General features: G+C 49.4%; 5 protein-coding genes and 1 long non-coding RNA gene across 11 annotated transcripts in view; 1 reads left to right on the plus strand and 5 right to left on the minus strand.

Annotated features, from left to right (window-relative positions):
- Nucleotides 1-3,598: 3,598 nt before the first annotated feature.
- On the minus strand, nucleotides 3,599-30,457 carry ARHGAP27 (Rho GTPase activating protein 27). The gene is given in 18 exon segments (XM_037492842.2): nucleotides 3,599-3,869; nucleotides 3,979-4,084; nucleotides 4,243-4,377; nucleotides 4,466-4,543; nucleotides 4,702-4,800; nucleotides 4,868-4,990; nucleotides 5,096-5,207; nucleotides 6,158-6,256; nucleotides 9,232-9,336; nucleotides 9,839-9,929; nucleotides 10,223-10,290; nucleotides 10,612-10,695; nucleotides 10,768-10,845; nucleotides 11,071-11,253; nucleotides 11,555-11,614; nucleotides 11,616-11,978; nucleotides 28,526-29,170; nucleotides 30,336-30,457. Coding segments are annotated over 17 exon segments (2,589 nt in total). The 5' UTR covers nucleotides 29,153-29,170; nucleotides 30,336-30,457; the 3' UTR covers nucleotides 3,599-3,691.
- A 2,331-nt stretch (nucleotides 30,458-32,788) lies between these two features.
- Nucleotides 32,789-76,594, minus strand: PLEKHM1 (pleckstrin homology and RUN domain containing M1). 3 transcript variants are annotated; one of them, XM_037495441.2, is made up of 13 exons: nucleotides 76,500-76,594; nucleotides 75,571-75,661; nucleotides 70,509-70,597; nucleotides 65,739-65,986; nucleotides 63,152-63,778; nucleotides 55,011-55,416; nucleotides 49,771-50,044; nucleotides 46,406-47,326; nucleotides 43,970-44,115; nucleotides 40,785-40,978; nucleotides 36,305-36,368; nucleotides 35,661-35,818; nucleotides 32,789-34,894 (listed from the first exon to the last, which is right to left on the minus strand). In XM_037495441.2, the coding sequence occupies exons 3-13, from the start codon at nucleotides 70,554-70,556 to the stop codon at nucleotides 34,783-34,785; spliced, it is 3,198 nt and encodes a 1,065-aa protein (XP_037351338.1). In that variant the 5' UTR covers nucleotides 70,557-70,597; nucleotides 75,571-75,661; nucleotides 76,500-76,594; the 3' UTR covers nucleotides 32,789-34,782. The 3 variants fall into 3 exon arrangements, with proteins under 3 accessions (XP_037351338.1, XP_054544655.1, XP_037351337.1); XM_054688680.1 differs by having other exon boundaries at nucleotides 75,571-75,665; XM_037495440.2 differs by lacking the exon at nucleotides 75,571-75,661.
- An 11,043-nt stretch (nucleotides 76,595-87,637) lies between these two features.
- LOC119231606 (leucine-rich repeat-containing protein 37A-like) lies at nucleotides 87,638-124,744 on the minus strand. Its single transcript, XM_037493305.2, has 14 exons — nucleotides 118,271-124,744; nucleotides 115,797-115,868; nucleotides 112,324-112,395; nucleotides 110,521-110,592; nucleotides 109,816-109,896; nucleotides 99,997-100,068; nucleotides 99,334-99,408; nucleotides 97,813-97,931; nucleotides 94,083-95,875; nucleotides 93,590-93,694; nucleotides 89,504-89,556; nucleotides 88,488-88,542; nucleotides 88,264-88,406; nucleotides 87,638-87,868 (listed from the first exon to the last, which is right to left on the minus strand). The coding sequence occupies exons 1-14, from the start codon at nucleotides 124,714-124,716 to the stop codon at nucleotides 87,775-87,777; spliced, it is 9,252 nt and encodes a 3,083-aa protein (XP_037349202.2). The 5' UTR covers nucleotides 124,717-124,744; the 3' UTR covers nucleotides 87,638-87,774.
- Nucleotides 124,745-125,538: 794 nt separating this feature from the next.
- Nucleotides 125,539-136,058, minus strand: RDM1 (RAD52 motif containing 1). Of its 3 annotated transcripts, XM_037494096.2 has the most exons (7): nucleotides 135,935-136,058; nucleotides 135,400-135,579; nucleotides 132,623-132,745; nucleotides 131,579-131,747; nucleotides 130,536-130,634; nucleotides 127,704-127,792; nucleotides 125,539-125,956 (listed from the first exon to the last, which is right to left on the minus strand). In XM_037494096.2, exons 1-7 carry the CDS (start codon nucleotides 136,028-136,030, stop codon nucleotides 125,846-125,848), a joined length of 867 nt encoding a protein of 288 aa, XP_037349993.1. In that variant the 5' UTR covers nucleotides 136,031-136,058; the 3' UTR covers nucleotides 125,539-125,845. The 3 variants fall into 3 exon arrangements, with proteins under 3 accessions (XP_037349993.1, XP_037349994.1, XP_037349995.1); XM_037494097.2 differs by lacking the exon at nucleotides 130,536-130,634; XM_037494098.1 differs by lacking the exons at nucleotides 125,539-125,956; nucleotides 127,704-127,792; nucleotides 130,536-130,634 and having other exon boundaries at nucleotides 131,580-131,656.
- Nucleotides 129,309-130,326, plus strand: LOC129144865 (uncharacterized). Its single transcript, XR_008549627.1, has 3 exons — nucleotides 129,309-129,599; nucleotides 129,903-129,964; nucleotides 130,258-130,326. It is a non-coding gene; the product is annotated as an uncharacterized LOC129144865 (long non-coding RNA).
- A 2,227-nt stretch (nucleotides 136,059-138,285) lies between the features above and the next one.
- LYZL6 (lysozyme like 6) overlaps nucleotides 138,286-140,216 on the minus strand; it is a 4,531-nt gene continuing 2,600 nt past the window's right edge. For both annotated transcript variants that reach the window (XM_037492861.2, XM_054688967.1), the window contains exons 5-6: nucleotides 139,795-139,873; nucleotides 138,286-138,634 (exon numbers count right to left, since the gene is read on the minus strand). In XM_037492861.2, coding sequence (XP_037348758.1) covers nucleotides 138,565-138,634; nucleotides 139,795-139,873 — 149 coding nt within the window. In that variant the 3' untranslated portion in view covers nucleotides 138,286-138,564. The remainder of the gene's footprint in view (nucleotides 138,635-139,794; nucleotides 139,874-140,216) is intronic.

The raw sequence follows: 140,216 nt of genomic DNA on the forward strand, positions 1-140,216 counted from the left end.
GGGAGAGGGTCCCCCTGCCCCCACTTTCCAGCTTGCCCAGCTGGAGGACTGATGGAGCCATTTTCTGGGAGGGGGAAAATCCTGCCTGAGGACCAGGTTTGAGGACAGTCAGGAACACAGTCTTGGGTCCAGGACTGTCCAGGCAGATGTCGGGTTGTCAGGGGACACAGGGGAGCAGCCAGGCCTCGTGACTCCCATGAGTGACGGGTGCTGTTTGGGAGGCCTGGCACAGAGTGCGGGGTGGGGGGGGGCACCCCAGACCCTAGGTAGGTGACGTGGCTGGAAGGGCTGGAGGTCACACACTGAGGTAACTGGGCCAGATGCTGCAGGGTGGAGGGGGGCTGGGAGGAGGGGAGCCCGTTCAGAGGGGAACCTAAGGGCGTGGGAGAGGCAAACTTGGGAAATATTTGGGGGGTGGAAGATAGGGACCTGGCGGCGGCAGGTAGGGGTGGGGGAGGAGAGTCCTGCATGAGGCGCGATGCCCAGAAACAGGGAGAGGGGTGCGGGCAGGCTGCACCCGCACAGAGGGGGGCATTTGCGCTTGGAATGGGGGAGCGTGAGCCCGCCTTAGCGGTAGTTCGAACAGCGAGTCTCCAGCAGGTCGGCAGGGGCTTCCTGTGCCCACCCACTCGCGGACGGGCAGCTGTCCGCTGACCTGGCAGCCAGCCACTGGCAGCCTTTCGCAGGGCAGCTCCAGGGCACGGGCCAGCTGTGGGGGGACCCGGGGCAGCTGCTGAGGACAGGCCTGGGGAGAGGGTGCCCCTGTCAACTGGGCTGCTGCAGCAGGAGGTTTCCCAAGCCTGCGGCTGGGGGGAGGCTGCTGCTCAGACCCTGCGGCTGGCTCGCAGGGGGAGCCCTGGCTCCCGTCACCCCGCTCCGGGACAACAAAGAATGCTCACGGATGGTGGATGGGGTAGCACGTTTCCCCACCCCACCTGAATGAAACCTTGCCGCTCTTACCCTTGGGTGCTCAGCCCTCGGGGCGCGAGCCCCTGAGCCCGCGGGGGTGACAGTGGACGCCCCCCCCCGCCCCTCCGAGCGCGCGGGTCTCTCGGGGAAGTTGCCGAGACACGGCTGTCCCTTGCTTTTAGGTCTGTCATCCAGCCAGACGACAGGCAGGCGCGGTTTCTCTCCACCTTGGTGTCACCAGACAAAGCCTGCTCCCTTCCAAGTCTGCGGGAACTCGGAGCGGGCTGGGTTTGGAGGCCGCGTGGCCAAGCCCAAGCTTCCGGGGGCGCCGGGATGAACAGGTGCGAAGGAAACTCTGGGTCAGGTTCCAACCTGCGTGTGCCCTCAGGTGAGCTGCGACGTTCTCTCTCCAGGAGGGCCCTCACTGGCAGCAGTAAGTCACCTGAGGTCACGTGGCTTGACTTAGGAGGCTCCTCTGGCGATAAGACCCGTGATGCTTTGCTCTGCCTGCCGCCATGTTCTCTGCCCACGGACATCTTGGCAAACAGCCTGGGGTGGGGGTGGGGGTCAGACAGGGACAGCTCCCGAGACGCGTTGGCCTGCTCACTGTGGAGGATCCACCTGCTGTGGTCACAAGCCCCCGGCTGTCAACCCCTCCAGCACCACCCCGTGCCACAGCCACTGCTTTCTCGGCTCAGTCAGATGGTCTTAGTTTTGGTTTCTCCTACAAGCCTTCCTGTCTCAGAGCCTTTGCACATGCTGTTCCCTTCAAATAAATGCTCTTCCCTTAATTCCTCTCCTTGTTGGTTCCTCTTCATTCTTTTGTGGTTGGCTCAGATGTGGCTTCTGCTGAGGCCTCTCAGGTCCCCAGGAAACAGCCATTCCCCAGTGACTCCATAAGAGCAGCCTGCGCTTCTTCCAAGCTCGCGTGCAAATACAGTCACCAAGTCATCAGGTGTCCGACAACTGTCCTGCCCCCCCAGACCTGGAGGACGGGGTCTTGTCCTGAGGGGGCCCCCTACTTTAGCAGGTTCTAGTCTGGCCCTTCTCTGCGCCTCTCCTTTCTGGACAAGGAATCTGTGGGGAGATCCAGCCTTTCCTTTAGGCCTTGCTGCTGATGCGCATGACCCCATAATGCCTCGCCCATGTCACCCCAGACTGTTCTCTCAGGGGTGAGGGCAGAGCACACCCATCTTCCTCAGTGTCCACAAGGAGGTGTGCGTGAACCTCCTGGGGACAGGGTGGTTCTGAGGGTGGAAGGAGCTGGGGGGGGGCACCCCGGGAGCAGAGCTGGCTCTTCGGAAGCACAGAATTTGGAAGAGTCAAAGAAGTCAAAATAGAACCTGGTCCTCGAGGCAGTTTTGAAAGCACATTTGTCAAAGTAGGAGAATAGAATATTTTATTTAACAGTTGTTAGCTTGATTTATAATTTTAAATATTTAGGTGGTTGGTATGAGGCCTCCATCTGTACTCTCACCCCAGCCCCCCCACATTAGAGGGCCGGCTGGCCTCACCCGCCGCACATAAGCTCCACCAGGGCAGGCAGTATGGGCAGTGCCCCCGCCCCAGGGCACAGAGCCTGGCACAGATCAGCAGATAATAAATACTGGCTGTGAGAAACAAATGAGATAATCCAAGTAAAATGCTTGACATGATGCAAATGTCCAATAAATATTAGCTATTATTATTTGTTGAATAAATGAACAGATGGGCGGGGACCGAGACCCATAACCTGAGGTGGTTTGTGTACCAGGAGGAAAGGGTGCGGCAGACCCCAGGTGCACACTTCCCTGCCTGGACCTGTGTCCCCCTCCCCACCTGTCTTCCTCTCTTCAAGGCAAGGTGGGCACCAGGTGGGCATCCCTGACAGCCAGGGCGCCAGGAGGGGTGGGGGCTCTTGCTGGCGGTAGCCCCCACCCCCAGAGATGAACACCTGGGGCAGCCTCGCCTTTGCCTTCAGGGCCCTCCCCAGACCCAGGCAGAGGCCACCGGCTGAGTTTCTTTTGCTTTACCTACTTTCCCATGCTGGGTTTGGCGGGCAGTAGCTGAAAGGATTGATTTCAGCTCAGGTCATCCACCTGAGCAATTCACTTTGAGCCTGCAAGCCTGTTTCCCCATCTGCAAAATGGGCTTGTGTGTGCAGTGGGAGAGCCGAGTGGCAGGGTGTGGGCACACATGTAGTAAACGGGAGAATCTGTGCATGGAACGTAACTGCATCAGGGAGGGCAGAGGCCTGGAACCCCGAATAGGAAAGCAGGCAAAATGTCAACAGCCAGCCAGGGAGCTGCGTGTCACACCCCTGCCGCCCGCGCTGAAGGCCTCGGTCAGTCCTGTTTGGCCACAAGGAAGCTGTCAGTTCCTGCCTGGAGACAGCGCAGCGCCAGGCCCTGATGGCTGGTGAAGACCCGAAGCCTTCACCCCAGATTCCTCCTCCCGGCAAGCCGGTCCCAGAACACAGCTCCCGCCCGCATTCTAGCGCCTGCACAGCAGGTGGCGCTGTAATACAGAACCCTCCCCGCCAGCCCCAACCCCGACGGCAGGGAAAAATCACATTTTGCTAATTGCCCCACCAGGGGTCACCATACCCTTGGAGCCGCTGGTGCAGCATTCACAGCGCCCGCAGGCGGTGGGAGGCGGTGGGAGGCGGTGGGAGGCGGTGGGAGGCGGTGGGAGGCGGGGAGGCGGTGGGCCTCAGAGACCAGAGTCCAGGGTGGCCTCGGCTGCCCAGTTCCAGGGGTCGGCCCCGTCCCAAGTCCGCAGCGCCGGCCGAGGCGGGCGGTGGTCAGTGAGGGTGGAAGATGTCAGCGCACTGCTGCAGGATGAGCTCCACCACCTGGTTCTGGAACACCATGGTCATGGGCATGCTGGCCTCCTCCGTCTCGGGCCGCAGCAGCGTGGGCCCGAACACGATGGCGACGCTCTGCACCGACATGCGGTTCTCCTCGCCGTGCTCGATCACCCTGCGGCGGGCACAGGGGGTGGCATCAGGGTCCAGATCTGGGGGGAGGCCAGGGGCGCCTGCTAGCACCCCCTCCCCATTCCCCACGCCCGCAAGGGCTGCCCCCTCACCGGCACAGGTGCTGGAAGAGCAGCCGGAGCGTGTCGTGGTTGGGGGCCGGCAGCGAGCGCACCAGGTCACGCACACAGCGGCTGCGCTGGGCCTGGTCCTGCAGCTCTGGGGACGGGGCGCAGAGAGGGGGGGTCGTCACGCAAGGGGAATGGAGGGGGCTGGCCCCAGCGTGTGTGTTAATGGGGGTGTCTGGGCCAAGGGGGCCTCCAAGGCAGGCCAGCCCCACCGCCCGCCGCTCCCCGCGCCGGCTCCCGCGCGCTCACTGATGGCGGCCATGAACTGGCGGAAGTGCGAGAAGGGGAACAGCGGCTCCGGCAGCTCTCGAAAGAAGAGCTTCAGGGCGCCGGTGATAACGTGGACGTCCTCCCAGCGCCCGTCGTCCAGGTCAAGGCGCTCATCTGCGGCAGGTGGGGAGGAGGGGTGACGGGGGGGTCAGCAGCCCTTTGGGCCCTGGGTCCCCGGGGCAGGGTTGGGGCCGGGCCTCACCGTGGTTCACCCTGTAGCGCAGCTTCTGGATGGTGGCCAAGTTCCCGCTGATGCGGTACAGTCCGTCGATGTCCAGTCCTGGGGCAGAGGGAGGCGCTGACCCCGGGTTTGTAGGGGTGGGGTGAAGCCCTGCTGTGAGTCCTACTCAAGGACTCCTGTTTTCCCCCTTGACACTGCGCCCACCCGGGGGTCCGTCATGGGGTGCCGGATACCCAGCCCAGCCCTGGAGCACCTACCCCGGGCCTCGACGGTGCGGATGCACTGCTGCACGAAGCGCGGCACCGAGCTCCTCTCGCGCTCACACAGCTCCTCCAGCGGGCAGCCGAACACCTGGTCTGGGGGAGAGGCTGGTCAGCGGACCGCCTGGGAGCCACTGCGCCCCTCTCCAGGCCCCTTGGGTACCTCTGATGTAGCCCTTTTCCCGCAGCGACTGCATCGTGGGCCGCCTCTGCAGGAACTTGCGGAGCTTGTGCCGGACCTTGCTCAAGTCGCTCTCCAGGCCCCCAGGGCCCAGGGCCAGCGCAGCTGCCACAGGGAGACGGATGACCCAGTCAGCTGATGGTGCAGGGGTTACCCCTGCTGTCACCAGCCCCCAAAAGATGCGTCCTCCCCAAATCCATATCCACACACCTGCACTAGACCGCAGGTCATCTTCCTTATCCTGCCAGCTTTCCAGGCGCTCCCTGGGCCCCAAGTCCACACCTGTGTTCTCGCTTTCCTCCTCTGGGGGCATGTCTGCAGACTGGGATCACGAAGAGAGGCAGAGCCTGAGGATGGCTGAGGGTCCTTTTGGGGTGGGATGCAGGAGCCCAAGTGCCCTCCCAGCAAGCCTGGTGACCCCAGGCAGGGAATTCACTCTCTACCCTTAAGCAGGTCAACTGCCTTCTCCACCAGGGGGCCTCAGAGCATTCCCCTGCCTCTTGCATGGAGCCCCTTCAGGTGCTGGAGGCAGTTATCCTGTTCTCTCCCACCACCACCCACGCCCCGCCCCCACCCCGCTTTATCCCGGCCACTCTATCCACCTCCTAGTTCCTGGTGCCTTTCCTCTATATTTTCCTCAGCTCCTCTATACACACTGTACTAGGTCAGCATTCCTCAAATTAAGTGCATTCCTATTCTGAGCTTGCAGTTCTAGGCACGGTTGCCAACAACCATACCAATATCATCTCCTTGGATCTAGATTCCTACCTCTATTAATACAGCCAAATGCTGCACCCAATGTTGGCTTACAGGGAATTAAGGGTCAAAAAGTCCCAGGTTGTTCACAGATGAATCACTGTCAGAGGGGGCCTGCCCCATCTCTACTTATGCAATTGATATTTGAACCTGAAAAATAGCAGACTCTTCAGTTTTTTATCCTGTCATTCCACCCTGAGGCTGTTTCTCAGATAATTAGTTTTCCTCCTGTCTCTTGAAATGGAACATTCCTCCAGGATGTGCCCCTCCACCCCCTCCCCTCACCCCTCCACAGGGGCTGGATTCAAACACTTAAGAAAGGCTATTTCACTGGCAGCCCATCTGCCATCCAGCCATAAGGGGGGACTCCTCTGCAAGGAGGGGTACTAACCCACGGGTACTGGGGAGCCCCTGGTGCCTGAGTGGAAGGCCTCACCAACAGTGGGCACAGCTGCCCTGCATAACGGCTGGCCATCCCCTCCCCACCAACCGTGGAGGCCCCCAGGCTCTGCCTACCAGCTCCTTGATGCCCTGGCTGATAGCCTTGTGCCAGTTGCTGATGATGGCCTCCGAGTCGTGCTGAATCAGGTACTCTGAGCCATCTCGACTTCGCAGCTGGAGGAAAACAAGTCACTCAGTGATCTCTGGGCTCAGGCCCCAGGGGGATTACAGAGATGGGGCTGATCTGTTCCTATCCCCAGGGATTCAGAGCCTAAAGGTGCAGGTCAGGCATTCCGCCTCACCAGAATCAGCAGGTGACCACATCCCTGGGTTACAGATGGGCAAACAGGAGTTTCCGCAACTGCCTCGGGGACACACAGCAGTGAGGGGCGGAACGCGGGTCTGAATGTCACAGTTGCCCGGCTCCCTGTCCAGGACACTGTCCCCAGCCCCAGCCTGCCTCCCCGAGAGCCACAGAACACGGCGGGCCTCCGCCACAGCCCTGGCCAGCAAAAAAGTCAATGCAAAGAAGTCCCTGTGTGAGACTCCTGGCAGCAGTGGAGGAAATGCGGGGGGTGGGGGGGGCAGGTTTTGAGAGCACCTCACAGTCAACCTGGAGAAAACAAGTGTGTCCCCCACACATACTGAGGACTTGGGAGTGTTGCCCCCACTTTTGTAGTCTCTAGTCTTCACCCTCTCCCATACTCCAGCCTGGGCAAGGCGCCACTGCACCAAGAAATGTAAATTAAACAAAATGCCAGAAGGAAATTTCTGCTGCTTTTTGACTCCTGGAAGCGCTTCTTGACAGCAGGTTTTCCGACTGTTCACTCTGAGGAAGATCAACAAGCTGGAGGAAGCACTGCCTGACCGTCTGCTGCTGGACGCTCCCTCCCGGCCACAGCTACATTCTTCCTTAGGGTGCCCCGAAGTCTGCATCTCCAAAGCCTCTATTTTATACCACGGAGGAGCAAGCACAGGCGGTCTTTAAGCGACTGCTGGGGGGTCCTCACTCCCTAACAGCAGGTCTCCCAAGAGCTTGGTCAGGCGGTTGGCAAAGTGTACTTCTCCATCCCTGGCCCCCAGGACCAAGCCCTCATGTTCATGTGAATGCTGGGCGGGGAAGCTCACACCAACACTGCCCATTGGGGCCAGTGAGAGTCAAGAGTCAACAGAAACTACCCCAAATAACAGAGAACAACTTCCAGAATCAGAGCGGGCTAGCTTGGGCTGCCTACCTTTTCAACTTAGGCTAGAATACTATTTAAAGGGCTTTTTCAAACCGAAAAAAAACAAAAACAATGACCTGCACACTCCAGCAGGTCTGGAGCCTTCTGGAGAATTCCAGAGCCTTCTCCAGGCTGGCAGGGTTTAGTGCAATGCAGCGTCAGCCGTCAGAGTCTGATGGAGGGGGCAAACAGATCCCGGCAAAGACTAGAGACCCTTCCGAGAGCAGACAGCACAGCCTCACTCTAATCTAAGATGGCGAGGGCTCTGCCTCTGTTATTCTGGAAAGCAGCCTCAAAACTCTTCTAAAACAGATCATTTGTGGCAGCTCCTTCAAACATAGTCAGTGTGTGCTTGCAAGTTTCATGCAGAAAGCAAGGTCGTACAGTCACACATGTTCTTCAGAAAGCATTCACCCTGTGGAACGCACAGGCCAGTGACAACCCCACACCAGCCGTTCTCAGGAGCTGTTGCCCAAGTTTTCTGTGGTTCTAGGGTGACCAGGAACACATGCTGAGGAAATTTCCCAGACCTAACCAATCTGGTCATCCTGGATGATACAGAATTTAGAGCTGTGTCTCAAAAAAAATCCCAGTTGCCTATGGGCTGTCCCTGAGTGGAGCAAGCCAGGGCTCCTAGTCTTCATTTAAGACGCAGCTCTCCTTCTGGCTTGAGCAGCTTCTGCGCCACCTGCCTTCCAGTCCTTGCCAGAAAAGGCAAGGCAGAGGTGTCTATTCTGAAACCTGCGCCAAAGGCCCGGCCAGAAAACTGAAGCGTATCTTTCCATGTCAGAAGAGGTACAGGCTGGCAAACCTGATGCCCTCCTCGATCAGACTCTGCACTCTACCCCACCAGGCCTGGAGCAGGCTCTGGAATTCTCCTCCAGAAGGCTCCAGACTTACTGATCAGAGTGGCTCATGAGAGCAAACGGGTTTTCCAAACCTGCTCAGTGGATACTATGGTTCTAGAGCTGAGGGAAGCATGAATCATCAGAAAAACCACTGAATGAAACGTGAATCACCAGGAAACCATCAAACTCCTGGGAGAGCTGCTTTTCTGAACTGCAACATGAGGTCACCTAGAAGCACCCTGAGAGTTCCTTGTACATTGGAGCTCTCTGGCGGGGCAGGGGCCTCATTCTTCTGGACTCCATGTTCACTGGAAACTTCTTCAAGTGCTAAGGATCAGGAAATGGTCTTGATTTCCCTCAAAATCTGTGACTCTTTCCAACAGCAAGAGTCACATAACTGAGTACGCTCCCTTTTCACTTTGGCTTCCAGGAAACCCGCAGTTATTATTTTTTTTTCCAGCAACAACTTCAGCACCTGTACCTCATCTGCCCCTAATTTCTCTTTACATGGACCCTTCTTCTAACTTGTCTGGCCCTGGCTTTTCAGTGGATTTTACCAGCTCACCTCGTGTGTTTGTGTGTGAGTTGACGCAAAACTTTGGGGGCCAACGTGGGGATAATAACATCTTGAAAACAAGTGGCAGTGACAGCTCTGCCACTTGCCTGGGCCTCACAGGCCTCTCTCTCCCTGCTGGGCAAGCCAGAGAAACATGTCCATGGACCTGGTTTATTCCCTGGGGACCCTGTCCAGTTGGAAGCTGGGCTCTGACCAGTCAGAGAAGGTACCATCCTCCTCCCTGCCCAGTCTACAGAATAAGGAGCCAGGGATGGGGCAGCTGGGATGCGGCTGCCCAGAGCCTCCTAAGCCTCCCCACCCTGGGAAGCCAAGTTCCTGGAGCAGGAACTGCACAATCCAGGATGCCAGAAACACTGTGAACAAGCCCTGAGGTCGGGGTGCCTTTGCCCCTGAAACCTGAGAATGCAGCCCCAACCCTTCCCAGACCCCCATTCTTTGAGTTTGCCAAGTGAGGGTCCCAAGCCAGTGGTCAGCCCTATTCCTCCCTCAGCCCCTCACCTCCAGTACATTCTTCTTGCTGGATTTGTCTTTGGGGGCCCAGGTGAGCGAGGCCCCCCTCAGTTCCACTGTGTACTCAGGAGTAGAGAGCTTGGAAGGCTGCCTCTGTGGGAGAGGGAAGAAAGTGGGGGGACACAGTTACAGAGAGCACTCAGCTCAGAGGGCCTGCCACAGCACCTGGCTCCTATCCACCAGGACCCCTGGGTTCCAGGGACAGGGGTCACAGCTTTGGGGGAAGGGGACTCAAGGGTTTCTGGAACCCGGAGATCCTGGCACTTTGTAACCATACAGTTGCAGGATGGCTGGTCCTCTGTTTGCTGCTTAGCACCAAGGAGAGGAAAGGAGAAAGAAGGGCAGCCCCATGGAGCAGGGGTGTCCAGTCCCCAACCTCCTGCCCACGTGGCTGGAGTGGTCCACCCTCAAGGGAGGCTGGAAGTGCTTGTCCTGGGGTGAATCAGCTGCCATCACCTCCCAGCAAGGCCCAGCTCCCTTGATACTCCTGAGCCTCTGCCTCAGGGCTGGACTTCCACAGCCAGACAGACCAGGTAAAGGCCCGCGGGAGTCAGGAGCAGGTGGGTGGCCCCAACCCCGGGGGCTGGGGACTCACCAGACCAGCTGCCACTGAGCTCTTGGAGTCCTTGAAGAATGTCAGGACGCCACCCTCCAGCACTGTCCAGGAGGCGCTCCAGTTTTTCTTCCTGGGTAAAGGTGTGTGTGGGGGTGGGTGGGTGTCAGGGCTGGAATTTGGCTCTGGCTGAGGCTGCCCTTCCCTCCAGGAGCAGCAAGGCAAGGAGTTTCAGAACTCTTTGGGGCACCCCAATCACAAGGGGTGGACTCTCAGGTCTAACACCCTAGCCAAGGGACATTGGGCAAGTCTCTATCTCTGTGCTGCAGAGTCCTCACCAGGCCCCCGATGGCGCACGGATGGTGCCCAGTGAAGGTGGTCACTGAGGCCCTCCCTGCCCTGGTCCGGGTACACCCGGGTTCTCACCGGAGTCTCTTCCCCTTGTCCACTGTCTTCGTGCGATGGAGCACACCTGCCTTGTCCAGCGTCTTGATCTTAAAGAGAAAAGGCGAAGAGGAGGGAGCTGAGGAAGTTAGCCTTCCCTCAGCCAGCAACTCCCCGTAGGTTGGGCCCGAGTCTCCGCTGAACCCTCTTCACTGCTGGGGGTGGGGGGTACCACTTCCACAGCAACAGCAGCAGGACTTTCCTCCCAGCTCCCCCCAGCTCTGGCCTGGGATGACCCAGACCCCGGATTCGTTCAGCCCAAGTGAATGCTGAGGCCTATGGAGGAGACTTGCCCAGCCTCAGGCCTCCAGTCCTCCAACCTCCACTTCTTCTATGGGGGTCCTGCCAGGGCCTGGTGCCCACTCCCTTACCTTCTCCTCTGGTGGGCTGGCCTGTGCTGGCATCTCACTTTCCTGGCTAGGTTTTCGGATGCTTCGAGGGGCAGGGACAGGGACCTGGGGAGAAAGATACTGTCAAGTACAGTCCTCTCTCCCCCAGCACCCCCTTCCCCAGCACCCCCGGGTTACCTGGGGCAGCTCCCACTGCACGGAGGCATCACTGGGGTTGTAGAAGTAAGGCTTCCCGTGGTCCTCCAGCCTCACCCACTGTGGGGAGAGGGAAGGGTCAGGGCGCCCGCCCACCTCGTGGCAGGACGGAGAGCTTCCCGCCAACCAGAGCCCCACAGGGAGCCCCGGAGTCCGGAGGGGCGGTGCAGGGTGCAGTCTTGGGCTGACTCGCGTTCTCCGGGAGGGGGAGCTTGGAGAGTGAAGGGAAGCGACCAGTGAGGACCAGTTGGGGAGCAGCCGGGACTGCCTGGGCCCACACCCCACCTGCTCTTGGGTGTAGTGATTGGTGTAGATCGTCTGTCCCTCAGCGTCGACGTGACAGGCCCAGCCAGGGGGCGTGGCGAAGGGCGCACTGGGGTCGGGCTCGCTTAGGGAGCCCTCGGGAGAATAGTCCTCCTCGGGGTAGGACGCGGGCAACTCGGGGTAGTCCGTCTCAGGAGTGGGGGGCTGCCGGGAGCGCAAGGCGGAGTCAGAGGCTTTCGGAGGCAGTACTGACACCGGGCCGTGCTCTTTCGGATCAGGCCTCATCCCGCCACCTCTGCTCCCCGGGTCCGCAGGGAGCCGGAGACGCGGCCAGCGGCCCCCAGAGCCAGCCCGGACCCGACCGGCTCGGCCCCGCCCCCGCCCCGGCCCCGCCCCCCGCCAGGCCCCGCCCCGCCAGGCCCCGCCCAGCCTTCAGTTTCCCCAACCCGGGTGCAGGGGCGGGGCCACGACTCCCCGCCCCGCCCCGCCCCGCCCCGCCCCTCACCCGCTCGTCCCGGGGGCTGCGGAGCCCCTCGCCGGGCTGCATGTCCAGCTCGTCCCGGGCTCGTCCTCGCCTCGTCCTCCCGCTCGTCCTCCCAGGCCGTCTCGCCCGTCAGCGCGTTGTAGAAGAACACCCGGTGGCTCTCCTCATCCCAGTACTGGCCCCACTCGGCGTCGAGGCTCTCGCGGCTGCCCACCGAGGCCGGGGAGGTGGCCGGGCTGGCGGCTCCCTCGGCGGCCTCGGCCTCGAAGGGCGACTCCCAGGTGGTCACGCCCGTGTCGGGGTTGTAGTAGTAGGGGCGCCCGCTGTCCGCGTCCGTGTGCGTCTCCCACGCGGGGCCGGCGCGCGGGGCAGCGGAGGCGTCGGGGGAGGCGGCCCGCGGCTGCCGCTCGAGGTTGGCGTAGACCGGCTCCGGCTCGGGCTCCGGCTCCGGGGGGGCGGCCACCTGCTGGGGGGGAGGCGTGACCTTCAGCAGCCCCGGGGTCACAGGCCCGCTCAGCCGCTCGCCAACTGCGTGACCTTCAGTAAGTCACGGTGCCTCTGCCTCAGCTTCCCGGGCTGCAGAATGTCCGCCCAGTTCTAGAAAGTGCGCTAACAGCACCAGGAAATGTTCTTCAAAGTGCTCAGTAAAGTGTGGAAGTGCCCCAGATGCGTGGAGCGATGTCATTAATTATTTATTAGCAATGATAAAATATTGGTTACTGCGTTCTTCCAGCTGTGCCAATCAAAGGGACCAATCAAAGGTTGGGCAGGAACAGAGAACTGGCCTGGACCTGTGCCTTCTGGACCCCACTCTGGTCACAGAGGGCAGGCCCTGCTCCATATTCCCGTCCTCACCAAGACACCCTCCCCCTCCCCCAGCTCTGGACTGCAATGGGCACTGCCTCTGCATAGGGGAAGGGAGCTTCCTAGGTGTGTGACCTCAGAATCACAGGCCTCAGAATCAGTTCCAGGCTAGAGGAGAGCCAGTTGGGAGAGAAGGCGGAGCAAAGAAAGGGGAACCCCCTACCCAACCCCAAAATAAAGTGAGGTGGACTCAGTCACAAAGAATGTAAGTGTTAACACCCTCAAGGCCCCAGCTACCTGCAGGGCAAAGTCTAAACCTTTAACCAGGCACCAGGGCCATCCATCAGCACTTGTCTTCCAGCCTGTTTCCGGCCAGGCCACTCCTTGCTCCTGGCTTTGAACTTTAAGCTCTAGGAGCAACACTAGGGGAGGGCCCTCACTGCCAGGTCTCAGCCCCAGCCCCACCTCTTTCTTCTTTAGGACTGATTCCTCTTTCTTCTTTAGGACTCAGCTCAAGTGTCAGGTTCAAGACCTTTCCTGAGATTTCTTCCTTGTGCCCACCACACCCAGCCCTCAGCCCACTGGAGGGATAGAAAACTAAGCCATCAAACCCCAGGAGGCACAGCACTCGGGGATTAACACTGTTTTCGAAGAACACATAATGCTACAAGGGGGGAACAAAGTTCAAGATGGTAAACTCAGCATAATTCCAGTTCTGTTGTTCTAGAAATCCTCCAACAGGCTAACAGAAGTGTAGTTATACAGATTGGATTTGGTCGTGTTTAATTGTTTTCTTTAAACATGTTTGCTGCCTCAACATTTTGAATAAACCTTTTTTTTTTTAAATCCCAGACGTCCCCCTGTAGCTCTAACACCCCCCACCTCAAAGCCGTAAATCCTCAGAGGGGCCTCGCTTGGGTCCTCAAGCACCTAGGAAAACACTCATGTGTCCAGCAAAGTGTCACCTGCTCTGGGCCAAGCTTTGTTAAAGGCACCGGGAATGCAGCAGGGAGCAAATGGATTCAAGTCCTTGCTCTGGCAATGCTGATACACCAGCGTGGGTGTGTAAATGGGGGGAGGGACCCCAAGTGAGGAGTAAAATGTGCAGCCTGCCAATAAAACACTGTGGGGGGGGGGCACTGCCCTTCAGCAGGTGGCTGTCCCAGGCAGGTAGGAGAAACCAGGTAGAGCAGTCCTGTAGTTCCTCACCCGCTGCCTCCCCCACGCCACACGCGCCCCTGTGGCTGAGCCCGCCCCTCCACTTCTCTTTTCTCTCTACCCACTCCTGCCCCCTATGGCATCCGGTTATTCCAACCACAGCAGCCCGCTGGCCCTCCCCAGAACACCAGGGGCATCCCCTTCCCCCTTCACCCCCTACCCCACCCCTCAGCCAGACTCCCGCTCTCATTCCCTGCTCCTCCTGCGCGCTCCCCTTCCCTCTGGAGAGACGCCTAGCCATGGGCACTCTGCTGCTCCTCCTGTGAGGGTCCCACGGCACTCTGCCTTGGGGTCAGTTGTCTGCCCATCTGCCCCCCAAGGGTAGGAGTTTCTTGAGAGCAAGACCAGGATGATGTAACCCACCCCCGTGGGCACGAAGCAAGTGCTCCGCTGTTCTGAAGCCCACGGCAGACCCACCCAAAGCACCTGCTGCCTGAATATAGAAGCCAGCTCTGTGCAGACTTCAGCAGCAGGTACGCACGCCCCAACGGGAGAGCGGGCGAGCTGTGAGCCAGGCCTTCCAGAGTAACGGCTCCGTGGAGAATGTAGGCAGTGGGTGAGGGAGGTGGATGACTGGACACGCTTACCACCTACCCCGGCTGCACCCATGACCTCGCCCATGCCTGGGACAGGGCTGGAAGGATGTACAGGGTAGAGGGCGTCAGGGAGGCAGAAGAGCCAGAGAGGAGCGGGGCTCTTTGGAGCAGGGATTTCCATCTGGTCAGGCTGCTGGCTTTGGCTCAGAGCCTCAGGGAGTCCCAGGCTGCTGGGGCTAATGGGGAACTCACACTCAGGAACACCCCAGCAGCAACAGAGATTGGGCAGGTAGAAGTTTAGGTTCCTCACGTGACAGGCAGTCACGAGGAGGGGAAGAGGCAGGATAGGGCAGCAGGGCTCCCGAGTGCATCAGAGGCCAGATGGGGGCAGGGCAGTGCTCCTTTGATCGAAGCACATTCCAAGGACTGGTGCAGCCCAGGATGCAGCTACCTCACGAGGCAGTGGAGCTGGCGGCAGAGGTGGCCACGTAGAGTCCAACTCACTATTAGGGACGCTGCAGCCCCAAGGCCCTTTCACCCTCTAGAACTCTCTGTGGAGCCCCACAGAGCTAAGACAGAGGTGCTTTGCTCTCCTGGCAGAGCCCCAGCCAGGATCAGAGTCCCCAGAAGCCAGTTCTGCCATGGCCTCCGACCTGAGCTCACCCAGGTTAGAGTGGGGTCAGCCGCCCTGCCCCCAGCTCCCAGAGGCCCAGGCAAGACCCAGCCCACTGACACCAAGTCTTGGGGTCCAGGCTCCAATCATGCGGGGTCACCAAGTGGAAAAGAGGAAGTGGTCTGCACCTCAGGCCAGAGGAAGGAGCCAAGAGGGGCCTGACTCCCACCATCGTCTGCTGCCAGGCCCCCGGCGCTGCGCTGTTTTCCAGTTCCCTGCCTTTTCCCACAGGCATGTGGCAGATCTGTCTCTTCCCCACACCGATGACCATCTCTCAGATTCCTTTGCCGCCCCCTCACTGAGGCAAGGCCGCAGGAAAGGAAAGAGGAAAGAAGGGGGGAGTTCCGAACCTCCGGGAGATACCTGCTCTGAACCCCAGTTCACTCGGCTCCTCACAGCACCAGCGGTGGTCCCTGGCCCCCAGAAGCCTCCCCGCCAGCCCCGTCAGAGGCTGAGCTCGACCCCCAATGCCAGGGGCCCCTACCTGTCCCCGCAGGGCCCGACTGTACCTCCTGGTCAGCTTGGCAATCCTGTCCACCATCCTTTCCCTTCTGAGCTTCTGGGATGGAGCCCTGGGAAGGTTTTGGGGGTGGAGCCAAGGGGCACAAGCCCAGGGCTGGCACAAGGCAATGGGGAAACAAGAAGTTGCCTTGAAATGGGGGGAGGCTGAGCCTCGGGCCCGTTTCCTGTCAGGGCTGCGGAAGTGCACTCTAAGAGAAGCTGCGTGAGCCGGGTGGGGGTGGGTGCAGGTCAGGGCTATTTTTATCGGTCAGGGGCAATCTCTTCCCCCCAGCGCCCCTGATTGCTGACGCGCTCTGAAGCCCAGGCCCAGGCCCGGTAACACAGCAGGTTCCAGAGGATGGTGCAGAAGCCCCTGCCGGGAGGGTGGGCCCTGCAGATGGGGGCAGACAGAGGCGGCCGCAGAACACTGGGGTCTGGGCTAGCATAGGCTGGACGGCGAGTGGCCGTCAGCTCCTCCCAGGCCCAGGGAGGATGTGATGAAAAAGAGGAAGACTGAGTCCAGGGTGGGGGGCTGGGGGGAGGGTTTTCAAAGAGGAAGGGGTCTGGGCAGATGTGGTATCCCAGGGAGGGGGTGTCTGCACCCTCTCGCCACAGGGAGGACAGGAGGGGCTCTGACCACACCACGCCACCTGCCTGACCACCTGGGCCTGCGGCCTCCAGCCTCAGTCACCCAGATGCCCAAGTGCCCTGCTTGTGTGTCCCCCCCACTTTCAAGGACCCAGAGAAGGGGGACAGGAACCAGCACCCCCACTCTACCCTAAGAGCATCCCCTGGCCCTGGTCTTTCACCCTCTCTCCAGGTGGGTGTTCAGACCCTGGCCAGCGGACACGGCACGTCACCCCAGTGAGGGCCGCAGGCCTCCTCCACGCCCTTGGGGACCATCTTGTCTTCAGCTCTCAGAGGGGCTTCCTTCCAGCTCTCAGCGGCAGGCAGTGTCCTGCTCACCCGCCCGCCACCTGAAGGCTCTCCTGAAGGGGCTGCCGAGCTCGCAGTTCAGGCTGGGCCCCTCGCCTCTGCCCTTCCCGTGCAGCAGTCCTGCCCCAGCTCTGGCCTCCTTTCTCCTCTGCCCTGGCCCCCAGGCCTCTCCTCCCCTGAATCCACTGTGAGCTCAGGGAATGGATTTGGGGTATGGGACCCTGGGGATGGGTCCAGAGCAAGTCTGGGCCTATGCCCTACTCTGTCCTCAAAAGCTGTAGTGCTACTCCCTGACTCCATCCCCTGTGGCCCAGAACACTAGAGGCAGACTAATCCTCCAGAGAGGTCTCCCCTGCTACCCCGGGCCCCGGGAGCACACAAATACCCCAGTGGAGCCAGGCCAGGGAGCTGGGACTGGACTCTGTAAACTCCAGAGCAGCTAGAAGCTCTGAGCCACTAGGAAGGGGCTGTGCTAGGGGATGCGTGAGAGGGCAGGACGGGACACCAGGCCCTCCACACTGCCTGCAGGTGGAATTGGGGCCTAGGGTCTTCCTGTGTTGGGGAACGGGAACCTCAGAAAAGACAACTTGCTTCTGTTTCGCAGCAAGACCACTGGCCCAGGCCTGGGATCTCCCAGCAGGCACTGGCCCCAGGCTCCAGAGACTCAGCTCAGCTCTGGGCTGCTCTTCTTGGTCAGAGTTAGCTCCTCGGGCCTTGTCTGGGCTTCCCCTCCCCCAATGAGAGGAGGTGGTGACCACAGTGGCTTCCCAGTGGGGTACGCCTCTCAACCGCACCCTCATGCACCCTCATGCCTGGAGAGGTTCGTGGTGGGGGAGGGGGCAGAACAAGGCAGGTGTACGTCGCCTCCTCTTCAAACCCCCTTCCAGGAGCAGGTGCACCAGGAAAACCCCATCAGCTCTCCAGCCAGAGGCAAAAGTAAAGTCTGCAAACTGGGTCTCAGGGGCTGGGGAGAGGCAGGAGCTCCTGAGCAGACCTGCAGCTGCCCCGTGCGCCCCTGCCCCGGGACTGGGGGGAGGCCAAGTGGGAGTGTCTGTGATCTCAGGGTAAGCTGGTGTCTGGCTCCGCTGTTTGCCTTCTCCAGGATGGGCTTATGGGCCTTGCTCAGTACCCACCCCAGCCCCACTGACCCTTCTACTGTGTGCATCCGGGAGGCTAGGGGGTGACCCTATAATAGGCCCTTGAGCCTCAGAAGCCCAGGGGCGCTGTGCCTGGGCTGTTATCTGCTCTCTCAGGGTAGCTGTGTCTGTTATCCTCTACTGCCCCTCAGCGTCTGCGAGCCTGGTTTGGGCTGGGGCCTGGGGTGAAGCCCGTGGTGGTGAGGGCCCCCCTGAGGCTCCGTGTAATCTTATCACAGGCAGTAGATTCCAAACCCAATGGCCTAAGGTGAGGCGTTGCTGGTTTTTTTTGGGTTTGAGGCAGGCCTCCTCTTCCCCCCACCACTCCCCAAGAAAAGCTTGGCCTCTGTGAAACAATGGCGCAGCCCCCTGCCGGCCCACCCTTGGGAGCAGGCTGCACCTCGGCTTCTTGACCTCTGGGTCTCCAGAGCCATGGGCACTGGACTCTGCCCCAGGCCTCTGGGTGAGCTCCTAGGTCTGCCTGCCAGGACTGTTCCTCCAGGGTGGGTGGGGCCTGGGGTGGAGTCCCTTCCCTGACTCGGCCCTGCCTGCTCAGTCAGGATGGCTGCACCCAGGAGGTCACCGGGGAGGAATTGGAAATGTTCTGTCAAGGAACTTGCTGGCCAGCAAAGGCTAGGTTCTGAGCCAACGCTGCCGGGAGGGCAAATGTGACGGCAGTTTGACACCCCCCTCCTCAAACGAACCTGCCCCGGCAGCTCCCATTTCTCCTCGGCCCCCCCAGGAGGTGCAGATCCCTCCTCTCCAGCCCACCTCCTGCACCGGGGTTCACCATTGCCTCTTACCTGCTCTTACTCAGAAGATGCCTCACCCCAAGTCTCCAGCCCTTTCCACCTGACTGCCTTTGCCCCTGTGGCATTTTGACAAACTCAAGGTCTCTTTATCTTAAAGAGAAATGCTGCCCCCCTGGCCCCAGCTCTCCCTTTCTTCTCTTCAGCACCAACTTCTCGAAGGAGTGTGGGGCGGTCCAGTCACCCACTCGCTCTGCACCCACTGCTCCGGTCTCCCACAGCGTCCTTGATGTCACGTTCCCCCTGGTCTGACCTGGCTCCTCTCCAGCAAGTCTTTCTTGCCACCCTGACCCTCCCAGGCCCTCCCAGGCTGGGGTGGGGGCTCCGGCTCTGCCTCCTCTTCGTCAGCTGCTCGCCCCAGCTAGCCGGAGCGCCTGTGCAGCCTCTGCCCAGCTCCCGCGGCCTGCCTAGGCGCGAGCTCACTCACCACAGCCCTCCCAGGCACACAGATCAGCTGCCCAGCTGGATGTCCTGGTCCCCTCCAAAGCTGCATGCCCTGAACCCAGCCACCCCCCTGCCCTGGAGATCATCATCCTTCTCATCTCAGCACCGCCTGCCGCTCAGGCGCAGACCCGCCGTCACCCCTGAAGCCTGCTTTCCTGGAATCATCTGCCGCCGAGCACGGTGACAGGCCGGTCCCGGGAAACACAGGGTCAGAGGGACGCGGGACACCACCCGCGTGAGCAAACCGCACGGAACGACACACACATGCGACGGGCAACGGGCCCGGGTTGCGAGCCGGGGCCCTCTCAGGGCAGAAGGAGCGGAGAGGCTCTCGGCAGAGATGGGCCACCCATGCTACGAGGGTGGGGTCCCGCGCAAGCCACTGTGAGAGGCTTGTTGGGGGGAAACTCACCCTGGCCTGGGTCTTAGATGCATTTAAGGAATTCACGCTAATTTTGTTAGATCTAATGATGGCATCACGGTTGTGGAAGAAAACACATTTTTAACAGCTGCATGCTAAAGTTCTCAGGGCTGAAATACGCCAAACTCTGGAATGTATAATTTTTTTGGAGAAAAAGAACCAACACAGCAAACAGTAATGGCTAAATCTAGGTAACAGGTATAGTTCAATTCATTTTATATTGTTTTTGCTGTTTGGAAAAAATCATCATAAAAAGAAAAGCTCCTTCAAATCTTTTTACTCGTCTGCATCCTCAGGGGGGCCACTCTAGAGGTGCTCATTATTTCTTCTCTGGAAAAAGCCAGTCCTTGTGGCTCTCCCCCGATATGTCAAAGACAAAGTAATTTCTCTCCCTTTAAGATGAGACTTGAGCTGGGGATTCTGGAGATATGGCAGCTCAGCCATGTCTTGCTTCTGCCTCTTCTGTTGTCCTCTACTGCCAAGCCAAGGGGGGTGGTGGGCAGGCCTGGCTGGCACAGGGCAGTGCCTGGCATCCAGGCTAGAAGGGGCAGACTGGGCCATTAATGAGCCCCTAGGGGGAAGGGAGGGGGAAGGGAGGGGGCACCTCCTGCCTCTAGGAGCTGATGGGAGCTGCGGTCTAAGCACTCTTGGGGAGCAGAATTTCTGCAGGCGACTTAGAGGCAGGGGCTGGCACAGCACCTGTTTCTTCTCTCTCTAGGATCCTCCGCCAAGTGGGTTACTCCAACAACTCACCCCAGCCCTGCTGAGCAAAGACCTAGACCTCTGTCAACCTAGTAGCCAGGAGGGCGGGGACGCGGGACACACTAAAGACGGTCACAAGCCACGGAGGGAAGAGGAATTTATCAGTGAAAGGTGATGGGACAATTACACAGTCGTTCAAGAAAATAAAGGCGGGGCTGTAGCTCACTCTGTCCACCGGCATATACCCCCCAAAGGTCAAAGATTCAGGTGTAAAATAATGAAGCCATAAAAATACTCAAAGGAGAAAACAGGCCTCTCCCTGGAAAGAGAAATGCAAATGCCAGCTACCGCAAGTGATACATTTCACTGTCAGGTTGGCAGGGAACTAAATTTTGACGACACTCCCTTGGCGAGGCTACAGGGAAATAGATTCTCTGACTTGTGTCAGTGGAAAAGCAAATCGATATAAATCAACGGAAATGTGGCCATATCTAGCAAATGCCCGTCCTGGACCCGGGGACCCAGAAGCCCCGCTTCTGAGGTTTCTCCTCACCTTACCCACACGTGTGTGAAAGATGACTTATCACAGCATTATCTGTGAGGGCAAAAGGTGGGAGCCACCAGACCCATCACGGCGGACTGGTTAAAGGGTGTCACCGGTCCCGACATGGGCCCTGCAATGGGAAATCAGGTCGCTCTGAGGAAGGAGACCAGCACTGTCTGTGTGCAACGTCTAAGATACATTGTCCTAGGACGGAACTGCCAAGAAGAAACAAGATGTCTCCAGGATATGTTGTTCTATTAAAAAGTCCCCTCCCCCCCAAAAAAAATCACTAAATAAACAAGATTCGGGACCGGTATTGTAACAGGGTGGTCCCCAGGAAAGGGGGAGGTTCCCTGCCCCACCCAAGGGAGGGTGGAGCTGAGCAGGAAGAGGAGAAGCTGCAGAAGAGACTGAGGAAGGAAGCAGGATGGAGCCAGGAGACCTGGAGGAGGCGCATGGAGCCTAGAGACACGTGAAGAAACTGCACTTGTCTTTTGGTCGTGGACTGGGTGACACAGATGTGGGTGAGACCCGTGGGGAGGTGACAATGACAGCTTTTATCTTGATGTTGATTTTGCTCTTTTCCTTCCGGGCTTGTCCGGTTGTTTGTGACCCTTTTCTGTGGGTCCCCACTGGAAGATGCTTTAGACTTGTAGCAGGCTTTGGGGCCTTGCTCTGGGCCAATCCCATTTGAATGGACTTTTACCCACGAGGGGACGGGTAACTTTGGGTGCTTCATTCAGAAACTAGATTCTTTGCCTTTCCTGTATTGTTTCCTAGTTTTATTAAAGTTCCTTTTCATTAAAGTCTCCTATGTTTTGTGTTGATGCGGCGGATGGCAGAACCCATTTAGAATAGGCAGGTTTGCGGGGTTTGGGCTGACCCTTTTCCCTGTCCTATAACAGTATAACGGTGTAAGAGAGAGAAAAAGCAAGCAGTCAACTATACAGTCACACTAATCTCTATTTGTATAAGGACATTCTGGAAGAAAAGAGAAAGAATAAAAGTGCTGACTTTGAGGCAAGGGAAGCCAGAGGGGGGTGAGTTGCTTTCACTAGATACTTTTAAATATTGTTTTGCTTTTTGAAGCGTAGTATATTATAATCTGAGCAAGACAGGCTGAAGAACACAATGACAAGTTGAACAGCAGTAGAGGAACTACGGAAGATTCCAATACAGTTTAAAAGAAAAGAAAAACAAGAACGGCTTTAGAATTTAAAATACATCCTTGCACTAAGTGAAGGAGAAATCACTTTTGAGATTCAAATTTGCGATCTGGAAGATCAAGGAGAAGGTCCCAAACCTCAGTGCAGAGCACGCAGAAGGAAGAAGGTGCAGACCCAGGAGCCCAGCCTCAGGGCTGACAAGCAAATGCAAGAAGCAAGAGAAATATGAAAGAAGCAGCAGGAGAAACCGGAACACATCGACTAGATTTCCCTAAGCGCTTCTAGATGACAGGGTTCTGCGAGTTCCAGATGGGGTGCTGAGAGAGTCACCCCCATATCGCACATCCTACAGGACTGGTTTGATGAGGAACGCCTGGGAGAAACAAGCCTAACGAAATGGCAGTTTAGCAGGATAACAGGTTCACACAGGGGAAAACAGAAATCAATAGCAACCAAATTGAAGGGGGAAAGAAATGTACATAGAACTGCAAGCAAACCAGCGGTGGCAAGACCAGGTTTGGGCATCGGTTGTAAAAAGAAATGTGAACAGGTTGAAATGTCCCACAAGAGTCAGCTTGGGCTTAAACTTCAGTGATGTGATGTGTACAAAAAATACACCTTTTAAAAAAGCAATAATGCTTGAATGAAAAGAAAAAATAAAAGGGGCAAAAAATAAAATGAGCTAAAAAATGAGTGGCCATATTAATAACAGAAAGGCAAAATTTAGGTTTAAAAGCATTAAACAGGGCCTCCCTGGTGGCGCAAGGGGTTAAGCACAGCGCTGTGAAGCTGTCTGCAGCCTCTGCAGCATGAGTTTGATCCACGGCTGGCCAGGGAGCTACCCACATGGCGCAGCAGACCTCTCCTGTCTCGCCCGCTGCTCCCCTCAGCAGTGCATTTCAGTCAATCCGCCTGTTCTGCTCCCCGCTGTCTCTGGCGAAGCCTCTCACCCTCCCGAGCTTCTGGCCTGTACCCCGGTTCTTGTATAAATAAATAAATCAAAAAAAAAAAAAAAGAAAGAAAAGAAAATAGACAGTTTTTCAGTGTCTATGAAGAAGAGAGAATTTACTTGGCCACAAAGAAATCAATAGTAAAAATTAAATGGGGAGATTTTACAAATCTAGAGAATGTTTTCCTCGGAAAACAGGAAATGCCAAATTCACAGCAAACTGGAGGAAAACTGGAAAAGACCACCTCTGTTCCTGAGAAAAAAATCTGCAGCTGAAAACACACCAGGTCCACAGGCCGGGCTGACAAACCTTCAAGATTCCCCTCTGACACGGCCCGAGCCAGGCCCAGGAGGGCCGGCTGCTCTGCTCGTCTCGGGACAGGCAGCCACCCGGGGCCAGGGCCCGCGCCTTCCTTTTCAAGGCCTCCCAGGCAGCGCCCAGTACAGCGTCGGCCATGTATGGAATCAGTGAAGAAATGACAGCATTATCAGCCCGCTTTGATGCCCCCCCTCTGTAAAACTCCCCCAACACACACGCCAAGGAAAGCAGAACAGATGGAAAGAAAGAAAAAAAATGCTCATAATCATTAGATCACCCAAATGTCTGTAATGGGGTTAAACTATTTTTTCAGGGGATTAGCCATTCACAACATCCAGCAAAATACTCCGGCTGTGTAGATGCGGAAGGACTCTGGCCCCTTCGGCTCCCCCTCTCTTGCGGCCCAAGTCGGCCCAGGCCCCAGAAGTCCTAGAGAGGGGTCCCTGCTCCCCTGCAGGCCTCAGCTGCACCTCCAGCTTGGGGGGAGGCGGTGCTGGCATGCTTAGGAACCCAGACTGGGGCTGGACAGGTCATCCGGCCTAGGCAGCTGCCCTGGACACCAGAATCCCCTTCCTTTGCAAACAGTCTCCCCTGGGTCCCAGCCCTGGCAGCGCGTTCCCGTTCTCCACCTCCACACCCACCACCGTCAGCTGTCACCCCCTCCCCCTTTAGATCCAGTTCCCGATCTCCCCAGCATCCTGGTGGACCACGTTCCTAATCCCCACTACCTGCTCATGACCACAGGCGTCTCTGGGTCAGGACCTGGCACTGACCAGCAGTCGGGCGGCGCTCAGTCCCGCTGCCCGGTCCCGCCCACCCCTGACACAGCTCCAGGAAGGACGAGAGAGCAGGTCTAGGGGGAGGCCAACTGCTGGGGCTCAGGAAGGAAGTGGGGAGGCAGGTGGGCTTGTCGGGGGCAGTCTCAGGAGGCCCGCGGGCTGCAGGGAAGGAGAGACTGCAGGTGAAATGAGCCCCGGCGCCCGGGCTGCAGGGAGGTTGCTCCTTCCCGCCTGGGGAGCGCGGTGGGGAGGGGGCTCGGGGGCCAGAAACGCTCCAGATGAGGATGGGCGCTCCAGAGAACCCGCTCTTCCACAGGCCGGGTCAGAGGCCGGGCCCGAGGCTCCTGGGTCAGCCCGGGGCTGCAGGTGAGTCATGGGGAGGGACAGGTCAGGCCAGGTATGTAGAAACCTGCCGGGCCACCCCAGGGTGCTGCCCTCCCTGACGGGTGGGGAGAGTGGTTGGGAGAAGGGCGACTGGACAAGGGGACTCCCTGGACCTCAGCTCTGCTGCTCTTACCCAAAGGCCAAAGGCCCCCAGAGAGGATCCGGTGGGCCTGTCCCAGGCCAGCTCCTTTCTCTCACTCACAGCTACCGGGGCTGCGCCTGGAGTGTGTTTCGAGTGGGTGCCAGGCCTGGGACCCAGACAGGGGGGCGGGGACGGGGACCCTGTGGGTTCTGGGATGAGTACAGGGAAAGACAGGCGGGGTGTCCAGAAGGAGAGGAGAGAGTGGAAACTACCTTGGCCGGCCCCTCCCCGGGTCCCAAGCCATAGGCGGCCAAGGGTCACTCACACTTCCCTGAAGAGGAGAAGCAGGCCCCGGGGCCCCTCGGTCCAGCCTCCAGCCGCCTGCCTGCTCAGGTGAGCCGCCTCCTGGCTGGGCTGTTTGCATAAGAGGCCAAGGAGGCCTGGTCTGTAACTCTTTCCTCCCTGCGGCCAATCCCGGGCAGCCGGGGCGGCTCCAGTCCAGGTCCCGGCCTGTCCCCTCCCGACTTCCAGGCCTTGGGGCGGGGATGGTGACCACACCCTGAAATCCCCGCATCAGGACGGGCCCCTGGCCCAGGGGGAGGAGTCTCCGAGGCCCAGCGTTCCCTGGAAGGGAGCGAGGGATAGAGGCTGTCACCGTCCCTCTCCTGCCCTCTCCTGGGGAGACCGCGGCGAGGGTCTGGCGTCCAGGCCCCCTTCCCGGCCACCCTGCAGGGCGGGCACACACCTTCTGCTTTCCGCGTGGACTGTCCTTGCTGAGGGGCGCAGGACGGCCAGGCCTGACGCCGCCTGGCTGAGAGGACGGAGCCGATGGCCCAGGGAGGGGCTGGGGTCAGGCAGTCCTGGACCAACAGGCGCTGGGCCACCCCCTGGCTTTGTGACCTCCGGACAGTCACGAAACCTCTCTGAACCGGTTTGTACTCGGGGCAGATGGGTAAACAGGGCTTCTCGGGCCTCCCTCCCGAGCTCGTGGGGCGAGCCTTTGAATGGAGCCCACAGGGCCGTCAGCCCGAGCGGGATGGCACCGGCCATGTCTCCCTGCCATGCGCCAGGAGTCTCTCTGTGAGGCTGAGTGGGTGGGGACTGACCGGGCTATAAAATGCTCCTCTCTTCTGGGGGGTTCCCCACTTCTGCCAACTGTCCTGTCTGCCATGGCCCCCTCTCTTCTTGTCCTGCGGTTCAACTGGATCCTCCCCAGCTCCCCACACTCCCGACGCCCCTCTGTCAGGGAGCAGGTCCCTCCCCTCTGTATTGGGCCCCCTTCACCCCTTTTCCCAGGACCCCACATCATCTGGGACCTCCTGTGACCCCCAGAGCCCCCCCTCTCCCAGAGGCAGTCCAGTCACGTGGACTCAGGGGGTTCACCCTCCACCTGCATCCCTCTCTGGCCGCAGTCTCATCCTTCCCAGCCAAGCTTCTGAGAGTTGTCTGCATCAGGCCCTCTGGATCCTGCCCCAGCCTCACACCTGCCACCCTCGCCTTCTGCCCCCCTTACCCTCCCCCGCCCCCTGCCAGCTCCTTAGAAGTGGCCACTTCTTAGGAAGTGGTCTTTAAGTGTCCTTTCTTCTGGACACTTCTCCCGGCCTTCTGGGCCAGCATCCTGCTTTTCCTCTAGTTCCTGCTTTGTCTTTCCTCTCCGGCTCCTCTCTCCTCCCTACGTCTGTCACTCAAAAGCCGCAGCCCCAGGGCTGAATCACGGCTCTGGTTCCACGGCCACACTTTCTCTGTACCCACAGCTCTGCCACAAGGTACCGAGGCCTGCTCCTGGGTGGCACACCTTGCCCCCGTGTCCTGACCCAGCTCAGCCAAGGCTGCATGGCACTTTCCCACAGGGGCGGGAGCTCAACCTTGTGCATCCTCCTGGCCCCACAGCGCCCACTTCCAAGACTCCATCTCACCCCATGTCCGGGAGCTCACAAGGCTCCTCAGTCATTCTGGAAGTCACAGGGGTCTTTCCTCAACTCCCCTTCTTCTTTGCTGAGAACTTTCAGGGGCTGCAGGTGTCCAAATTCCTGACAAGACCCTATGAGGTCCCCACGGGTCAGGCACCACCAGCTTCTGACCCTGACAGCTCACTCCTGAACCCCTGCTGCACCGGGTGGGGGTGGGGCTGCAGGGCCCCAAAGGTGCCATGTCTGAGGCCTGCACCTCTGCCGGTGCGCCGCAGCACCCTAGGGATACTCAATCACAGGCCGGACCGTGGCTCTGTCCCCTTGTGCCAGGTTCCGGTCCAGACAGAGCCCCCGGGGCTGGGCGGGGCCTCAGTCACCTTTAGATCCAAAGCTCAGCTGGAACTTGGCAGGGGTGCAGTCATGCTTAGACTGAGTGCACGGAGGCAAGGGTAGGGGAAAACAAGCAGGCTCACCTTTCAGGAAATTCCTCTAAAGGCTGCTTGGACAACTAAGAGCAGGGTGGGGCTTCCTCCCAGGAAAGAATAAATTCCCATCCCCAGAGTTTATAGGGAATGGGGTGTCAGGAAGACCCACAGCTGACCCTTGAGTAAAGCACTGTCACCAGGGCACACAGGGCCAGAGGGGGTAAGGCACCTGTTCAGGTCACAGGGTGACTCAAGGCCAGAAGTGGGGCCAGGCATAGCCAACCCCCTGGTTTTAGGGGCGTGGGACAGGGGGCTCCGGTCCTCATCCCTGGTCAACACACACTTGGGGCCAGGCCCAGTGCCAGGCTGGGCTTTCAGAGGGCAAGACCTGCCCCCCACCTGGAGGGGCAAGGAGTGCACCTGCGTGAAGCAGAGACAGAATAGAGCATGGGGGGAGGCTGGGAGTGGGGCACCTAGGAAGCGGTGGCTTGTGAGGGGGGGAATACCACTGGCATCTATCCTCTATCCCAGAGAAGCTGTCGGGTCCCCAGTGAGGGGCGCCAAGCTCTAGGTCCTGCTCAAGCTGGGGTACAGCTCCCAGTTCCCACTGACCCAGTGATGTTCTCCACTCTGGCCACAAGGGGGCGGGTCTTCCCTTGTAGAAGCCCGAGCGAAGGGGGTGCAGACCTGGAGGAAAGGACACAGCGGGTCTTGGTGGAACCCCTACTTCCACCTCTCACCCCATGGGAGGATCACAACAACTGCAATCCTTAGGTGTTGTCCTGCGTTTATACGCAAGCACCCGGGACTGGGAGGATTAAGTGACTGGCCTGCAGCTGGCTGGTGACCCAGCAGTCAAATTCGAGTCTTTGTGGCTCAAACCCTCACTCTCGGGCCTCCCTGGCGGTGCAGCAAGTTGAGCGCCGCGGTGTGAAGCTGTCCGCAGCCTCTGCAGCGCGGGTTCGATTCCCGGCCAGCCAGGGAGAAACCCACATGGCGCAGCAGACCTCTCCTGCCGTGCCTGCTGCTCCCCTCAGCAGTGTCTTGGTCCGTCTGCCTGTTCTGTTCCCCGCTCTGTCTCTGGGGAATTCTCTCACCCTCCCGCGCCTGTGACCTGTACTCCAGCTCTTGTATAAACAAAAAATAAACAACAACAACAAATCCTCACTCTCTTCACCATAAAGCGGGGGTGGGGTGGGGTGTGGGGCCCAGGATCCAGCAGACAGGATGGTGGCCCTGCCTCTGGGCACCTCAGACACTGATCCGTCCCGGGCCGTGGCGGCACCGATGGTTGCTGTGATCACACTAAGTACAAAGAAGATCCCAGGCGGACAGCCTGAGTCCACCCTCTCGGCCCCCTTTGGGTTCAACGACAAACACAGACTCTGCGGAAAGGAATGAAGGGCCCATCACACACAGTCGGTGGCAGATGTCAGAAGGGGGGTGCTCACTGCCCCCCCTCCCCGGCGCCCCCTCCCCCTACACATACACGGCTTCTCCCCGAAAAATGTCTCAGGTTCAAGATGCCAGGACCGCCCACAGGGCTCGGAGGGTGCAAGAGAGTTTTTAAAAGTGCTGCATTTCCGACTTCCCAAGTTAACATAGCTGGATTCTAAAGCAAAAACAAACAAAAACCAAAAAAAAAAAAAAAAAAACCCAAAACAACAAAACCTCACCAAAAAAAAACAAAGCAAACAAACAACCCCACCCCTCCCCCCCATAAAACTGGATTTCTTAACTGGATTTCTTTATGAAACAAACCCATCAAAAGTTATAAAACAAACGAACAAACAAAAAAGAACCGAAACGCTGGAGGCGGCCAGAAAGGGAAGCAGACCTGGTTTCACATCCACCGTCTCCTCCGCCCCCCGGCGCTGTGAGAACGGCCGCGCCAGGCCCGCGGCCCCTCGCTCCACACCCGGGGCGCTCCGAGGGCTCGGGGAGGCCCGCGCGGCACACCTGCCGGCCGCTCCGGGCGAGGCTTGGGGCAGCGCCCCGTAACCGCGTTTACTAGCATTGCTGCCGTCACAACAGTAACTCACGTCGGTTCGAGTCCAGCTCCGCCACGAGTGACGAGCGCCCTCCGGGCCCCCGGGTTTGCAGGCCCTTTGGCTGCGGGCCCGCGCGCTCTTGCTCCGCGGCCGAGGAACGCGCGGCCCCGCGCGCAGGGGCGCGTCCCAGGTCTGCGGGCTCCGCGGGGGCGCGGCCCAGCGGGTCTCCCGGCGGCCCCCCCCCCCGGCTCCCCGCGGCGTACCTGCTCGGGGCGCTCCTCCCGCGGCTCGCGCACGTCCTGGATGGCCTCGTAGACATTGTCCGAGTCGCTGCGCGCCAGGGGCCGCGGGCACACCCAGGAGCCCGCCACGCTGCAGGCCTTGAAGCCGCCGGCGCTGCCCAGGAGGCCGGCGGGGGGCGCGGCGGGGCGCGCCAGGTCGTCCAGGGACTGCGCGGGCCGCACGCGCGCCGCGGGCCGCGTGTACAGGCAGGCGGGCAGGCCGGGCGCCAGGCTGCGGCGCTGGGTGGCGGCGCCGCGCCGCGCAGGGACGCCCAGGGAGCCCTGGCGGCCCCGGGGCTCGGCGGGCGCGCTCACGAAGCGGTAGTCGTAGGCCAGCGGCTCGGGGGCCGCGGGGCGCGGGAGGGGCGCGGGCGGCGGCGGCCCGGGGGCCGGGTCCCCCAGCGCGGGCAGCTCGCGCACGTACTGCGCCGGCAGGTAGAAGGGGCGGCCGTCGGGCTCGCGCCGCACGTGCCACCAGTGCTCGGTGCTGCGGCGCAGCAGGCGGTAGCGCTCGTTGGGCTGGATGGCCACCCGGCGTCCGTCCTTGCCGGTGTACTCGAAGGGGTGCTCCACCAGCACATACACGTCCCCCTCGACGTCCGCCGCCATCGCGGCCGCGGCGACTCTCTGTGGGCGCGAGAAGGGGCGCGGGGTGAGGCTGGGGGCTCGGGGCGACGCCAGACCTCGCCGCCCTCCCCGCGCTGCGCTCGCGGTGCGCGCTCGCCTGCCCAGGGACAGGCACCTCCAAGGCGCCCGTTCTCCCGCTCAGCGATGGAATTGCGGCAACCCTTCCGTTCTGTGCTGTGGGTGAAGAGATTTGAGCCCGGCTCCCACCCCTGGATGGATATTTTGCGGGCGCTACAACGGCACAGCCCGGGAAGCCTCGGATCAAAGAGATGCGGTGATCGCCCGCGATGAAAGACGCTCGTCTAAAAGCTGCCAGGGCCTCAGTTTCCTCCATTCCGCCCGTCCACCCCACCTCCGGCCCGACGCCTGAGCCCCCGGGGGATCGGCGTGCGCAGCGCCACCTCCCTCCAGGCCTGGGGTCCCTGGTCCTCTGGGTCGGGGTGGGGGACGCGCCCTGGGGACCGCCCCCGCGCCTCTTGGTCCAAGGGCCTTGGCATACCCGGCCGCGACTGCCAAGGCTGGGGAACCGGTTCTCTCGGTTTCTCTTTCCTTCCACTGTGGCCTCGCCTCAGACGTGAACCCAGAGCCGGCCGAGCCCGCCCAGACCGGCCGCACCAACCCCTGCTCCCCAGCTCCCACCTCTCCCTGGACGGCCGCTAGCCCTCTGGCCTGCCACCTGCCCTGAGGTATCTACCCCGCCCCAAGAGAGAAACCCCAGAGAACACACTTCCTGATGGTAACACATGTGTCCCCAGGGTCCCCCAAAGCTCTCCTGGAGTGACCCACCCCACACCCCCGCTACGCAGGCTCAGCCTAAGTGTGCCCGTGCCCTCCCATCAATGCCAGGAGCCGGTCACCTGCTGCAGGGTGGCTGGTGCCTCCTGTCCTTACCCTGGACACCCTTCCTGCCCCACACAGGTGTGCCGGGGCCAGCAGCTGGGCGCTGCGGCTTGCGGCAGGCGAGGAGACCAAGCAACAGGGCCCAGCAGGCCCGGGAGACGCAGAGCACTCAGCTTTCATAACCTTTCCTGGGGGTAAACTGAGTCACCAAGCCTGCTGGGCCTCGGAGGCGGGGTCAGCAACTGCCCAGGGACCGGAAAAACAACCCCCAGGGCGGAGGACGCCTCCTCCTGGCCACCTGCCCCCACCCTCGCCCCTCACTCACCTTGGCTGGGCGGGCCTCGGGGAGCCCATGGGCGGGATGGGCGGAACCGCGCTGGGGCAGCTTAGGCCCCGGCCATCTCCCCGGGCGGGGCTTCCAAGGGCTAGGCTGGAGGGTCCTCCGGGAGCAGGAGCTGTCAAGGGGAGCAAAGAGGTAGTGGGGCGCCGAGGAAGCTGCACCCCATTCCCAAAGCGGCGGTGTCTGGGAGAGCGGAGGAAACGACAGAACGACTCTGGCCCGGCCGCCCGGCGGGGGCATTGAGGGCGGGGCCCGAACCCCAGGAAGCTAGAGGGAGGGGCAGGGGTTGGGGGCTGCGACGGAAGAAGGGGCGCTGGCGGGTCGCGAGGGGAGCCCCGGGAAGGGCGCGTCCCGCCCCTGCCCCGCCCCCTCCCACGCGGGACCTTCTGCCGCGAGCCTCGGCGCGGCTGCTCTGGGACCCCGGCTCCCCGCCTGCGCGAGGCCTTGTGCGCCCAGAATTACTCCCCAGGAGCCCTTTCCGGCCGGACTGCTGACCCCACCCGCTCCGGGGTCACCTCCACCCTCCCCGGCCCCTTCCAGGCGCAGCTCGGCGAGGCCTGGAGAGACTCGGAGGTGCCCGCGGCAGGGAAGGCCCCCGCGCTGGTCCCGGGCTGGGCTGGGGGGGACCTGGATCCGGGCTCTTTGCCCCATCCTGGCGGGAGCGAGGAGAGGGGCGACGGCGGGAGCTGGGGGGATCCCCGGAGCTCGAGCACGGACCGGCAGCCAGGAGGGTCCCGTGTCCACCGCCCGGGCGACGCGGTCCCAAGCGGCCTGGCGCGGTGCTGGGGGGGCTGCCCCGGCCCCTCCCGCCCCGGGGGGCCAGTCCTTGGTTTCCTCCGTCCCGCGCGGGAGCATCGGGGGGCGCGGCGCCCGGCCCGGCGCTGTCCGCCGCGGAGCGGGCGCGCGGTGGTCCCCGGGGACGGCCCGCCCCCTGCGGCGCCCACCCCCGCCCCGGGCTCCGCGCCGCTCGCGCCCCGCCCGGCCCCGCACCTGGGGGTGACGCCCGCGGCCTCCCTCCGCCGGCCCGGCGGGCGCGCGTGGGTTCGGCGTCCGGCGCCCGCTCCTCGACCGCCCCGCGCCGCGCTGCCCTGTTTCCTGCTCCACAATACAGCGAGGGAGGCTCCGGCGCAGTGTGCGCTCGACTTCCTCCCGGCTGGGGCCGGGCTGCGCCTGCGAGAGACAATCCCCGGTGTCCGGGCTTCCTGTCCCCTCTGGGCCGGGCCGGCGCCCCAGGAGCAGAGACGCCACCCCCTCCCCGCGCACCTCCCGGGATCCCGGGCCGCACCTCGCTGTCTTCCGGGGGTGGAGGCGGCAGGACCAGGGGGGTAGGATGGGATGCGGTGGGGGGAGCAGGGGCCTCTTCGTCCCAATTTTGACCAGATTTCCCTCCCACCCCTCGAATCTTCTACCCCCACCCCACGACCCCTGCCGGCGAGGGGGCCGCCCTCCCAGGGGCTCACAGGCTGAGCCATCTCCTGGGGCTGGAGTCAGGACCTTGGGGTTACCTCTGCACCTCAGTTTTCTTTCCAGGAAACAGGACAGAAGCGCCCACTTTACAGGACTGTTGAGAAGATTAAAGTAGATGCATAGAGCACAGTATTTTGTTATCACGTCACTGTAAGTACACGCAATATACTCCTGATTATCACCACTTGTATTAGATGAGTCTTCCTCCTCCTTGGACGGGGCTGGGAACTCGGAAACCGCGTCCTCTGGGCAGCGGGGAGCAAGGGAACTAGCCCCTGGGAGGCACTTTGCGGAGGACAGAGGCACTTGGGCCAACAGCAGGCGGCACCCGGGTCGCGCCCCCGCCCTCAAACCTGCTTCATCTTGTCTTCTCTAAGCCCAGCACCGACTGCCCCTGAGGGAAGAGGGACCCTTGAGGGGAGCTGGGGCGCCTGGGATGGGTAGACGCTGCTCCCCGGTAGGCTGGAAGGACAGGAAACCGCAGACCTGAATGTCTGTTTCAGTCCCGTTTTCCTGCAGCCTAATTTCCCTGGGAATTGGTCTGTTTCCTTCTTCTGTCCGTACAATGGGCAGTGGTGGCTTCCCCTTGCAGGGGCCCCCAGGGCTTCTGGAACTACAAAGGAAGGTCAGCAGCTAAAGAAGGCCACTTTACGTACTAAAACTAGCCCCCCCCCCAACCAATGGCTCAAACCTAGCCCCTTCTCTCCTTGACAACTCTGAGCAAGTCTGGAGGTTGCCGTGTGGGTCTGGAATTGCAGGCATCCGCGTGGTGGCTGTGTAGGAAATGCATGTACAGACCTCCCCAAAGCCCCTGAAATCCCCGCCCGCAGGGGCCTCGGTTCCAGCAATCGTAGTGGTGGGGGACAGCCGACAGCCTTCCCCCTCTCCCTCGCCCACTCGGGCCCCTGTGGGGCGCCTGTTTACTCCCAGCCCTTCCCCCAAGCGCCCCCTGTGCCTAGGGACTGGCTAAAGGGAGGGGCCTTTTCAGATGGCGATGGAGACTCGGGGTTCCCCCACCCAATCAGCTGCATTAGGATTCAGAAGAGAGACCAGAGATTGCAAAGATCATATCTTTACTGTAAAATCTTTCAAAACTCACACGCAGCAGTTCCTCAGTACGTTGCAAAGCACTTCTCAGGGCCGGGCCCCTCACTAGAAATGGCTTATTGCATAAAATGACATTTAAAAATAGTGTGCGCCCTACTGAGGTTCCCATCAGCTTTCCATTGGAGGTGACGGGGGTAAAAATCAGCTCCTCTGAAAGCATCAGCAGCTTTTTGGTTTGGGAGAGGATCATCTCTAATGCTAATAAACCCCGGAGGGGCGGGAGACCCCACCCACAGACGCCAGCTCCTCCTCGGCACTTTCTGAAACACAGACTCCCAGGCCGAGGAAACACAGCTGGGCCCAGGCGGCCTGTCCTGGGCCGGACTCCTGCCCACTCGGGGTCTGGGGCACTTCTGGCCCAGCCAGGCTGCAGGGGAGCACTACTCCGGCCATGGTAGGGGGGAGGACAGGCAGGGTAAGGATCCACTTTCTGGTTTAGGAGCTTTGGTGTGCTGCGCACAGGTGTGCGCTGATTCCCCAAGGGGCCAGGAGCTGTGGCGCCCCCTCCCCGCCCACCTCCGCTATTCTATTGCACAATTTACCCGGTGCCACAGGGCTGGGCAGGTGACTCAGCAGCCCAATCACCCAAGGGAGAGGTGGGAGCAGGTTCGTCTGCTGACAGTGATGGGCGGTCTCCACCTGAGGGCCCCCAATCCCGGCTGAGTGCAGAAAGAAGACCCGAGGCCTGAGAGCCTGTTGGGCCCAGAAAGGCAGGGGAAGGCAGCAATTATGCCCAGGTTTCCCCTGAAGGGAGGCCCCAAGGGTCTCAACATCACCTTGAAAACCACTCTAGGCTCCCATCTCATCCCCAAAACCCCCATGCGCCGATGACATTTCCAGTGTCCCGCAGCACTCCTGACGGCAGCTCTGGGAACTCAGGCTTTGCAAACTGAGGCTCCACAGCCTACTGGGCAGCTCCTGCCGCATGTCCTTGTGATCTTGGCAGCAGGTCCACGCTCTTTACCAAGGGCAGCATCGCTGCTCCCCGTGGTGTGGCCAGACACTCACGGGCGGGGGGGTGTCTGGCCTGGCCTTCCTTCTTCCGGGCAGGTCAGTCAGGCAGCAGTACCCGCCCATCTGGATGCTCCTCTGTGGCAGAAGCCAGGAGAGCCCGGGCTGAGGGCAAGATGGTTGCCCTTCCCTGGACCAAGGAGGCTCCACATGCCTACAGAGCTGCTCCGAGTCCCCCCTTGTCCTTGCAGGGACCAGGTTCCGGGGGGGACTGTGGTACAGAGTGAGGTGGTGGGTTTCTCAGGAGCAGACGGGCAGGAGAGAGGTGGTCAGCGGAGGCCCCCCTGGCCCCCGGGTTTGGCACTGGGTGGCACCAAGCGCACGGGGAGTGCGGGCGGCCAGGGAGAGCAACAGGCACCAGCGTGGTGGCCACTGTCCCGGCACTGGCCAGCCTGCAGGTCAGGGCTTGGCTGTTGCCTCACTTTGCTAAGGGTGAGAATGCCTGGACTTCTGGGGAGACTTGTGCAGGGTCGAGAATAAAAAAATATTTTCTGTTGAAATATGAAGGGAAAAACCCACTTTAAAAAACTAGACCTTTTATCAGGAATGTGGAATTGAAAATGCGCCCAAGTCTTGTTTCCACAGTGTTTGAACAGCCCTAATGCAGGTATAGGCGAGGTGAGCAGGGCCTGACTAGCGCCCCTGCCCCCCCCCCCGCCCCCGCAGCAGATAGGGGTACAGGCATCATCCAGGGCCTCCTCCAGGGCTCTGGCTCTGGCCACACCGGGAGTCTTCCTGACAAGGGGGGACAGCTGGGACACCTCGAGAGTAGCCCGGCCTGATGGCCAGCCCAGCTGGGTGGCCGCGCTGAACCTGTGCCCCACTTCGGGGGGACAGGAGACCGGGGTTAGGTGAGAATGTTCTGTTCCTGGTATTTGCGCCGGCGGGCACAGCGGGGGCAGCCTTTCTTCACCACGGCCTGGCAGCTCTGGTGGAAGACGGTCTTGCATTCGCTACACCTGGGGAGAGGAGAGCTCTGCTGTGCCCTGGCGGGAGGTGCCTGGTCCAGCCAGCACCCACGGCGAGGCAACCCGGGGCTCCAGGCCCCTCCTCTCCGCTCCAAACGAGATTCTCGTGACACCGCACCCCTAAGTCACAGAGCAGAGGCTGGTGCTCTCTATCCTATTTGCTTTCTTATAAATGCTGCTGGAGACTCACTGAACTGCTGCCTATGCTGAGAACACTCAGCCCGAGGTCTGCTCGGGGGCTGAATCCGGGCCCGGAGACACCTCCTGAAAAGCAATGAGTGTGCCCAGCAGCTCAGTCTTCTGCTCCCATGTGGGTGGGAATGGAGGGTTGGTGGGTGAAAGTTTCCATTTAGAGGCTCCTCATCATGAGTGATAATAGGGAAAAGAAGGCTCAGACAGTAGCTTAGGCAGAGGCAGGCCCCACCCGAGGTGCCCACCTTGTGCCAGGCCTAGCGCCAGCAGCCCAGGACAGTAACAGCCTGTCCTTCCTCACCCCATTCTTAGATGACTATTGAGGCCCCAAGGCCCCACTCAGAGCTGGCAGCCTCCTCTGATCCGGGCAGGCAGATGGCTCAAGGAGGCAGGGGAGTCTTGGGGCTCACCTTGCCCTGAGATGGTCCCAGCTGCCAGGACCACCTTGCCACCCCATGTCACTGGCACAGAGAGGACATGCAGTATGTTCCCCCACGATGCCTCTGGGGCTGCCCCCCTGGAATGCTGGGGCCAGCTGGGGGCGGCTGGCCAGGGCCCCTCATACCTGACCGTGGTGTCAAACTCAAAGGGGAAGATGATGTCGTGATGGTGGCAGATCTGGCAGATGAAGCCGCGCTGGGTGCACAGGTCGCAATGGTAGACGTGCTGGGAGGCGAATTCGATCAGGGCCTTGAGGAATCCCTCATACGCCCCCTCTGCGATCTGTTGGGGCAAGTGCAGGTGCCAGGGGCCTTTAGGCAGCTGTGGGAGGCTGAGGCCACCACTGCTGCTCATGGCACCCTCCCCCAAGAAGTCCTAGAGAAGTTTCTTCCCACTTGGGCAGGAAAATGTCCCCGAATCCGGCTGAGCAACGCAGGTGCCCAGACCTTGTGCATGGAGGGTGCTGGGTTGTGGGCTCTGGATACCAACATCCGCTGCCCCTCCCTTGAAGACTGTCCCGAACTCTCATGCTGGGGGCCTTTCGTCCCTCTGCCCTCCTGGCACGGGATGGGTCCAGGTGCGGGGAACGGGCCAAGGAGGCCCTGAGGAGCATGGGCTTATTCCAGAAGGGTGGGGGCAGCGGGACAGCGGTCTGAGGTGCTGAAAAGCTTAAGACTGCAGAACCCCCTTCCCAAGTTGACCACCTCCCTCCCTCCTGATTTTTCTAGGAATGAGGTCCTTCTAGAGGCGTGGGGTTGACATTCTCACCTGCTGGAGGTCAGCCACACTGTATTTGTGGGGCGATTCCAAGAGGTAGTTCCTGTGCTTGAGCCTTCACAGAAAACACAAGAGCTTCCTTAGAAGGGTTTCCAGGGCAGGGGCCAACCCTGGCTTGTTTTCACTCCCTCAGCCCAGCTAACCAGACACGAGCTACTCGGGGGTCAGGGCGGGCCCAGAGCAGCCAGTGCCTGGGCAGGGCCTGGTCTTCCTGGCGACCAGCTGCAGGGACCTTGGGCAAGTTACTCTCAGGACGGCAGGTTTCCTCACCTGAGAAATGGAGCTGTTTCGAAGAATGAGTCATTTATTTAAAGCATTTGGCACAGAGCCCACTTAGCACACTGTAAACAATGAATAATTATCGACTGTTGTTGCTAACACTGTATTATATGTTTGAATTTATTGAAAGTAGAACTTGAATGTTAATGTTCTTGCCAAAAAATCTAAGAGATGAATGAATGAATGGAGGAGGGTGGTGGGGGTGTTAATTAAGCAGCTGGGAGGAATCCTTTTCCATGTACACAGCCATTAAATTATCACGATGATGGACACTTTAAATATCTTCCAATTTTGTCAATGATAAGAGCTCAATAAAGCTGAAGAAAATTAAAGTTATGAAAAAAATAAGTGTATATAAATAGTGATAAAGAGGAGGTTTAAAGTTAATACTTGGTACCAGGACTGGGCCAAGACCTTCACATATATTAACTTATTTTATCCTCATAATAATCCCGTGAGGTTGGTCCTCTTATAATCCCCATTTTGGAGAGGAAATGGAGGCACAGAGAAGTCAAGTAACTTGCCTGTGGTCACACAGTAAGGGGCAGAGATGACATTTGAAAGGAGGGGCCTGGTACCAGATCCCAAGTCCTTATCCACCCCGTGAAGGCCTACTGGCTGTTTAACTATTGCCACCATGACACCCCAGGGACAGTGCTGGAGACAGAAACACACAGGATGTGGCCTCTGCCTGAGTCCCTGGTCTAAAGCAGCTGGTTTCATTGCTACGTGAGAGGAACCGAGAGGCGTCCAAAGCATGCAGATCCCATTTCAGGGGGGAAGAGGGGAGGCAGGACAAGGACTGAACCGCCAACCCCACTCTAGTTTCCCTTTCACCAAAGGCACCCCAAGGGTTATTTAGTGGGGGATGGAAAGGAAACACCTGCAGAAATTCCCCTGGTAGATACATCTGCCTGGCCTGCTGTGTCTGTGTGGAAACTGGGAGTGGGGGAAGTTTATTCCAAGTCTCAGGAGGCTTGCAAACCTGCCCAGACATCTGGGGCGGGGGGGGGGGGCAGGTTGGTGCCAGGCCCTGGGGCATATGGAATGGGAGTTTGGCTATGCCCCACCCTATGGTCTCAGTTGTGGTCCAGGGAGAGCCCAATTCTGGGCAAAGATGGCAAGTCCCACCAAGTAGCCAGGCAGGCCATGTGAGGTGAGGATGCTGCTGACTGGTCACTCAGTCCACCAAACTGCTTTCCCCAGTAAACTTCCAGGTTTCAGGAAGTCACCATTTATCACCAGGAAAACACGTGTGTGTGTGTGTGTGTTTGTGTGTGTGTGTGTGTACGCATGTGCGCAGACTGGCCCTGAGTTGGCAGGAAGGGTGGGGCTGATATGGATGGAGAGTCATCTCTGTCATTTGCTCTCTGTCCAGTCATGGAAGCCCTTGGGCCAGCCCAGCGCAGGGCCTTCCCTGCAAGTCACTGTACCCTGGGCCTGTCACACTCTCAGTCAGGCCTTATAGCTGGTTTTTCCACATTTAGTTGAGGCCAGAGTGGAGAGGCTACTTCTCATCCTAGCCTCCAGGGGTGAAACCCACACCCCAGGCCTACTTTGGGCCTGCACAATGAGGAGACCCTCTCTGGCCTCTTCTAGCGTGAGGCTGAAGGAAGGCGGAGGAAGGGCCCAGAGGAACAGCAGGGCTCTCTGGAGGAGGGTGAAAGGTGAGGGGAGAGGCTGCCTCTAAATCTCTGTAACCAGTGAAGAGATGGGCAGAAAGGGCACTAGTGGGGGCTGGAGGATGTGGGTGCCAGCCCCATCCTGCGTGGGTATCTCTTCTGCCCCCTTCCCAGGCTGGCGGGAGAAGCACCTGAGGTGCAGTGGGCAGACCCTCCTGTGGGGGTACGGGAAGGCTCCACAAAGACCTGAGAGGACACCCTTGGCCTTGTCTGGCCCTTGGAGGCGTGTCCAGGCCTCCAGTCCCCCTTCTCGCAGAGGACCTGGCCAGGGGCTGCCACTAGCGAAGGGAACTTCACTTCTCCTCCCACATTCAAGATCTCTCCACTCCTCTCAGCCCTCCTCACCTACTCTGCGGTGGACTCTGTCCCAGCCTCCACGCCTCCCCAGACAGATCACTGCACCCTGCAGTGGATTACTACGCCCACTGCCGCCAATTCATCTCTCTAAACACTCCCCCGACCCCACCAAATCAGAACGTTCCAGTCCCACATGCAAAACTTTCAGTAGCTCCCACTGCTGGCAGAATAAGATCCAAATGTCTCTGCTGTGCCTCACAGCACCTTCCAGGGCAGGCCCTGCATCCACATTCCAGCTGCGCTGAGCCCCGCAAGGGTCCTGGCCAGCCCTGCTCCTGCCGGACATCACAAGTCCCCTGAGCCACCCATGCCAGGCCTCCCTTCTCTTCTCTTCAGTTATGTACTAAACCCCAGCTAACTGCGCACGTGATGCCACCACACTGAGCGGGGATGAGAATCCAAACTCTCTACTTCCTTCCCTTTTATACTGACTGTTGTCTATCTTTGTAAAGAAGAAGAGCTTATTATTATTTTTTTTAATGAAGAAAAGAAAACTCCTGGGCTCAGCTCAGATGCCACATCCTCCGGGAGCTTCCCTGGCCTCTGGGCCCTCCCTCTCAGCACATGCCACGCTGACTGGGGCCTTGTAGCTGTCTGAACCTCTCACGCATCCCTTAACTCAAGGCCACTTGAACGCAGGCATGATTGACCCAGTTATAGACAAGCTGAGGCCCAAGGAAGTGAAGCAACTTCCCCGAGTCACACAGAGGCCTGGGTGCTGGCAGATTTGCTCCCACAGCCACAGCCCTGATCCCTCAGAGCAGGTGTGCAGAGCTGCCCCCCAAGGATGGGACAGCGGATGACCAAACAATCTCAGCCAGACAGGGGGTGCGACCAGCATGGGACCTGCCCTGCAGGTACCTGTTCAACTCAGGTCTGCAGAGACCCTGGGCTGGTGGGGTGATGAGGTTCCACCTGACCCCAGACCCCAGAGACCTGGCTCCGGGAATCTCAGGAAGGATGGTGTGAGTGAAGACCAGGCGCCCAGCTGACGATCCAGGGGAGCAGAGTCTCCCAGGAGCAGTCTTCGAAGCTCCCGCAGTGAGCCAGAGGGTCACTGTCTGAATGTTGTCTATCTTTGTAAAGAAGTTGTTCCTGCAGGCCCCTCAGAGGAGGACCAAGGCTCGCATGGCTGCTGTGGGAGACCACGAGGAGCCAGCCTTTGCCCTTGACTGGAGAGAGCTCCGACAGCAGCCCCTGCCTTCTGAGCCCCAGGGGGACCCGCTCAGGGCATGCCCTTGCCCCTCCCCACCAGTCATGCCCCTAGGAGAAGGTAGCCAGGCCTGAGGAGGTGCAGCCTTTCAGACAGGAGGCCCCTGCACCAGCCTGGGGAGAGGAGTGGCAGCTGAAGGTCGGAAAGCACAGCCCCACAGCAGGTGTTACCCCCTCCGCCCCCTCACTGCTGAGCACTGAAGGTCCTGAGGACGCGGGTGCAGGGAAGCTTTAAGGGCATTCTGAGGGCCCCATACCACTCTCACGCTCCTGGAGGATTTGGGGAGAGAAGCTGCATGGACACTGCCGAGCAGCCTGGACAGAGAACTGGCTGGGGCGGAGGCCGGGCCCTGCAGCACCCGGTGGTCTGCTTGGCCTCCCAACCTTCCTCTCCCACTACCCCTCCCCACCTCCTCCTGCTGCAGCCAAAGTTCCCCAGGTGCCTTGGTGTCCCTGCCATGTGCATCACTTTCTTTCTGGAACACTCTTCCCTGCTTCTCCTGTCTACCACCTACTCCTTCTTCGCTGTCACCTTAGATGTCAGCTCCTCCAGGCAGTCTCCTGCCCCACCCGTGCTCCAACCTGGGTCAGACCACCCACCTCTGTCATCGAGGGCTCCCTGTGCTCTCTCAACCCTCACCCCTGGTCTAGCTGCTGGCTCTTATCTGCCTCCCCTTCGTGAGGGCATGGCTCAGGGTCTACTTTGCTAGGCCTTGTATTTCACAACCTAGCTGGGTGCTGAGCACTTGGTATGTTCTCAGCCCATATTGAGAATGAATGAATGAACAAATGAATACATAAATAAAGACACGTCACTCCCAAAGCATGTGACAATTCCCCAAGACTGCTGGGAAGGCGATCTCTGCCCAGTCTCGCGTCTCTCCCAAGAGGACGCCTGTGTGAGCAATAGGCGTGCGTGTGCCTGCATCCCGGGTGCTCACCTCTTGCTTAGCTCCTTCAGGGCTCCACTGCGGCACAGGCCCAGGTAGTCACCCAGGAGCTTCAGCTGCTCCCGGCTCCTTTCAATGTGGTGCATCCGCTCCACGTGCTCGTACAGAGACGCGTTCACCAGCTGCAGGTTGATGAGGGGCTGTGCCCGGATCTGCGTCAGGAACTTCAGGGCCTGGCGGCAAATCTGGGGACACCAGCAGGCGTTGGAGGTGGGAGAGGACCACCACTTGGCCAGTGCTCCTGGGCCAGGCACTGTATACCTACTCCCGGCCCCCTTCCCCTGGCAACCACCCTCCACGGGAGGTAGTGCTGTCTCCACTTTACAGATAAGGAAACTGAGGTTCTAAGAGATGAAGTGACTTGGCCAAGGTCCACAGCTCATAAAAGTCAAAACTCGAGCTGCTATTTTGACGCCCACCCAAACCTCTGCTCTGCCTCCATGGTACCAGCTGCTGGTCCTCCCGGACCATGCCTGGACTCCACGGGAGCAGAGGAGGGGATGCTCTGGTCAATGCCCCTCGACCCCCAGGCCTCCCAGGCCCTTCCCACCATTTCCTGTCCTCGCAGCCTCCACAGTCCAGCCCACAGGAAATAAGCACTGCCCCCTGGGCCCACTCAGGAACCAGGTGACTGGTCTGAGTCAGGTTCCCAGCACAGGAAGCCACAGATCAGACATGGCTTAACTCGAGATTTCCCAAGCTCCGCAGGTTTTGCCAGCAGCACCAACTGGGGTTCCCTCAAGTCTCTGTGCGGAGATGAGTGATCAGTCTCAGCCCCTCTCAATTGATAGGGCACTGGAGGTTCTACCCTTGACCCATACCTAACGCCAAATCCAATTACGAGCGCCTCCTGTTTGCCAGGTGCTGGGCTGAGGACCTTAACTACATCCTTTCTTCATCCTCCTAACAACTCAATGGGGAGTGTCCCATTTTATAGCTGAGGAAACTGAGGCCTAGAAAAGCTAATGTGGCTTATCCAACCCACCTGGAGAAAGCAGAGCCCAGGCCTAACTGAATGCTGTCTCCGAGCAGGCGGCTGCCATACTAATGGAGAAGCCCCTCTCCTGCAGTCTCCTTGTCTGACAAGGACGGACTAGCTGATGTTCTCCACTGGCCACTGCTGTGCAGTGGTCAGGGGTTGGGCTTTGGAGTCAGAACTGGATTTGAATCCTGGCTCCACCACTTCCTCACAGTGTGATCTTGTGACACTTACCCTCTTTGTGACTAGGTTCCCTTATCTGTGATAGGGGAAATAAAAGCACCTACCTCATGGGTATTTTGAGTATAGATAAATACACATGTAAGCTTCTGGCACGTAGTGGGCCCACTATTAAGTGGGGGCTGCCATCAGACTCCGTGCATGCCTGCTGGGCTCCACCGTCCCCTGGAGGGCCAGGGAATGTAACAGGGTCCTCAGGAGACTGTCACCTGGGGGCTGTGGAGGCCTCTGGCCTGTCTCCCAGATCCACTAGGAGGAGGACTCCTGTTCCCACCTACCAGAGTACCGAGGTGCCAGCCCCAGCTGTGGGGGGCCCAGTGGCAAAGCCTGTCTGACTCGGGTCAAATTGCCCTTCCCCAGACTCAGCTTGAGGCCTAGAGTGAGGTGCATGGGAAAGGGCACAGAGGAATGGGCTGGAGACTGCCAAGCACTGCAGATGGGCAGGGGCCCCGTGCTCCACAGGGACTGTTTCTGTCCCATGCGCGTGGAGACAAAGAAAGAAGTCCTGTCCTGGGCTGACATCCTGCCGGGTGGCAGGCAGGCCTGGCATAAGCAGGTCTGCCAGGGTGGTGACAGTGAACAACAGGGCCCCAAACCTGAGAGCTGACCACTTTCTAGCTTGATTTTTTCTTTCTCAGAGAGCTGGATTGTTTCCTGAGCTCAGATATGCTTAGGGAAGTGTTGTCATTTTCTAGTTGGAAAAAGGAAGTGGCACAAGGATTACAGCTAGGAACAAGGAGACATTCCACAGATGAGGCTGGATCTTGTAAATACTGAGTGTATTTTATAGCCATAGGGTTCTTTGCATTTGTGGTGATTTTGAGGTTTAATTTTCTCTGTGTAGTAAAATACTTAACACCGAGGGCAGGGGTGGGGATGAGGTAATCAACCAAAAAGCCAAAGTGAAGCTGACACCTTTGGGGGTTCCTGAGAGGGGTGGGGTTGAGAATCTGCTCCCTGTGCTGGGAGGGGGAGGACACACCCCCATGTTAAGAGTGCGAGGAGGCTAGCAGGCCCTGCGTCTTGAGAGAAGCAAGCAGCTTCTTCTTTGGGTTTCTGCGCCTCAGCAGAGGTCTTTGCTTTCGAGAGAAAGCCAAGTTTGTGTGCCTTGAGGCAAACCCTGACCAAGCCGGTTGGGGGCAGAAGGTGTGACAGGTCTTGAGAGAGGGAAAGAGAATAATATAAAGCACTGGGTGGTCAGTGGCTACTGTCTTGTTTAGTCCTCACGCGACCCTGAGACAGATGCTATGAATCCCCCTTTACAGACAAGGAGGCCAAAGTCAGGTAATTTGCTTGTGGTAACACAATTAGATACGTGGCTAAGCTCAACTGGGGAAGAAGAAAAAGATCTTAAAATACATCTTAATCAAAAGCATTTGGTGAACATAAAAAAGTATCTGATGTCTATATAAGTGAACGAAGCATGTTATAAAGCACTACGAGTTCAGGATAATTCCAGCTTTCCAAAAATTAGTGTAAGTAAATAAAGGCACAGAAAGGGGTAATACTCCACCGGAAGTGCAGTCAGCTGGTGAGCCTGCCCAGCCACCACATCCATCCACCCCCCGCCAGCCATCCCCCACCCTCTGTGCCGCTACCCACTCACCTGCATCCATTCAGCCACTCATCCATCTACTCATCCATCCTGTATCCAGTTATCCTTCCTATCATACTATCATACCTCTCTAGTTGCTGATGCCTTCAACAACTTTGTCCTTGGCCACAGGGAACTAGAGAGAATCTGCTGTAGATTCCCACCTGAGGTCTAAGGCAGGTATTGACAGAGCTCTGTCCAGGGCCTCGTTTTCCTCCTGGTCTGCACCACGGGGCCCGAACCAGTGACACTGGCTTTCCTGGAGCCAAACTCCTCCAAACAGGTGGCCAGAGGCAGCAGAGCTGTGGCCACCCTGTCACTCAGGAGCCCGCCATGACGCGACAGGCTGCACGTGAGACTTACTGGGCGCTTGGTGAGGTCCCAGTTGTGGATGATCCTGGCTGGAATCACTGAGGCATCGTCTTGGTGGCAGATGTCACAGTAATAGAGGCCAGAGAAGGCACAGAGCTTAGGGCGTACAAATGAAAAGCCGATCTGCCGGGAGCAGCCTGGGGAGCAGAAGGGGGAGAGTCAGCAACTTGGGGCCAGTCAGCTCCTGCTTAACACAGAGGCCAGAGTGGCGCAAAGAGGCCAGCTATTTCAGGAAAGTATAAAGAGTACAAAGATAAAAACAACCATCGCTCATATTTCCAACACTCAAAATCAATCCTATTAATTAATCTTTACAACAAGAGCTATAAAAATTATTGCCATTTTACAGCTGATGAAATTGTAGCAGAGTGGTCAGGAAAGCGGCCAAGTCATACAGCGATTAAGTGGCACAGCTGAGATTCAGATCTGGGCTGGGCTGGTTCTAGAGGCCGGGTTCTCTCCTAGCTAGCTGCCCTTGGTCAGTGCTCGCTGCCTGCTCACTGATGCCAGCCTCCTCTAGGTCCACTCCTCCACTGGGGCCCAGAAATGGAAGCAACTCAGGGCCTCGGCAAGCAGAGGCAGGGGCATGGACAGCTACTGGGGCCAGGGGTAATCAGGTGGTAACCAATGTCCAGGCAGTCTGGATATTGCCTGGTGCCAGCTTGAAGACAGAGCTGCCTGATACCTCTGGACAGTGGTGCAGGGTCTAGCTCGTCCTCTGCTGGACCTCCCTCCATGGTGAGGGACAGTGGGAATGGGGTGTGCCCACAGCAGAGCAAAGGGCTGGCTCAAATTCTGTGCACAGACCCTGCCTCCCACAGGGCCAGGGGAAAGAGTCCCTTGGGCCTTGAAGGGTTGGTTCTTCTGCCTACCAGCCTCATCCTGACCTTCACTGAACTTTTCCAAGGTTCCATTCTGGCATCTGTAAACTTCAGCAATTACTTGCTATGCTGTGGGTTTATTACAAGCTTTAATGCTACAAGATTTGAAAGTGCCCTGTAAACTATGACATACAAATGGTGTCTGCTGTGTGCCTGGCTACTGAGCTGCGCTTGCAGGTGGAGAGAGCTCCCTCCCTCATTTCACAGCCTTCCTGGCAGACAGGCGGGTAGCTGGCATGGGGAGAGTTGTCCCCCCAGCATTCACACACCCAAGGCCTGTGATCCTGGCCTCCTGCCTGAGCCTGGCACCCATAGGCTGGCTGTGAATGTTAGGGGCTAACATGAGTAGTGGCCTGAAGATGTTTTCTGCAGGAAGCTCTGCTCTGCCCACTTCTCCTGTGCTCCAGGGGCACTACCGCAGACCACTTCCTTTCAGACGATGAAGCATGCTTTCCCCCCTCGTCCCACAGCTCCACCCCGAGAGACTAGCTCCTAAGCCACGGCTCAGCCTGCAGCTTGCTTGGCACTCTGCAGCAGGGTGACCTCTTCACAGTTCAACCTGATGGCTCGAGGGGTTGTTAAGGGGGTCAGGTTTGGGGAGAAGAGCTAAAAATGGAAGGTGAACAGTGGGGTATCATGCAGCCCTGAAAAGTGAGTGTGTGGACAGGCTAATGGGGACTGGGCTACCATAGCTTCTTGGGTTTGCCCATTAAGATCCTTGTGCTGGCTCTGTTGTGAACCTGGGAAAAGGTACTTTACCAGCCCGAGACTCAGTTTCCTCAGCGACCAACAGAGGTAATCGTATAGGACTCTTGTGAAGACTGACTCAAACAATCCAAATAAAGCCTCTGGCACAGTGCCCGGTGCAGAAGAATTAGATCTGATGATGATCATGAAATGATCAGCAGATGTCCTAACTTGGAATAATAGCTGCAATGTATCATTAAGTAGAAAAAACCATGTCATGGAGCAATGTACCCATTTAAACACGCTAAATTTAAATAAAATCGAAAACTCAGCTCCTTAGTTATACTGGCCACATTTTAAATATCTGTAACCACACGCTCTTTGCAGCTATGTGTCAGCACAAATCTGTAAGGTTTTCATGACCACAAAGAGTTCTATTGGACATTTACCAAGTATGGGACCATTTCTGTAGTTTCAAAAAACTGTGTGCACTTGCAAAGACATGCAAAAATACCTGGAAGGGCACTGTGCCCCTGCTCCCAGAGAATATATGGTCAACAACAACAAAGGGGTGGAGGCCTGAGCTTCCTGAGCAGAGGCAGCAGGCAACTGCGCTGCCACCCACGGGTGCCCCCTCAGCAGGGGACAGCAGGAGGGGGAAGGGCGGGGGGGTCCCACAAGCAGGGGTGCTGGCCCCAGTCGGTGCTGGGGAGGAGCAGAGCCTCATTTGCTGTACTACCACCTGGGGTGGGACAGGGGCACTCCTGGAGAGGCAGGAAGGGATGGAGAGCCAAAACCAGGGCCCCCCTGGAGGCCGAGTGTGGCCGGCAGGCCAAATGGCAGGACAGCAAGTCCGCACCTGCGCAGAAGCAGCCCTGGGAGTCGAGGCCTTTCTCTATGGGGATGGCCACCAGGTACTGCAGCAGGAAGCCGTTCTCCCGTGTGGCAAACTTCAGCACCTCCTGACAGTTCTCATCCAGACTCCCACCGAGTGTCACGGCCTCCTCGGCCGCCTCCAAGTAGGACGCCAGGACCGTGCGCACCAGGTCCCTCCACAGGGCGGCCTCCTCAGCACTCCTGGCCTGCAGCTTGAGGGTGGCCTTGGCTGTGATGATCTTGAAGAAGGAAGGGCCCCCGAGGCTCGAGTCTGGCAGGATATCTCGGATGGTCTCAATTCCATGGCTGTCACTTAACAGCTTCTCATTGTTTCTCACGCGGAAGCATTTCAGGGACTCTAAGGTCAGGGAAAAGATATAGGGCACCCAGGTCCTATCTGTGTACAGGTACAGAAGGGACTCCTTAATAGCATCTGGCTCGGGAACGTGGGCAGAGGACCAATCGAACGTTGGGCCCTGGACGGTCTCTGGCTCTGACAGCAGGTCTGAGTGGGAGGGAGGGCCACCCTGGGGAGCTTCTGAGAGCTCCTCAGGCTGGTCTGGGTACTGGATGTTCACCCACTCGTCGTCCTGCTGGGGCCGGCACTTCTGCAGGGCCTCCCGCACCCGGTCCAGCCAGTCCTCCGCTTCGTCCTGGGAGGAGGCACGCAGCATCAGCTTCTTGCCCGAGAAGACCAGCTCGAAGCGGCCGTCACTGTGGGCCGGCCCCACAGACTCACAGCGCAGCAGGGAGCAGTTCTCCACACAGGTGCGCTCCTCGTTGCTCAGGTAGAGGCGGAACTCCAGTGGAGACAGCTCGCAGAAGAGTTCCTTCCAGATGCCCACTGGGCCTCGCCGCTCTACCGTGCCCAGCTTCATGAGACCCCGGAAGGGGTTGGACAGTCCTGGAGGCAGAAGGAGGCAATTTAGACAATGGGCCTGCCCCTTCACCAGCCAAGAAAACCCCCAGAGGCTGAGGTCCGGTAGTGGGTGTGGGGCCGGGTGGGAATGTCCCTGCCTCACCCTGAGCTGTTGACCTTCCTCCTGAATACCTCTGAGAAAACAAAAGCTCTCAAAAGACTACCTCCACATGCCCCTCACCGCACCTCACCTTTCCAGCATCTGTACCCACACTCAGAACCCCTGCTGTCAGCAGGGATGAACACACCTCCCCCACCCGCCTACTCCGGGACAAGGGTGCCTCCCCAGCCTTTCTCCCTCCTTCTACCAGTCCCTGCTTTCCCCCTGCTTTACTGGCTCACTCCCAGCAGCACACAAACTCACAGTTATATTGCCCATCTTTAAAAACACCTCTGGACTCCATCACACCTCTAACTGCTGCCTTGTTTCTCTGTTCCCTTTCCAGAGAGAGACACCCCTGGGGGCACGGGGGACCAGAAATGTCTCTAGCTGCCCTGCTCCCATCCCTTCTTGAACCTGCTCCGATCAGGCCTTGTCTCCTTGTGCCACTGAAACAGTGTCTAGGAAGGGCCTCCTGGTCTCTAAACCTCAGGCCATCAGCATCACTGGCCTGAGCTGAGCCTTCCTTCCCTGGCCTGGCTCCCCATCTTGCCTTCCCCACCCCCACTGGCCACTCCTCTGTCTCTGGGGCACTCGCCTCCTACCTCATTGACCTCTCACTGGTGCACCCAGGGCGCAGTCCGGGGACTTCTCCATCCACACCCACTTCCCAGCTGATCTTACCTGCACTTGGGGCTTGATGCCAATAACTCTCAAATTTCTACCTGCAGCCTTGAACTTCAGATTCAGATCACTACCTGCTCCATATACATCTCACAGACTCCTCAAAGGTAAAAAATGGGTTCCCGATTCTCCCATTCCCAATTCCCACTCTTCTCCCAATGTGCCTCATCTCATAAAATGGCAAACTGCATCCATCCAGCTGCTTGGGTCACCATCCTGGGAGCCCCCCTTCTTTCACACCCCTATCTAATCACCAGCACATTCTGTTGGCATCCCCAGATTCTCACCACCACCTCACATTCCAATCTACCATCAGCCCTGGCCAGATTATGGCAACCTCCTAAAGGAACCCTCTGCCCCTGGGCCAGAACGACCCACTTAAAAGAAGGCAGATCACGTCTCTGCTCAAACCTGCAGTGGCTGCTGGCTCCCTCGCAGTAAAAGCCAAAGTCCCCTGTTGGCCCAGTAGGCCTCCATCACTCTGACCTTATCCCTCACCACCCCCATTTCAATCGCCTCTGCTCCAGCCTCTACTGTTCCCTACATACGTCAAGTATGTTCCTGTTACAGGGAAAGAATGTACACCCTGTCTGATTCTTGCTCCCCACGGCAGTTACTACCACCACCCACACTAGACGTTCACTTGTTTCTCGTTTTCTGCCCCCTGCACTAGAGTATAAATCCCATAAAGACATGGACATGCAGTTTGCAGCACCGAGAAATGCCTGGCATGCCACAGGTGCTCAGGACATGTTTGCTGAGTACGTACGTGCATGTGTATACACGCTGCTTGATACTGCCATGAGTCCAAAAGACACACGATTGTCTTCTCCATGCCGGGACCAGCCCGGGAGACATCAAGCCCTTGTACAGTGTCTCCCTACCCTCCAGGAACCTGTTGGCCTAGGTACAAAGTGCCCCTTCCCTGGCCTGGTTACAGCCATCATGCGGCCGCGGGAAGAGCCTAAGAGAAAGCAGCATGGAGACCAGGGCTCTACCCACATTCCCCACGCCAGGCCCCCAGGGACCTGGTCAAATTCTTTGCTGCATCACTGCAATCAGCAGAGGAGAGCCACTCGAGGGCATGCTTTTTTTGTTTGTTTGTTCATCTGTTTTTGAAGGTTACAGAAAATTGAGGTGATGGTTCCTGAATTTCACTGGGTGTGGAGACAAGGCTGGCCTCACTGTGAACAGCACACAGAGGACGCTGAGCAGAGCAGACCTGGTAGGCCCCACAGAGGTGTTACATAAACCACCTGAGATAAAGGCCTTGGGAAGGAGCTGCAGAAAGACCTGGGGCTGGGAGGCACAGTTTGCGCTGGGCTACAGACAGAAACGAGAGTTCTGCATAATCACAGGAATCAGAGGATCATTTCAGGGAAAATAGCTTCCACTTCAATATGTGCACGGTATTTTTGTACTCTGTAGGTAGTCTTGAGTATGATTTAATTAAGATTTTATGAGCGTTCCTGAAACGCTCTCCTGTATTTCTCAGGAAAAGTGTTCCTATTTTACATATTGGAATGAGGTTTTTCTTGAGGGAAGATACCTCTGGGCTGGGAATGGAGAACAGGGTCTTGCAGCTGCTTTCTCCAGAGCCACGTCCCAGCCCAGAGAAGCCACCCGGGCCCACAGAGGCACCTACCCATCTGCCTGCGGTGCACCACCCAGAAGTTCTTATGTTCCTGGGCCGTGGCAGTGGCCTGGCTTTTCCTGGGTCCCGGGGAAGGCATGCAAGCTTTGTCTAAGGCCCCCATGGAGTAGCTTTTTCTTGGTCCTTGAGAAAAATGCCTGCGGAGACCGGGCCTTGTCTCTGGGGTCCCTCTGGAGGAGTCTAGAGAGTTATCTGGAGGACTTTCCACTGGCTGCTCTTGGGGAGGCCGATAGAAGTCATCTTCTGAGATCCAGCTCTTGCTTTTCTATTGCAAAAAAAGTAAAGACGCAGATTGTTTTTTCCAAACCCCTTTGTGGAGAAGAGAGTCACATACCATAAAGTTAACCCATTTAAAGTGTACAATTCAGTAGTTTGTATATTCAGAGTGGAACAACCATCCCATCATCACTCCAAAAAGAAACACACCCACTAGCGGTCACTCCCTACTTCCCCCCAGTCATTCCAGTTTTAGGCAACCAACAATCTGCTGCTTCAAGGCAATGCCTGTGTTGGATATTTTGTATAAACGAATCTTACCCTGCCACACAGACTTTGTAACTAGCTTCTTTTCCTCAGCATAGTTTTCAAGGTAGGTTCACCTGCGTTGTGGTTTGCATCTGTACTTTGTTCCTTTTTATTACTAAGTAATGTTTCCATGTATATGAATATATCCAATGTCCTGATAGGTGATTGCTCGTCTTGGCTATTATGAATAGTGCTGCTGTGAACACTCATGTACAAAGTTTTGTGTGAACTTGTTTTGTATTCTCTTGGGTACATGGCTAGGAGTGGAATTGATGGATCATGTGGTAATTATGTCTAACTCTCTGAGGAAGTCCCAAACTGTTTTTCTAAGTGGCTGTATCATTTTATATTCCCACCAGCCACACATGGGGGGTTGCAATGTCTCCCAAATTCAATCTTTATTATTACAGTTGGCCCTCCAAATCCATGAGTTCTGCAAAAGCAGATTCAACCAACCATGGATTGAAAATAGGCCCACGATGGTTGTGTCTATACTAAACACACAGACTTTCTTCCTTGTCATTAATCCCTAAACAACACAGCACAACAATTATTTATGTAGTACATAGACTGTGTTCGGTGTGATAAGTAATCTACAGATGATTTAAAGTGCATGGGAGGGGTGTGCTATAGCTTACAGGTAAACACTAAACCATTTTAGATGTGGGACTTGAACACCCTTGGATTTTGGTATTTAGGGGGGTCCTGGAACCAACCCCCAACGCATGCCAAGGAACAGCTGTATGTGGATGATTTTTGTCCATTACAGATGTTTCTGGTGGGTCTGAAGCACTCTTGTGAGTTTGACATGCATCTCCCCAATGTCTAATGCACTGAGTACTTTTCCATATTTTCTTTGGAGAAATGCCTATTTCAGTCCTTTACCCATTTTGGAATTGGCTCCCTTATTCTGTTTGTTCTCATGTTGTGTTATGGGTTGAATTGCATCCCCCAAAAGGTATAGTGATATTCTAACTCCCAGCACCTCAGAGTGTGACTATTTGTTGCATATTAATTAGTCAATGTGGGATCACAGTGGGGTAGGGCAGCCACTTCATCCAAAATGGCTGATGTCCTTACCAGGAAGGAGAAGACATGTATAGAGGGAGACAGACACACAAAGGGAGGAGACCCATGAGGATGGAGCAACAGATGGATGCACGTGTATGCCCAGATGCCAAGGGCAGTTAGCAATGTCAGAAGCTAAGCGAGGCACGGAACAGATTCCTCCTCAGAATCTGCCAAAGGAATGGACCCTGCCAACATCTGGATTTTGGAGTTAGCCTTCAGAATGAGTAGGAACTACATCTCTGTTGTTTTAAGTCATCCAATTTATAGTACTTTCTTACAGAAGCCCCAGGAAACTGATTCAGCTTGTTAGGGTCCTTTACATATTCCAGACAGTACTTACCAGGTACCTGAGCTGCAAACAGTTTTTCCAATTCTGTGGGCTGTCTTTGATGCGCTCTTTGGAAGCACAGCCATTTTAAATTTTGATGAAGTTCAACTTTTCTATTTTTTCTTTTGTCTCTGTGCTATTGGTGAAGTAGATCTAAGAAACCATTACCTCAGCCAAAGTAAAAAATACTTAATCCTCTCAGCTCTTACATTGTAAGTTTATGACCTATTTTGAGTTAAGGGGCCGTCTTTATTCTTCTGCAGGTGGATTTCTAGTTGTCTCAGCACCACTTGTGAAAGGGATGTAGGGTGCTCTGGCCCTGCTTGTAGGGTTTGAGGGAGGCATGGATGCGCAGGACCCAGAGCTCCCGGGGAGCCTGGCCTGCTCCTCCCCTTCTGTTGCCGTCTGAGTCTGCAATTGCTCACTGGCTGGGGGATGCGGGGCTTGTGGGAATGGATTCTAGCTCCTTTACCCTACTATTTCAAGCCCTCCCTGCTTTTCTGTGTTTAAATGTGCAAGAGCAGAGGCAAGGAAACTGGCTGGGCCACCCCAGTGGCTGTCTACACAGAGGAAATGAGTCACATAAGGGCTGGGAACAGCACAGCTGTTCTGTTAAGTGCCACTAACCTCACCCTCATGTTGCTGTTTCCAACCCCTACATCAAGACTGCCCTCCCAGCTCCCATAGTTGGGGAAGGGGGGCAGGGCTGGGGCTGGCCCAGATGGAGTGGTTAAGTTCTGAGTCAGGCATTGGGGAGCCTCACAGTGTTGGTACTTGACAGCTTCCTCTGAAGGGCCCTCGGAATTGGCAGGTGCCTCCTCCGGCCAGTGACAGGACAATGTGTCAGTCAGGGTGGCTATTGATCACCACTTACATCACTCCATTCTGAACAAGGCCTTCTGAGGTCATGGAGACCCAGGGGAATTCCCAAGAAAAATGGGCCTGAGGAGCAAGTCCCCAGCAACTGTGAGGCTGTCCATGCAGTCTCACGGGGGCCAGGCACATACCTGGAATATCCCGTGACCTCCCAGCCCTGGTAATAGCCCTGAGACTCAGCTTTTGTCATTCACCCCCACCTTCCATCCCTCCCACCCCCAGTGGGGCAGGCACCCTCCCAGGCTCCGTGGCCTTCTGTGCTTACCCCCATCCTAGAACCTGCAAAGCTGGTTAGATGATTATTTTCCTTTGTGCCTGGCAGAGTTACAGAAGATGAGGGAATAAATCTTGATTATCCAAATGTCTTTAACATAAAGTAACAAGGGTAGAGTGAGGGAACTGCAATGAAGGAGACAAATGTGAATCCTGTGAAGACGTGTGTTTACCGGTGAGGACACCGCTCTGCCTGGAGAAGAGGGGTCACGAGAGAAGCCCCGATGCAGCCACTGGGAAACAGACTCTAGGAAAACCTTTTGTTCTCTTAAGCAATAGAGAAAAACAGAGGGAACACCAGGCCCTTGGGGCTTCTGCACACAGGCCTGTTCAGAGCCCTGTGCTCTGCCCCCCACCAGGGATAAAGGGGAGAGGGAGCACACTGTCTCCCTCTTACTCCTTTCCAATACCTGCTCACACCAGGTACCACATCTGGCCTGCATCCTGCTCCTTTAACAGTGGCACTGTTAAAACCACTACTGGCCAGGGCTCTAAGCCACAGCAACACCTGCCACCAGGGACCCAAGACAGAGAAGTGCCACCTTGAGTTGTGAAAGGTGTCAGGTCACCGTACACAGCTAAACCTCAGGGAGGAGTACGCTGAGGAGTGAGACATGAGGTTTGTGCACCACTTTCAAAAGAGCACATTCTGTCTAGTCTGTCCTCACCATGTCAAGCACGGGGACTGCCTGGGAAATCCCTCTACCTGGGAGGGGAACCACATGCCATCCACTGGGAGTTAAACTGAAACCCCACTCACAACCACCCAGATGCCACAAATATGAAGTCACTCCAGAAACTTTTCCTTCCCAGCACTTATTACAAGTGTAATTATGATGAGGACAAATATTTTCCTAAAGAGCAGAGGCCTTGCCTGCCCTGTTCCACTGCGGAATCAGAGATGGGCATATTCACAGCAGCTGTCTTCACAACAGCCAAAACCTGGAGATAACACAAATGGCCATGAACAGAAGAATGGATAGACACATTGTGATGTTTTCTTATAATGGAGTACTAAAGAAGAGTGAGAAAGAACTACAGCCTCACGCCATATATGGAGATAGAGATAGAGATATAGAGATGAAGCTCACGGTCACAGCATTCAGTGACAGACGCCAGACGTAAAAGAACACAAACTGGATACGACCCTGAGTGTTCCTGAGCGGCTGCCCTCCCTCCCCCCATGGCGGGGGCAGACATCACACACAGACCTTCCCTACCAACCCTCAAGAAAAGTCAGTAACTTTGGGAAATGCCAAGCGCTGCATAAGAACAAATGTGTCAAGGCCCAAGAGCTTGCTTCATGGCTTGACTACAGCATCCCTGAGCCAAGAGTCCTGGCTCCCTCCAGGAGTTTCCCAGGGCTGACGACCCCTGCCCCCTGCGTTATCAACAGACTGGACTGGTTTATTCCAGAACAGCGCTGTCCAACAGAAACATATTGTGAGGCACAGATGTCATTTTAAAATGTCCTAGTAGCCATGTTTTTAAAACATCAAAAGAAACGTGAAATTAATTTTAGTCATATATTTTCTGTAGCTCAACATATCTAAAATATTACCACTTTCCTCTTAATAGGTGAACAATCAAAAAGTGATTAGTGAAATATTTTACTTTTTTTAATACTAAACCTTCAAACTCTTTCACGCAGCCTATCTCACTTTGGACTGGCCTCATTTTAAGTGCTCGAGGGCCACATATGGCTGATGGCCGCCCTAGGAACAGCGCAGTCCTAAACCTGGTTCATGGCTGCAAAGTGAACATATCATCTCCTGACATTTAGGAAAGAGCAGTTTAATATTAACCCGTGCTAAGAGGGAAATCAAGACTCAGTGAGGTAAGTGCTTTGCCCAAGTCTTCTGCTAGAAAGTGGGAGTGGTTAGGAGTTGAGAGTCCGTGATCAGATGAGACTTAGCTTCTCCAACAGGGTCAATGTGAAGTTGACAGGCCCATGGGAAGTGGTTGATCCTATCCACTCCTTACACACCAAGTAACATTTGTCCCATTGCCATGATGCTACGAATACCAACACCATGTAGAAGAGGGGCGCTAATGGGAAGATGGTAATAGAGACCACTTGAGGTCATTAGCTGGGGAAACTGCACCAGCTCCAGGACATTTCACCAAGACCGCTCCCCAAACAGCTCGCATCACTCACCGCACTTGTGGGTGATGGAACCCCAAGGCTCTGGCCAGCTCTGTCGTCCTCCAGGGGCTTCTGCTGGCTACTTCTCTGGCCAACTGCTCTGGAGGTCTCTCTCACAGGACTAGGAGGCTGCTGGCCTGAAGTGCTCCTGGAAGGAAGAGTTAGGGCCGTGCCCAGTGGCTTCGAGCCCAGGGTGCCAAGTGCCTGGAAGAGTGGCTCCTGCTTGGGGCCACCATCTGGAGTCCCAGTGGAGGCCTGGGCAGGGAGGGGCTCTGCAGGCACATCAAAGTGCAGGCATGTGCTGGTGTCCTCGTGGCGGGGGAAGAGCGAGACCTGCAGGGTGGGAGTCTCCACTTCTCGGCTCAGTCCGTTGGTTGGCACAGAGTTTACCTGGGCTTTGCTGAATTCCGACAACACCCTAGAAGTTTTTAAACAAAGAAACCTGTGAGACAGGTTGGGTTTTTAGCTAGAATGCCTCAGGGTACTGGGGCAGTGTTAAGAATAGAAGACTGTTTTGTGATTTTTAAGAAACAAAACAAACACCATGCTCTTAATCACCCACGGCACTCCACAGCTCCCACACAGCTCTCCTCCGTCAACACTCCCCACCAAGGACTCTCCCCAGTCCAGACTTGGGCAGACTGGCTGGGCAGGTGAGTCGTGGAGGCCAGGATCTTAGGTGAAAAAGCTCATAAAAAAGAGAAAAGGGATTTAGTGCGAACAGGAACTCCACCTTTTACCTTCTAAACAGGCTAACTGTGGATCTGGAGTTTGCTCAATCACACAAATGGTTGTGTGGGCAATCATCTCCCCAGGCCGGCTGCAGCAGAGTCCTGGTGAACTGGGCTGGGCTCCACATCAGCTCAAGCAGCTCAGGCACCAAGACTCTGTACCCTGCAACATGGGACATGTTTAGCTGACATGAGGTCCTACTTTGTTCTTCAACAGTAACTGAGCAGAGGGTTGGGGTGGGGTGCAAGGTCTGATCTACTCCAGAGCTTGACTGGGTGTCAGAGATGCTTCTTGTTCGCAGAAATTGCTGCTGGAGGTCAGTGTACACAAAAAGGACAAGTGTGTACACAAGTATGGGGGGACCTAGGGTGCCCCTGCTCACTCCTCCCAAGGGGCCTCACACTTCCTATATTTCAGTGGTGCTTCTGGGGCCACAGGGAATCAATGTTACTGACTGTGTACATACACACGCACACACTCAAGCACAAAAACATACTTCTAGGCCTTCTGGAATGTGCACTAGCCAGTGGTTGCTCCTCCCTCTCCTGAGGCTTCATGAGACTCCACATTCTGTTTCTGAAGTAAAGCTATTTGCTGTCTCCGCCTATGTTTATGAACCCAATGGAGCAGGTCACAGAAAAATGGAGGTTCAGAAGGCAACAAAGCTATCTAGAGTGCAAAGGTTGCACACCACTGCCCTAGTGGCTGAGACTGGATCCAGAAGACACATCAAACCCCCACTCAATGTAGGCTTAGGGACAGGAGGATTCTGGGATTCCAGTTTTATCTGACTGTCTTCTAGCTGAGCTCTGCTCTTACATCATAACCCTGGACAACATTCTAAGACATTTTCGTGAAGAGTAGGCTACCAACCCATACATTCATGAGGAAAGAATAATCTTTTTAACAAATGACACAGGGATAAATGAGAAGTCCCATGTAAAAGAATGAAGTTGGACCCTATCTCATACCATATACAAGTTAGTCCAAAGACCTAAATGTAAGAGCTAAAACTATAAAACACTTAAAAGAAAACAGGTGTAAATCTCCTAATCTTTGGATTAGGTGATGATTTCTCAAATATGACATTTTAGGCATAATCAAACAATAAATTGAATAAATTAAAAATTTTTATGCTTGAAGAGAATACTGTCAAGAAAGTGAAAAGACGGATTAAGAAAATATTTGCATATTTCATTATTTTGTATATCTTACATGCAAATATTATATAGTGATAAAGTTATAATATCTAGAAAATATAAAGAGCTCTTACAGGTCAATAGTAAAAAGGCAAATATCCCAATTTTAAAATGGGCAGAGGATTTGCACAGACATTACTCCAAAGACACACAAATAGCTGATAACCACATGAAAAGATGCTCAACATCATTAGCAGTTGTGAATGCAAATCAAAACCACAAAAGAGGGCCTCCCCTGGTGGCACAGCATTTGAGTGCTGGGCTGCGAGCTGCCGGTACCCTCTGCAGCACCGGTTAGATCGCCGACCCCGGGCAGGGGTTCCACATAGTGTGGCAGACCTCTCCTGCCATGCCCACTGCTCCCCTCAGCAGTGTATTTCATCAGTCTGCCTGTTCTGTTCCCCGCTCTGGCTCTGGTGAATTCTCTCACCCTCCTGCACTTTTTTTTTTTAAAGATATTTATTTATTTATTTACTTATTTATACAAGCACTGGGTACAGCCAGAAGCGCAGGAGGGTGAGAGAATTCACCAGAGCCAGAGCAGGGAGCAGAGCAGGCAGAAGGACCGAAGTACACTGCTGAGGGGAGCAGCAGGCGGCAGGAGAGGTCTGCGCGCCATGTGGTACCCTCCTCCGGTGGCCGGGGAGCAGCAAGGATCGAACCGGCGCTGCAGAGGCTGCGGGCAGCTTCGCAACCCAGTGCTCAACCGCTGCGCCACCAGGGAGGCCCACCCTCCTGCACTTCTGACTGTACCCAGTGCTTGTATAAATAAATAAATAAATCTTTAAAAAAAAAAAACCCACAAGAGACACTACTTTACACCAACAAGAATGACTACAATAAGACAGGCAGAGAGTAACAACATTGGCAAAGACAGAGAAATTAGAATTCTCATATGCTGTTGGTGAAAATGTTAAGTGGTGTAGCCTTTGTGGAAAACCTTGGCAGTTCCTCAAAAAGTGAAACAGAGTTATCATATGACTCAGCAATTCTGCTCTTTAGGTATATGCCCAAAAAAAGAATTGAAAATTTTACAAAAATGGAAGGAAGAGTCAGGGCCGTGCCCAATGTCATCCATAATAGCTCAAAAGTATTAACTTTTTTTTTTTTTTAAGATTCATTCATTTATTTATACAAGCACTGGGTACAGTCAGAAGCGCGGAGGGTGAGAGAATTCACCAGAGCCAGAGGGGAGAACAGAGCAACGAAGTACACTGCTAAGGGGAGCAGCGGGCGGCAGGAGAGGTCTGCGCGCCATGTGGGACCCTTGCCAGGCGGCAGGGGATCAAACCGGCATGGCAGAGGCTGCGGGCAGCTTCACAACCCAGCGCTCAACCGCTGTGCCACCGGGGCAGCCCAAAAGTATTAACTTTTGAGTGGATAACAAATGTCGCACTAACTGATGAATGGACAAAGTATGGTACAGCCATCTGATGGCATTACTCAGCCATGATACAAGCTATAACATGGATGAGCCTCCAAAACATACAAAATGAAGGAAGTCAGTCACAAAAGGCTACATATTATAAGATTCCCTGTATATTAACTATCCACAATAGCTAATGGGTAAGGGCTTTCCTTACAGGGTAATGAAAATGTCCTTGAATTAGACAGTAGTGATTACACTAAAAAACAGTGAATCTTCTATTTTAAAATGGTGGGTTTTGGGCCTCCCTGGTGGTGCAGGGGGTTAAGACACAGCACTATGTAGCTATCCACTGCCACTGCAGCATGAGTTCAATCCCTGGCCGGCCAGCATTATCATCTTTCTTCCTTTACATTGTTGCATTTGTGTACAAGGAGGCTTTACCAGCATTACCAAAGCAGTTATCAATTGTAAGTGACCCCTAATCTGTGAGAAAGATTTGAGTGACAGAGCAGACTGAGTGGACTGACACCAGCAGAAACACCCCCAAACAAGCAAGAAGCTTGGGTGATAACTTAAGAGTCAAAGCCAAGGTCGACAAGGTGAAACTAAGTTCATGGGCCTTCACCAAATCATTACTGGTCTTCGGGATTCAAAGAGACTAAGAGAAATATGCATTCCAACTGGAAAAAAGTTCTAAGATAGATAAGATTTTGAAGGAAAGAAAAATTTCAAAACTCTTAAGGAAATGAAACAGTGAAACAGTTTCCATTTCCAGGCTTCCCATTTCTGTGTGGCTCAGGGCAGCATTTTCTAAAATCTTTGTATTCAAAAATTTTAAGACTTAGTGTTTTCATTTAGAAAACTATTGGATAGGGGGCCTCCCTGGTGGCGCAAGGGGTTAAGCACCGCACTATGAAGCAATCCACAGCCTCTGCAGCATGAGTTCGATCCCTGGCTGGCCAGGGAGCAACCCACATGGTGTAGCAGATCTCTCCTGTCTCACCCGCTGCTCCCCTCAGCAGTGTATTTCAGTCAGTCTGCCTGTTCTGCTCCCCACTCTGTCTCTGATGAATCCTCTCACCCCCCCAACCCCTGCATCTCTGGCCTGTTCCCCAGCTCTTGTATGCATAAATAAATAAAATCTTAAAAAAAAAAACCTATCTGATAAAAGTAAATATGCTCTGTACATGTGCGTATACATACACACATGTAGTGTGTACATATGAAATAAGTGTGATGCACGGGGCCTCCCATGGTGGCGCAGGCGGTTGAGAATCGTGCTATGAAGCTATCCTCAGCCTGTGCAGCGCCGTTTCGATCCCGGCCGGCTGGTGAGGTTCCCACATGTCGCGGCAGACTTCTCCTGTCACCCCCACTGCTCCCCTCAGCAGTGTATTTCATCAGTCTGCCTGTTCTGTTCCCCGCTCTGTATCTGGTGAATCCTCTCATCCTCCCGTGCATCTGGCCTGTACGCCGGTTCTTGTATAAATAAATAAATAAATCTTAAAAAAAAAAACACACAAAAAAAAAAACAGTAAATGTGATGCACAACCTGCAGAACCTGGATGGCAGTCTCCCTGCAGAATGGTTCTAAATCTGTGGTTTTATGTATTATGTATAATGTCGTGGTGGTACATGGTGCTCTCTGGCAGCCCAGAGCCACTGACAAAAAGCAGAGGGCTAGAACCACTTCCCCCAAGGGATGGCTTTTTGAGAATGAGGTCTGACAAATATTACTAACCAAGGTCTTGTGGCTGTGCAGACAGACACAAGCAGAGGGAGAGCTGATGTCAGGGACCCCAGCAGTGACACGACAACACCACCTACTAAGCACTTGGCATGTGTCAGGTACTGCTCTGAGCACTTCACATTTCTCAACTCACTTCATCTTCCCAGCAACCCCCACTTCACAGAGGACACCAAGGTCGGCAAGGCTGAGTAACTCACTCAAGGTCACAAGGCTGGTTAAGGTATGACTCAGGCACCTGGGCTCCAGAGTTTGAAGCGTAACCACCAGACAGGACCTGAACTGGGCTCCTTGGGGATAATTATAACTCAGACTCCACAAACACAAAAGAGTCTACTGATCACAAGGCAAACGGTGATTTGGTTTCTGTAAAACATTAAATGAATAAATTTCATTTGAATGCTATGTGGGTTGTACTTTCATATTCAACTTATGTTTGAATTTTTTAAGTTGGAAGTCATAAACACAAGGTACTTACATTTTTAAGTTACCTTAAAATTAAGTATGTTTAAATGATTTTAAATATAAAATTAAACTGCATTTAAATGATTTTAAGTTACAGTTAAGTCACATAATAAAAGTAACTTACGTTTGACAGTGAGAATCTTTACTCTTAAAACATACACTCAAGGGAATGCTGGTCTCTATGGAAGCTCAAGGACTAACTTCAAGGTCAGCTCTCAGAAAGGCGGTGCTAGATATGTGCACCTGGCAGGGTCGTGTTCACCAGTCCCTCACATCACTGTCCACTGCTGCCCTGTCCTTCCTGACCCTCTTCCCTTGAACTCCCCCTAATCCCCAGGACAGCACTTTCCACACAAGGAGGTGGCTGGTCACTGATTCAATGACCTTAAGCTGGAATTTTCCAATCACAAGACTCATCAAAGATAAACCTAAGACACATGACAGAGAGAAGGCTGGCTGGTCTCTAGGAGGAAGGAGAGGCCAGGAAGGACTAGACTAGACTAGTGGATGAGCCAAAGTCACGCTGGGGCCCAGCCATCACCGGCACAGGGCTGTGCCTTCCCAAATCGTTGCTGAAATCTTCCCTTTGATATGTGAAATTCTATCTAATGTGCTCGTGTGCTCAGAAGCTATTTCTGGGGCCTACCTATAAGACATTCTGATGTACACAACTAAGCAGTAGGCCTCTGACTTAATTCTCAGACAGGCCTATGAGGGAATCTCTAAAAAAATGGAAAAACACAACTGCAAAATCGTAAGCAATCTGCCTAACATTATTGGACTTGCCACTGGTGGAACCAGGACTGAAACCAATTCTGCTCCAAGGCAGTCCCCAACACCACCCAGTCCTGGTGCTATTTCCATACCAGGTGGGAAACCTGGTCTGAAACACAGGTTGCTGGAACATGGATCTGAGTGAAATGCTTAATAAAAGGTTACCACTTTTGACCTGTCAGATGAACAAACATCCAAAGGTGTGATAACACCTTCTGTGGACAGGCTGAGAGGAAACAGGTCCATCATGATGGGTTATAAATAGGCAGTGTCTATGAAAATTACCAATTAATTTATCCTTTGGTCCAGCAATTTTGCTTCTGGAAATTTACAGAACAGAGATACCTGCACAGAACCAAAAGACCAGACACATGGGTATATATAGAAACTCGGAACTCCAATGTCCATTAAATACAGGGCTGATACAACCAACTGAAAGACATTCATACAATGGAAAAAATTTCAATAAAAAAAGAGAAAGAATGCTGATATGAAAAGCTCCCCACCAGGGCTCCTCGGTGGTGCAGCGGTTGAACACTGGGCTGCCCGAAGCCTCTGCAGTGCCGGTTCAATCCTGGCTGACAGGCGAGAGTCCCACATGGTGCGTAGACCTCTCCTGCCGCGCCCGCTGCTCCCCTCAGCAGTTGTGTTTTGTTGGTCTGCCTGTTCTGTTCCCCGCTCTGGCTCTGGTGAGTTCTCTCACCCTCCCTCGCTTCTGACTATACCCAGTGCTTGTATAAATAAATAAATTAATAAATCTTTTAAAAAAGAAAAGAAAAACTCCCCACTAGAAGGTGTAGAATAGTGTATTTATACTAGCTTTTGTGGGAAAGGGATCAGAAATGAGAAACTTAAAAAAATCTGCATATTTGTTATTTGTCATAGATACATTTAGAAGCATTGAAAGAACATGTGAGATAGCGATAATTATGGCTACAGGGGTGGAAGAGACCTCACTGTATACTTAAAATTTGTTTTTTAACCAAAAATTAATGTTAAAAAATCTGCATGCAGGGCCTCCCCTGGTGGCGCAGTGGTTGAGCGCTGGGCTGCAAAGCTGCCCGCAGCCTCTGCAGCGCCGGTTCAATCCCTGGCTGCTCCCCAGCCACCGGGCAAGGGTCCCACATGGCGTGCAGACCTCTCCTGCCGCCCGCTGCTCCCCTCAGCAGTGTACTTCGGTCCTTCTGCCTGCTTCTCTTCCCGCTCTGGCTCTGGTGAATTCTCTCACCCTCCCGCGCTTCTGACTGTACCCAGTGCATGTATAAATAAATAAATAAATAAAATCTTTAAAAAATAAAATAAAATAAAGCAGTTAAAAAAAAAAAATCTGCATGCAAAAGGCTCTGCCCAGGCTCCCTTCTCTAGTGGAGCTCATCCCCTCTGCACCCCTCCTCCACATACCTGCTGCACCCCCTTGTTGACCACCCCCTGTAGGCACCATTCATGCTGTGTGTCCTCCAGGAGGTCACAGGAGGTCACCCAAATGCATTAGGTTCCACTATATTTTTGGGAAGTTGGAAATATAGCTCTGAACTATTAGTTTCCTTTCCTCTAGATGAAGAAGCCAATTTCTTTCACAGAGTCTCAGAGATTAAAAAACTTGTGAAAGGTCACACAGTGGGCAGAGCTGGAGCCTGAACCAGTTCTGTCTGAGTCCTGTATAAACCCATTCCCCTCCAGTTACAGCCCCTGCAACTCCAGGCCCTGAGGAAGTAAGATGGTGCCACTTAGTCTTTTTTTTATACCCTAATAAGAGTTCAGTGATCAGGGTTCAGTGCTTAGTGACAATCCCGTTAGAGAAAGGGAGGAAGGGAGGGAGAGAAAGAGGAAGGACCAGAGAGGGAAGGAGCGGGGGAGGGGTACTCACTCTTGCAGGGATGGGTCTGAATCATCTGCATTTGCTGTCCCCAGGTCTGAGTCGTAGGACATGGGCTCCTCAGAACGGTCTGGACTCTTGGACCCATTCTCTTGGAGCAGGCAGCTATCAGAGTTTAGGCTGCAAGACAGCTGGGATGAACTTGCTGTGTCCAGGCTGAGGGAGGAGGCAGTGAGCTTCCTGTTCCGGCGGATCTTATGGCCTGAGTGCTGGACTTCGATGTCCTCTGATCCTGAGGAATGGGAAATTGAATCCAGAGACTCCTTCCGCTGTAGTTCTGTGCCAGAGGTAGTGAGAGGGTCAAGTTCAGAGAGTGGGCAAAGCCCAGAAAGGGCCAGTGGAGTAAGCGTCCACTCATTCAAGATGGCGGACTTGTAGGAGAGGTCAAAGGATAAGGATGTTAGTCCCTGCAGGAAGCTGAGGAGGAACTCGCCCTCCTCAGCATCTCGAAGCAGGGCCGTGGGCTGATAGTACTCGCACAGCTGGGCGTGCTCCTGGAGGAGCAGCTTCAGGTAGCATTCCATCAGGCCATCATTGAGGGCCAGCCGCAGCCAGGCCCGGCAGCGGCCCACATCCGTGCTGACAAAGATCAGGTGCTCCAATTCCGAGATGATGTGTCTGGGAATAGGGAGAACAACTTTTTTCAAGAAACGATTTCAAATCACTGAGATATCATTTTCTTCGCCAACTAGCAAGAACCAGTATTGCAAGAATGCAAATATATACAGGCATGAAAAACTCTTGGACAACAGAGTTTTGAGGGCAGTTTAGGAATATTAAACTCTGACCCCCAGTTGAGGTTGATGTCACAAAGGACATTTTCATTACAACCAGCCTATGGGCCCTATGAGCAGACATCATCTGCTCATCCAAAACATGAGTGCTGAGCCCCCTAAGTTCAAGGTTCTTGGAGCTGTGAGGACCCAGGTGAGGACATGCCCTGCCCTCAGTCCAGGGAGCTGCCTTTCAAGAGCACACAGAGGTGAGCACCATTGTTAGCACAGCTGGGGAAGGGGCCAGGCAATCATGCCCAGGCTGCAGTGAGGAAAATGCCATGGACAGGGCAGTTGAGGGATTTTAAGAGGTAAAGATGGAAGGAGACTTCTAGGCACAGGGACTGACAGAAGAGAGGCTTAAAGGACAGGAAAGCAAGAGGCCTGTAATAGTAGTGATGAGTACTCCGATTACCACTTGGGGAGGAGAGTGGGTGATTTGGTTGCAAAACCAGGTAATGCAGGATCTTGAGTATCAAACTGGTGAGACAAAGTGGGCTGATGGCCCTCACAACCTGCCGGACATCTGAATCAGCAGGGGACATTGTTCGGGATACAGCTTCTAGGACCCTAACCTAGTCTAGGACCCTAACCTAGTAAGTCAGTCTCCAGGGAAGCATTTGGGTGCTTGTAGGCTACGGGTTTTGCACAGGAAAGTGACTTGATCACAGCTATGTGGACTTCCGGGTGGGTTCCTCTGGCACAGGCCAGACCCCATGTGTACCACACCTAGTCTGACTGCCTCTGTCTGACGTAGAGGCCCCTGCTCTGAGCCACTACAGTCACCGTGGCAGGGCTCCTCTGCAGGAGTGGACCACGCGCTACAGGACTCAGCGACAGAACCGTTAGCTGAAGCTCAGTAAATGTGCATCAGCTAACTAGCCTACGGAAAGGCAAAATGAGATAAGGGGGACAATTAGAAAGCTATCATCACCCTGGAGTAAGGCAAGAAATTCAGACAAGGCCATGGCAGCAGGCAAGGAGGGAAGATGAGAGACTGATAAGGTGCCTTGGGGCCAAAGGTAGCATTAACAGCCCCCAGAGGCCTTAGTGCAGGCTTGAAAGCCCAGTTGGGAACAGGGCCAAAAAGTCACATGTCTCAGGGAGAATACTAAGATGCTCTATCGGGATTCCACTCTTCTTTTATTTATTTATTTAAAGATTTATTTATTTATGCATACAACAGCTGAGGCGCAGGCCAGAGGCACGGGAGGTTGAGAGGATTCACCAGAGACAGAGTGGGGCGCAGAACAGGCAGATCCACTGAAATATACTACTGAGAGGATCTGTAGCTGAGACAGGATCTGCTGCACCATGTGGGTAGCTCCCTGGCCGGGGATCGAACTCATGTTGCAGTGGCTGCTTGTGCCACCAAGGAGGCCACTCTTGTTTTTTTTTTTTAAATCTCATAACTTGCTATGAGTATCATATTTAGCACCCAGATGTTCGAACATTAACAGGCAGGGTAAGCAAACCTCTTCTGTAAAGGGCCAGGTAGTCAAGTGTTCCGGCTTTGCAGGCCACACAACCTCTGTGACAACTACCTAACTGCCTCAGTGAGGTAAAGGGCTGCTCCTGCCAAAGGCGACCAACCGAGGGGTTCAAAGCAGCCCAGGCCACTGCCTGAGGGGTGAGGGACTGGCTGTCTATAGGCACTGTGGCTGGGAGGCTTGGTTTAATGATAATCCCCACCTCACCCACCTGTTCTATAACATAAAACTCTCTGTTGGTTTCTTCCTCTTGGGGAGGAAGAGCTGGGTGTCCCACACTCTGAATCCCACCCTAAACCTCCTCACTCCTCTCACTTGTGGGTGACGGCCTTCAGGAGGGGCCAGAAGACAGGCTGAGGCAGAGGCTTCTGGTGGGCACTTTTCTTCCTTTTTCCTCCAGCCTCAGCCCGGATGTGCTTGGCATGCAGGCCGTGGATGAACACAGCCTCCAAGGCACTGCACATGGTGTTAGCATCTCCGTCTTCGCTGGTGACCACCGCGTCCGAGGACACGTACTGCTTCTGCAATGCCTTCACGGATCCCACAAGCTTCTTCTTGATAACCTGGACAGTGGCAAACATGACATAGGCTTGCTTTTAGCAGATCCCACGGCAACTTCTGGAATGTAACTGCCTGTCACCAAATGCATGCATGCCCACATGTGCACACACTGATTTATGTAACCATACATTCTTTCGGCAAAGCTAGCACATGCTGATCACAGAAAACAAGGCATAGAGAAGCACAGGGAAATTACACACACTACCCAGAGATAAAGTTAATAGTTTTTTTGCAAAGATATTTGTGTGGTTTTTGTTTCTTAAACCAAACTTACATTCACTGATAGTCTCACAGATCTTATGTTTAAACACTGGCCCCATCACAGTTATGGCTGTGGGAACTTGGGTTTCTACTTACAGCAGGGGTGAGGCTTTGCATAGCCAACATTCCAGAGAGTCAATAAGCTAAGAGGCAAAAAAGTGCCACTAGAGAACCAGAAAACAGGATGCTGGTCTAGATCCTAGACCCGGCAGTGAGAGGCCTAGGTTTAGCCCTGGCTCTGTAAGTCACCAGCTGGGCCACTTCAGAAATTTCACTTAACTTCTCTGAGCCTTGATTTCCTTTTCTGTTCAATGGAAATGATACTTCCTGGTCAATAGCAATCAGAGGATTACTCTTGAGGGCAGGACGTGTTTTCTGTTTGTTTGTTTATTTATTTATTAAATTGAGGAGACACTTGTTTACAAAACTGTATATGATTTAGGGCTCACACCCACCACCACTAGTCACCCATAATCCTCCACCATAGTCCACTGTGCCCCCTTCCCACTCTGCTCCCCTCTCTCTCCCTCTGATAGCCTTTATTTTGTCATATTCTAAGGGTTGTTATTCATTTGGTTTTATCTGACCCTTTGTTTTTTTCTCTATATTCCACATATAAGAGAAACCACCTAGTATTTGTTTTTCTCCTTCTGACTTGTTTCAACATTATCCACCCCCCTCCAGTTCCATCCACGTTGTCACAAATGGCAAGAGTTTATCTTTTATATAGTTGAGTAGTATTCCACTGTGTATATATACCACACCTATCTGATCCAGTCATCTATTCTGAGTACTTGGGCTGTCTCCCTAACTTGGTTATAGTGTAAAAAAGGCTGCAACGAACATAGGAATGCTTCCATTCCTTCAAGTTAGTGTTTGCGCATTCTTCAGTAACTATTTAGGAGTGAAATTGCTGGATCATATGGTAGATCTATTTTTAATATTATGAGATAGCGCCATACTGTTTTCCACAGGGGCTGGAGCAGTCAACACTTCTACCAACAGTGTATGAGGGTGGCAGGAATAGTTTTTTAATCATGCTGTGTCCTCACACTTGGCAGAGTTTCTGGCACATTTAAGAACTCAATAAATATTTGTTAAAAGTAAAAATCAGGGCCTCCCCTGGTGGCACAGTGGTTGAGCACTGGGCTGCGAAGCAGCCTGCAGCCTCTGCAGCGTCGGTTCAATCCCTGGCCACCAGGCGAGGGTCCCACATGTGCTGGTTCAATCCCTGGCCACTGGGCGAGGGTCCCACATAACGCGTAGACCTCTCCTGCCGCCTGCTGCTCCTCTCAGCAGTGTATTTCGTCAGTCTGCCTGTTCTGTTCCCTGCTCTGGCTCTGGTGAATTTGCTCACCCTTCCGTGCTTCTGACTGTACCCAGTGCTTGTACAAATAAGTAAATAAATCTTTAAAAAAAAAAAAAAGTAAAAATCAAAATCAACAAGCAACTATAAACCAGAGACACACTAGGGTGGGGGGTGGGGCGGGAAGAGGAAGGATTAGCGTCAAAATAAGTGGGGGTGCAATTGTATGGGGAATATAACCAAAATGAAAATGCATACATTGTGCAAAAATGAAATATGATATAAGAATTATATAAAATAAAATATTAAAATAAATAAATATTTGTTAAAAGTATAAATTATAAAATGTACAGAAAGCCCTACCAAAATATAAAGATAGCTCTATCATAAGTATGTCAAATTTCCAAAGTGTTGGGAAAAGGACTGGAAGGGACTGCAGAAAAACTGGCTTGAATGGTTAGGTAATCGACTGGATGATGGAAAGTTTTTTACTGTTTTGTCCCGATTTTTTTAAAAGATTTATTTATTTATTTATGCATACAAGAACTGGGGTGTAGGCTAGAGATGTGAAGGGGTAAGAGGATTCACCAGAGACAGAGTGGGGAGCAGAACAGGCAGATTTACTAAAATACACTGCTGAGAAGAGCAGCAGGTGAGACAGGAGAGGTCTGCTGCGCCATGTGGGTCAGCTCCTTGGTCAGGGATCGAACAATAGCTTCATGGTGCTGAGACTTAACCCCTTGTGCCACCAGGGAGGCCCTGTTTTGTTCTGATTTTTGCCAGAACAGTTCATGTTCATCAAAAAGTTAAATGTTCTTCTTTTTATAACAGCTTTGATGAGACATAATTTATATAGCATAAAATTCACTCCATTTAAGTATATAGTTCAATGGTTTATAGTATATTCACAGACCCGTGCAACCATCACCATCTAATTTTAGAACATTTGCATGACCCCAAAAAAGAAACACTGTGCCCATTAGCAGTTACTCCCTATTCCCCTCTCCCCTGGTAACCCCCTAATCTACTTTCTGTCTCTATGGATTTGCCTATTCCGGATATTTCATAAAAATGGTATCCTGAGACCCTCTGTGCCTGGCTTCTTCCACTCACCATATTTTCAAGGTTCATCTATGCTGTGGCTCACATCAGCACTTCATCCTTTTTACTGCCAGATAATATGCCATTGCATGGAGATACCACAGTTTATTTACTCATTCATCAATAAGACATTGGTTGTTCTTACTTTTTGGCTATAATGCTGCAATAAACACTGCTGCACAAGTTTTTGTATAGACACATTTCTGATTCCATGAATCTACACTTGGTAGTAGAATTGCTAGATGGTGGGTAACTCTGTGTTTCACTTTTTGAGGAAATGCAAAACTGTTTTCCACAGTGGCTGCACCATTGCCTATCCTCACCAGCAACTTAGGAGGGTTCAATTTCTCCACATCCTCACCAAAACTTCTCTTTGTCTGCCATTTTGATTGCAGACATCTTAGCAAGTGTGAAGAAGTATTGCATGCTTTTGATTCACATTTCTCTAATGTCTAACGATGTATTTTTCATGTACTTAATGGCCATGCTTATACCATCTCTAGAGAAATGGCTCTTCAAATCTTTTGCCACTTTTTAATTGGGTTATTTATCTTTTTTATTGCTGCACTGTAAGAGCTCTTTATATATTCTGGATAATAGACCCTTTAAAGTACAAAAATTATTAATTTTGAATGTTCTTTTTTTTAGATGTAAAGCTATTATTAGTACAGTCTGTAAAAGTACAAACACTTCCTACCACTGAAAGCCTACAAGCTAGGGTATGCAGAGATAAATAAAGCATACCCTGAAGAAATTCTTACACCCCAGGAGTGGGTCCATATGGTCTGTGTCAGGAGTTCGAGCTTTCTATGGCTCTGCCCCAACCCTGGAGGACTCTGGGGAAAAGGGTCAAATTACCATTTGGGAAAAGGGCCTTTGAGGAAACCTGCGGTATTGCCAAGTGGGGTCAGACACTATAGTGGAGAGCAGAGGGAATGTGCATCTGAGGCCCACAGATTCCTTTCAAAAAGAAAGTTCTCTGAATTTTGGCATAACAGTAAAGAGGGAAAGGAAGGCCTCCCTGGTGGCGCAAGGGGTTGAGCACACCACTGTGAAGCTAGCCACAGTTCGATCCCTGGCCAGGGAGCTACCCACATGGCACAGCAGACCTCTCCTGTCTGGCCCGCTGCTCCCTGAGCAGTGTATTTCAGTCAGTCTGCCATTCCTGCTCCCCACTCTGTCTCTGGTGAATCCTCTCACCCTCCATACCTCTGGTCTGTACCCCAGTTCTCGTATGCAGAAATCAATCAATCTTTATTAAAAAAAAAGGAGGGAAAGGAAGCCCTGGCTTCTTAGGATTATGCTGAGAGACCAGCTCAAAAGCTGACTCCACTTCCTGCCTCTCCAAGGGTCACAGAGACAGGCCGGAGCCCAGTAGTACACAAAGGGCTTTCCAAGGGAGGGAGGAGGAAGGAGTTCTGATGAACTGGTCACAAACAACTGTGGCTGAAAAAGCCTGGAAAATGGTAAATATTCAAAGATGTAGTAGACTACCAAGTTACTCCCCCTGCTCTAAAACAAACCAGTGCCTGGGAATATCTGTTTCTGGCCAATTCAGTGCAAGGCCAAACGGTAACCAAATTAGGCCCAAGAGCACACACAGGGCTGAAGGTCTGAGTGGAAATCCTTCAAGTAACTGATCTTAACTCCCCACTATTTTTCATAAATTCTCACTGGGTCACCAAAATGATAATCTAGAAAGGGCAGATCTCCTCAAACCCTGCTTCTGCTATAACTTTTTCTCAGTTGGAGGCCTCTCTTCCCAGACAGTGCACATTCATTTCAAAGTGAGAGAAGGGACCGAGATGGCAGTCCTGTCATCTCTCCCCCTTCCTTGACCCTCCCGTGCCACCTACCGGGATGGCAGCCCGGGGATCCAGTCCATTCTCCACCACTGAGAGCATCTCCACTCACGCAGCAACACCCATGGAGCATCACATGACACCTGCAGAGAGAGATGGCTGGCAGGTGAGCAAGGGCCCAACTCACCCCAGGGGCAGGTCAGCCACTGTACTCAAAACTGCAACTGAAAGGCCTCTGAACAAAAAGTAAAAACTGAAAGTGTGGGCCTCCCCTGGTGGCGCAGAGGTTGAGCACTGGGCTGTGAGGCTGCCCGCAGCCTCTGCAGCACCAGTTTGTTCCCCGGCTGCCGGCGAGGGTCCCACACAAAAAAAAACAAAAACCGAAAAACAAAAAACTGAAAGTGGATGTCAAGGAAGGAAGAGAGGAAGGGGAAAAAGTCTGAGGGTTTAGATCTTGGGAGATGAGGGGCTCTGGGAGCCATAGGTGGGTCTGCCCCAAGGAGTAGGTGGTAAGGGCACTTTGTCACACCAAACGGGGAAGGTGCCACCACCTACAGGTACCAGGGACTCACATTCTGTGTCTGGGCCTGCAACTACCTACCCCCGACTTATGTGCCAGTCCAGTGCCTGCGAGCTCAGCAGTGAAAAAGCACAACTGGCATAGTTTCAAAGGGGAGCGCGCTTGCACAGTATACTTCTCCTATGGGCTTCGGGGGTATAGCTGGAACAACACAGGGGGATGTCTAGGGGAGATCACCAGTTCCAACCCTGACTTGCTACTAACCAGCTAGGCATGCTGGGACACCCTATCAGAACTGTCAGATGAAGACTGTGGAAAATACCCAACATGGGGCCTGATAGGTATATGTGCAAATGCTATCTGCAACGCCAAATCTAACAAAGGTGCTAAGTGCCTAAATGAGCAGCAGTACAAAGAATGTACTGCCCAAGTCAGTACATAGTCAGATCTCTCAGGGCAGCTGGCTTCCTCCTGGGATGGGGGGAAAGGCCTCTGCCTGAGCCAGAGAGGGCTGCTGGCTGGCCTCACCCCACCTCAGCAACTTGGACAGACCAGGACTTGGCAGGCACAGTCACATCTAGACAGGCCTCTAGTGACCACAGAGCTAGAACCAAGAAAGATTCCTGCTCTCACTGCTCTCAGAAAAATCAAGGCCCAAAGAAGCTAATAAAACCAAGTCATGCTAAATGGGTTTTGTAACCTTTACATATATTGCTTCACTCCTTCCTCATGACCCCTCTATAAGTGATACTTTATTATCTTCATGTGACAGTTAAGAAACAGAAGCAGGCCCAGGCTAGGGAATTGCCCGAGAGCCCAGAGTGGATTTATGGCTCTGCCACCTGCCCCCGAGGATGATTCCAACCCCAGTTCGAGGGAAACCACCTGCTCCTGATCGTGAGCATCACCTCTTCCCCCAGGAGAGCAGTGGAGCCTGAGGTTGCAAAGGAGAGAAGTGGGGTGGCCCCAAATGGTAGAAGATGCTATCATTCAACTCCTGGAGTTGGCAGAGGGTAAACAGGACCCAGAGCCCATCTCCCCATGTAAGGACACGCAGCGGGAGGTGTGTGTGAGGATGCCCTCCGCAGAGCCTTCTAGGTTCAGAGTGAGGCAGACCCCTCCCTGGCCACAGCCCCCGTCTCACTGCCTCACCCCTCACCACACCCTCCTCACCCACCAGCCACCACCCAGAATTCTCAGGGCCCTCTTCTGGAGACCAGCTCTACACCCCACCCACCAGGGGATTGGGAAAAGGGGTGTGTCCTTCTGGAAAAGTCCTAACCCTAGAGGTTGGGTTCTTCGGAGCTATCCCGTGCAGGCCAGGGTTCAAGTCCAGGATCTCCCCCTTCTTGCCACAGTCCTCAAGCGCCAAAGTGTCCCACCCTCAGTCAGCCACAAGGCCAGGTACTCAGATCTTGACAGTCTGAATAATAGCAGCCTGGGTCCATTAAGGCCTCATTAACTAATTAAAGAAGAATAATAAGAGTATTTATTGGAGGAAGGAGGAACTATCAATAAGTGCTCAGCCAGTAATGTTCTGCTAAAAAAACAAAACAAAAACAGTAAACTGCCGAGGTCAGAGGGAGCGCAGCTAGACAAGAGCAAATAACAGTCTCCCCAAACTGTGTCACAAAAGCCACAAAACGACGGACAAGAGCCCAGAAGAATTCAGACCACCACCTGACAATTGACAAAATAGGCCTAAGACTTTGGCCACATTTCAGGACACACCTTCTATCCAGGAAGCTAAAACCTAACCTGCACATGTCTGTACCATAATGCCTCGGGCAGGCAGGACTGACAGAATAGAACAAAAGTACTCCCAGGAGGAAGCAGAACAGGAACCAGAAGGAGAGACTGCTGGGCGAGTGCTCTATCACCCTTGGGGTAACCTAGACCCCAAATCTACCATTCGATGGGGCCAGTTTCACTTCCTTACAACACTCTTTATTGACACCAAGAACCAAACCAGAGAAGTGTGTTTTCAAAGAGACGTAGGCTGAAGGGCATGAAGAGAGACTCAGGCAATACTGCGACAGGACTCTGACTGCTCGCTGTGGTGGTTTAGCAGGAAAAGGTGCCTCCCCTGAGCACTGACTCACCCCTACACAGCCCTCCAAGCTTCTTGATCCATGTCATTCTGACAACTGTCCTGTGAGAGAAAGATGATCATTCCTGCTTTAGAGAGGAGAAAACTGAGGCTCAGTAGAAAGGGGTTCAGGGAAGGGGCAGAATTCTTTGGTTTCCTCATTCCAAACCCTACACCCTTCGCCAGCTCAGAGTGTCTCAGGTCTCTGCTTCAAAGTGTTTCAGGCAAACATACTACTTATGGGCTCTTCGGCACCCAGATCCTCCATTTTATTAAATAAGGCCTAAAATTAACCAGACGGGCCTCCCCGGTGGCGCAGCAGTTGAGTGCTGGGTTGCGAAGCTGCCCTCGCAGCCTCTGCAGTGCCGGTTCGATCCCCAGCTGCTCCCCGGCCACCGGAGGAGGGTCCCACGTGGCACGCAGACCTCTCCTGCCGCCCGCTGCTCCCCTCAGCAGTGTACTTCGGTCCTTCTGCCTGCTCTGCTCCCCGCTCTGGCTAATTCTCTCACCCTCCCGCGCTTCTGACTGTACCCAGTGCTTGTATAAATAAATAAATAAATCTTTAAAAAAATAAAATAAAATTAACCAGAAACAATGTTGTGGATCAGATCTGTAATGCCAATCCACTGAGCCCAGGACTGCCCCTGGTACCTAGGTTTCAGCTGCCTTCTCTGAAATGTTCTGTTGTCCTGGCAGCTTTTCTGCATGACACTGCCCAGCCTTCTACATACTGTACGTCCAATTTCACTTCCTCCACAGATCAAGGAAGAAAGAAAAGAGAATAGCTTAGATGAGACTTACACTAAAAGAAGAAATGGATGAGGCAGCTTTACTGCTTTCAAAACACTTCAAGCACGAGTAAACAGCAACATCCTCTCCCTAGAGACTTCCCAGCCATTTTTCAACAGTCTCCTGCTTACCGCCTGGATCCAATCCTGTGCCTAGCTACTCAAAACAAAGCCTGGTGTTTAAGCCATCCAGCTGCTATACCCATTGATGAATCATGTTTTTCATTTGGAAAAGAATGACAAAGTTATCGGTTGGAAAAGAATGACAAAGTCCCCTTCTGATTCAGACAGGCAGCTGATCTTTGAGCCATGGGAGTTCGAAAAGAGTAAAAAACACCTTCATCCACCTGAACAAAGTGGGATTTCTGAACAAGTGTCCTGTGAGGGATGGGTTGGTGGTGTGTGTGGTGAAAGAAGTAGGCCTTTGAGCAAATACCAACCGAGGATGAGAAACTTCTAGCTTATGATCCCTCAGACCAAGTGAGTAAAAGGCAGGAATATGAGGCTGGAGAACTCTGGGTTCCTTTCTTTCCACCTTCCTCTCATCCCTTCCTCTTATATTCTCATTCCATATGTCTTAGGATTCTAGCGAAGACCAAACTCTGAATGAGTGAAAATAGGAACTCTGCCCAAGTCTACCATCACCGCATTCCTAGTGCCTACAACAGTGCATGGCACACAGTGGGACACAAGAAATACTTGAGTGCTGAGCAAGCATACTCAAGAAATACTTGCTAAATGCACTGATAAAAATAAGACACAAGGCAGTTATCTCCACTTCACAGACTGAGAAACTGAGACAGACCACTCTGCAGTGGGGCGTGGGGGATTTCCCGTGGAACGCCTTCTATTAAATCAAGCTGCCAACAGGCTGAAACTGATCAGATATATCACACCACAAAGGGGGGGGCACTGAAGGCAGAGGGGTACTGAGTTGTCAAAGGAATGAGACCATACAAGGCAAGCAAAGACAATGGGTCCTCTTGCTGCCAAATGTCCTACCCTTTGAAGCCTGGCTACCAAAATTTGGTACACCCAAAAATGTGCAAAAGAGATAGATTATAAATGCTGAGGATGAGGCCTGGGTGTCAGGGATGTCCCCCTGCCTCCTTACTCTGAGATAAGTCAGTTCCCTGCGTTCAGGGGTAACCACAATGGCCACATAAGTGATCCAGCACCTGTGAAGAGAGACAGCAATTCAACTGCCTCTGTACCTACCTAGACCTCAGTCTCCCCAGGACCCACTCACTTATTCTCTTCACAACACGTAACATCACCTTTGACACCCATTGTGTTCCCTGTGTTCTGTGTTGGGACTGATGGGCAATCAGTTCTGGCTGGGAGCACTGGGTAGGGGTCCTCTAACAAGTGTCAGGACAGCACACAAGACATGGTGCTGTGACCTCAGCCAACGGTGCACAGCAGCACTCCCTGCTTCTCTGGCCCAGGACACCGCAGCACTCCCTGCTTTTCTGGCCCAGGACACCAGCCAAAAGGAAGTGATGGCTTCCAGTGCCCCAGCCTGAGTGAGCTGGTAAGTAGGCATCCCTCACCTTCCAAGTATTTGGATGATATCTTCCATACCAGCAGCCGGCACAACTAATTTAATATGAGTGTTAGAAACAATTCCGGAGGGGAGGTACAGGGGATCAGATACCCAGGAAAAACCCTTGTGCCAAGGTGGGGGTTAGGGGTGGGAATCGACCCCTCTACACTTACCATTCAAGCTGCTTGGTCTCTGTCAGGCTCTGAGCAAGCACCTGGATTTGGCTGTTCAGGGTGGGTTGTGGGGTTGGCAGGAGACTCTGTACTGTCTCAGATTGAATGGGGGTTGGGTCAAGGAGGAATGAACGTACAGTTGGGGTGAAGAGTAAAGATGGGACAGAAGAGGCGAAAGTTCATGGAGACCTTGTTTTTAATGAGATTGGGTGAGGGTGATAGGAACTGGGGTAGCAAGAGGAAGGTGCAGCTTATCAAAGTCTTAGGGAAGAGGGTGTCTTGGGGATGGCTGGGGAGGGAAAGGAAGTATAGGGTGGCCTTGAAGTCAGGGGTTGAATCTGTTGAAGACACAATCCACATAAATCTTGGCAAAGGGCTGAGATCAGTTATCAAGAAAGGGATGAGCTCGCGGGGCCTCTCCTTGGGTGGTGGTCTTCCATGGAAGTGGGACAGAGGGCCGGGGGGGTGGGTGTTGTTTAGGATGAGAAGACTTTGGGGAGCTGACCAGGGGTGTGTGGGAGCCTGGGATTAAGAAGCTGAAGCGGAAGAGAGGAAACCTGAACGGCGGGTCTCCAGGTTTGCGGGGAGTCTTAGGATCGCCAGAGAGGTAGAGGGTGAGAATGAAATGTGCTGGGGGAGGCGGAGGGAAGTGGCCGACACCCGGGCTGGACATGGGCTGGAGAGGGGTCAAGGATGAGGCTGCATTTAGACGAGACCAGCGGTGAGGGGCGGCCGTGGGTGGGCTGGGGGGCGGCGGCCGCGGCAGCGCGGGGGTCCGAGCGGGGCGAGGGCCGGGAGGGCGAGGGCTCCGAAGCAGGACACCCCGGTACCCAAGGGTTAGGGATCACGGCGGGCTGCGGCCCCTCGCCCGTTGGCGCCTCGGCCCCGCCGCCCTCTGCAGCCCGCCTCGCCCGGGACCCCTAACTCACCACAGGGAGCGGAGGAGGCGCGGGGACACTGCCGGGGCCGCAGCCCCTCAGCCGCTGACCAGACGAAGCGACCTCGCAGCCACTGACAACAGGAAGTAGCGACCGCGGGACCTGACGCCATCACGTCGGCGCACTGTTTGGCCCCGCCCCCGGCACGCGGAGCCAATCGCAGGGCCTAGGGGAGGCGAGGGGCGGGGCCAGCGCGCTCGCAGCCTGCGGGCTCCCCGCCTCGGGGGGGGGCGTGGCCTGTCCGGACAGCCCAGGGCTGCGTAACCCGCCCCGCGCCGAGGCCCGGACGCCCCTGCTGGACGCCCCGCGTCCCTCTCGGCCGCCCAGCACGGGGCTGCGTCAGGTTAGGTCCTGGCTTCGGGCCTCGCCTGGGCTCAGCACCTTCTCGTGACGTTGGGCGGTCACCGGGCCGCCCTCGGCGAGGCTGCGCACCTGGCAATGGAGCAGCGCCCGCCTTGTTTTTGCCTCCCCGAAGCCATCAGAGACCGAGCCCAAACTGGAACCTCCTGCCTGGAGGCGCTCAGGAAAAACAAACATGTTTTGATTACACCTTTTATCGAGGGAGCAGCTCTTGGTCCCCGCGGGCGTTCTGGAACCCGCCCATCAGCCCGGCGAGCGAGCACAGCCCGCTGCAGCGCGCGGGGCGCAGGGGGCGCTTATCTCGCCTAACCTGGGCTGTGGAAGACACTGCCACCCTGACAGTACTTTTCGTAGGCCCCTTGAGATAGCATTGAAGACAGAAACTTCTAGACAGAGTTTTACTGATGTTCAAAAAAGAGAAGTAAGTCCCAGTACCCTGAAGGGTGAAAGAGTGAAATGCACGCACATGGTGTGCATTTCCACAGATTTTGTACACGGCCCTGAGTCCATCAGCTAGAGGAAATAATCTCAGATCACCGTGTGATTTCATGATAACCTGCAAAGTGCTTTGGGGCTAGAGAAGAGTCCTGAAAATTATTCTGGAGGTGACTTGGGATTTGAGCCTTTCAGGTGGCTGGAGGGGGATTGCCAGGGAAGGGGCTAGCAGGGAAGTCTCTGGGGGCAGGGGATGCAGGCTGAGCCCAGGGGTGGAAGGCTGCACCAGGAGTTCACAAGGAAACTAGTGTTATAGGACAGGGAGAGGGGCAGCCCAAACCCCGCAAACCTGCCTATTCTAAATGGGTTCTGCCATCCGCCGCATCAACACAAAACATATGAGACTTTAATGGGAAGGAACTTTAATAAAACTAGGAAACAATACAGGAAAGGCAAAGAATCTAGTTTCTAAATGAAGCACCCAAAGTTACCCATCCCCTCGTGGGTAAAAGTCCATCCATATGGGATCGGCCCAGAACAAGGCCCCAAAGCCTGCTACAAGTCTAAAGCATCTTCCAGTGGGGACCCACAGCAAAGGGTCACAAACAACCGGACAAGCCCGGAAGGAAAAGAGCAAAATCAACATCAAGATAAAAGCTGCCATTGTCACCTCCCCACGGGTCTCACCCACATCTGTGTCACCCAGTCCACGACCAAAAGACAAGCGCAGTTTCTTTACGTGTCTCTAGGCTCCATGCGCCTCCTCCAGGTCTCCTGGCTCCATCCTGCTTCCTTCCTTAGTCTCTTCTGCAGCTTCTCCTCTTCCTGCTCAGCTCCACCCTTCCTTGGGTGGGGCAGGGAACCTGGAACCTCCCCCTTTCCTGGGGACCACCCTGTTACACTAGGAAGAAAAGGAAAGGGGCCGTGCCCCCCCCCCCCCCCCCCCCCGCCCACACACACACAAGTTGGAGGCCAGTGCAGGAAAGGCTCAAGACGTTTGCAAAGCCAGTTCACATCCCACTGGTCTGTCAGCTTAGATTTCAAGCACTATCCAGAGTTACTCAGAGCTAGACAGGGGAACTGTTGTAGAGTAACCCCGATACAAAACGGGGTGCCTGACTGTGGGTCCTCACCCGCGCGCTTAAAAGGACTTATCAATGTTCTACTGCAGGCACACGTGAAAGGTTAATAAAAGGTTTATTTACAAGGGAAGGGGAAAGGAGGAAATGTACAGCTCTGGGAGAAAAGTGGGAGACAAAGTTTTAAATGAGTCCTACCCGATCCGCCGATCAGGAATCCCAAAATGGTGCTCTCAGAGTTCGCCGCCAGCCAGGAGCGGTGAAGCCAGGAGGCGAGCGATCGCGAGCCAGAGAGACCCCAAGGCCCACGTGTTTGGTTTTTATATCCAACCTGGCTGCCCAACTCCACCCTCAGGTCCCAGCCACCCTCCCTTTGGTGGTGACGGGATTTGTCTTTCCCAATGTCTTGATGGCTTTAGTCTGGAGTGGGGGTGGGGTCCACAAAGCCTGTATGGGATTAGCTCAGAACATCCTTTCCCCCTAACAGAACTACAAACATCCAAATCCCCTGTGGATAAGTCCAGCATGCAGATTCCTGACCCCAATCCAGCCCTAAAGAGTCACTTTAGGATGGGATCCAAACTTTGGGCTTGACCCCTTACCCCCACACCCTACTCTGAAGCATAATAAAATGTGAGAATCTCTGCCCTAACCTGGTTGATGAGGGGTGAGAAGTTTACCATTTGTGAAAAAAAGAAGTCCCTGCTGTTTGCTTCGTAGGAATTGTAATCTGTTTTCTATTCCTGACCGGTTACCTGGAAGGTGGGCCCCATTGTTATCCCATGGTACAAATAAGAATACCAGCTTAACAGAGAGTAAGGAACTTGGGGGGCCCACAGCCACACTGTTGTAGAGCAACCCCGATACAAAACGGGGTGCCTGACTGTGGGTCCTCACCCGTGCGCTTAAAAGGACTTATCAATGCTCTACTGCAGGCACACGTGAAAGGTTAATAAAAGGTTTATTTACAAGGGAAGGGGAAATGAGGAAATGTACAGCTCTGGGAGAAAAGTGGGAGACAAAGTTTTAAATGAGTCCTACCCGATCCACCGATCAGGAATCCCAAAATGGCGCTCTCAGAGTTGGCCGCCAGCCAGGAGCGGTGAAGACAGGAGGCGAGCGATCGCGAGCCAGAGAGCCCAAGGTCCACGTGTTTGGTTTTTATATCCAACCTGGCTGCCCAACTCCACCCTCAGGTCCCAGCCACCCTCCCTTGGTGGTGATGGGATTTGTCTTTCCCAATGTCTTGATGGCTTTAGTCTGGAGTGGGGGTGGGGTCCACAAAGCCTGTATGGGATTAACTCAGGACATCATTTCCCCCTAACAACACAACTAATAAATGGTTGAAGCAGAAATCTCACCCAGCTCTTTCTGATTCTAGCACAGTTGAGTGGCTGAGAAGTGGATTTTGAAGCTTAGGTTTGAATCCCACCTTCCCCCCCCCCCCCCCCCCGTATTGTTTGTTAGACTTTTCCTAAACTGAGCAGGGCCAGGGCAACCCAACAAGTATGTGACTATCTGAGAGAGCCGCTCTAGTGTCAGTATTTTTCACAGTCCCCAATTTAGAAACTTCTAAATTGAATGTTATAGGAAAAGAGAAGTAAGTCACAATACCCGATGGCTTCTCAGGGTCAGGCTGAGGAGCCAGAGAGTATGATTTCAGAGAAGTTTCAAAAACTCTGACCTTGGTTCCTCATCTGTAAATTGGGGAAATATCAATTGATATGAGGATTAAATATGATAATATCCTTAGGATATTTTCTGGTCTGTTATAAGCATTTCAAGATGACTAGCTGTTTATTACTATTACAGTTTTCAGTAATTCTCAACCTCCCAATGGGTCAGCTCCCTGCCTTTAAATGTTCTGGAGTGAGACCCTCTCTTGTTTGAGCCTCAGGTACAGCCTGACTTGGCATCTGATTGCAATCATCAAACCAGTATTAATACAACCATCTCTCAACACTGGACTAGCTAGTGTTCTCCTTGGTTCTGCTGTAGGAAGTTGGTTCATCCCACTTTCTTTTTAAAAATGGATTAAACAATTTTTTATTTGTCAATTTTACCTCAATAAAGTAGGACAAAATAAAGATCACAAAATAACCCAAAAGTCTTGTTACACATATCGTTTACAGTTCACATAGTATTAGAGAAAATCAAAGGCTGATGAAACATAGTGACCCATGGCAGTTCTTTGCCTCCACTAACCCCCCACCCTCCTGAGCCCAGCCCATCACCCAGGCCTCACTGGGCCTGGGTGCTCTGGGGGTAGGAAAGGCTCACTTTTAGCTGAATCTTCTGGGACTTATCTCCACTCTCTTGCACTTCTACTTGATTAAACCATTTTATTCCCTGTCCATTGACTTCCTAGGACCCTCCCCAAAGGGTTAGTTCTTTCATATCCCCAACTCCCAGTCCATTCTTGAGGTTAGGACACTGTTTTCAGTTAATTAACAGCGTTTACAGAATCATGGCTATTGTAAATATTGTTCACCACAGAGCTTAATAATGTGCTCTGATTACATCTTTTCCCCCACCCCCAAGCATTTAATTTCTCTGTCTTTCAGTGCTGCCTGCCATTACCCCATTTCACCTGTGCTCCAGTAGGTAGTGCCCGCAGCAGTTCCCCGCAGGGCCTCTCTGCTATGTGTTCTAGTTACCCCCTGGGCGCATGACACAGCTGTCCCGCTGGAGCTCCCTTGGCTTCCTGGTTTGGGACTTCATTTCCTGGCTCCCTTCTCATTTTGCTGTCTTGGCTGAAGCATATCCTCACTTAAGAATCCCTTTCTAGGGCCTCCCTGGTGGCGCAGCGGTTGAGCGCTGGGTTGCGAAGCTGCCCGCAGCCTCTGCAGCGCCGGTTCAATCCCTGGCCGCCGGGCAAGGGTCCCACATGGCGTGCAGATCTCTCCTGCTGCCCGCTGCTCCCCTCAGCAGTGTATTTCGTCAGTCCGCCTGTTCTATTCCCCGCTCTGGCTCTGGTGAATCCTCTCACCCTCCCGTGCTTCTGACTGTACCCAGTGCTTGTATAAATAAATAAATAAATCTTTAAAAAAAAAAAAAAAAAGAATCCCTTTCTAGTGTTCAAAGCCAGAATGGTCTCTGGACCTCTTCATGACAGTAAGTAGTTAGTTATACCTTTAGTAGCTATTAAATGGAGAAAAATCACCATGAAGCACTGCTTTTAAATGAATGTGTGTTTTATTTAACACAGCGGCATCTATGAACATGTGAAAACCTGTCAAGAGTTTAGGCTTTCGAGTTAGTTCCAGCTAGCTTCAGTCTATGATCTGCCACTCCTCCTGACCTAGCCCCCTTTTTTCTGGTACCGGGAACCTCTCCTAACTTGAGTTGAGCCTCCTCCCTGTGATTCAGTGTGCGTGACCATGGCTGGCCAATCAGAGTGTCCTCCCTGACACATGGTAGGAACAGGCCAATCAGAGAGCTTTTGAGGCTTTGTTCTGAGATGCTTGCTGGCAGGCTTGTTGGGGTTACTAATGATCATCTTTGCAGTCATGGTGTAACAGGGTAGTCCCCAGGAAAGGGGGAGGTTCCAGTTTCCCTCCCTTGGGTGAATCTGAGCAGGGAGAGAAGAAGCTGCAGAGGAGACTTAAGAAGAAAGGAAGCAGGATGGGCCTCCTCGGTGGCGCAGCGGTTGAGCGCTGGGTTGCGAAGCTGCCCGCAGCCTCTGTGGCGCCGGTTCGATCCCCGGCTGTTCCCCGGCCACCAGAGGAGGGTCCCACATGGCGCGCAGACCTCTCCTGCCGCCCGCCGCTCCCCTCAGTAGTGTACTTCGGTCCCTCTGCCTGCTCTGCTCCCCGCTCTGGCTCTGGTGAATTCTCTCACCCTCCCGCGCTTCTGACTGTACCCAGTGCTTGTATAAACAAAACAAACAAACAAATAAATAAATAAGTAAAACATGCCTCTATTAAAAAAAAAAAAGAAAGAAAGAAAGCAGGATGGAGAGGCAGAAGGAGACCTGGAGGAGGCACATAGAGCTGAGAGACATGTGAAGAAACTGCGCTTGCCTTTTGGTCGTGGACTGGGTGACACAGATGTGGGTGAGAGACCCGTGGGGAGGTGACAGTGGCGGTTTTTGTCTTGATTTCGATTTTGCTCTTTTCCTCCCAGACTTGTCTGGTTGTTTCTGATCCTTTTCTGTGGGTCCCCGCCGGGAGGTGCTTTAGACTTGTGGCAGGCTTTGGGGCCTTGCTCTGGGCCAATCCTGCTTGGGTGAACTTTAACCCACGAGGGGATGGGTAACTTTGGGTGCTTGATTTAGAAACTGTATTCTTTTCCTTTCCTGTATTATTTTCTAACTGTATTAAAGTTCCTTCCCATTAAAGTCTCATGTTTTGTGTTGGTGCGGTGGATGGCAGAACCCATTCAGAGCAGGCAGGTTTGTGGGGTCTGGGCTGCCCCTCTCCCTGCCCTGTAACAATGGGACACGAGTCCTCCCCATGCTGATCACAAGGTAGAGCAGAATAAAAGAGCCGCTACAGGCACTCACTGCTACCTATGCTGAGGATATCTGAGGATATGATAATGGCAGATAGCACTGAAATAGAAGGACAGGAAATTAAAGGCTGGGGTGGGTGTTGTTGGAGCCCCAGATGCAGGTAGCTTTAAGCCCGTGGGCTCCCCTCTTATGTGAGCCCGTATACTGTAAGACACTTTTGGTTTAAGCCTATTTTAGTTGGACCTCCTTCATTTGGAACATAACAATCGGTGAGTACTCATTATCTTTGTGAACTTGGGCAAGTTATTTAGCCCACTCCTCCCTACCCCACCAAAAATCTCAGTTTCCTCATCTATTAATTGAGAATAAGCTCTACCCCAAAGGTAGATGAAAGACATCAGTAACATGCATACATTTTCATCATCTGATCTCTGTTAGCGATATAATAGTTGTAGTTGGTTCATCATTGATTATAATAACTTAAGTTACCTACTGACAGGTGATTGGATAAAGATGTGCATATATACAAATGGAACAATATTCCTATAAGGAAAGACAAAATCCTGCCCACTTGCAGTAACATGAAAGGACCTTGAGGGAATTAGGTAAAGTGAAATTAGCCAGAAAGATAAACACCAATATCGGAGATTTCCATATGTAGGGGATATAAGGAAACTAAATGATCTGAGAAAGCAAAGTGAAAATAAACTAGTGGACATTGACAACCAAACTGAGGTTACTAGAGGCGAAGAGGGTAGGGGGTGGGAGAAAGGATGAAGGAGGTATAAGGGGTGGCAGTGAGTATTTTGTTTTGCTTTCTCCCCTTTCTGTTTTTGTTTTTGGGGCTTTTTCTTCAAAGAAATTTAAAAAACAAAGTTCAAAATGCCTTCCCAGTTGCCTACAAGACCATATTGGAATACTTGAGAACACAAAAGTTAACTCTAGAAAATGTTTTATTTCTTCTTCCTCTTTTTCAGGAAAGAAAAAAGCAAAACAGTGCTTGGTGCACACGTGCACAAGAAGCCCCTGCCACCTGGCCTCCTGCGGCCACGGCTTAGAAACAACCCCTCCAGGGGTATCTTCTGCTGTTCGCTTTCCACCTGAAAGCACCATTTGGTGGTATAGGGCGCCCCTACACCCACTGCCACCTGAACTGGCCCAGATGCAGGTTACAAGCAGCATCCCGAGCCCCAGTTACACCACTTCTCAAACTTGCTCAGGATGAGGCGCAGGGTGTTTGTGTTCTGCAGAGCAGCAACAGAACTAGGAGTCCCCTCTCCAGTGAGACCCGTGGCTGCGGTTTACTCATGTGGACTAACATAGTCGGTGACACACATTTCACAGGAACAAAGCTGCCAACCAGGACTTGGGAGCAGCTGAGTTTTCCCTTTACCACCCTTTGCTACTACTGATTTCCCTCTGTCGCCTGTGAGCTCGCAGGAGCACAGAGGTGGAGCCTGGAAGGAGCTAAAAGTTTAAGTTGTGGGGGGAAAAGAGTGAAGTCACTATATTTTATTTTGCATAGATCGCAAAATAATTTCCTGGGAACCATTGTCCTGGTACAGGGCCCTATTTGGAGAGTTCTAATGCCCAGTTTTTAAAAAAAAAAAAATTGTCTTTAAACACCTCCACAAACACATGATGTAACTTTCAAAATGAACAAAGTAGGATGCGGTGCTGCAGCTTCCCAGTTTCCTTCCCCAAGGGCAGCCACCATTTTCAGTTTCTCGTGTGTCCTTCTAGACATTCTATACCAGCATCATCCAGCAGCGTTGCATCTGTGCTGTCCAGTATAGCTCATTGGCCGCATGTGCCTGCTAAGCATTGACATGTGACTAGTGTGACTTTGGAGAGCACTTTTAAAGTTGATTGAATTTAATTGAATTTAGGTTTAAGTGGCATTTGGACACATTCACGTGTAGGTAGCTGTGTTGGGCAGTGCAAAGCATAGAGAAGCACACTGGATACACTGTACACATCTTGTTCACTCAGCAAGGTAATCCCTAACCCAACCCAGAGAGCTGTGGGCCACCCCTTTTCAAATAAGCTCTAGAGTCTTCTGTATATACGATAACAACCACACCTCTCAACAACTTGAGGTTCCACTTTTATCAGCCTAAGCCTGAGATTGCTTGAAGAGTCCCTTTTAGGGACTGAGGGAAACAACTTACCATGAGTCACTTCCCTAAAGTATGCTCTCCTCCCACATGCCCGTGCATGGGATTCGTTGGTGATGGTGACATTCTTCAGGGTTAGTCATGGCTATCAGTGGTTCCCCTTGGAGTACTAAGTCTGCTGGGAAAAGCAAGCATCTGGGGTGGTTTTTGCTTTTGTCCTGGTGAGAGAGGCCAAAGAGATAAGAGGGGCTAAAGGGCTCTCCACTGAGGGCTTTGTGGAGCTGAGGGAATTTGGTGGGGCTACATTTTCTCTGACATTGCACTGCCTACAGCCCATCCAACTTTCATTCCAACAAGAACATTCCTAACACCAAAGGATCAACTCCAAGAGTTTCTCTAGTCACCTCTGAGGATGACTGCGTCATCAGCACCCAGTACCTCACCAGCTGCTCAGCTAAAATGACAATACCTTTTCCAGTCTCTGGCTTAGATGGCACTCTACCATGTGACTCCATGTAGACACCCCCACCCCCTCTCACAAAGCCTTGAACATCCACAAGGCGACAGAAAAAGGAGTAGGGTGCCAGGATCCCACCAAGTATGGAGGGCTTTCTCACTCTACCTGTGTATGAGGTAGGCTGATAGTGCTGGAAGCCCAGCAAGCACATTTCACAGATTCCCTGGCCAGCAGGGTTCTGCCAATAAGATGTTCTCATGGAAATGTGAAAAAGAGGCGGAAGTCATTCTGTCCCCTCTGCAGCAGCAGACATGCAGGCTGCATTGGATTCCACATGCCCACACCGGTTGGCAGCCTTGGGGGTGTGGGGCTGCAGTGACCTCAGCAGTGGTTTCCTGAAGTTCCCTTACTTTTGAGTGGCACCAGCAACTCAGGGTCTAAGGAAACTAGGCATGGTAAAGTAAGCCGAGGGGTAGTGGTGCAATCCTGCCACCCACAACTGTCATTACCAGACTGCTACCACCTCTCCAATCATAAGCACCAGCCTCTTGTATAAAATCTTTATTTTTGCTTGAAATACCCAGAGTGGTTCCTATTTTCCTGTGTTTTAAAATATCTGTAAATTCTTTTATTCTTTCTTCAAAAGGCAATTCTAGTCCCCTAATTATGTGTTATTAAAACCCTTCTCACTACAGAGTTCGAGCTCGCATGGGGTGTTTCTGTCCTTGTGGCCTAACAGTGTGACTTCAGGGTCTTGTACCATACCTGATCCACAATGGGGGAAGCAAAAGTGGCCACCACTAGCCCATCCTCAGTATTGTTTTCGGCTCTTTGATGGCAACCAGGGCCTGTGCTTCCCTGTAGGCCCACGCTGTGCAGCAGGGCAGTGTAAGAGCAGGCTGTGGAGGCCAATAGTCCTGAGTTAAAACCCTGCCTCACAGCTTTGCTTGTGTGGCCTTGGGTGCTTGCGTAGGGCGCCCACCTTCTTTGAGGCCTGTTTCCTTATCAGTCAGATGAGAATCATAAAATATCTTCCCCAATTGTTAGGCCAAATAAGACTATCAATGCCTAACTCAGCCTTGGCACCAAGCCAGCATGCAATCTGTGTGAGCTGCTGCTGCTTCCTGTCACTACTACTGCTTAGTCTTGTGTTTCGAGTATAGTAAATATCTGTTGGCTCACCAAAGTTGCCACATAAGGAGAAACTTTGGAAGGTCACTTGGTTGGGTACCAGGAGGATACTTGGCACCGGCCTCGCGTAGACAGACACCAGATAAGCCACTGACAGCTGTTGATCCAGTCGAGATCACTGGGCAGCATGATGTGCCTCCAGAGCTGTGCGCTATTGTCCCATGGTCAGGACACTGTTCACTGCATATTACCAAACCACTGGCAGTTATCTGTGCCCATTTAGGTAAATTATCAAATCTCGCGCATTTACAATGTCTTTTACACACTAATGCATTTAATTGGCTTACTAAATGTGATTAGAGTTTCTTTCCAGAAGGAGTAGGGGAAGCTGCATGGTCTGCAGATTGTGCTTACATTATCCCTTGGAATCATGCAGCCTTGGATCTGTGCTGGGTGAGGAAGGAAGTGGGTAGGTCTGGTGCTGGGGGAGCTGAGCAGCACATGTCTGACACTCAGAGGGATCAAGACAGGCTGGGGTGCCGTACATGCGGAAGGAGAAGTGGCTCCACCAATATGTTTTCTGAGACAAAGGCCCAGGAGGGCAAAGTTGGGCAGTTACTGCTCTCACATTCTTCTTTACCCCATCCCTAGCTTGATAGGATGGAGAACTCCCTTACCGAGACAGAGCACACATTTGTGCTTGAGTTTGTGAGTCTGGGAAAAAGATAGGCCTTAGTCCCGCAATGGGGAAGGCTCCATGATCCAATGTTTTGGCAACTCCAAAGACCCTTAAGAGGGACCAGAAGTGGATGATCTTCTTTGGGTCAGAGCTCAAGTATGTTGTGAATACCTGGTACTTGGTGAACCAAGGGGGAGAGAATAGATTGTTATTTACTAGTCTATACCACTCAAGGATTAGTTTTCTCATTCCTAGGCATGGATATATTGGGAAACAAGGGAAAAACACTCCTGTCCATTCCTTTTTGCCCAGATTACCTCTTGTGGAAGGACTGGCTGCCAGGAGGATTCTAGCTCCAGTTCTGCTTTCCTTCCCTGTGGCCCTTGTTATCTGTATGTAAATGTTCAACTATTTACATTTTAATTCCTTGCCACATGGCTCGAATTGGTTTTGAATTTATATATTTTAATATGATAAAATAAGTATTTTATAAGCAATGCTGTGAAGCCAGTATCTGAAAATAAAATTTGCAGGTGGCCCAAGGCAGGATGGGATTCACTCTGTGGTGGTCTCCTGAGCTGCCTCACTTTCCTCACCTGCCTCTTCAGTAGATTCTTCGGTCTTCTCTGTTGGAGTGTCACGGATCTCCCTGGAATGAGAAGAATAATGCCAAGAGTTAAACTTCTCATTACTTCTCATTTTATTTTATTATTTTTTTTTATTTTTTTTTAAGGTTTATTTATTTATTTATACAAGCACTGGGTACAGTCAGAAGCGCGGGAGGGTGAGAGAATTCACCAGAGCCAGAGCGGGGAGCAGAGCAGGCAGAAGGACCGAAGTACACTGCTGAGGGGAGCAGCGGGCGGCAGGAGAGGTCTGCGCGCCATGTGGGACCCTCCTCCGGTGGCCGGGGAGCAGCCGGGGATCGAACCGGCGCTGCAGAGGCTGCAGGCAGCTTCGCAACCCAGCGCTCAACCGCTGCGCCACCGGGGAGGCCCTACTTCTCATTTTAGATAAGCATTTTAAACTGCCCCAATCATTCACCTTGTATCCTTTTTGAAGATCTCATCCTCATCAGAAGAGTCCTTGTCATGTAGCTTCTGTGCCATGTTTTTCTTGCGTGTGGCATTAAGGGGTCTATACATGTCCCTAAGCCAAAGTGGCCGCCTTTTCCAGAAAAAGCCCTCCTAGGAAATAGAAAGGAAAATATTAATTTTGCATTTTCCCTGCTTTCTTCAGCTAACAGTACTTTATCTCCTCAAAGCTACCTGATTCTCATTTTCCGATAAACATCTCCTTTGCAGCAGAAATCCAAAGAAGCCCCTTGGAAAAGAACACACACAATTAGTGATTCATGCCACTTTCCATGTTTCCCACGTGTGTACCTCTGGTCTGACGAGGATGAGTGGGTTCCTCAGTCCATAATTACAATGAGCAAAATCTCCACAAACCTGGGATCTTGAAAATAATTCCATGCATGCTGGACTTCCAGTGTTTCTGGGGGAAACACTGTCTTCATGGGAGATAGTGGGGGAGACTTTATGTATGGCTGGCATGCAGTAGAGGCAGAATTTTTAGTCCCACTCATCTTCTTGGCCTTTGGCCAAGTGCGCTCTTGTAGCGAACAAACTGCATTTACCGCACTGGTACTAGAGTTTCTCCAGTGGAATTTTTTATCAGTCCCCTTTGGGCTTTGTCTCACAGGCATTTCTGGGAGAAGGGGACGAGGTGTTTCCATTTTCCTAGCTGCTTTATCTTACAAGTTGAATCACACCAGGTAAATTCCTGGGTCCAACTAGCAAAGTCATCTAGCTCACTAGCTTTCACACCGCAGGCTGTCACTGAGTCGTGAAATCAGGTTAAAGGTCCTGACCACAATCAAACACAAAATATTCTTTTTGAATATGAACAGAGGAGAAAAAAAAATCAGTGTGTATTATAAGTTTGTTTTAGAAACTAACTATGTCTATAAAGTATGTATGTCCTGAATTGAGACTTAAAATGTAGTTCACAGTCTACTACCAGCAGGGACAGGTAAAAACCAAAGCTTCTCCCTGCTTGTGCTCTCTTGTGAAAGCAGTGGGGCAGCAGGTGCTTCTGTGAGTCCCACCCTAACTCTGCCTTGGCTGGGAGCTAATCTTGCTGAATCTGGCCAAAGCATTAGGATAGCTAAGTATCCTTCCTGCCTTTGGTGGTTTTCTCACTGTGAAATAAGGCTGAAACAGGTAAATTTTAATCTCTAGTTCCAGAATTCTACTTTAAAAATTGCCAGACTAGTATTTACCTTGATCTTCCTTCTTTATCTTCTCTCTCTGATGCTGTTCTATGAGAATAAACCTGTTTTGGAAGAAAACATGATCATGATTATCTATCACCATTATCCCCAAAATCATTATTTATTCCTTTCTCGGTCTTATGACAACTATTTTGAGAACAGGGGAATTTTTTCCTCTGATTCTTCCACAGTACCTAACTTAGGATCTTGCATGCAGCTAGTAAATACATTTTATTCTTTGTTACAACATTCAATAAATAGTTCCAAATAAGCGGGAAAAGAATAAAACTACATCTAAAACATAAACAGCATTATTTTTAAAGTCAAGAACTAAAGTAGGATGTCTGTTGTTACTGCTATTTGTCACTGTTGGGGAAATATAATTAATGCAATAAGAAAACAAAGTATTAGAAAGGAAGAAACAACATATTTACATATGAAATAATGGAGAACTTAAAAAGACCAAGAGAATCAACTAAAATTCTACTGGAAGCAATAGGAAAATTCAGTAAGATAACTAAATACAAAATCAAGAAATCAATATACAAACTCCAGTAGCTTTTCTACATATGTTATGAAAAACTAATTAAAAAATAGAAATATTCCATTTGCAATATCAATAAAATATGCACAAAGTACCTAGGAATGAATGTAACAAAATGTGTAAGAACTTATTAAACATTTAAAATTTTCATTTTTAATATTAATGTAATTTTTAATGTAACATGAAAACTCTTGTGAAAGACAAAATAAATGAGCCTTGAGGAAAGACAAATGTTTCTATTTACATCAAAAATGGGAAAAGTTCAAGGGAATTCTGGACAGTAAAGCAAGTCAGAATGATAAAGACGACAATTAGACTTTACAAAGTGGACAATTTGACAAAGCAAAACACTTGTAAAAACTAGGAGACACTGATAGATGAAGCAAGGCTTCTGAGATTAAGAGGGAGGGAAAAGAGAAGTGGTTAAGGGGGTATATGGAACGGGAAAAAAAACAAACCTGCAAATTTGATGCAATACTACTCAAATCCCAAGATAAGGATTTTTGCTTTGTTTTGTTCATAAAAATTCATCAACTAACATTTGGTAGTGAAAATATGCAAGAACAGCCATGAAATGTATGAAAAAGAAGATCAAAGAGCAATAGCTTCCCCTAGTAAAGTATGTCATAAAGCATCCGTAATTTAGTAGTCTGATGCTGGTGCTGGTAACAGGGAAAGATGACTGCATCAACAGAACAGAGTCCAGATACAGATAGTAGTTTACATTAGTGAGGAAAGAATGAATCACGCAATAAAAATATTTTAAAACAATTGGATGGATGTTTGTGCGTGTGTGTGTCTGGGGGTGGGGGTGGATGAGATCCCTTACCTCATTTATATGAGAAAGCAAAACAAATTCCGGAGGGACTAAAAATATGAACAAATGTTGTAAATGTACTAGAAGAAAAGATCAGACTATTTTTATACCATGAGGTAACAAAGGCCTGGCTAACAACACCCACACTTCATAAACCAGAGGGTTGGCAGATAAGGTGACAGACTCTCAACACACTCCTCCTCTTCATAGTTCTTGCCACTTCCCCCCCTACCATGTTTGTCTTCTTTTTTGATTTATAAAATTCTCTTTATTAAATATGTCAATCCTTTCTGTGGTTTTCATCAGATTTCAATGTTTCAAATATTTCTGAGTGTTTTTGTCTTTAAGGAGACAAAGAGCAGTAGAACAAGGAGCACAGGCTTTATGGTCAGGAGAAAGTGTTCTGCTTCTGTTTTTGCCACTGGGACTTAAGTTGATCTCCACATATAGAAAAGGGCTGATAACACTCTCCTCACAGAGTTGTGGGGATTACATCAGACAATATATGGGCCGATATATGTGTTTCCCAATATATGGAAGACTGCCCTATACTTGGTATAAATCAGTGCTAAGTTTGCTAATGGTGTCAATTCTATCAAAGGTTTCTGTGGGTGTCAGGCACAGTTAAAACACTGGGAAATACATTTTTGGAAATACATTAAGGTGAGGAATAGGTAGCTGTTCAAATAGTTAGGCAGCTGTTCTATTACTATTTATCCATTTTCTTCAACATGAATGATTAGGACGTTAAAAGGTGACATTTCAAAGTCTTATGAATACATGGATCTGTCTGCTACTGAACTTGTATGCTACTTCAAATAATATTAGGTTGCATTATTCCTCACTGTGGAATTGACATAATGCCTCAACTCTTCCTTTGGATACTATTATTGCCTACTACAGTCATCTTTCCCTGTCACTACACTCTTGTTGTCTACTACACATAGTCCCTGTCCACAAAAAGTTTATCATCTAAATGGCATGAGGAAATAATGAGCATAGAGACACAAATGCAAGGTTAAATTACAAAGGAAGCAGTATAGGAGTTTATGGAAATTCCAGAAAAGTGATTTGCCACCTGGAGATGCTGACGGTACTCTGCTCAGTGGCCAGTGACTGACTTCCCAGAGGTCTTGGCTAAACTGACCCATGCTAGTACCCAGACTCTTAAACTCAGAAATCACTGTCCTCACCATGAGAGAACTCATTTCCCCCTATGGGGGCAGTCTCACATTATCAATATCATAGGCTTAACCAAAAATCAGAATGCCAGGACATCTGTTCTACACAAGCAGGAACTACTTTCTGCAGAGACAAGCCTCCATGACACCCAATCAGAAGGCTACTTTGGTGAAACAGAGTAAGAACAAAAGGTATCAGCTGAATCCAGGATTTAACGGAAAGGCCCGAGGTAGCTGGATCCATCCCTCTCCCCCACAGGAATATCCTGGCTAGTGGATCCGACTCTCTACATCTGCTTCTTGAGATGCTATCTCTATTCTTGGGCAATGCTAGGATGGGCACTGCCCATGTTAATCTCTTCCTCACCTTTTCTATGCTTTTAGACATGTTTCTATGCAAATAGACATGTTTCCCTTTAGCCATTAATACATCCAGTCAGGTTTCCTCAAGTCCCATAGAGCAGGTTGCCATTTGGTCATTACATATCTCTGCTCTGCTCTGTGGTTGTGTTAATCTTGGTGTTTTTCTTGGAGAGCTACATTTTAAAAATACGTTTACAACATTTTTAAGTTCTCAGGGGAGGTGCTAACTCATATTAGCCCCTATGAAATGCAAAAAGAACAGAAGGATTAGGACTAGAAAGGCTGGAAATCCAGGGAAAGCTTTATGAAGAAAGACAAACTTGGGTTGGCTGTGGAGAGACTCACAGGACTTCCATGGGCAGAGAGAAACAAGGGAATTTTAGACAAAGGCAGAGTCAAAAGTGGGGCTGGGCGTGGTGTGACTATGGCATGGTGAGGAGCCTCTGGTGGGAATGGAGGGCTGCCATGAGACCAGAAAGGATAAGGAAAATCAGGTTGGGTTGGTAGAGTCAGGACTGCCAGCTTACGAAAGCGCTCTTTTAATGGTAGCATCTGCCTGCTGGGAAAAGCAACGACCATTATGTAATAGAATGAAAGATAAACAGACAAGCTCCAGGAGGCTACCATAAATATGACATACTTTAAAGCATCTGGATGTAAAATTGTAGCTGCAGTACCTTAACGGAAGGTTATTTACACAACCACTTACACGCTGGAGAAGAAAGCTGCTAAGTAAATGGACAGGACAGCACTTCTCTTTTAGCCATACCCTTTCTCCCAGACAGACTTACAGCTCCATGGGGGTGGATATTATTTCTCTTTCATCACTTCAGTCAAAGGAAAGAAAACAGTGGTGGAATGATAGCACTGAGTGGTGATTACAGGTTCCTGACATACTTTTGAATTTAAGAAATTTTATTATTATGTCAACCCTGGCCTTCTTAAACTCAACTTTTCAAAATAGTGCAATGGCTTGTTATCTTGGCTTCAATTCCAGAGACCTCCTGCATTGAGGTTCCTTAAAAATAATCCTGGGTGCATATATTTTGCAATAAAAAGAACAAAACATAACTCAGAACTTGTGACTGAAAATATCAGGTAATAGTAGGAGGGAAAGTGGTTTTGTTTGTGAGTTATGATTCTACTAAAAAACAGACTGGATTTGGGAAAGCTGAATTAATTGTTCTTACCTCGATGAGACAGAAGATTATGATCAAAATCATTACCACTGTAGTCACAGATATTGCCAAGATGAGTTTGTTGTTATAGCCATATCCTGGGACTTCTTTTGTGAGCTAGGAAAAAAAATTTTTTAAAAACAAAGAGATGGAATGAATGAAAGCTAGCTGTATTTTTAAAGCTATTCTCAAGAACATCTAACTATCCTTGAACTGCTCTAAAGCCCCATCCTTCCAGGTGAGTAGCTTATGTTCTTAGAGAACACAGCGCGTCTAATGTGTTACGTAATCTCACCATTAGCATTTTCTTCTACAATTCATTTAGTTTGTGTGTTCGGTCCACTTCTTGTCTAAACTGAGGCGGGATCACTGTCTGCCAAAGTGACATGGCCAAGACGAGGTACAGACTAGGAGCCCCTGGTCTTCCTTCTTGAATGCCTTAATGGCATGACCCAAACTGACGAAGAGCCCAAACTGTTTTTGGAGTTTTGGGAGTTGTCCTCACCTCACTTGACTTCTGCTCTTTCTGTTCGCTCTGGACTTCTGTGCTCTCGTTGATGTAGTTCTCAGTTTTCCATTGGTCTGTATCCCATTCGGCCTTGGACACCTTTACTTCTTGCTGCTCACTGAGAAGCTTCATCAGGAGACCTGTTCTGGAGATGAGCTTGGCACAGGCCAGTTGCACTTGGGTCTCAGAACAGTCCATTTTCAAAGTCCGGATAACATGAGAAATGAGCCTTCTCACGTCATTGTTGGGAATGAGGGACCGTAACTGCTGGTTTAGTTGAATTTCAAATTGATCACCTGGTGAGGAAAACGGCAAAAACGTGGAGCTTGTGGGCCTGCCAGGTAAGTCAGTGCCCATGTCGTGGTATTCCCATTGTGTTTCATTAGTTTGTTTAACAGTTGGCATAAAGTTGTTTGCAGTAACAGCAGAAAGTGAAGAGGAAAAATTCTTATCAGCATTGATTTCAGGGCTAGTTTCTTTTGGCATAGTAGTGTTTTCTGTAGGAATATTTTCTTCAAAAACATTTTCTGTACTTTTTTCTACAGTACTGTTTTCTATGGAAAATTCTGGAAGAGCATATAAATCTGGGAAAAGATTTTCCTGAGAATTCATTTCTCCTGAGGATGAAAAATCTTCCCGGGAGGGGGAATTTATGAGGCGCCTCACTGCAGAGAATGGAGGCTTGTTTGCAAGCATCAGTCTATTGTTTGAAGTTTCCTTTTTGAATTTTGGACTCACTTTAGCCTTGGGTGTTCTGTGGGCTACATGAGAGCGAAGTTTATGAGAGAGGTATATTTTTCTGGAACGTGATGGTTCAGAAGTCTTCATATTTCTAACTCTAGCCTTTGCATTTTCTAAAACAAAAATAGTGTAGCTTAAGTCTTTTGACTTATTTTTAGCTTCAGGTAAGGGTTTGAGAGTAGTGGAGCCTGAAGATCTCCTCATGGAGTTTTTCAGGAAAGAAGAGACAGCTGCCTTATGTTCCTTTATGAACGAAGGCTTAGTGTTGAAGGCATTTCCCACTAATTTCCTGGGCCTCCGCACCATGTGCAGCTTTTCCAGTTTCCTTGGGGCTGGTCTTTGGAGTTGTCTTCCTTTGGCAACATTCTCTGCAGATGACAGGGCATTTTGTTTCCTCTTGATGCTCTTATCTCTCACTTCTTTGAAGTATCTTTTCTGTATGCCCCTTGGGCCCTTAAGGACCTTGTTGACTCTCAGCAGCCTTTTCTTTACACCCTGAGTCTTTTTCTGTGGTCGGGCAGTTTCTAATTTCTTTGGAAAGATTTGGCGTTTAAATTTGGGACCTAAAAGATTGGAACGTACAAGCATGGCAGTTTTTTCTTTCTTTTTCACCTCATCGATTTTTTCTTGAATTTCTGCATCTAACAAATTTTCCAGAAAATAGAGTTTCCGCAATTTATTTTTGTAAGTTGAATTGTTAGACTCAGTTTTAATAGACGGGTTCCCTGTGCTGTTTTTCAAATGACCCAGAGGCTTATCTCCATACTGTACATTTGAAAAAAGAAGTTTAATGAATGGTAATAATGTTGATTCTACATCTTCTAGATTTCCCTCCGAGAAATAAGGCAGTATATAATTTAGTGCACTAATAACATCACTTTCATCATTAAAGTCTAGCTGCTCATTCATGAAGGCTGAAAAATTGATGCCGTTTATGTCTGAGGATGGCTTTTCTGGCTCAATAGTCAGCTCAGTGCTGGTGCTCTTCTTTCGAGCTTGTAATACTCTCATGAATGATCCTTCGGTATTCCCTATGGATGCTTCTTCATCTGTCAAAAAAGAAGAATTGCCTTTGAAAATGAAAGACTGGGGGGACAGCATTTTGTTGATCCACAGTGGTACATCCCAGTTGAATAAATAGGAATTAGCAAACATTTCAGTGCCAATTTAGAGGACAAAAATAAACACAAACTTAAACTGACTATTGGCAATAACCAAAGGAGAAGATATCTTTTGAAAAAGTGGAAATCTACTCAGAACACTACATAAATGAAATATAGTAACTATATTTAGGATTTTCCATTGATCCCCAAGAGACAAGCTCCCAGTATTCAAGAAAAGCCAAGGCTAGAAGACAAATATTCCCCAGTTCAGTTAGATTCTCTTTCGATCTACTACTATGTCACACTCATAGAGCCCAATCCTGTCCTGCCTCAGATGCAGAGGCATCTGAGATGAGACATCGCCCTCCACCTCTACAGTATGCTCATGTTCTTGGTATGATCACAGGGGGCCATGACAATACCCACTAGCAGGCCTTCATCCAGATATGCCCTTTTCCACCTACCCACTGATTTCTTTGCCTGGGCCCCAGTCCCATATATTCCAGGCTCTATAATAGTGCTACACAGGGTGGGGGGGGAAACCCACTATGTTCACCCTGTCTTTAATTAAATCTGGGCAGGTATCTAGGTATAGGTTAAGGGATTTACCAGGTTGGATGCCTATGTGGAATATTTATTAAATCGATGAAATAATACTTTAGGTCCTAAGATGCAGAAGGGAAAAAGCAACTTGTGTCAGATGCTTGCTTTGCTCTCATTTCATTTGTTTTCTGATATTTTCATCTTTACTTGGGGAACCATTCAGAATTTCTGACTGCAGCTGGGTCTTCTTTCCAGAAGAATTAAAAGGACTTTTGGTGGTGGTGAGGGTCAGAAGAGGAGGTAAGGTTAGTGAGAAGGGAGGAGCATGGAGATTTCTTAAGAAAATAAAATTGGAAATTGCTGGAAATGATCCAGCAGTATCTCTGACAGGTATTTGCCCAAGGAATATGAAAACTCTAATATGAAAGAGACATATGCATGCCTATGTTTATAGAAGCACTGCCCCAACATTTGCTAAATCATAGACCCAACTTAAGCATCCATTGATAAACAGCTGGATAAAGAAACTGTGGTATATATACTCAATGGAACACTATTTAGATGTTTAAAATATAAAATAGTGCTTTTTGTATTAATGGAATAACCATGGGGTGATATCTAAGTGAAATAAGTTAGAAAATGAAAGATACCGATTTCACTTATCTGTGGAATACAAATAACCAAAAAATATATACTGGTAAAATATGGCAAAAACAAATCTTAGACTTAGTGAAAAAAAGTTACTGGTTACCAAAGGGAACAGCGGGAGGAGAGAAGGGATAGTGGGGGGAAGGGGGTAGGGCAGTGGCAAGGGAGTTCTGGGCAGGAGGCGGGGTGTGAGGGAAGCACATGCATATATGGAGGAGTAAACATGTAACCCTAAAGTTATATACACAAGTAAGTGACTGGCAAATTTTTAAAAATTCTCAATAAAAAAGCAGCAGCGCTTAAATTCTTTTATAAAATTGCAAAAACCAACACAATAAATGAAAATTTATCTATATCTCTCCTATAAGGCAAGGGCACTTGAGACCTAATATACATATAAAACAAGTTTATAAACTATGATGCACTACACATGAATAAGTTCCCATCTGAGGGCAAAGTACCAAGCAGGAAGCGTGGTGAATGTTATATGACCATTTATGTTAATCCCTTCCTCTCCATCTTAATATAACAGACTGACTTTTAACAAGGGAGTAGTTCTTAGAAACTTAGGAAGTTGAACTCTGAATGAATAAAAATAATACAACTATATTATTAGTAAGAAAATGTATCATCATTGATTAAAAATTTAAACAAATAAAATAAAAATTGATCATCAGGCAATACAGACTCACCACAATGTGTGGTGTTTGTCAGACATTCATTATCACAATGCAGCTTGACTGTCTTGCAGACAACCTCAATAGTATTTTTGAATCGACAGAGACAGCAGGCCAGATGACTAGGTAAAATTCTATAAATGGAAACATAGAGAATCAAATTAGTGGTAAAGAAATTACTTATGAATTTTGGAAAGGCAGGTGAAGGCCACGACGGGGCTATATCAAAAGAAGTTCTTGGGGCATATAACCCAAATAGTTGGGTCGGGACCACCTGACAAATTGTTGCTTTTAAATAGTGTAAATATATAGAGGACAAAGGTGGCCAATAGAAGAATAAGGGTGGCAGTGGGTATAAAGAATGCCTAAAATAAAGGCAATAGGAATTAGAATTGGATGATATTGATCTGTAGTTTGATTCAGAAGTGTCTCCTCCCAACCTAAAAGTCTCACTTGGGTTGAAAGTACACAGGGAGACAGTAGACTTGAAGAGTAACTAAGTCCCCAATGTCTAGTGTTCGCTTCTCAATTCCTAGTTGTGAGTGGTAAGTATACTAGGAATTATTCTAGGTATAAAAAACAGCTTGGTTTAACCCACATCATGTAGCTAAGCAATAACAGGTCACATTGGTGGAAACTGGACAATTAGAAAAAAAAATTCAAAAGAGTAACAATTAAAAATGGATTTGAATACACTTAATTAAAAAAGATATTGCAGAAATGAATAGACACTAAGCATTGCCAACTACTAGAGAAGTACAAATTAAAACCATAATGAGCTACACCTACCCAACTACTAACAAGGCTAAAAATGTTTTTTACAAACAAATAAAAGGAGCGGGTAAAGACATGGAGCAAGCACAGCTCCACATACTGCTGCTGGGAATGCAGACACTTTCGAAAACAGTTTAGTAGTTTATTAAAAAGCTAAATATGTACTTAGCATATGATGCAGCAAGCTCACCTTTAGGTATTTACCCCAAAGAAATGAAAACATGTTCACACAAAGATGTGCATTTCAGTGTTTTTAGCAGCTTTATTCATAGTAGCCCCCAAACTAGAAGCAACTCAAATGCTCATTAACTGATGAGCATAGAAACAAATTGGTATAGTAACATAACTAGAATACTACTTAGCGATAAAAAGGAATGGACTGCAGACAGGGGCAACAGGGTTGACAAATCTCAAAAGGATTATGCTAAACCAAACACAAAGAGGTATACACTATACTAATTCATTCATGAGACATTCTAGGAAAGGCAAAACTATAAGGACAAAAATCAGTTCGGTGGTTACCAGGGGCTGTTGATATGAGGACCATGCTGACTATAAAGGGTCATGAAGAGGTCTTTTTGGGGTGATAGAAGTGTCCTATATCTCGAAGTTGTGTAGTTACTTAAATATATGTTTCTCAGAACTCACTTAACTGTCACACTTAAAAAGAGTGAACTTTATTACCTCGATAAACCTAAGAAAATAATGAAAGAAACCTAAATAACAATTAAGCTAAAATAAATGTAAGGAAAGTCAACTTACAGTTTTTCCAAGTCGAGGGTCATCATGAGGATGCTCTCAATTGTCCCAAGTGATACGTGTGTTGTTCCCATATCTCTGAGGAACAAAGTCAGACATGCATGATATGAACCCAAGTACTAAAATTCTCTGCTTAAAGAGATAACTTAATAACATGATTAATTCTATTCCAGCTTCTCTATAAAGCCAGATTTGCAAGAGTTTATTTGCCATAGGTAATAATTCCAGAGAGCTCTTATTGAAAAAATAGTTCTTTTCATCAGATTGAACTTCATCAAATTTTCTTTGTATTGGTCAGAACAATCTTTTTTTTTTTTTTTAAACCTTTATCCTACTTCTCATTCTCAATTGTATCTGCTTCTTCTGTTTTCTTTGAAAAATAACATAACCTTTTCCTCTTTCTTTCTGGGGAAAATGATATTTCTAAATGCATTTGTATGTTTCATATCTGTATGAGTTCTTCAACACTGCTCTCTTCCTTTGCTGGCTGTCATACCCATATACATTCTTTTAGTTTAGTTTTTTTTTTTTTGCCAGTAATTCTTATTTCAATAACCCAACTAAAATTAAAGACTTTTTTATTCTAAGTGCAAATATTTAATCTTTGACAAAAGTATAAAAGAGCAGAAATCATCTCATGAGACATGAGATTGTTACAATACTTACAAATATTTTAATGCTGGCAATTTAAAAAGAAATGAATCTTCAACAGTTGTCAGAGGATTACGACTGAGGATTCTAAAAAATACAATGAAATTAAATTTATTCGAATTTTCAATAATTACTATGAAAGTTTATATATTTATTTATTTATTTTGGTATGGCTCTTGAAGGTAAAAAAAAATCATTTTCTATGTTAACCTATAAGTCGCCCTTAGAATCTGTAAAGCACTCTTCCTTTGGGAATTATTCAGATTTCTATATGATAAAGTGGAGAAAGAAAAAAATAGGAAAAAAGTGGATAGCACAGGGGCCTCCCTGGTGGCACAGCAGTTGAGCGCTGGGTTGCGAATCTGCCTGCAGCCTCTGCAGTGCCAGTTCGATCCCCGGCTGCTCCCCGGCCACCAGAGGAGGGTCCCACATGGCGCGCAGAACTCTCCTGCTGCCCGCTGCTCCCCTCAGCAGTGTACTTCGGTCCTTCCGCCTGCTCTGCTCCCCGCTCTGGCTCTGGTGAATTCTCTTACCTTCCTGCGCTTCTGGCTGTACCCAGTGCTTGTATAAATAAATAAATAAATAAATAAATAAATAAATAAATAGAATAAATCTTAAAAAAAAAAAGTGGATAGCACAGAAGATATATGCCAAAACCTTTTTTAAGTTGAAAATCCTAGAAGTGACTATGCTAGTAGGATGTCCTTACTCTGTAGGAAATATTATTTCTAGTATTTTCCATAACTCAAAGTGCTTTTGTTTGATCTCTTAAGATTTTAAACAACTTTGAACTTTAATCTACCCAAGTAGATGAAATATAGCACAATTTCCTGGTTTTGGAGTCACAGGAGGGATGAATCTAAGTGGAAGTGGTGAAGCCATCCCCTCTCACACACTCCCCTGTACACACTTGTATGACAGCCTTTCTTACAGTAATGTAATCTCCTGTCTACTGGCCAGTCTTCTGGACTATCAGTTCCTGGAGGGCAGGAACCATATTTTATTGTCATCCTGTCTGACATAATACCTGATATTTACTAGATATTTAAGAAATGTTTTTGAACAAACAAATGACATTGTTTACATAACAATTAAATGAACAAATTCATTTTTGACACAAATTTTTATTCAAAAATGCTGGAAAAGATGTTCTTCTTAACTCTTTAAAACAAATAAGAAAAAACAAATCCCCAAAAGAAATAGAAAGAGGGCCTCCCCTGGTGGTGCAGCAGTTGAGCACTGGGCTGTGAAGCTGCCCGCAGCCTCTGCAGCACCAGTTCGATCCTGGCCACCGGCGAGGGTCCCACATGGCACACAGACCTCTCCTGTTGCGCCCACTGCTCCCCTCAGCAGTGTATTTCATCACTCTGCCTGTTCTGTTCCCCGCTCTGGCTCTGGTGAATCCTCTCACCCTCCCATGCTTCTGACTGCACCCAGTGCTTATATAAATAAATAAATAAATCTTTAAAAAAATAAATAAATCTTAAAAAAAAAAAAAACAGAAAGAAAGAAAAGAAATCTGTGTTTAGGTTAAGTCAAGAATCATGAAGTACATATGGAATCACCAAAAACCCCGAGTAGTCAAAGCTCTCCTGAAAAAAAAAGAAGGGAATGGAGGCATCACACTCCCAGACTTCAAACTATACTTCAAAGCCATAATCATCAAAACTGCATGGTATTGGAACAAGAACAGACACACAGACCAATGGAATTGAATAGAAAATCCAGAAATAAACCCACAGATTTATGGTCAACTAATCTTTGACAAAAGAGCAAAGAATATGCACTGGAGCAAAGAAAGCCTGTTCAATAAATGGTGCTGGGAAAACTGGGTCACTACATGCAAAAGAATGAAGCTTGACTACTACCGAACACCATGCACAAAAACCAAATCAAAATGGATTAAAGAATTAGACATAAGACCTGAAACCATAAAATACATAGAAGGAAATATAGGCGAAACACTACATGATATGCACATCAAAGACATCTCTACAGACACATCACCCAAAGCAGTGATAGTGAAGGCAAAGATAAACAGCTGGGACTACATCAAATTAAAGAGCTTCTGCACAGCAAAAGAGACAGTAACAAAACCAAAGAGAAACCCCACCGATTGGGAGAACATTTTTGCACATAACACTAATGATAAAGGACTGATCACAAAAATCTGCAAAGAGCTGATGAGACTCAACAACAAAGAAAATAATCCAGTCAAAAAATGGGCAGAAGAGCTAAAAAGAAATTTCTCTGAAGAGGAAATGAAAATGGCCAACAGGCATATGAAAAAATGTTCAACATCACTTGTAATCAGGGAAATGCAAATCAAAACTACCATGAGATACCATCTTACACCAGTGAGAATGGCACATATTAAAAAAACTAGCAACAACAAATGTTGGCGAGGGTGTGGAGAAAAAGGAACTCTCCTGCACTGCTGGTGGGAGTGCAAACTGGTCCAACCACTATGGAGAGCTGTGTGGAGATTTCTGGACCTACTAAACATAGAGCTTCCATATGATCCAGCAATTCCACTCCTAGGTATTTACCCAAAGGACACAGAAACATCAATTCCAAAGAACACCTGCACCCCTATGTTTATAGCAGCACTATTTACAATAGCTAAGCTTTGGAAACAGCCCAAATGCCCAAAAATAGATGACTGGATCAGGAAGATGTGGTACATATACACCATGGAATATTACTCAGCATTCAAAAAAGATAAACACATGCAATTTGAAGCAACATGGATGGAGCTGGAAGGGATCATGCTCAGTGAAATAAGTCAGAAAGAAAAAGAAAAATACCGGATGGTCTCACTCATAGCAGGAATCTAAGAAAACTTAAATAAGGGACCAGGAAAAAGAATAACTATAAGAAAGAAAATATCAAAATCAACAAACAACTATGAACCAGAGACACTCTATGGGAGGTGGGGGGCGGGGAAAGGAGGGATTGGGGTCAAAATAAGGGGGTTGTAATTGTATGGGGAATATAAAAATAAAATTTAAATAAAAAATTAAATTAAATTAAAAAAGAATCATGAAGTATACTTTTGCAGAATATTATAAAGATAATTATCACAATGGCTATTGGGTTGCCAGGAATCTGTGATTAGCATTTCACATTTAATCTGCACAATAACCTTTTGTGGTAGATATTATTAACACCCCATTTTACAACTTAGGAAACTGAGGCACAGAGAGATTATATAACTTGTCCTAGGCCATCAAGTTAGTAAGAAGCTGAGCTGGATTTAAATTCAGTTAGGACTCCAAAGCCAGAATGAATTAAAGGGGTTTAAAAGAACTGTTACTTTAATCTTAATATCTGAGAGCACTAAATCAATACCTTTTCAAAGGTCATCTATGCATTCTGAGAGTCTCTAAGAATTACATTTTCTCTTGTATTCCTTTTCCCTAATCATTTCCCATGATCAAGTATTTAATTAGCCTCTATTGTCACTGAGATGGGAAACTTAAAACAATGTTGTAGATGAATTAATAAAAATGGCGGAATAAGGACATCTGAAAATTCAGCTCCCTATAAAAGCAACAACAACAAACTACTGGCAAAAATTATCATGATCAACTATTTCAGAACTCTGGAAATTTAACCAATGGCTTGCAGCAAACTTGGTAATTTTAAGAACAGTGAGATTTGTCTTTAACTTATCCAATGTCATTATTCTCTATCCCAGAGGTGGACTGGAAAAAACAAAAAACAATAATGGGTAGATGTTTTAATATGGCAGCTGCATGGATAACAACTTGGACAAAAAAACAGCCTAGCCAAAAAGCTTAAAAGTAAAAGTTGAAGAATGTCCATAGAGGCTCAGGTTCTCTGTGATCAAAGAGTGTGGTCATTGTCAAGACTGAGGGCCATGCAATTTGTTCTTGCCTTGGGACCTTCTAGATTTTTTAGTACCATTAACTTGTCTCATTTGTAACAGTAGTCAATAGTAAGATAAGGTTATGAAGAGAAAGGTTGTGATTGTCACATGTATGTTTCTTTAAGTGCAGTTCCTCAAACCTTGAGGCTCTGAATGTCATTTGCTTTGAAAAACATTTTTTTTTTTTTTTTTTTGGCATTAAAATGCTGCGTGCAGGGCCTCCCTGGTGGCGCAAGGGGTAAAGCACTGCACTATGAAGCAATCCACAGCCTCTGCAGCACGAGTTCGATCCCCGGCCGGCCAGGGAGCTACCCACATGGTGCAGCAACCTCTCCTGTCTCGCCCGCTGTTGCCCTCAGCAGTGTATTTCAGCCAGTCTGCCTGTTCTGTTCCTCGCTCTGTCTCTGGTGGATCCTCTCGCCCCCCTCACCACCCCTGAATCTCTGGCCTGTACACCAGATCTTGTATGCATAAATAAATCTTTAATAAAATAAAATAAAATAAAATAATAAAATAAAATAAAATAAAATGCTGTGTGTAAACAACTGCTTCCATCGTGGCATCTCCCCCTCCTCAACTTCCCAGTCATTAAGAATGACTACAAAGCAACATGTAGCAAAAACAATTTAGCAAAGTTTGTTTTCCTCCAAAAATTTCTCAGCTCACCAATCTTTGACTCCTTCTTAATTAGCTTACCCATGGAAGTGTACCCAGTGTTTCCTCTTAATCAGGCAGCCCTTCTCCAACTGAGATTAATGTCCTTGCATTTAACCCCAGTGAAATCAAATATTGGGCCAACCTAAATTATCCTATTTCCTCCTCCTGTTTTTAGTGCAATCTTTCCTCACTAAGGTTGGACCTGGGCAAAGCAGAGAGTGAGAAAGAAATGATTCATCAGCTCGTATTTGGGGACCTATGAAGCAACTCTTCCCCATAAACCACAACACGAACAGTTTTAGATTCACAGTGGACACTGCACTGCAGATCACTTCCATTTTGGTTTAATTCCCTTATTTTATAGACAAAAGTTCTGTTAACTCCTAATCCATTGCCTTTTGACATTCATAGGCTTATATTTGGGGAGTAAAAAGACTCTCAAAGTGTAAGAAGTATTGTTCAAAATCACTTTTAAAAAACATATCATATTTGGGGCCTCCCTGGTGGCGCAGGGGTTAAGGACAGCTCTATCAAGCTATCGCCAGCCACTGCAGCACAAGTTCTATCTCCAGCCCACCAGGGAGCAACCCACATGGCATAGCAGACTTCTATCTCATCCGCCTGCTGCTTCCTTCAGCAGTGTGTTTCAGTGGATCTGCCTATTCTGCAACCCACTCTGTCTCTGGTGAATCCTCTCACCCTCTGCACCTCTGGCTTACACCCCAGTTCTTGTATGTATAAATAAATAAAACATTAAAAAATATACCATATTTGAAGGAGAAAACTCAATTTTTGCATAAGACATATGCTATAGAACAATGAGACAGATTAAAGGTAGCTTGCAAAACAAGGGAACATCTCTTACCTGCTATTTTTTTTCTCCAAATTCTTCTACACAGGTCCAGACAGATGGGCTATGTTTCCTTTCTATTAACTGAAGAGACAGAGAAGAATTGAGGACTGAAACATGTCATCACTGTCCTGAATGTACTGAAATCCTAACAGCTTTAGCTGAAAAAATGTCCAAAGCAGGCAGGGAAAATTAAAATAGGACAAATTCCAAAACTGTCTATGCCAGAATCTCAAGGCAGGTAGGGAAAACTGGTTCCTTGGAGGAAGGTAGTCAAAGAAACAAGCAAAGTGACCTAGACCCTGTTCCAGCAGGTTCGAAGTACTTGGGGATGGAGTAACCCCTTTCCTTTATTCATCTACATAGGTCCATGAGCCATGAGGGCATGACTCCCCACGTGAAGCTCCTCAATACAAGACCTCTAATTGCATCACGTAAATCCTTTCTCAGGGGGCAAAAATCTTAAAGGATCTAAAATGGTGAGTCTATATTTTAATCAAAATTCTGAGAACAACCTTAAAGTAGAGTCCCTGCAGTGAAGAACAGCAGAAGAAGCAAAGGATGAGGCAGGCCTGGGTTTGAACTGTGGTCATCACTTTCTGGTGAAGTGACCTGTGTAATGAACATCTCTGAGTCTTAGCAGCAGCTGCCTCAGAAGGCAGTTTGAAGATTAAATGAAAGAGCGTGTGCAAAGCACCGAGCATAAAGCTGGGCTTAGAGTAGGTGCTTGGCAGTGTTGATGCCATATCTGCACCAGCCAGGGAGCAGAAACCCTGGAGATGCCCACCCTGGGGATGGCCAGGAGTGTGGAAGTAGTAGAGGGAAAAGGAGTTCTCAGCCTTAAAGGTCCTATTCAAATTAGAAAACAATTTCAAGAAATAACACATGAAAAGTCAAAGGGTCTTCATTTAGCGCCCATTACAAGGGAATGCAGAGCTGCATAGAAAATTACATGCAGAGCTCTTAAGGAGTTATGCCACTTAGTAGCAATATGGAACTAGATAAGTTATCCAGTGTTTCTGAGCTTCGATTTCCTCATCCCCAAATGGGGATAATAATATCTACATCACAAGAGTTGCTAGGGAAATGAAAATGAGATAGTGTGAGGTAACATGTATGAAGCCATTCACCATGTGCCAAGAAAGAAGAGCTTTAGACATGCTATCTTATTTGTATAGTAAGCAAAAGTACTTAGTATAATGCCTGGAAGATAAGTACCTAATAACTGTAGGTATTAAGGAAATGTTACTGGGCCGAGGAAGAATTACTAAATTTCTAAGAAAGAAGACACCTTATACAGGTGGGAAGAATAAGATGCATTTGTGAGGAGAAAAGTTTAGTAGTTGCTGGATGTGACAATGTGAAAACTTCTGAACTATTACAACTAAAAGTCACCCTAAATCACTCCCAGAAGATAGCCCTGAGTTGTTATTTTCATCCTTAATGTTCATGCCTTTCTGAATCTGAGAAGAAGCTGCCAGGATTCCAGTACATATCAAAAAGTGATGACAATACACTGAAGTGTGTGAACTTGTATGTGTGCACACCTATCTACAGGAAACTGATGCTAGTTGCCTGGGGAAACATTATGGTTTCTCTCTGACCTCAGCTCAGTCTGCCGTCATAGTAGATGGTCTTCTATCAAGTGGCGACGCCACACTCAACAGTGGGGAGGGAGTTAGGTTTCCTTTTATTCTCTCTTTGTGCTTTTTCTTGGCACCACATTGATGTAGCGCAGAGAAGCCAGCGTGTGAATGTGCGCTGTCTGGATAAGGTACAGCCTTTCTACATTGCACAGTCCTCAGTCTCTAAAACCATGGAGCTTGTATTGTTAGAAACAATGAAGTGACTGAAAGAACTTTTAAAAATAAGCCATCAATCTGGACCTGTGTAGGTGAATGAAGGAGAAGCACTTTTAAGTTGGGAAAAAAGTATACTTAACATTTGGGATTATTAACCATTGCTGATTTCCAAAATATATTTCATCTGAAAGAAATATGATTATTACTACCATTCAAAAATTGTATTTATAAATAAGCTCTTGGCCTATCTCTGAGGTGGATTTCAGATTCAAAATAGACTCTTTACCACACTGCTAACTTGTTTCCTAAGTGTTTGTCAATAATATACAAGCTTCATTCAAGAAACTTCCTGTGTTATAACTACCTGGAACCCAGGGATTAATCAAGGTTTGCGGGGCCTGGATTTCAGGGCCTGGGTTTCCCATCTACTTTGGGAAATCCTGCATAATGAAAACATGCAAAATTACGAATAAAAAATTGCTAGGACCCCTCCCAAGACCTTGGAAGGGGCCTATGCAAGCAACAAGCCTTCCAGCCTAAACTTCATTCAACTCGTGATAAATCCACTTCAGCTGGGTTTTTTTTTTTTTTAAACAAACATTTAATGCTGGGAATATATTGTTTCAACTCATAAATCCCAACAAGGTAACAGGTAATAAAATGATTTAACTTGAGGGGTGGGGGTGACATCTCCTTTTGACAACTTGCCTTTGGGAAGAGATGCAATGAAGTTTGTATTTCACCACAGCAAATGTTACTTGGAGCAAATTAACTTTGTCTATTAAAAGAATTTGGCTCAAAGCAAAGGAGCCCAGCCCCCAGGGAATACTTCGTGCATTGTGACAATCTTTTGAAAGTAACTGTGAATTAAGTTTTAGGAACACAATTCTATTCAAGTCACATGACATGAATATTAATTTATTTCCAACACCACTTAGCTCTGCTTCTTTCATTACCTTTTTCCGTCATTTGAAATGAATACAGAAACTCAAGATAAACAAGTTGGTACCTCCTCCATTTTGTCTTCTAACCGACTGCCCATTCCCTACTACGCCACCCCCGACCTGTCACCCTCCCCAGAGCTGCTAGCACAGCCCTGGTATGTTATCCATCTTCTTCCTTACAGTAAGAGTTTCTTGGAGACAAAGTCCCTGTTCAAGTCTTCTTTGTATCAACACTTTGTACAAGTGCTGATACACAGGGGCATGTTACTCAGCAAGAATTTTTGAATGGGGGGGCCTCCCTGTTGGCGCAGCAGGTTGAGCACCGCGCTGTGAAGCTGTCTGCAGCCTCTGCAGGGCAGGTTAGATTCCCCACCAGCCAGAGAGAAACCCATATGGCACGGCAGACCTCTCCTGCCTTGCCTGCTGCTCCCCTCCGCAGTGTCTTCGGTCTGTCTGCCTGTTCTGCTCCCCGCTCTGTCTCTGGTGAATTCTCTCACCCTCCCACGACTCTGACTATACCCCAGTTCTTGTATAAAAAAATTTAAAAAAAAAGAATTTTTGAATGAATTCATTAATTTTTACCAATAGTGATTCCACAATTTTTTTTGGCAACTTTTTTCTTGTGTTGCCTACATAGCTACACTGAAACATAGCTTCCTATAAAAGACTCTTGGTGTTATAAAATGCTTAATAAAGATAATGAGATTAAGACAGCACATTGATGTTACTAAAATTTCTTGGTGGAGGAAGCTAATATGTCCTTGGGAAAGGAAAACTGATTGTCAGTATTCTTTTTCCAAAGAAGGCATCAGCAAATTAGTGAGTGGAAAGGGGAGGCATCAGATGGGCCTCTGCAGAAACTGTTAGTCCAGCTTCCGGAGACACCCTAAACACCTTCATGTAATCTTTAGTGAACTGTGAAAACTGGATATCTGAACCACAAGACAGTAAGACCGTCTTTTCCAATGTCAGGTCTAAAGTAGATCCTCACCTTTGGACTAAAGTCCTTGTCAAGCCAAATCACTGAATATACCCACAATGATTTGCTTGTATCAGAAAAATCACAGAATTTTTTAGTTGAAAGGGATGAAAGTATGTGGGATTAAGCTACAGCAATGTATTTTCTTTATGAATATTCCATACCACAGACACTTCTATTGCTCAGAGATAATTCACTTTTTGAAAAAATGTTCTTGGTGATTTGGGAGAAAAGGGTCCTGTGGCAGGTTTTCATGAATTCTTTCTGCTTTGTCATGTCAAAGAAACTGATGGCAAAGGAAGGATCCATACCTGTTCCTTGGAGAGCTTTATGCTAAACTTAATTCTTTGTAGCTCTATGTTGCATACATATAAGAACTTTACACATGAGTAGGAATCAAAGTTAAATTAAAAATGGAATTTCCAGGACCATACACATATTATAGTAGCCATCGCTCGGATTCCCATGTCAGTGCCACTCTGGTGCCTTTTGTTGATCATGCCCAGAGCAGCATGAGGGAAAGCAAAGCATGCCATATACAAGCCAATCCCTTGGCCTCTTTGTACCTTAGTTTCCTCATTTGAAAAAAATGAATGAATCTTAAGACATAATTTTCAGAATTCACATTGTATTTACCCTCAGATAACCATCAGTGGTATGATATTTCTACACATAGTTTTTCACATGTATTCAGTGTCTACTTCACTTACAGCTTATGTAAAAACTGCATTCCATGCCAGGCCTGAAACGTTCCAAAGCTCAGTTCTGTGAGTAAGTTGCAACCAAGATTTCTACAAAAAAAAAGAAGAAAAAAATTGATATTCTTTCAAAACATGTATTCTTTGGCAGTAATTCTAAGTTATATGTGATGAAGTATAACCTCAATACTTTCTCCATGCACTAAAGAAATCTCATGGTGGAAGATATTTGCTTATGACTTATACTTTCATGTTTATACATTGGTGCAGTAGATACAAGATAGTAAATGCTCAATAATACTTTGTTAAGTGATCTTTATTTCTCTAGAACAGAGTTTCACGACTTCAGCACTGTTGATATTTTGGCCTGGGTAATCCCTTGTTACGGGACAGCTGTTTTATGCATTCTAGGATGTTTTGCAGCATCTCTGCCTTCTGCCCACTAGGTGCCAGTATCATTATCTACAGTTCTGATAAGACATTGCCAAATGTTACCTGGGAACTAAGTCACCCTGCTTGAAAACTATTGTTCTAGAATAATTCACCCTGACCTGTGTAATAATTTTCACACCAATCTTTGTTAGAGACAAAAAAAATTGCTACATAATTTTAGTAGCTGTCTATTAATAAAATTTTAATATTTAAAAATGAATAACAATGTTTATAATTAACTTTTATAAACATCCCAGATATAATGAAGTTATATTTATAACTTACACAAACTGCAAGAAAGGTAGTGGTTCAAATGTACGCCTTTCAATAGACTGTATTTTATTGCAGGATAAATCTCTAGGAAAAGTAAAAGGAAAGTATTGCCTCAATTAGCTACTAGATATCTAATTAGTAGGAATAACTAGAAGAGGTCAGAATGATAATACTGAATGAGTAACTTTTCTCTAAACTCTAAACCTTAGGAACTAAAATTTAAAACTTCCAGAGCCCTGAACCCTGTCTCACCTCTCCCACTTTCATAGTCTTCATAAATAAAATATATAACTATAGATATTGATAAATTTTGGAGGTCATCTTTCCTGATAGTAGAAGAATTGATTATATGATCTTTTATGTTCCCATCAAATTCTATAAGCTCAAAGTTTTTATCTCTATATGTAATTATTATTTCTAATATTAAAGGGAAAATTCTCACATTTATACACCTTCCTTGTTTAGTGATATTTTTCTAAGGTCATTTCAATACCAGAAGAAATAAAAGACAACCTGTCACATAACTTGAAACCCCTCTAATTTATACATAACTTTGAACTAATTCAGAATTATACTTTCTATTATATTAATAGAAATTCATGTTTTGGTTTTGCATTGCCTTAATAGCACATGAACTTCATTGTTTCAGTTGCACAGTAGTAGAACAACAGAAAACAACAGGTACTAGATTTCTATTTTAAACATCTATTACCTTTGACTATAGTTGACTCTGGTATTTCTATTGAGTCCAGCTTAGTCCCTCACTTTTCACCTAGATGGGTGTCATCTCTAGACTCTTCCTTTCTAATCCATGCTTACACATTCACCAGATTAACTCTCCGGAAGCAGTTCTCAAATACCAGCATCACTTGGGAACTTAGTGAAGATGCATATTCTTAGCCCTCCTGTGAAATGACTGAATCAGTCATGGTGGGGGTGGGCTTTGTACTCAGCCAGGGAATCTGTAGTTGTGGGTAGAGTCTGTCCTAGAACACCTTTGTGATGACATGATAGTCAGGCTATAAACATTTCTAACTATACCAGTTAAGCATCTATATAAACATTACTTTTAATACTGGCATGACAATTCCTGCATTAAAATTCTTAACACCAGTCTGCTCACTTAGTAACTTAATATGTTCTTAATAGTACCATTTATATGATACATCTGCTCAGTCAAATATTTAATATTTGTTAATTTAAATTGATAAATTCTGGCATTCAAATTAAGGTGTTCTATATTTTCTGGTCCCATAGGTAATAATTTGAGGTTAACTTTAATTCTTCTCATTTTACTAGGCAAATATTTTTTTTTCCAAATCTTTTCTGTAATGGGCAGATAGTAAATATTTCAGGCTTTGCAGGTCATACATGATCTCAGTTGTATAGTCTCTGTTTATTTTCACTTACAGACTTTTAAAAATATAAAAACCATTCTTAACTTATGAGCAATATAAAAATGAACCATGGACTGGATTTGACCCGTGGGTCAAATATGAACATAAATATAAGCAGATGGTTTATAAACAGTTACATAACAAGGTTCATATGGCTGTCTCTAGTTGCTCAGATTTCAACACTGTTTTCCCTCTATAACTGAAGCTTTTTTCTATCAATATCTTGTTTATATAATTAAAAAACCGAAAATGCATAGGAATTATTTAATGCTAGAGATCGGCTAAGACCCTACACAGACTGACACAATTGTAGAATTTTATTACTGGGAGAAAGTATAAAGATTATCTAATTTGAATCCCTTAATTATTTTATAAATATAACTAAAAACTCATAAATAAAGATGATTAACTAACTTACAAATACTGGAGGGATAGCAGGCCTTCAAATGAATCCTTGTGTAATTCAGTCAAATGATTTTCACTGATAATTCTGAAAAATGAAAAGATTATTTCTGGATCCAAATAAAAATTCACTACACAGGATAAATTACTACATGTACCTTTCCTTATCATCTGTCAGCCATAAACAACATAGTTTAGTTTTGCTTCTTCTTGAACTTCATATAAATGAAATCATGTATGTGTTGTTTTCTATGCTGCTTTCATCAGCATTTTGCAAATTAATTATACTATTGCATTAGCTAAGGTTGGTTCATTTCACTGCCTACTATTGCATGTTTAGCTACATGTAGCTACTGAGTATCTTTAAAGTTACCAGTATGACTGGAAAGCTGAATTTCTTAATTTACTTTATTTAAAATAGTTAATTTAAAAATGGAAACTTGATGCAGTTACTGGAAATATTTAAGTGTATTTGCAACAATTTAGGTAGGTGATGCTACTTTTTCAACTGTAAATGTTATGAAATCTAAATACAGATCAATTATTTTTGACAAAAAATTAAGTAACCATATTGAAATTTCAATTAGTATGGAAAAAAATGTAAACTCATTAGCATTTTCCTTCATAATGTAATAATATATTATTAATGCATATAAAATTATATATTGAAATATTTTGGATATAAGGATTAAATAAAATATATTAACATTTTTTCCATCTGTTTATTACTTACTTTCATTTTTTAAGAGGCTACCAGAAAATTTAAGATTTTTATGTAGCTTGTATTATGTTTCTAGTGAGTAGTATCTGCTGTACTCATTCTATTGTTGATGGATTGCAAGATTCTTTCAGGTTTTTGTTACTACAACATGTTGCTAGGAACATTCTTGCACTTGTAGCCCGGTACATATTTGCCTTAGTTTCTCTAGGATGTAACAGGGGGATGAAACTCTTTTCCTAAGAAGCTGTGCTGTCAAGTTACAGACTGAAACATGCCAAGTCTCTCCCTTTCCCACCTCCACCAAAAATCCCTAAGAATGATAGAAAAAAATATAATAAAAACATCTTTAGCTCAAAGCATGGGAACATCTCCAACAATTGCTTTCTTACCAGAAATGATCTGGAGTTAACTACAGGATGACTGGCTAGGATAGTGTAGTAGGAACCCTAGTGGGCAGCACATCAACCCCATATGCTTCCTTCTTGGATGAGACAGCAAAAGATGTCTTCCCCCAGGTAGGACCAATTGGTGTTAGAAAGGAATAGGGTATGTGCTCCCTGATTAGCCACCAAAAGCACCTCCCACCTCTTCCTTATTTTCAGGGAAATCAACCAGGAATAGAAGCTCCAGGAGCTCATTTCATGCCTTTTCTTGAAACAGAAACAGAATTTCACCTACAAAGATGAATCACTTATGATTCATAGGAATGAATCAACTCAAGATTATTTGTAAACTCTTGAGAGATGGGATCTTGGTCATTTTGTTCTTGGGTCTATATCCCTAACACAGAGAACAGCTCTTGACACCTAGTAGGTATTCCGTAAATATGTGTTGAATGATCTCAGAAAGTTACAGATCATCAATTTTCAGATATACTGCTCTCATTTAAAACAAATCACTTATTATCACTCAGGAAGATAAGTAGAGATTTAGAGGACAAGAAATGTCTTTCTTCTCTCCTACATTTGTGATTCAATCTTTTGAGACAATAACCCTATAAGAATTTCATAAAAGCTATGGGCCCTTTCCTAGAAAACTGCGCTTTTTTGAATACATGCAAAGATGTGTGTCCAATTTCCATTTGTGGGTCATCCTTTTAGGTGAGCATCCATAGAATTCAGGGCACCAAACTTAGATGGGAAATAAAATTAAATCACTATTTTCACAACTTCAAACACACTTCCTTCCATCGTGAATGTAGATGGAAGGCCACAGTAGATTAGCAGTACAGTTCATCTGGTTTCCAATAGAAATCACATATTTTCATATGTTTGTTGTAGGTATCACAAACTCATTTATTCTCATCACAACTTTAAAGTTACAAGGTGGTTCATATTTTATATAGACCTACCACTGTATCTTGTTATTGTGTTAAGAGAAGATTTACTATTATATTTTTTACTTATCACAGTATTTAAAAATATATTTTGAAAACTATATTTCAATATATTTAGTTTCCTATACATTTTAAGTTATTATGCATTTAAATGCATTATCCCAAGAATATAAGCTTCTAGGGATCACCAAAAAGATCTATAGTATGGGAAAAATAAAAGTTAAACCCTGCCCTGGGGGACTATGGCACCCTAATTTAGAAACCTCTGTCATACAGGTATAAATAAATCTCAAACCTAGAAATCTTTTTTTTTAAAAAGATTTATTTATTTATTTATAAAGCACTGGGTACAGTCAGAAGCGTGGGAGGGGAGAGAGCCAGAGCGGGGAGCAGAACAGGCAGGGGGACTGAAGTACACTGCTGAGGGGAGCAGTGGGCGGCAGGAGAGGTCTGCACGCCATGTGGAACCCTCGCCTGGCGGCCAGGGATCAAAGGGCACTGCAGAGGCTGTGGGCAGCTTCACAGCCCAGCGCTCAACTGCTGCGCCACCAGGGGAGGCCCCAAACCTAGAAATCTTGAAACTTCACCAGGCTCGTGTTTTAGGTATAAACTCCCAAATATATGTTTTATAAACATTAACTTTAAAACTTCAATTTCTATTTTTTAATGAATTTTATATATTCATATGGCTCAAGATTCCAAATGTATGTAGCACACAATCTAAAGTTTTTCCTCTACCCTGTTCCTCAGCCTACCCACCCCTCACCACTCCTAATGACTTTCATTTTTCTTATGAATTTGGAAAATAAAATCTCTAAGTTAGATACCAGATGGGAAATATAAATGATACACAATTTTTAAGAAAGTCACAAGTTGAAAAAACAATGGCCCAATTCTCATTTTTTCCCTTGCCAATAAGTTAACAGACCAATGTAATTTTTTTCCCCCAAATTACTCATGTGTCTAAACTGACTTTTTCTACAATTAAAAGGACAATACAGAAAAATTCAAATTCAAAGGAGGTTACCATTTATGTTTTAAAAAAAGATAAGAAAATCACAGCAAGCCTATTTTTCTATCTATAGATACATATGCAAATGTAATGAGAAAGGTCTGGAAGGATATGTACTAAACCCAAGGATAGCAGGAATGGGGCAATGGGGTAGAAAGTTTTCACTATAAATGTTATTTCCTTGTCATTTTCATTGAGACTATAACCATGTATTACTCTTATAATGGAAAATAAGTTGGCTTATTCTGAAGAGAGGCCACAAAATTTAATTTTTAAAATAAACAGAATTATAATCAATAGAGGTTGATTTTAGATATGGAGGGATAAACATCTTTTCTCAGAGGTACTCAAAATTCTGGGCGAAGGATTTTACAATGCAGTTAGTTTTTTTGTATTCATAATTGGAGAGAATATACTCACAGTTTCTCAGCCCAACGGTATGAGTTCCATATATTTTCATCAATGTAAGAAATAGAGTTTCCTTGGAAATTTCTGTAGAAGAAACACAGTTCATATCCTTCAATAGGCAGGAAAAGAATGGACAGAATGAATCATCTTTCACAGAGTGAAAAAATCATGGCAACCTTGGGAGGAATGTTCAAATGCCGAAAACCTCAGCTTTCTAATTTCACAGCTATCAGTTTCTCAGTTTGCACAGTTAATGCAGACATGATGTGGGGCCGATGGCACAACAAGGCCTCTCTTCAGAAGCTGAACTTCCCTATCTGTCCAATTTCTTGCGTACACAAGATAATACCAGTAAATTTGAATGTAATCCCCCCAAATTACCTATGAGTTTAAAATAACTCTTGCTATAAAACAATGAGAAAATGATAAACAATTTGACAGAAAAATGGCAAAAATTTATCATTATGAGCAAATAAAGAAACCCTATGCCATGTAACGCCAATGCTTTGGCTCAGTGCCAGCTGTTGAAGTCTCTCCAGGTGTTAGGAGGATAAGGGCAATTAAAAATCAGAGGGACTAATGTGGAAATATCTTCACATTGCATAATGAAAAGGACAAATCACTGAGTAAGGAGCCAAGTATTGTCTTGATGGGAAAAAACGCAAAGGAAAGAGACTGCAAGGAAGGACACACATTCCGAAACGCTAAGAGGAATGATCTTATGGGGGTTAGTAGGGAGGGGTGGAATTTTCACATTTTACCTTGTATACTTCTGTGATATTTTGCAACACTGAGAAATGGCCCCTTAAATTACATGTTTAAAAGCAGTAGTCAAATGTCTGAAGTTGGCTTCAACAGCTAAGTGGGAGGATGACTTTCAATCTTCAGCTTTGTGTTCTCTTTCCTCAGCAACAGTTTACCTATTCAGTTTATGTACATATTTTTCAGAGGGTCCAAAAATAAAACAGAATGGATACCTGTCTGCCCATGTGCTCAGTAGACATTTCTACTCAACCAGAAGTCTTCTGGCTGCTTTACGCTCACCAACAGAAATGCCTAAAACTCAATTCATCTTTGAACAGGCTGTTTTTCCCAATTGCTGTATTTCCACTATTTACACCACCAACACTGTCATCATCCAGAATAGGAACCTTTGAGTCATGTGATTTTTCTTTCCTTTTCCCTGACTCTAGTCAGTTACTAACTCCTTTTGGCTCTCCCCGTGTAGTACTTTCGGGATTTCCTGTCCATTCCTATCACAACCACTCTGACTCAGCCTTTTCTCACTTTACTCCTAGATTTTGCCAGAGCATTCTACTGGTTTCCTTGATTCAAGCTTTCTTTTCTAGATCACGCTACTAATAAATTCTTAAAAAATTCCCCCTTTTTGTTTTAATTTATTGAGGTAATGTTGGTTTATATCACTGTTTGCATTTGAGAAATATAGGATCCGCCACTCCCTTGTTTTCATCTTTTGTCTTACTTGAAAACTTTCAATGGTTCTCCATGTCTCATAATGTAACTTTCAAACCCCTTTAGATGATACTCAAGATTTTTCATAATCATTTTTCATTACTTCATAACCCACTTCCTTACAACTTAATTGGTTTATTAAATCCTGATCATTCCTACAGCTTTGCTTTTGATTTAACAAATCACAGTTATTCTGTAAGTCCCAGCTAAAGTTTTAGTTCCTCTATGCAGCTTCCCTGATCTCCGCACTCCACTGATTACAGACTCTAGTGAATTAACGACACCCACGGTCTTTATCTCTTCTAGCACTTCCTTTATGGACGTGGTCCCTTCTTCTGACCTATCACTGTCATGTTTTGGAGACAATATCATACCTGTTGCTCCCACAGTACTTAGCCTTGGGTTGGGCATAAAATAGGTGCCACATATAGAAGTCAGGGAACAAAGATGAATTCTGAATATAATTGAGGGGGTCACATAATAATAATAGCTAATACATATATATTAGGTATATACATATTTTTTCTTATGTAAGGCATTGACATAAGTGATTTACAGGTATTAATGAGCTCATTCAAATCCCACAAAGATCCTATAAGCTGATAGTTATCATAATCTCCATTTTACAGATGAGTCATAAGCTAATAAATGACAGATCTGGGTTCAGACCCATGCAGTCTGGCTCCAGACTCTCTACTCTTAACCACTTGGCTGTATTGCCCCCAATAAAATGGGGAGAGGGGAATCTTGGTATAAAGAGGAAGGAGCAAAAATGGGAGGAAAGTAAAAGTTAAGGAATGAAATGATGGGGCTAAAAAATGGGTGAGGAAATACGAGTAAGAGCAATTACAAATAAAAGACTGCAGAAGGGAGAATAATAATGAGGAGAATAAAGAACAGTTAAAAACAGTCAGTCAGTGTGGGTTGGGGAAAGTAGGAAGGCCCAGAAAGAGCTTAAGGAAAGGTTGCCAAGTCAGCAGGAAGGAGGAAAACAAATGAGAGGGGATCCTTACAAGGTGGTGAAGGTGCCGTTGTAGGTGTGTAGCTCTGGCACAGGCACTCTGCGGAGTCTCTGCTTTGGGCTGAGACCAGCACATGAAAGTGTCTCATCTTTGCAGGTACAGAGTTCACATATGTTGATGTGTGTGGTGGCATTCCGTCCTGGTTGATTAGTAAAATTCATGTGTCCCTTTCCTTGATCATATAAATCCAGAGCTGTTGCAAGGGAAAGAACTGTCTCAGCTGATTCTTGTTGCTGAGTTACCATGTCCACAGGTAGAAATGTGCCTTGGTTTGATTGTTGACTCTGAGGAGTTATAATATTCTTTAGGACAGTAGAATGTTCAGCTTTGATAGTATGCTCTGGAGTTACAGTGAGCCCCAGGTTCAAATGATTATCTGTGGCATGGTGTGAAGTAGAATGCTGACCTTGATCTTTACTTGAAGTTGAAACAGTCACTTCCTGAGTGAATGGCTGCTCAACCACAACTTCTTTAGGTGGCTTTGGAGAGTGAGCTGAAGTCTCTTGCATGATTGGAGAAGATTCAACCTCTACATTGGATCCTGCAGTTGTGGTAATTTCCAGATTCGTTGGTTGAACTGTTGTATGCTGACTCTGAACCTGCTCTGGTTGTGGAAGTGTCACATCAGGTTGCTTTGGAGGAGCTGTAGTCTGTTGCAGGACTATAGAGGGTTCAGCCTCTGTAGTATGTTCTGGAGTTATGGGGAGTCCCAGGTCCAAAGGATGATCTGTGATATGGTATGAAGTAGAATGCTGACCTTGATCTTGACCTGAAGTTGGAACTGTCATCTCCTGAAGGAATGGCTGCTCAACTACTTCTTTAGAAGGCTCTGGAGGGTGAAATGTCACCTCCTGAAGGAATGGCTGCTCAACTACTTCTTTAAAAGGCTCTGGAGGGCGAAATGTCACCTCCTGAAGGAATGGCTGCTCAACTACTTCTTTAGAAGGCTCTGGAGGGTAAGCTGTTTCCTGCATAATTGGAGAAGGTTCAACCTCTGCATTGGATCCTGTAGTTGTGGTAATTTCCAAATTCGTAGGTTGAACTGTTGTATGCTGACTCTGGACCTGCTCTGGTTGTCGGAGTGTCACGTCAGGTTGCTTTGGAGGAGCTGTAGTCTGTTGCAGGACTATAGAGTGTTCAGCCTCTGTAGTATGTTCTGGAGTTATGGGGAGCCCCAGATCCAAAGGTTGAACTGTGACATTGGGTGACAATGGATGCTGAACTTGATCCTGATTTGGTGTTGGAACTGTTGCCTCCTGGTATACTGGAGACTGAGATACAATAACATCCTTAAGTGGCTCTGGAGGCTGACTGGGGATTTCCTGCACAGGTGGAGAAAGTTCAATTTCCTTACTGGGTTCTGGAGTTATGGTAAATTCCAGGTCTACAGGTTGAACAGTGACTTCACTCAAGATTGGATGCTGAGCCTGAATATGGTCTAGATGTGGAAGTGTCACCTCAGGGTTCTCTGGAGAAGTTGTCGTCTTCTGTGGGGTTGTAGAATATTCAGTCTTCGTAGGATGTTCTAGAGTTATGGTAAATGGCTTGTTCAAAGGAGAAAGTGTGACATTGTGCAACATTGAATTCTGAGCTTGATCCTGTTCTGGAGATGGAACTGCTTCACTATGGACTGGAGATTGTGAATCTGGAAATTGAGTTGTAGTCTCCTCCATGGCTGGAGAAATTTCAACCTCCTTATTGGGTTCTGAGGTTATGCTAAGTTCCAAGTCTGAAGGATGTACTGTGACTTCACTCAAGGTTAGATTCTGAGCCTGGACCTGCTCTGCATATGGAAGTGTCACTTTAGGGTATATGGGAGGTATATTCTGCTGGAGGATTGTAGAATGTTCTGCCTTCATAGTAGGTCCTAGGGTTATGCTAAGCTCTAGGTTAAAAGGTTTAACAGTGACATGGGGCAAGTTTGAATGCTGAGTTTGATCCAGTCCTGAAAGTGGAATTGCAACTTCATCATGGACTGGTTGAACTGGGGCCTGCTGAGCTAGAGGAGTTTCTACCTCATTAGCAGGCTCCGGAGGAGTTGGAAACTCCAGAGCTTCCATCTCTGTATTGGGCTCTGAAGACAGAGTAGAAGAATCTTGCAGATCTGGAGAGAATTCTACATTTTTAGGGGTCTCTGGAAGCTGAACTGAGGGCCCTTGGGGAGCTGGAGAGTCTTCTGCCTCATTATGTGGCTGAGATTGAGCTGGAGCTTCCTTCTGGACTAGAGATGGTTCGACATTCTCAGGGAGCTGAGATAGGCCCTGCAGTTGAGTTAGAGAAGATTCTACTTTCTTGGGAGGTTCTGGAAGCTGATATGGGGTTTCTTGCTGGGATAGAGACTTATCAGGAGGTTCAGAAGATACAGCTGGGTTCGCCTGGGGGACTGGAGGATGAGATGGGGCCTCCTGCTCGGTTGAAAGTTTGACCTCTGCAGTGGGCTTTGGAGGATGAACTGACCCTTCCTGCTCAGCTGTAGATAGTTCAATCTGTGTAGGGGGCTCTGATGGCTCATCTGGGGGCTCCTGTTGGACAGAAAATTCTCCTGTGTTTTGAGGGGAATCTAGAGTCTGAGCTATGGCCTCTTGTTGGCCTGGGGAAGACTCAATGTTTTCAGAGGACTCTGGAGATTGGGAAAGGGGTTGAGATTGTTCAGGGGGAGATGGAGGTTTAGCAGGATGATCCTGATGTGGTGGTGAATTGTTAGCTTCCTTAATGGGCTCTGAAGTTGCAGGAACCATCAGAACCATGGGTTTGACTATGAATTTAGGAAACGCTGGATGCTGAGCTTCACTTCTAGGTTGAGCTACAATATTCATAAGGGACTCTACAGGTGGGCCTTGGAGGTCTGGAGATCTGGCCCCCTCACTGGGCTCTGGATGTTGAGTTGGGCCCTCCTGCTGAACTGGAGAAAGTTCTACACCTACTTGAGGCAGAGCTGAGTCATCCTGTTGGCTTGAATAAGGTTCAACTGTTGCAGAGAGGCCTGGACGCTGACGTGGCACTTCTTGTTGGACTGACAAAGGTTCCAACTGTTCAGAGGACATTTCAAGCTTATCTGGGGCCTCTTGTTGGGGTGGAGTTTCAACCTCATAAGGGAGGTCTGGAGTTATGGTAAGTACCAAAGACACAGGCTTGACAGTGACACTGGGCAATGTTGGAAGCTGAGCTTGATCCTGACTTGTAGAAACTGCCTTCACATGCTTTGGGGCATGAACTACAATTTCATTAGCGAGTTCTGATGTCTGAACTGGGGTCTCCTGTTGAGTTGGAGAAGGTTCAACCTTCTCAGGGGTCTGTGGAAGCTGGGCTGGGGCCTCTTGTTGGGATGAAGTTTCCATATAATTAAGTGGCACTGAAGGCTGAGCCTCATGCTGAATTGGAGAAGGTCCTACCTCTGTAGTGGGTTCCACTGTTATAGTAACCCGAACTTTTGGAGGTTTGACAGTGGCATTGGTTAAGTTTGAATGCTGACCATGATGGTAACCTGGTGAAGCTACCTCATGATCCTGCTGGATTGGAGAAGATTCAACTTCCCCAGAAGGCTCATAAGTTTGATCTTGGTGCTCCTGCTCACTTAAAGGCTTAACCTCCCCAGGAGATTCTGGTGGCTTAGCTGAGGCATTCTGCTGGGACAGAGAAGGTTCTGTCTCCTCAAGGTGCTCAGGAGGCTGAGGTGGGGCCTCCTGCTGGGCTGCATTTTTACTAGGTTCTGACAATACGGTAAGTGTAATAGTGGGCAAGTTTGAATGAGTTTGATGCCGAGTTATATTTTGAGTTACCTCCTTATTTCTTGCTGGCATTTGAGTTAATTCGTTGGTATACTGTGGAAACTCAGTTGGAACCTCTTGCTGGACTGGAGGTTCCACCTTTTCAGAGGGTTGTGCAGGTTGAGCTGGGGCCTCTTCATGGGCTGGAAAAGTTTCAACCTCCCTAGTGACTTCTGGAGTTATGGTAACAGTCACAACCATGGGCTTAACGGTGACATTGGGCAAGTTTGAGGGATGAGCTTCTTTTTCACTTGGAGATGGAACATTTCCCTCATCAGGTGCTGATGGTTGAACTCCAACCTCTGTAGATGCTTCCGGAGGCTGAGCCGGGGCCTCCTGAGGGTTTGGAGCAGGTTCCGCTTCCTCAGGAGCCTCTACGGGCTGAGCTAGAGCTTCCTGCTGAACTGGGGGAGGTTCGACCACCCCAGGGCTTCTTGGAGGCTGGGCCTGTGTTTCCTGCTGGGTTGGTGCAACCTCACTAGTGACCTCTGGAGTTATGGCAACAGTTACAACCATGGGCTTAATGGTGACATTGGGCAAGTTTGAGGATTGAGCTTCTTTTTCACTTGGAGATGAAACTTTTGCCTCATCAGATGCTGATGGTTGAACTCCAACCTCTGTAGATGCTCCCAGAGGCTGAGCTGGGGCCTCCTGAGGGTTTGGAGCAGGTCCCACCTCCTCAGAAGCCTCTACAGGCTGAGCTGAAGCTTCCTGCTGGACTGGGGGAGGTTCGACCACCCCAGGGCTTTCTGGAGGCTGAGCCTGTGCCTCCTGCTGGGTTGGTGCAACCTCACTAGTGACCCCTGGAGTTATGTAAACAGTCACAACCACAGGCTTAACAGTGACATTGGGCAAGTTTGAGGACTGAGCTTCATTCTGAGTTGGAGATGGAACATTTCCCTCATCAGGTGCTGATGGCTGCACTCCAACCTCTGTAGATGCTTCTGGAGGCTGAGCCAGGGCCTCCTGAGAGTTCTGAGCAGGTTCCACTTCCTTAGGAGCCTCCACAAGCTGAGCTGGAGCTTCCTGCTGGATTGGGGAAAGTTTGACCTCCTCAGGGCTTTCTGGAGGCTGAGCCTGTGCCTCCTGCTGGGCTGGTGCAACCTCACTAGTGACCTCTGGAGCTACAGTAACAGTCACAACCAGGGGCTTACTGGTGACATTGGGCCAGTTTGAGGGCTGAGCTTCATTTTCACTTGGAGATGGAACATTTCCCTCATCAGGTGATGGTTGAACTCCAACCTCAGTAGATGCTTCCAGAGGCTGAGCCAGGGCTTCCTGAGGGTTTGGAGCAGGTTCCACTTCCTCAGGAACCTCTACAGGCTGAGCTGGAACTTCCTGCTGGACTGGGGGAGGTTCGACCTCCTCAGGGCTTGCTGGAGGCTGAGCCTGTGCCTCCTGCTGGGTTGGTGCAACCTCACTAGTGACCCCTGGAGTTATATAAACAGTCACAACCACAGGCTTAACAGTGTCATTGGGCAAATGTGAGGGTTGAGCTTCATTCTGAGTTGGAGATGGACCATTTTCCTCTTGATGTGCTGATGGCTGAGCTCCAACCTCTGTAGATGATTCTGGAGACTGGGCAGGGGTCTCCTGAGGATTTGGAGCAGGTCCCACTTCCCCAGGAGCCTCTGTAGGCTGAGCTGGAGCTTCCTGCTGGATTGGGGAAGGTTCAACCTCCTCAGGACTTTCTGGAGGCTGAGCCTGTGCCTCCTGCTGGGCTGGTGCATCCTCATTAGTGACCTCTGGAGCTACAGTAACAGTCACAACCATAGGCTTAATGGTGACATTGGGCAAGTTTGGGGGCTGAGCTTCATTTTCACTTGGAGATGAAACATCTTCCTCATTGGGTGCTAATGGTTGATCTCCTACCTCTGTAGATGATTCCAGAGGCTGAGCCAGGTCCTCCTGAGGGTTTGGAGGAGGCTCCACCTCCTCGGGAGCCTCTACAGGCTTAGATGGAGTTTCCTGCTGCTCTGGGGCTTCCTCCTGGTCTGGGGAAGTTTCAACTCCCTCAGGGCTTTCTGGAAGCTGAGCCTGTGCTTCCTGCTCAGTTGGTACAACCTCATCAGTGACTTCTGGAGTTATGGTAACAGCCACAGGTTTAACAGTGACACCGGGTAAGTGTAAGGGTTGAGCTTCATTCTGACTTGGAGATGGAACATTTTCTTCATCAGGTGATAATGGTTGAGCTTCAACCTCTGTAGATGGCCCCGGAGGCTGAATAGTGGCTTCCTGAGTGGTTGGAGAAGATTCTACTTCCTCAGGGTCCTCAGTAGGTTGAGCTAGAGCATCCTGCTGGTCTGATAAAAGTTCATCCTCTTCAGGGGAATCTGAAGGCTCATCTGGGGCACCCTCTTCAACTGAAGATAGTTCCAATTCCTCAGAAGACTCTGGAGGTGCAGCTGGGGCATGCTGTGTGGTTGCAGAATTTGAAAATAGCTTAACAACCTTGGGAGATGATGACTCCTGCTGAAGTGATTCTACCTCATCAGAGGACTCTGGATGTTGAGCCTGGGGTGAAAAAGATTCATCCTCCTCAGGAGTCTGTGATTGCTCAACAGGGGCCTCTTGCTGGGATGAAAGTTCAACATCCTGAGGCTCTGGACGTGGTTCTGGGTCTCCCCTTTCATCTACAGGTTGGTTATCCTCAGGATACATGATGTCCATACCTAGAATCTAGATAATCGTCCTGCAACCTTTGAGGCACATGATGAGGTGTTTTTGGAAGCTGGCCTGGAGTTCTAACAACTTTGTTAAATCTTGGATGCTCAGCTACATCTCTCTTCAGAATTGTAGGTGAGAAAATATATCTTGTTGGTTTTGAACTCTGACTATCTAGAGATGGAACAGGTATTTCATATGAATGGTGATCTTTTGGCTGATCTAGAGCTACAGTCAGAATCTTACTTTTGAGTCGAGGCGACAGAGTGAGGGCCAGATTCTGATCCCAACTTGACACTGGAATCACTTCTGGGGCCCTTTGATTATTCACCTCCTGATGTGAAACAGCAAACTGCTTTGGTCCTGGCGACGGCTCTCCGACTGAATCTGTGACCAGGAATGGAACTAAAGTCCCAGTCAATTCCTGAGGAGGGGCCAACATCTGGGCTGGAGCGGTGGATTCCGGGTAATTAAAGCCCCCTGGCTCTGCCGGGGGTGTAAGCGCTTGTGGAGATTCAGGTGGGAGATCAGAGGAGTGCGAAGACCAGGGCTTGATAGGCCCTGGGGGGTCGGAGGTCAGCTGGACTGGGTCCAGGGCCAACTCCGGAGCTGCCTGCAACAGCAGCCACAACGGTTGCCACGTGAGGAGGAGCCGTGGAGCCCAGAGGCGCAGCCGGGACATGACATGCGGAGGCTACGGGGCGCAGCGACCCAGGCCAGTGGGGCGCCGGCGCCCTGAGCGGGAGCCCAACCGTTAAGGCAGCCCCGTGATGCCAGCGCACTTAGCAAGCGCGCGCCCCTCCCCCCCCCCACGCCCCACCCTTTGTTTATGACACCTTTATTTACGCCGCCTTTATTAGGCTCGGGCCAAGATAAGTTCTGCACCATCAGAGCGAGCCCTTTCTCCAGAATCACCAAAGCACAAGCCTTCCTTCCCCCTGCAAAGACGACACCTACTTACAGCACGGCTCCCTCTCCCCTTCATAGAGAGGCAGGACTTGGACTGCATACGTGGGGGGCCCGGCACTAACAACAGCCCACCGGCTGGTGGATGGGGAGATTAAAGGACATGCAAGTGTGAGATGGGGGCACAGAGCTCCCCGAGGGAGCCATACAGTCTGGTATCCTGGGAAATTCAAAAGTGTTGGTCCAGTTTGGGCACTCTGAACTCTTCCCCTTCGAAGCTGAAATCTGAAAGACATTCTTCCTCTCCTGGGCCATGTCCCTTCCAAGAGAAGTAGTTGACCTGAAAAATGAGCATGAGTTAGGGTGGGGTGGGCAGGGTGGGGCGGGGGAGATATTTTCCAGTTACTCTGAAATGTTTCCATTTCTTCTAAACACTCAGTATCAATATCTGATCATTTATTCACTATTAGATAAGGATTACCACTGAGACAGTGAGGACTCCACAATTTCTGTAGGAGGGTTTTTTGGGAAGTGAGCAATTCACTCTGGAAGAGAGCATATGAGATCTAGTGACTAGCCCTTTTACACTGGCATGGGGAAACTTGCCCCATCTCATCCTGGCTCAACACAGCAATTTAGAAGAAGTAAAAATGCCACTTTTCAGAAGTCTGCCCTGCATGGACACATGAGGACACTCAGGATATTAAAGTCAGCATATTAAATCATTTTCTTGAAATACTGTAATTAGCATCCAGTTTACTTCCTTCACAGCCCTTTTATAATTATTTTAGTCTTGCTTATTGGCTGACATACCAATGAATGCAAACTCCAAGAGTAAAGGGGCTTCACCTATTCCCAGCGTGTGGCACATAGTAATGGCTTTTCTTTTCTTTTTAAAGATTTATTCATTTATGCATACAAGAACTGGGGTACCGGCCAGAGATGTGGGGGGTGAGAGAATTCACCAGAGACAGAGTGGGGAACAGAACAGGCAGATTAACTGAAATACACTACTGAGGGGAGCAGCGGGCATGGCAGGAAGGGTCTGCTGTGCCATGTGGGTAGCTCCCTGGCCGGGGAGCAAACTCCTGCTGCAGTGGCTGTGGATAGCTTCATAGGTTGCAGCTTAACCCCTTGTGCCACCAGGGAGGCCCAGTAATGGCTTTTAAATGGAATTGATTCAAAGACTGGCCTCGTTTTCAGATGATCATTGTTATAATCAGGTTTTTGAAATCTTTAGCATTAGTACTGTATCCCTTCCTCTGACATTTCATAGTAAGTTAGCATTCTTAGAACCTAAGTTTGGATAAGTTTGAAGTTTCCTTGAGTGCTTTGATTTAAGTTGAATTAAAACATTATTTTGCACATACACACAAAATCCTTTTTCAGAATGTAACCACCTTCTCTTCCTTTACTTTCTTCCTTTCAAAGCAAACTTTGCAACATTGGGGTGAGCTAAATAATAAAAAGTGTAGCCTCAATCTCTCAATAACATGAAATACATTTTTTTGCTCCCCCCCTTTAAATATCCCATATGTAGCAAACTAATATTTTCTTTTAGACATTACTTTGACAATTTAATCCCTAATTCAGGACATTCATTTATTTCCTTCAGCAAAAGTTTTCATACAAGATATATATATATATATATATATACACACACACACACACACATATATATATGTATATATATGATGTCAGGATGTGTATATTATACCTTATTTAAAAGTACAATCATTTTTGAATGCTATAGCACAATCACACTTAAGGCCATAGTTCCTTTCTTCCCAGATTTCTGGGATCTTGTTTGAGAAGAGTTCATAAGGGTGTGCTTCTACAGTCTCCTACAACTATAGGAGTACTCTGAGGGTTCTTAGTTCTCTCCAAATAAGGGGTCGGTCAGAGCCAAGGGCCAGAACTTCAGGAAAAGTCTTAGAAATTATCTGCACTCAAAAGCAGTTTCAGAGTTTCACATTTTCATGTAGATAATAGCACTAACTACATGCCAAAGATCTCCAAATCCTACTGATTGCTTTGAATTATGGCTATACTGACTATGAAATCCCCAAGCTTTTGTCTCCACGTACTTCAATTAAATCCTGTAGTAGTTCTTCTTCAACTCTGGCATCTCTGATGGCTTCACAGGGTCTGTACTCAACAGCTATTTTACCACTTTCTGAAATAAAGTTTACAAGGACCAGTTCAGAATCTTTCTTTTTTTAAAATTTCCTGTATACAATAGTAATTATACAACAATACTGGGTTTTAGTTTCTGTATACACCTAATAATTACACATTCCTTTGATTTAGGATAGGAATTTTCCTAGAAGTTTCCTCATCTCCTACTTCAGTTTTTATTTTAAATATTTGTGGAAAAATATATATACGGTACCAGCTGTATTTATTTTTTTTTTTTTAAGATTTATTTATTTATTTATACAAGCACTGGGTGCAATCAGAAGCGCAGGAGGGTGAGAGAATTCACCAGAGCCAGAGCGGGGAACAGAACAGGCAGACTGACGAAACACACTGCTGAGGGGAGCAGCGGGCAGCAGGAGATGTCTGCGCACCATGTGGGACCCTCGCCCCGTGGCCGGGGATCAAACTGGCGCTGCAGAGGCTGTGGGCAGCTTCGCAGCCCAGCGCTCAACTGCTGTGCCACCGAGAAGGCCCTGTATTTCGTTTAAAAAAAAACTTTGATATTACAGATAGGAACTAAGAAATAATAACAAAAAGTTAAAACTGTAGAAATAAAAATGTTTAATCAATAATATGATTAAATATATATTTTTAAAGATTCATCTATCCATACAAGAACTGGGGTACAGGTCAGAGATGTTGGGGGGGTGTATGTGAGAGGGTTCACCAGAGCCAGAGTGGGGAACAGAACAGGCAGACTGACTGAAATACACTGCTGAGGGGAGCAGTGGGTGAGACAGGAAAGGTCTGCTGCGCTATGTGGGCTGCTTCCTGGCCAGCCCAGGATTGAACTCCTGTTGCGAGGCTGTGGACTGCTTCACAGCGTGGTGCCCAACCCCTTGTGCCACCAGGGAGGCCCTATAATATGATTAAATATTGTAGTAAGATATTACGTTGGGGCTAATGTATGCTCAAACATGGGCCAGAGGCCACTGGAATATATGATATACTTCATATTAGAAGCAAGTCAAGTGTCTATTCACTGAGAGCCAAAGTTCCACCAATTGTTCATTCCACTGAACAAAGCTTTATGGGGGGTGGGAAGGGATGTGATGGAGTAGGGGTGGGGACGCATGAGCAAAAGCACAAAAAATGTGATCATTTTATTGGCAGAAACTGGTCCATGTACCTTATAGACAATAGAGTCCAGTTGTCCATTCTGGAAGGCTGAGACCAATCCAGGGTCACCTCTTATAAGCAAATAAGGTCTTTGACAACTTAACTAGAATTTCTGTCTTTAAGAGTGCAGGGATGTGAGCAAGGGAGAAATTCTCTTCAGATATTCTCTACTTGTCAACATTTCCTTTGGGTACAGCCCTTGCAGAATTCCACAACCAGCACTATTCAGCAGCATGCCTACTTTCAAGGCTCACAAACACATAGCTGACTCTTACATAAAAATCATATTCACCCAATATGTCAGTGTCAGAAATAAAAACGAATGGAATTGATTCTAAAAACATGATCTAATAAACGCTCACTTCAGCAAAGAACAATAGCAGAAATAGCTAGCATATTTTGTCTGCTTGTAACAGGGTAATCCATAGGGAAAGCGCGGTTCCAGGTGCCCTGCCTCACGCGACAGAAGGGTGGAGCTGAGCAGGAGGTGAAGGTAGAGGAGACCGAGAGAACAACTGGGAGAGGGAGGAGATCTGGCTGAGGAGACGTGGAGAGAGACGAAGCAGAGAGACATGTGAAGAAACTGTGCTTGCTACTCGGCTGTGCGCCTGTACCAGGAACTTGGGGGACATGGAAGGAGATACTTCAAGGAGACAGAGATGAGGGTGAGAGATAAGGGCTGCTGATAATGGCAGCCTTTATCTTGACTTGGGTTTTGATTTTGCTGTTTTCCATCCAGACTTGCCTGACCCCTTCTGCCCCTTTCCTATAGGTCCCCACCAAAAGGTACCTTTTGCATAGCAAGTTTTTGGGTCTCAGCAGTCCTGCTTTGGGCTAACCCTGTTTGGCTGGGTGTTTACTCATAAAGGGATGAGTAATTTGGGTGTTTAATTGAAAACTATTTTAACTATGTTCTTTCTCTTCTATTTATTGCACACTGATTGTATTAAAGTTATTTTCTATTGAAGGTCTTATGCACTGGAGTATGTTTTGTCTTGATGTGGTGGATGGCAGAACCTATTCGGAGAAGGTAGGTTTGGGGGTCCTGGGGTGCTCCTCATCCTGTCCCATAACATGCTTACTAGGGCCCAAGCATAGTTCTAAGCTTTTTACATTCATTATCTCATTTACACTTACAGTATCCCCCATGAAGTAAGCTGAAATTATTAACTTTATTTTGTAGGTAAAGAAACTGAAGCTTATAGTTATTAAATACCTTCAAATCTCCCTGGGTATAAAGCCTAACATTGCATAAAAAAATCTAAGAGACAGGACTCAAACACAGGTATTCAAAGCTTATAATAACTATACTATTTTGTATAGGCAGGCAAGCAACTGAGAAAGAACTGCATCAAACACTTTCTGGATGAATAGAGGCAAGTCATTCTACAGTTACACATGGGGGACAACAATATTTACTGTCATTTTTCTCATAATGTCACAAAGAGCAAATTTGAGATCGCTGTTGTGAAAACGTGTTGTGAATGAAGGAAAACAGAATGCTTGAGATAGTCATTATTTTCATACAATTAACTTTTCAAAAATGAGTTTTTTTGCTTATTGAGACTGAGATATTTCAAAGACAATCAAGAAAGTCTTACCTAAAACCACAATCAACAGTTTTTGAAATGCATCTGACACAGCTTTCTGAACAGCAAGCTTCTGGATTGTCTTTCTTTTCATAAGTAATGATAATGGCCCTACATTCAACCAAAACAAACAGATTTAAAATGCCTCTCTGAATAATTGACTTTCATCTTATATGTTAAAAATAATGCATCCATGTTTGTAAAATCATTGTCTAAGTAATCCAAGGATATAACTGAGTGGCTCTTCTGCAGGTATGTCCTGGCAGGGTACATTTTTACTGCCTGATTTATTCTGGAAGTTCCTAAAGTACTAAAATGGAGACACAAACCAATAACATGGCATAAATCTCACAGTACTCACAGATTTCAAATGGATAAATTGAAGTTACACTCTAGACCCTGCTCTCCTGTGCTTCAAAGACTGGAATCACACAATGAGAAAAGTTTAAAGGTGGTGCGGAAGATCTGGCTTTTCCCCAAGCATCACCAACCAGAACCTGCTCCACTCCTTTCACTAATAGTTCTGCTTTCGGGAAGGCAGCTACACTTATGGCTATGCCACCAATACTAGCTCTGCCCCTCAACACTCTATGCCTGAGTAGCATGGATTCTAGGAAAAAACTCAGTATCAATAGGAAGACCCTTTCTAGGTATCTATATTTGACTTGTCCACTCAAGGCATTCTATAGGAAGTAAAGGACTGAGCATTTACACAAGTTTATTTAATCTTTAGATGGTGGTTTTACCGAACATTATAATCAATCTAAATTTGAAGGGCTATTTTAGCACAAAACATAGTCTTAATCAAAAACAGGAAAAATATTATTTACATCTGCCTATGTTTCTTGGCAGGAAGTTGGCTTTAAAATTTTTAAGTTAAAGGATTTTAAAAAACTACATGGTAAGGCAGAAAAAACACTGCCCAGGTTTTTAGTAGCTTAGCAAGGGGAGGGTCTGATGATACATCTGAAAAGATGAGTTTTGGAAAAAAGGCAAATTCTTAACTTTCCCCCATGTCTCCTCCATGCCCCCAACTCCACCCACTGAAAACATACCTTCCTCCACGGTGTCCAAAGACTCCTCAGCTATACCAACTCCAGGACTCCTGCACTCATAGGATGGTAACACCACCTCTAAAGCACAGAAGAATTTCAGGCATTGCTTTTGAGGTGGTGCCACAATATCTTCATTTTCCCTTTCTTCAAGGTCAGAAAGATCCTGAAGCTGTTAAGATTTTGAATATAAGGTTCTTCTGACGATTTCAGTGTAGACTTCAAAATGTTTTGTTATTAGAAATAAAAACCAGGGGCCTCCCTGGTGGTGCAAGGGGTTAAGCACCACACCATAAAGCAAGCTGCAGCCTCTGCAGCATAAGTTCGATCCCCGGCCAGCCAGGGAGCTACCCACATGGCGCGGCAGACCTCTCCTGTCTCGCCCGCTGCTCCCCTCAGCAGTGTGTTTCAGTCAGTCTGCCTGTTCTGTTCCCCACTCTGTCTGTGGTGAATCCTCTCACCCCCTGCATCTCTGGCCTATACCCCAGTATGCATAAATAAATAAATCTTAAAAAAGAAAGAAAGAAAAAACAAACTCCAGAAATCTCATCTAACAGGTGACATGTCAAGTAAGACTTGCAAATGAATTACTACTAGATATAGATAACTACATATATATACTATGAATATTTGAGAAAATTACTGTCACCATTACCCAAGGAAGTAGTCCAATACTCAAATACTTTTTTTTGTAAAGATTTATTTAGTTATAGAAGTATATATAGGGTGTAGGCCAGAGATGTGGGGGTGGGGGATGGTAAGAGTACTCACCAGAGACAGAGTGGGGAATAGAATAGGCGGATCTACTGAAATACTCTGCTAAGGGGAGCAGCAGGCGAGAAAGGAATGCTCTGCTGTGCCATGTGGGTCAGCTCCCTTGCTGGGGATGGAACTCAGGTTGTCACGGTGATAGGGAGCTGAGACTTAACCCCAGGTCACCAGGGAGGCCCAATGCTCAGACACTTTTCTGCTTAGAGACCGCTCACATTTCCTCCCCACAACTCACATCTAGTCTTCTTTCTAAAGTATGACATTTCAATAGTTTACCTTGATGATCCTTTTTGACCATCCATTGAAACCAAAGTAGTAATTTGCCAATGCTTGGCATTGGGAGCTGTTTAAGGCAAGAGTCTGATGTTGAACTGCCTTATGTCTGGTGCTGAGATGAACCTAAAGAGATAGAGACAGACCTAGAGATATCATAGCCTGTCACAGAGACATTTTGGACATACCTCAAGATTTATCAATACAAGTTTCACAGGGTGTTTACAAAGATAAAATAGGATAAACATTTTCAGCATAGTAAGCCCTAACTAAATGTTATTTTTCAAGTCACAGAACTTTTTGGCATGATTTCCAGGGTACCTGGTTAATTGGAAAGTTTCCCTGACCTCTGATGATAAAAGTGATGATGAAATCAACTAAGGAGGGCCTCTCCGGTGGCACAGCGGTTGAGCGCTGGGTTGTGAATGTGCCCGCAGCCTCTGCAGCACCGGTTTGATCCCCGGCTGCTCCCCGGCCACCGGAGGAGGGTCCCACATGGCTCGCAGACCTCTCCTGCCGCCCGCTGCTCCCCTCAGCAGTGTACTTCGGTCCTTCTGCCTGCTCTGCTCCCCACTCTGGCTCTGGTGAATTCTCTCACCCTCCGGCGCTTCTGACTGTACCCAGTGCTTGCATAAATAATAAATAATTTTTTTTTAAAGATAAATAAATAAAAAGAAATCAACTAAGGAAACCCTGGAGAAACAAATTATAGAGTTGGGCCTCCCCAGTGGCGCAGCGGTTGAGCGCTGGGTTGCGAAGCTGCCCGCGGCCTCTGCGGCGCCGGTTCGATCCCTGGCTGCTCCCCGGCCACCGGAGGAGGGTCCCACATGGTGCGCAGACCTCTCCTGCAGCCCGCTGCTCCCCTCAGCGGTGTACTTCGGTCCTTCAGCCTGCTCTGCTCCCTGCTCTGGCTCTGGTGAATTCTCTCACCCTCCTGCGCTTCTGACTGTACCCAGTGCATGTATAAACAAAAACAAAACAAACAAACAAATAAAAATAAAACATGCCTCTATAAAAAAAAAAAAAATTAAAAAAAAAATAAAATAAAAAAATAGAGTTGTGGGTAATAAAAGCATGTAAATTATTTAAATTGTTTCATTCAGTAGGTCCTGTTTGGGGCTATGGCCTGAAGAGCAGATAAGAAGGATAAGTATCCTGCAACTAAGGTAGGACCTTAATCTGCGCATCCTCTCCCCAAGTTACTAATATACATGTCTAAATCTTATAAGCAGCTAATATAGTTTCATCTGCATTAACAAGGCTCTTTGAGAATGCAAATATTTCCAATGCTACCTATCTAGGTAACTTATACATTACCATGGATTTCTTACATCATGCATTCTTTAAATGTCTATTTCGGGACCTCCCTGGTGGTGCAAGGGGTTAAGATGCAACCTATGAAGCTATCTGCAGCCACTGCAGCACTAGTTCAATCCCCGGCCAAGGAGCTACACATGTGGCACAGCAGACCTCTCCTGACTCACCTGCTGCTCCCCTCAGCAGTGTATTTCAGTCAATGTGCCTGTTCTGTTCCCTACTTTGTCTCTGGTGAATCCTCTCACCCCCCACACCTCTGGCCTGTACCCTAGTTTTTGTATGCATAAATAAATAAATCTTTTTAAAAAGTCTATTTCAATTTTAAACTGTGTAGTATATGAATATACTCCTAAAACTTAAATAAGAGCCAAAGCAACATTAATTCTTTATTAATTTGTTTGTGTAGTTTTCTCTAATACTAGTTTATAAGCTTTTTAAGTGCTTAAAGGAACCATCTCTTATTCTTTTCTCATTTCCAGAACCAAGAACAGATCTTGGCATATAATAGGGGCATGGGCTATTGAGTGAATGAATGAATGAGTAAATAAGAAAATGCACTTACTTTCCCCAACTGATGCTGCCTGTTGGGAAAGAGAAATGAAAGGGAAATGTCGAGTGTTGCAGAGGTGGCTAGCCTGTGTGGTGAGTCACAGAGGAGCAGCTCTGGACAAGTAGGAGGTTTCAGAGGGGCTGAGATCCTGGATCGCGACTGCCGGCAAGAATTCCACATGGGGCAGCAGACCTCTACTGTCTCGCCCACTGCTCCCCTCAGCAGTGTATTTCGTCAGTCTGCCTGTTCTGCTCCCCACTCTGTCTCTGGTGAATCCTCTCACCCTCCCGCACATCTGGCCTGTACCCCGGTTCTTGTATAAATAAATAAATCTTTAAAAAAAAAGTCTGTCAAACTCGGGCATTTTAAACCCACCTAAAAATAAGTATAAGCAAAACTTCTGTGCAGATTTCTTGGATGAAGGAGCAGCATAACATAACATGAACATCACTAAGTTTGGATTTGAATTCTAGCTTCTACAGTTTCTTTCATGAATCTTTTTCTGCATAGAATGACTGGGATGTAGGGGGTAAGAGGATGCACCAGAGACAGAGTGGGGAGCAGAACAGGCAGACTGACCAAAGTACACTGCTGAGGGGAGCAGCTAGCTGGGAGTCAGGAGAGGTCTGCTGCGCCATGTGGGTTGGCTCCCTGGCCAGAGATTGAATTCAGGCCAGAGGTGATAGTGCTGAGACCTGACCCCTAGGCCACCAGGGAGTCCCCTTTTTCGTGAATCTTAAGTAAGTCACTTAATCATGCCGAGTTCTTCAACCAATAAGCCAAGAGAACAGGAGGTGGGCACAGCATTGCCTCTGAAAGCAGTCTGTAAGCCGGAGAGCGTACACAGCTAGCCTGCTATTAGGGGTCCAGCACCTCACTCCCGCGGATCTAGGAATTCCACATTTGGACCCACCTTCACTGGAGATGTCTGAAAAAGCGGCATCTGGTCGCATGCTTTTTGGGCTCTGCGGGCGTCCCTCGCTGAATAAAACTTGACGATGGCATAGAAACCAGATTGGGCCACCGCGGCGTTGGGGAAGACTCGGACTGAATACAGAAGGCCGAACTGGGAGAAGACTGTGAACAGAGAACGCTGTGGGGTGGACCCCACCAATTAAGTGCCTGACATTTCCCGCCCAGGACACGAAACCGCCCCTTCCAAGTCCTTCTCCACAGGCGGCTGAGGGGAGGCTCAACGCGAAACGCTTCCCATGCCGTGAGGTTTTCGTGGGCGGTCACGACTCGAGAAGCTTTAGAAGGCCAAGTGTGCTGAGAGCTCACAGTTACCTCTCCGGGGGCTACTGACCCCCCAGGCCCGGGCCAGGCCTCAGACCCCTCTCGGCGGGGACACAGCTCCGGGCGGGGCGCTAGGGCGGGACTCCCCGACTCCCAGTCCCCGGGGTCGGGGCGGCTTTCTCCATCCCTCCCTCCACCTTGGCCCAGCTCACATGCAAAGCCTCGGCCGTGGGTCCGGGGCTCAGCTCCCACACCAGCAAGGTTTTGTCACACCCTGTGGGGACCGCAAAAGGCACCAGCTCCGCCATTCTACCGTCCCTGCGCGCGGTGACGGCTCCAGCGCCACTGCGCCTGCGCAAGGCCGCCCGCGCTTTTTTAAAAGGGACGCGGGCGTGGGGCGGGGCCATCTTGTCGGGGCGGGGCCATCTCGTCGGGGGCGGGGCTATCTTGTCGGGGCGGGGCCATCTCGTCGGGGGCGGGGCGAGGGCAGTGCTTGGCCCGCCGCGTTCGCCCCTCCCACTCCTCTGGGGTGTCAGAGCAGGTTTTCGGTCTCGGGCACCACCTGCTCCAAATCGCACTTTCCTGCGCGCCTTTAGGGTAGAGTCCAAACAGTGGTCCGCTGAAGGGCCGGACCGGATTACAGCAGCGGGTTCCAACCTCCTCGTAGTTAGAGCACTAGGTGGCTAGCACTACCTTCTGAACTTTAATTAACTTGGCCTCCCTGGCGGCGCAAGGGGTTAAGACTCAACCTATGAAGCTACCCGCAGCCTCTGCAGCATGAGCTCGGATCCCCTGGCCAGGGAGCTACCCACATGGCACAGCAGACCATGCTGCTCCCCTCAGCAGTACATTTCGGTTAATCCACCTGTTCTGTTCCCCACTCTGTTTCTGGTGAATTCTCTCACTCCCCACACTTCTGGCCTGTACCTCAGTTCTTGTATGCATAAATAAATAAATCTTTAAAAAAGTAAATAAATAATTAACTTGCCGGCTGTGTGTGGGAAATGGCCGTGAAAGATGCAGTCATTTGACTTAGTATTTGCAAGGTTTTAAAAACGCAAATCAAGCTATAACTCAAGTCAGTAACACTCTAATCTGAGATCCATAAAAAGAACTCCTTTATTTTCCTACCTAGTGTAGTGAATTGTGTACGTGTACTTGTGGGGGTGGGTTGATGTGGGATGATGAGGGAGACTGAGAAGGAAAAATAAATTTGAAGTAATCAGAGTTGGTGCAAGTGGGCAACAACATTAGAACTCATGGTGCCTGAGAGTGGAGGTTCTAGGCGCCTGATAGCTGTTTGGCAGAGTAACTTACGGAGAAGGAAAATTAGAGATCCCTTAAAAATATATATTTATGCATACAAAGCACTGGGCTGTAGCCCAGAGGTGTGGGAGTGACAGGAGAGGTCTGCTGCCATGGGGGTCAGTTCCCTGGCCGGAGATCAGCTAATGTTGCAGTGGGTGGCCATAGCTTGATAACTCTGAGACTTTAGCCCCTGTGCCACCAGGGAGGTCCTAAAGGTCCTTTTTTAAGATTTATTTATTTATTTATACAAGCACTGGGTACAGTCAGAAGCACGGGAGGGTGAGAGAATTCACCAGAGCCAGAGCGGGGAACAGAACACTAAAGGTCCTTTTTTAAATCCTAGCATGTCAGTCAGACCAGGTCTTACAAAACAGGTCTCTTGAATTTTCTAAATAATGATCTTTAGACCATACTGGTCCGAGATGAAGTTTTCAGCAGTTCTTGAGAAAAGGGTAATACAATCAGTATCTCAAACATTTTAAACAAAATTTCAGTTTATCACCATGTAACTAGAACCTCCCTACAATTTTGATGCTAAAAGTTATCTCATGAAGACATGCAGATCGAGGATATGTATTTTGATTAATACTCTTGGGCATTAAAATAAATTGGAAAGCTTAACTTTTTTTTTTTTTTTTGGCATTTTACTGGTCTGTAAAGTCCAAAAGTCTGGGAACCATTGAATAGTCAAATCTCTCGTTTTATAGCTGGAACAATTAAGGCTCAGAAGTAGGGACGAGAGTGACCTAAGATAACACCCGGTTTAGTCAGGAGTGGTTCTTCCAGCAGCTCCTTTTCTGTCCTTGTGTTGTCCTCAGGTAGGCTCTCCCCGACATCAGCACCTTCCAAGCAAATTAGATGCTATCCAGAGATGTCTTTATCATCTAGAATCTAGCCCATTCTCCCAAAGCATTCCCAAATCATTGGCACCTGACACCATTTCTTGCCCCATGGCCAGTTTCCCCACCTTAATACCAGACCCTGAGCTCCACCCATTACCTACTAAGTTTTCTCTTTACTTCAAAAAGGGGGATTTGAGGGGAATTACTCCGCTCCTGATACTGTTTTAAACCAATAATGGTAGATTTTATTACCTGTCCATATCCATTGTCATTTTTCATATATTTCTCTGCTTCACCTACATCACAAACACCTCAAGAACAATAGGGTTTTTTTCTTATGCTAGTACTTAGCATGCTCCTGCTATATTAGGCACTGAAATGTACATGAAACAAATAATGAACAATTAACAATTATTTGCACAAGGAACATTTTAATAGTTCCCAAACCATACAAACTTCTTCACTGTGGTCCTCTTGGTTTGCAAGTGGCAGTCAGGAATGAGGGACCTGGACCTGAATGGGAACAAGAAGGAAGCCCTAGAAAACCCCTTATTCCTGGTGCTCTGGTCAGTCTGATTTGTAAATGGGAAGGGAAGAAAACAACATTGGAGTGAGGCAAGAGGGAGAAATGAAGAGTTCCCTGGTGAGGAAAGGAGTTCAGGAATGACTCCACAGCAGGCCTGCACCCTGTCTCATCCCAGATGGCACCCTGTCATCCAGTAGGAAAGTGGCCGACCTGCACAGTGCAACCTCCATTCTACCCTGTGGAGAGAAAAGAGGTTGGTTCTTGCTTCCCATGCAGTAGCTGCTTCTCCACAAACAAGATGGACTCTTCGAGAGTCTCTTATGCAGAGGCATGACCAGAGTCCCTTTCATGCCTAGCTCTGTGGTCTGTCCTGCCCTGACCCTTCTGATTCTTCCTTTACATTCCCCTAATCCAAGGCGTTTGCCCTTTTCCCCCTTCAGGATGCCTTCACATTCTCTCAAGTCCTCATCTTCCTCTGAAGGGAGCGCATGCTATTTTATTACAGGGCTGAGAGTTGCTGGGGAAAAAAATGCCAGGTGCAAGCTCTACTCTCCTGCAGAAAAGGTCAGTCCTAGTGGTCAACATGTTCCTGCTTTGCATGGTGTTGTTAGAGAAGGTGAGGCACTCAATTCCTTCCATTGTCACTTGGAGAAGAAACCATTTGCATTATTTATTTATTCAGCTTGGAAAGGTGACATGGTGGTGACCACCACCACCACTTTTGGGGGTGTCTGGCCAATAAGACACACACTTATTATAGAAAATGTTGCTGTCAATTACATAAAGAAGGCCTCTTGGCCTCCATGATTGCATGACGTAATTGCCCTTGTGCCTACAGCTGATGAAACAAGGGGGGCGCCCCACAGGGTCTAAGCTGAACCCATCAGATTTCTATCTCAGGCACTTGAACTGAAACTGAGCCTAGCCAGTCCCTACGGTTGCTTCAAACACTAGCCCCTAAACTTGGGGTGGCTGTAGTCTGTCTCGTTGACTGGGGAGTCAAGCAAACTCATCCGCAGAGAGCACAGTGATGCCTATACCCCCAGAGAGGCAGAAACTTGGTGGAAAGTTTGCTGGCATTTTTCCGCCCTGTTTCCATTCTCTTCCAGAGACCCAGCTGAACCCTTGTGTGGACTCAGCAAGATACCTGGTTGTCTCAGAATAAAATCCACCTTAGCGAGTTTAAGTTCTGTTACTGCAGCTGAATGAGTTTTGTTGTTTGTGATAGGAGAGAAAGAACCAGGTCCCAGGCCTTCTGAGTCTGAATTCTAAGCCCCGCCATGGTCCTGCGCTTCTCTCGACTTTGCAAAGGAGTCCTTGCCACCACCCCTTTCTCTGTCACTGCATCCTGCTTGGGGCTTTGCCCACTAACTTAGTTCTACAGTGTCGTCCTCACCAGTTCTTCATCCCTCCTGTTTTAGACACAATCTTTTTTGCACAGTTGATGGATGGGAGCAGAGTGGGGCTCAGTATATCTGAAAGGGAGAAAGAGAAGATGGGTGAGAACATACAGGGCAGCCCCCCCAAACAGGCTCGCCCCGCCCAGAGCTGAGCACTTCCAGATTAGTCAAGGGCTCCCTCCCAGAGGCTCTTTTAGACACCCCTATAATGACTGCTGGAGGCTGGGGGTGGCCAGGGGTGGGGGCGAAGGGAACAGAAGAACTGCTTTGGGCCTGTTTGTGTCATAGCAGATATTGGTTCACCCAAAGTTTGGGGGTTTCTAGGGAAAGGAAATGTCAAAACAGGCAGCAGAGAGACTAAGGTAAGACCCCACCTACTGAGGAGGGTCCTCAGCAAGGAGCCCCAGGACACTGATCA

This window comes from Talpa occidentalis, unplaced genomic scaffold, assembly GCF_014898055.3.
Source record: "Talpa occidentalis isolate TD23 unplaced genomic scaffold, MPIMG_talOcc4v2.1 talOcc4.7, whole genome shotgun sequence".
Lineage (NCBI taxonomy): Eukaryota > Metazoa > Chordata > Mammalia > Eulipotyphla > Talpidae > Talpa > Talpa occidentalis.

Excerpts from the sequence above, each read along its gene's own strand:
- PLEKHM1 (XM_037495440.2), bottom strand. The coding sequence starts at position 70,556 with ATGCTCTCAGTGGTGGAGAATGGACTGGATCCCCGGGCTGCCATCCCG. Across the intron at positions 65,987-70,508 it reads ATCCCCGGGCTGCCATCCCG|GTTATCAAGAAGAAGCTTGT; the intron begins GTAGGTGGCACG and ends GCCACTGTCCAG. Across the intron at positions 44,116-46,405 it reads CCAGGGCTGCTTCTGCGCAG|GCTGCTCCCGGCAGATCGGC; the intron begins GTGCGGACTTGC and ends TCTGCTCCCCAG.
- LOC119231606 (XM_037493305.2), bottom strand. The coding sequence starts at position 124,716 with ATGGACATCATGTATCCTGAGGATAACCAACCTGTAGATGAAAGGGGA. Across the intron at positions 99,409-99,996 it reads TTGCCAGCATTAAAATATTT|AGATATGGGAACAACACACG; the intron begins GTAAGTATTGTA and ends TTTGTTCCTCAG. Across the intron at positions 88,543-89,503 it reads GATAAAGAAGGAAGATCAAG|GGGCTTCTTTGGATTTCTGC; the intron begins GTAAATACTAGT and ends TTCTTTTCCAAG.
- RDM1 (XM_037494096.2), bottom strand. The coding sequence starts at position 136,030 with ATGGCGGAGCTGGTGCCTTTTGCGGTCCCCACAGGGTGTGACAAAACC. Across the intron at positions 131,748-132,622 it reads GGTCAAAAAGGATCATCAAG|CTTCAGGATCTTTCTGACCT; the intron begins GTAAACTATTGA and ends AAATCTTAACAG. Across the intron at positions 127,793-130,535 it reads ACTGTTGATTGTGGTTTTAG|AAAGTGGTAAAATAGCTGTT; the intron begins GTAAGACTTTCT and ends ACTTTATTTCAG.